General features: G+C 44.8%; 3 protein-coding genes and 2 non-coding genes across 6 annotated transcripts; 1 reads left to right on the plus strand and 4 right to left on the minus strand.

Moving 5' to 3' along the window:
- Positions 1–35,882: 35,882 nt before the first annotated feature.
- On the plus strand, positions 35,883–37,225 carry Sowahd (sosondowah ankyrin repeat domain family member D). Its single transcript, XM_059251319.1, has one exon. It carries the CDS (start codon positions 36,000–36,002, stop codon positions 36,975–36,977), a length of 978 nt encoding a protein of 325 aa, XP_059107302.1. The 5' UTR covers positions 35,883–35,999; the 3' UTR covers positions 36,978–37,225.
- Positions 37,226–47,629: 10,404 nt separating this feature from the next.
- On the minus strand, positions 47,630–47,741 carry LOC131900360 (U6 spliceosomal RNA). Its single transcript, XR_009376242.1, has one exon. It is a non-coding gene; the product is annotated as a U6 spliceosomal RNA (small nuclear RNA).
- An 18,705-nt stretch (positions 47,742–66,446) lies between these two features.
- On the minus strand, positions 66,447–70,392 carry Rpl39 (ribosomal protein L39). The gene is made up of 3 exons (XM_059250616.1): positions 70,024–70,392; positions 68,901–69,004; positions 66,447–66,605 (listed from the first exon to the last, which is right to left on the minus strand). Exons 1-3 carry the CDS (start codon positions 70,024–70,026, stop codon positions 66,557–66,559), a joined length of 156 nt encoding a protein of 51 aa, XP_059106599.1. The 5' UTR covers positions 70,027–70,392; the 3' UTR covers positions 66,447–66,556.
- Positions 67,372–67,504, minus strand: LOC131900291 (small nucleolar RNA SNORA69). The gene has a single exon (XR_009376193.1). It is a non-coding gene; the product is annotated as a small nucleolar RNA SNORA69 (small nucleolar RNA).
- Positions 70,393–78,331: 7,939 nt separating the features above from the next.
- Upf3b (UPF3B regulator of nonsense mediated mRNA decay) lies at positions 78,332–100,342 on the minus strand. 2 transcript variants are annotated; one of them, XM_059250550.1, is made up of 11 exons: positions 100,063–100,342; positions 99,122–99,228; positions 98,851–98,957; positions 96,307–96,405; positions 93,930–94,040; positions 91,185–91,228; positions 90,421–90,603; positions 89,999–90,037; positions 87,948–88,111; positions 86,824–87,124; positions 78,332–79,316 (listed from the first exon to the last, which is right to left on the minus strand). In XM_059250550.1, the coding sequence occupies exons 1-11, from the start codon at positions 100,216–100,218 to the stop codon at positions 79,167–79,169; spliced, it is 1,461 nt and encodes a 486-aa protein (XP_059106533.1). In that variant the 5' UTR covers positions 100,219–100,342; the 3' UTR covers positions 78,332–79,166. The 2 variants fall into 2 exon arrangements, with proteins under 2 accessions (XP_059106533.1, XP_059106534.1); XM_059250551.1 differs by lacking the exon at positions 89,999–90,037 and having other exon boundaries at positions 100,063–100,341.
- Positions 100,343–104,905: the final 4,563 nt, after the last annotated feature.

The raw sequence follows: 104,905 nt of genomic DNA on the forward strand, positions 1-104,905 counted from the left end.
TCTCTGATCACTTGACTCCTCTTACTGATTCTCTCTAGCTGCAGAACCCTAGTCCCTACTCTCCTGACTCTCCATGTCCAATTCCCATGGTAGAGACAAGACATGGGGGTCCAGACACACTCCTAGTGAGGGTAACTCTGACATTTGCATAAACTGGGTGGGACCCTGTACTACACTGGGTAGACTCTATTAACTCTTTCTTTTCCATTTTCCATTTCTCTGAGTGTCGTATGACTGTGAACCTCTGGATGCCTTCTTTCCCTAGCTAAGGACTTTCCTTTTCTGTGTGTGGTACTTGGGATTGGCATGTGCCCTACCTACCACTGAGCTCTAGCCCTAGCCCACTTATTTTACTTTTTGAAACAGGGTTTTGCTAAGTTGTCCAGACTGGCTTTGAACTCACTCTGGTGCCACCAGATCATCTACAGCTGATTTCTTATTCCTGCTTTAGGCCTGGAAAATATTTTGATCCTAAAGCATTTATTTGAATGTCAGATCATATCCATCATGTGCTAATTTTGTTACTTTGAGAAAAAGGTGCCCTGTAACTTTCCTACACAGATAAACACCGGTAATCAGCTGAAATTGAATGATATTTTTTGTGAGACAGACTTCCACTTTATAGCCCAGATTAGCTTTGAACTTGTAATTCTCCTGCCTCAGCCTCCCAAGTGCTGAGATTATAGGGGTGGGCCATAAATACCCATAAAAGCAAACCATATTTAAATTCTTCATATACTCACTGCATCTAACACAAGGCCGTGTATGTAGTAAGTGTGCAATAATAAATGACCAAGGGGGCTGGAGAGATGGCTCAGCCATTAAGAGCACTGGCTGCTCTTGCAGAGGACCCGGGTTCAATTCCCAGCATCCACATAGCAGCTTACAACTGTCTATAATTCCAGTTCCAAGGGATCTGATGCCCTCTTTTGGCCTCTGTGAGTACCAGGCACACATGTGGTACACAGACATACATGTAAACAAAACACTCATTCACATAAAATAACAATGAACAGCAACAACAAAAAGAATCAAATGAATGCACGTGGGAAGGGTACGCAGCCAATGGAGACCTTAAATCACATCTAGTACTGTTCACGTTTTTCTGGGCATGGTGGCATGTGTCTGAAATCTCAAGCACTCAGGATGTGGGGCAGGGAGACTACCTACCTACAAGTTCCGGATCAACCTGGTCTTTAGTGTTCAAGTCTTTGTAAACAAAACAACGTATAAATAAAAACAAAACAAAAACAAACAAAAAACCAAACTATATGTAACTCTAGTTCCAGGGGAAACTAATGCTCTCTTCTGGGCTCTGTGGGCACCAGGCATGCACATATGACATGCATGCATGCAGATAAAACACACGTTCACACACACACACACACACACACACACACACACACACACACACTATATATATATATATATATCTATTCAAAAATGGGCATGGCCCTGGAAACCACTTGGTAAAAGGACAGAAGCAAGTCCGGTAAGTTCTCCTCTGACCTTCACATACATGCTGTGGCATGTATTGGCAAAGGAGCTTTTGTATGCATAACAAGTAAATAAATAAATGGCCAGCTTGGGCTACATAGCAAGCCCAAGGTCAGTTGTCCTATATAATAAACCCTGCTTCAGAAAAGAAAAAGGAAGAATGGAAAAAAAAACAGGTTCTCTTGGATGTGTACGTGTGTGTTTAGTGTATGTGCCTCTGCAAGTCTTGAGTGTGTTCACGTGTTCTCTCATGTGTACATGCAAGTATGTGCAGATGTGGGTGGAAGCCAGAAGCTGATGTTGAATGTTTTCTGATTTTGCCCTCCACCTTAATTTTTAAGAGACGATCCTTCGCTGAAGCTGGAGTTGACTAACTGGCTAATGGGGCTGGCTGGTGAGCGCTAGGGGTCCATTGTCACTGCCTGCTGCACTGGGGTGACAGGCGCACAATACCACAGCTTCCCTTTTACAGGGGTCCTGGGGAGCTGAACTTATGTCCTCATGCTTACATAGCAGCCACTTTACCAACTGGGCCATCTCCCCAGTCCAAGAAACTCAATTGTATATGATCCAAGTGACAGCTTTATGATACCTAGTTTTTTCCACTCTTGAACACAGTGTCTCTCCAAAGCCAAGTTTTCATTTCCCTTAACATGATGTCTTTTATGCAGTAAACAGACAATAAATCATTGCTGACAATTATTTGATAAGTGTACACTTGGGAACTGGAGATAAAGAGACAAGGTTTCACTATGTAGCTCTGGCTGCCATGGAACTCACTTTGTAGACCAGGCTGGCCCTGAGCTCACAGAGATCCGCCTGCCTCTGCCTCCCGAGTGCTGGGATTAAAGGCATGTGTAACTACACCCAGCTTCCGTTGGCTTTTAAAATTTTTTATATTTATTATTACTCTGTGTATGCATGCATTGAACGATATGTGTTAGTAGGGACACACATGCGCCGCAGTGTGAGTGTGGAAGCAAGGAACGGCTTTCAGGCATCAGTTATCTCCTGCTGTGGGTTCTGGGGATTGAATTGAGGCCATTAGGCTTCACACAGCAAGTGCTTTCAACTGCTCAGCCACCTCCCTGGTCCCCACTCCCTTGTCTTAAACTCCTGAGCCTAGTGCAGAATCAAGGAGCTGGAGGGACTAAATAAACACTTGGCAGGAGATTTCAAGTGGCTGTGGCATTCTGGAAACAGCCTTCTTCTATCGAGTCCCCTTGAGGGCCACTTGCCGAGGCTACTGTGTCACTAAGCGTTATGGGTTCACTCCAAAAGGAGACTGACGGACAGCGGAGGGGCTGGCTGAGCAGAATGGTCTCTGTTTTGGGCAGCTGCCTGTTCTGGAGTCACCATTTCCATTCCCTGGGAAGCAGTCCCTGCATCCACTTGCTAGGGCTGCAGTAGCAAAGGAATAATACAAATCCACTGAAGTAACAGGACTGAAAATAATGGAAGTTTATTGTCTTACAGTTCTGGAAGCTAAAAGTCCAAAATAAAGGTTATGGCATGCCCATGCTCCCTCTGAAATCTGTCCTTGCCGCTCCCAGATTTGCGGTGCTTTGCTGGCATCTTTGAGGCTCCTTGTCTCATAGACGCATTGTTCTGGTCATGTGTCTTTATATGGCCATCTTCTGCCCATGGGTCGTCACATTACTTTCCCTTTACACGTCTGCCTCTGGATCCAAAGCTCCCCTTTTTGATGAAGACACTAGTCATCCTAGATGAAGGCTTCCTTTGAACATCAAACCCTTTAAAGGACAAATGATACCGCCCTATACTCTACCCCTGTCTCTTCGTGAGGATACTCTGGCACGAATACCTACTAGGCTAAATGTATCCATGATACCACAATGACAGCGGAGTCTAGCTAGGTATGCCTGTACTTCTAGTACTCAGGAAACTGAAGCAGTAAGATCGGTTTCAGAGGGTTAGAGTTCATGACCATTATGGTGAGGAGCATGGCAGCAGGCAGGGAGGCCTGGTTATTGGAGCAGTAACAGAGAGCTCATATTTGAGACACAACCACAAAGCAGAGAGAGGGAGACCCAGAATAGCAAGAATCTTTTGAAACCTCAAAGTCCACACCTGGTGACACACCTCCTCCAACAAAGCCACACCTAATCTTTCCCAAACAGTTCTATCAACTGCGGACCAAGTATTTGAACCTATGAGCCTGTGGGGACCATTCTCATTCAAACCACCATATAGGCAAACAAAAGCAAAAGCAAAACACCCAGCACTAGAGATGTAGCTCAGTTGATAAAAGTGCTTGCCCAATATGCACAAAGCCCTGACTTCTAGCCCTAGAAACACATAAACTAGGCATGGTTGTTATGGGAATTCTGTTACCGGTCCGCTAGCCAATTGAAAGGAGCGTTTTGGTCCAAGAGGCGGGGTTTTCATTGGGAATGGACGTGATTGAGAGAAAAGGCGGGGCGAGGGATGCGCGGGCCTTTGGGAACAAGCTGCAGAGCGGAGCGGCTAGTGACTCCGTTCAGATTCCCCATTCTGTCTTATGATAATTGCGCACAGATTTTGCTTGATAATAAATAGTAAAGTAACCTTTTGACTTTCTTTATCACATGGTGATGCTGCCTCTAATCCCAGAACTTGGAAAGTGGACACAAGAAGATAAAAACATCATAGTAGGGTTTGGAGAGATGGGTCAGCAGCTAAGAGCACTGGCTGCTCTTCCAGAGGTCCTGAGTTAAATTCTCAGCACCCACATGGTGGCTCACAACCATATATACCTATAGTCCCATGGGATTTGATGCCCTTTTCTAATGGGCAAATCGCATATGCAAAAAAACATTCATATACAGAAACTACATAATAAATAAATCTTTGTGAGGTAAAAACCATCACAATGAGTTTGAGGTCAGCCTGAACTACATGAAATCTTGTTGAAAACAAATCCACAAAAACAAATAGAAACAAACCAGCAACATGCTACCTGAGTACATCAGGTTAGTTACTGCCGCTCTCACTAAGGGCTAAGGCATGCAGTTGATCTCTGACATTTTCAGCCCTGAGTAGCACCTCCCAACCTAGTAGTGCTCTTAAACTCCACATCTTTGTGCTGCCCTCCAGATCACGTGGGACTGACTGTTGTCCACTTTGAAGGCCTAGTGAGTTATCTTGACTACTCAGGTCCCATGGCAGCTGAGAGGTAGACAAAGGTAGGAAGGGCTAATGGCACCCTTAGAGAACAGAAGCTTTGTAAATAAGACCTCTTCCTGCTGTCGAATGTTATTTTAAGGTGTGTTACTTTTGTTTATGTTGCATTTGTTTAACTCATTGAAGCTGTGTTACTTGCCTGTCTAAACACATGATGGTCTAATAAAGATCTGAACGGCCAATGGCAAGGCAGGAGAAAGGATAGGCGGGGCTGGCAGGCAGAGAGAATGTATAGAAGGAGAAATCTGGGAGGAAAATTGAATAGCCAGAAAAGGAGGAGGATCCAGGGGCCAGCCACCCAGCAGTACAGCAAGCCACAGAGTAAGAGTAAGATTTACAGAAGTAAGAGAACGGGAAAAACCCAGAGGCAAAAGATAGATGGGATAATTTTAAGTTAATAAAAGCTTTTAAGAAACAAGTCAAGTTAAGGCCGGGCATTCATAAGTAAGAATTTGGCTCTGTGTGATTTATTTGGGAGCTGGATGGCAGTCCCCCCGCCCCTAAAAGACCAAAAAACAACCAACAATATCTTCCCAGAGATCTTCCATCTTTTCCATAAACTGGAAAATTTTTTAAAAAACTGATTTATACATCTGCCTTCTGGTACCTTCCCTTCTGTGGGACTTCTCTGTGACAGATGAAGGGGGGTGTTCCTTGGGTGCATGAGACCTCCGTTTTCTTCACTGTTACTGAGTTATCTAACTGTGTACTATGGGAGTTTTAGACAAATCCAGTACTCACCCACTAAATCAATACAGCCTTGACTGTGTATGTCTGACAATGATTTGTTGCTAGGGCAAATATCTCCCAGATGTGCAACTGCTCCCCAGAAGCACTACCCTCTGAACTGTCACCACTTCTAGTGCCTGACAGAGGTGCACCACTCTGTGTACATCTGGAGTGCGACCTTTCCAAACCACAGATTTGCCCCTTCCCCGTCAATAGGCCTGCACTAAGCCCTCTCCACTGCCTTTGTTAGAGCGTGCAAGCCCCTGAGTGACAGGCCCATGCCTCACTGCAGCCTCCTCTCCTGATAAGGTCAACCTTCCCATCAAAGCAGAGCCACCCTTTGGGGCTCCACACTCATGCGATTTCCTGTCAGAGTGCCTTGCTCAAATTCTTTCAAAAACCTACCTTCCACAGTCCTGTTCGCCCCACATCAACAACCTAGTTGTGCTCAATTGTGTTCAGGGGACACAGTGACTCACTCCTACTATTCCAGCTGTTCGGGAGGCTAAAGTAGGAGGATTGGGAATTCGAGACCAGCCTAGACTACATAGTAAATCTGAGGACACTCTGTGCTATGTAGTGAGGTGGGGCCTGGTGGTGGTTTGAATGAGAACAGCCTCCACAGGCTCATATGCTTGAATGTTTGGTCTCTAGTTGTTAGAACTGTTTGGGGAAGGATAAGGAGGTGTGTGGCCTTGTTCGAGGAGATGTGTCACTGGGGGTGGGCTTTGAGATTTCAAAAGTCCATGCCAGCCACATCCCCCTCTACTTCCAATTTGTAGATAATATATAAGCTCTCAGCTACTGCTCCAGCACCATGTCTGACTGCCTGCGGCTACGCTCCTCACCGTACTGGTCATGGACTCACCCTCTGAAACTGTAAGCAATCCCCCAATTAAATGCTTTCTTTGATAAGTTGCCTTGGTCATGGTGTCTCTTCACAGCAATAGAAAGTAACTAAAATAGGCCTCAAAAGACAAAGAAATAAATGAGATTCAAGGACACCCTCCACTCCTGGCTAGATCAGCCCCCCTTCTGGACTCCAGAGCACAGAATGCTTACATCTCAGACCTATCATGTTGTTCTATAATGTTCTGTTTATCTGTTCCACTCTATTCAAGGGCAGAGGGCATGTCAATCCTGATTATCATTGTATCCCCAGCTCCTAGAAAGGGGAATTGGGGACTTGAGGTATGATTTCGGTGATATCTAAGAGTCTCCCATCTCGAAAATGGTTCCTATTTCCTGACATGGCTAAAGTGAGATAGTCACTCTCCCTCTCCCTCTTTCTCTCCAACTCTCTCCCCTTCCTTTCCCTCTTCTCTCTCACATCTTGATTTTAGAAACAAAACCTCACTATATACTCTAGCTTGGCTTGCAGCTGGCCACGTATCTCAGACTAGTCCCAAAGTCAAGCTTCTCCTGCCTTAGCCTTCCAAGTGCTGAGAATAAAGACCTGCAACACCACATCTGGCTCTTTTCATTCTTCTAATACAGACATAACTGGAAGTGGTAACACACTTAACTAGCGTTACTCCTTGGCCCCGTGTTCATGGTTCCATCTGTCAACCCAATCCTCCTCATGGCAGAAGTAGGCCAGAGTAGCCAGTTTCCTGGATATTAGGTGGCATAGCCAATGGTAGAGTTCAGGCAAAAGAAAAAGTTGTTCCACAGCTGGAAAGGTAGCTCAGGGGATAAGAGGACTGGCTGTTCTTTCAGAGAACTCAGGTTTTGATTCCCAGAACCAACATGGGGGCTTGAACCCTTCTGGCCTCCATGGCACTAAGGCATGCGTGTCGTACACAGACCTCCACATAGTCAAACACCCACACACATAAAATATAATGATGATAATGACGATGATAAAGAAAACAGTGTCCTTTTGTCCTTTTTTAAATCCCCTTATCTCACAAGTACTCGACGAGAGAGTGATATGTACCCAGCACTGTGCTAGGATCTGGGGACACAGCTGTGGGAAGTACTGACATGATCTTGGCCTCAGAGAGCTTGCAGAAGTCAGTTAAGAATAAGGTCCTGCAGATGCATGAAGTCACAGCTGTAATTAAGGTCAGCATGCAGAGCAAGGGGAAACGCTCATACACTGCTGGGGATGTAAATTAGTATAGCCATTATGGAAAACAGTATGGGAGTTCCTCAAAAGATAAAAAATAAAAGTAGAACTACCAGATGGTTTCTGCAATCTCACGGGTGGGGATACAGCAAGAGGAAATTGAAATCAGTATGTCCAAGGGCTATCTGCACTTGCGTGTTCATCTCAGCACTGGCCACAAGAGTCAAGAAACAGAAAGCACCTGTGTCCATCAGCTAATGAGCTGATAAGGAAGACATGGCACGTATGTACAATGGAATCCTATTCAACTGTAAGAAGGAAACCCGGCCACTTGAGACAACAGGACTAGAACTGGAGATCAGTAAGTGGTAGATCGTCTCACCCATCACAGGTTGAATATTTACCAGTTGATCTCATAGAAGCTGAGAGGAGAATGGTGGTTACCAGAAGCCAGTGAGAGTAGGGAGGGAGGATGGCAGAAAACTGATCAATTGGCCAGGTGTGGTGATTCAGGGCAAGGCAGGAAGATTACCAGAAGACCCAGGTCACTCGGGACTACAAAGAGATGCCCTGTCTCAACCAAGAAGATGGCAATGGTGTTGACTACAGTGAGAAAGAAGAAGGGTGGGTTAATGGATGCTAAATAACAGGTGGATTGGCTGTCTTGGTGGCGTGTGTCAATCCCAGCCCTGGGAGGAGGTTGAATGAAGGAGCAGGAGGATGGAGAATTAGAGGGCAGCCTGAGCTACATAATGAGTTACTGTCTCAAAAGGAGAATGTTATAGAGAAGAGGAAAACTTTGTGGTGGGCTGTTCCACAGTAGGGTGACTCTAGGTGAGAACAATATGTGATATACTTGAAAAAGTTAGGAGGAACGTTGAATATTTTCACCATAAGTAGACAAACATTTGAGATGAATTTGTTTAACTGATTTAAACATCACACACACTGGGTGTGGTAGCACTTGGGAGGATAGCTACATGGTGAAATCCTGCCTCAAAAACACAAAATAAGGGCTGAAGAGATGCCTCCCTGTTTAAGAGCGCTTGTTGCTCTTGCAGAGGACCTGGGTCGGTTTCCAGTACCCACACAGCAGCTCATAACCATTCATAACTCCAGTTCCAAGGGATCTGACCCCCATCTTCTGACCTCTGAAGGCACAAATGTGGTATACATACTTACATGCAAGAAAACACTCATACACAGCTTAAATAAATTTAAAATACAAAACTTTAACACAAAACAAGATGTTGGATTCACACTATTTATAGATGTCATTCTCAGTTTATTTTAGTACTTAGGTTCACTAGCTATCATAGGTAAGAAAAAGGATATCTCAAAAAAAAATTCACACTCAAGACATGGTATCATATGCCCCTAATCCTAACACTCATGAGGGAGAGGCAGGCAGATCTTTGTGGGTTTGAGGTCAGTCTGGTTTACATAGTGAGTTCTAGGCCAGCCAGGGCTACCTCATGAGAATTTGTTTCAAAAGAACAAAACAAAATTGCCCAATGTTAGGAGGGCAAAATGGCTCAGAATGGAAGGGGTCTTGCTGCCAGGCCTGACGGAGTGAATTTGATCCCTGGAACCTACATGGTAGAAAGAAAGAACTAACCAGGTGGTGGCTCACATCTTTAATCCCAGCGCTCAGGAGGCAGAGACAGGAGGATCTCTGTTCGAGGCCAGCCTGGTCTACAGAGTGAGTTCCAGGAAGCCAGGGCTACACAGAGAAACCCTGTCTCAAAAACCACACACACACACACACACACACACACACACACACACACACACACGCACACACACACTTAAACAAATGTAAAAAAAATCTTTAAAATTATGCAGTGTATATATATTTCAACACATCATATGGGGAGAGGGAATCATGAGGTGGCACCTTTTCCATGAGGATCTATAGACAATTACTAGTTGCTGGGGGAAGGGCTTCAGTGGTGGCTGGTGCTCTTGTAAATAACTCCTCACACGTGCTCAGGTAAGCAACCCTAACTAAACTCACTAGGTGGCACACAAGACAGGAAGAAGGGGGACAGGTTGGGAAGAGAAAGGATCAATGAGGGTAACTTGAGGGTGAATATTGTCAAAATACTAAACATACATGTATTAAACAGTCATAATGGCTGGACAATGGTGGTGCACGCCTTTAACCCCAGCACTCGGGAGGCAGAGGCAGGAGGATCTCTGTGAATTCGAGGACAGCTTGGACTACATAGTGAATTCTTGCACAGCCAGGGCTATACAGAGAAATCCTGTCTAGAAAAATAAAAAGTTATAATGAAATTATTATGTATAATTAATATAAGCTAATAAAATATGAATGAGTTAGTACAATTACATGGCATACCATTGATACACAGAATTTTATTTGTTTGTTTATAATTTTTGAGACAGGGTCTCACAGTGTAGCTCCAGCTGTCCTGGATCTCACTCTGTAGCCCAGTCTGGCCTCGAACTCATAGAGATCCGCCTGCCTCTGCCTCCTGAGGGCTGGGATTAAAGGTGTGTGCCACCATCACCCAGATAGCTGGAACTCAGTTTAAATCTCATCTCTGTCAGATGACATGGCAGTTATAACTCACATACTTGACCATGAGGGCTTTTCTTGTTTTGTTGTTTTTGAGACAAGGATCATACTCCAGGCTGACTTCAGATTCACTGTTGTGGCCCAAGCTTGTGTTTAACTCCATATCCTCTGATTCCTGAGTGCTGGAATTGTAGGGATGCATAATCACATCTGACTCTGCCTTGATTTTTCTTTTCCTTGCCTTTTTCCTCCTTCTTTCCCCCCCTTCCTTTCCTTTCTCTTTTTTGCCTTTTTTTCCCTGCTGCAGATAGAATAGAACTCAGGGCCTTGCTAAGCAAATGTCCTATCACTGAGTATATCCCCAAGCTGCCATAGCTCTTGTTCAACCAGGTTCTTGTTCCATGGGTTTTGTTCTGTCAAATAGGCATAATACGAGTACCTACAGTGTAGGATCATTGTAAGAAGCAAGAGATGCCATGCAAAGTGCTTACAGCAGTTTGCCCAAAACCACGTGGCCTTGGGTGTGTCATCTACTTTCTCGCCTTTCATTCAACCTCTCATTTGACCTTTAGTCGTTCTTTGCTTGATCATTTTAACGACTCAAGGTCTCTAGTGCATAACGGATGTTCAATAACAGATCCTTTGACTCTGCACAGCAAATAATATTTGGCTATGAATCTGAGAATTTAACCTATTATTTATCTTTATTACATTTTGCTGGATGGATGGAGTGTGTGCAAAAGCATGGAGGTCAGAGGACAGTTCGCAGGAGTCATTCTCTCCCTTCCACCATGAGCATCATGAGAATTGGACTCACTTGTCAGACTTGGCAGCAGGTGCCCTTAACCACTGAACCATCCTGCCACTATCACCTATTATTTTAAGCATTCCCTTTCATCGTCAAGACAGCCATACAAAGGAAGGTGCTAAGGAAGCAGGTACCCCTGTTCTAGTTTATGGTTGAAGAAATTAATGATCAAATAGGTCATAACTGAACCAAAATCATATAGTTGAACTGAGATTTAAAATACTCCTTTTCATATGCCGACCCTGGCATGGGTGATAAGATTTGCTGGTTGATCTCCATTTGTTACAATGGTTAAGATGCCCTCCTCACTAGCTTTCAACCTAAGGCCGCCTAGCTTTTCTCTGAGTAGAGAGCTTTGCTGCCCCCTTGTGGCCAAACCATGCACCTACATCCAGGTTTCCATTCATTAAAAAGAAAACAAAACAATCTTTTCGGTTATAATTATTTTCCTCCAGGAAAAATGTCCCAATTCCTTCTTTTATGTCACATAGATATATTATGTGCCGTGTTAGGTGGCGGGATGACATCTGTGGATACAAACAATACTAGTGATGGGAATGGAGGGACACCAGACAGAGCTATTTTCTACAGAGTCCTCCTGACCAGGTAGCATTTGACCAGGACAAAACAAAATGAGAAAGCAGACTTCACAAAGGAATGGAGAATATCATGAAAAGGAAAATTCTGGTACAAAAGTTCTGAGGTAGCTGAGGCTGCCTTTAAGCTCTTGACCTCCCTCCTTCAGCCCCCAGAGTGGGCACACCTAACATGCTCAGTCATGGACATGCCTAACTGGGTCATGGTTTTTAAAGAGGGGAAATGGGGCTACGGATATATCTCAGTGATAGTGCACTTGCCTAGCATGAGGGAGGGCCTGGCTTTGATTCCCAGTAGAGAGAGATGGGGAGGAAGAACAGCAGTGTTCTGTGGGTTGGGGGGGGGGAGGCGGAGGATGCCAGAACAGGAGGGACACTTCAGAGAAGACTCAATAGTGAACGCTATCTGTTCCCACAAAGGAATCTGTGATTTAGAACTTAGTTGAAATGTTGCCACCCCCACCTTGGAGAAGCTGCAACAGCTCTTGTCGTCTCTGTTCGCCCAGATCCAAACTGATCCTTCCCGGAAGCTTGTGAAGCAAAGAAGGTGTCATTTTCATGTCCAGTTTTCAGACAGGAAAATGGAGGCTCAGAAATGAAATCATTGCCTAAGGTCCCACAGCTGATGAATGGCAGACCCTGGACTCCAAAGGCAAGATCTTCTCCCACTCCACCCCCAGCTACCCATTCTAGCCAGCTTTTTAACACCCAAAGAGTAACAAATGCCTGAGGGGCGACCACTTCCAAGTGTGGAAATCGGTGTCTCCCCTGGGGAGCGGGGGGCTGTGCTTCAGGGCCAGTGGTCCAGGCCAGCCCTTGGTAGCTCTCCTCCGTGGCCATTGCAGAGCTGGCCAGCTGGCAGGCAGCTGTGCTCATGGAGAGGCCCCACTTGGAGCCAAGTATTCTGTGAGGGGTTCCACGGGGCACTGGGGTGGACAAGCTACCCGCTTCTGCCCCAGAGAACAGTGGCTGTTATACCGTGCACCATCCTCTGAGCCAAACTGCCACGATCTTCACAAGACCAACTGTGTCTGCTGGCAAAAGATCATTCCAGCTGGGCTTGATGATCACTGACGATCCCTCAGCTGGGGAGGGAGTGGGAGAGTCATAAGCCCCTTACCTGAGTGTCCAACCATTCCTCCCAACCAGCTGTTTGCATATGGCCTGGGGGGGGGGGTCTCAAGAAAGGGCTAGAGCTATAGGCTGAATGAATGGGACTAGGGACAAGAAGCTTCACCTAAGCAGCCATTGGAGAGTCACCACCCCTCCAGGGTGCAGTGATGCTGCTTTAGGGTCACCTATTGTCTTGCCCATAACCCCTCACTCATATTCCATGAGTGAACGTAGTAAACCCATCGGTTCCTAGGGAGAACTTCTGTGGGATGAAACTTTAGTCTGTCCTTGGGATCTTAGAAGGAGGGAGATAGATCTTGCCTAGTCGTTCCCCACTCCCCACTGGGAGAAAATTCTAAGACGGGGTTCTGGGGGAAACAGCAGCCACTGGCAAGGACTGTTCTGAAAGGAACTAGGATCATCTGTCCAGTGGCTGACAGAGTAGACAAAGTCGGCAGGTGGGAGCATGGCCAAGGGCAGCAGCTGTCTGCTTGAAGCTGCATCAGGATGGCAGTTGGAGGCACTATTACAAATGAGCTGGGCAGAGTGGCAGCCATGGGTAGGAGGGCAAGCTAAGATCCAGAAAAACTACACCATTGTGACAGTGGACAGATTGGAGAGATGGCCTTTAAAATAACACTGGGGGTAGGAACGAATTGGAGGGTGGGATTAGGGGGGTAGAATTGATCAAAATACGTATGCATGTATGAAATTCTCAAACTGTGAAAGAACAACTTTGGGGCTGGGGAGATGGCTCAGTGGTTAGGAGCAGAGGCTGCTCTTCCAGAGGACCTGAGTTCAGTTCCCAGCACCCATTTCAGATGGCTCGCAACTTCCTATAACTCCAGATCTAGGGGTTTTTGACTCCCTCTTCTAGCATCCATGGGCATTCACACACATGTGGCATATGCTTACACAGACTCATACACACACACACACACACACACACACACACACACATACACACACACACACATACATATATATGATATTGGAGCAAGGTCTTTGTGTAGGTCAAAATCAGTGGAATAAAAAACAGAAATGGAGGATGGATGACTCATTCTAGTGACTGGGCTTTGCTGAATTTTCAACCCTGAAGGTTGGATGAGCTCTTAGAAGTGACCCTCTGTGATGGTTCATATTGTAAACTTGACAGAGTCAAAAATCACCTAGGAGCTACAGCTCTGAGCATGTTATGAGGGAGGTCCTAGATTTGGTGAATTGAGATGGGAACCACACCGTCCCATGGCTTGCCTCCTGAACTGAATAAAAAGAGCAATGGAACTGAACGCCAGCATTCATCTCACTGAGTCCCGACTGCGGACACAATGTGACCAACTGCCTCAAGCTCCTGTTGTCTTGCCTTGCCTGCCATGGTGGCCTGTGCCATCAGACTGTGAACCAACTTAGCTCTTTCTTTTCTTTGTCTTTCTTTCTTTCTTTCTTTCTTTCTTTCTTTCTTTCTTTCTTTCTTTCTTTCTTTCTTTCTCTGTTTTTTTTTTGTTTGTTTGTTTTTTTGAGACAGGGTTTCTCTGTATAACAGCCCTGGTTATCCTGGAACTCTCTTTAGAACAGGCTGGCCTCAAACTCACTGAGATCCTCCTGCCTCTGCCTTCCGAGTGCAGGGATTAAAGGCGTGCACCACCACGGCTGCTTAACCCTTTCCTAAATTGCTTTTGTCAGGCATTTTGTCATAGCAACAAAACAAATCTGCGATGCATGTCCCAACATTCCTCTGTTTACAGGAATCCCTCCATGAAACTCCCTAGAAAATACTGGTCCAACAGCTGCTTGGACATCTCCAGGGAGATGAACCTGCTGTTTGCATACCAGCCACTTGCTTCAGAAAACTCATGCTATAGTTTGGATATAAAATAGCCCTGGGGACTGAAGCGATGGCTCAGCAGCTAAGAGCATTTGCTGCTCTTTCAGAGGACCAGAGTTTGGTTCCTAGCACCCATATCAGATGACTCACAATTTCCTGTAGCTCTAGCTCTAGCTCCAGCAAATCCAGTGCCCTCTTCTGTCCTTCACAGGCATAGTCACATATATAAAACCAAAATAAAATAAGAGTTAGAGAGATGGTTCAGTGGTTAAGAGTGCTTGCTACTGAGCTGGAGAGATGGCTCAGAGGTTAAGAGCACTGGCTGCTCTTCCAGAGGTCATGAGTTCAATTCCCAGCGACCACATGGTGGCTCACAACCATCTATAATGAGATCTGGTGCCCTCTTCTGGCATCCAAGCATATGCCCAGGCAGAAGACTGTATACATAATAAATAAAGATTTATAAGCCAGGTGGTGGTGGCGGCGGCGGCAGCGGCGGCGGCGCACGCCTTTAATCCCAGCACTTGGGAGGCAGAGGCAGGCGGATCTCTGTGAGTTTGAGGCCAGCCTGGTCTACCAAGTGAGTTCCAGGAAAGGTGCAAAGCTACACAGAGAAACCCTGTCTTGAAAAACAAAATAAATAAATAAAAATAAACAAACAAATAAATAAATAAAGATTAAAAAAAAATAGTGCTTGCTGCTTTTCCAGAGGGCTATCATTTGATCCCCAACACCCAAGTTGGGCAGTACCAGAAGATCTAATATCCTCTTCTGCCCTCTGTGAGCACCCACACGCATGTGTGCATACTTATACACAGATATATACACACACTCATAAATAAAAATGAAAAAATAGTTAAATGCAATAAAATGTCATAGCCCCAAAGGTCATATATTACAGGTCCCCAACTGGTAGTACTATTGAGAAGTTATTGGTCTGTGAGGATACTAACTTAATCAATCATGCATTAATAAGTTCATAGATGAATGGTTTTTTTTTTTTAGGAGATTGGCCTGGTTGGAGGAAGAAAGTCCCCAGGACTTGTCCTTGTCCTTTTCCTATCTAGCTCTCTCTGCTTCCTAGCTTGTTCCACCATGAACATTTGTTTCTGTTCTGTTGACACGGTCTCATGTAGCCAAGTGTGACCTTAAACGTCTGGCTCTCCTGACTCTCCCTCCCCACTTCTGTGTTTGTAGCTATGAGCCACCATGCCTGGCTTTGCCGTGAACTTTTGCCACCATGATGTTCTGTCTCAACTTCAGACACAAATCCATGATGCTGAGAGACCACAGATTGAAACTTCTGTGAGGCAGACAAGCATAGGGATTAGCTTAGCAAGCTAGGACTCTACCTGATTTGGGTTATGTACACCCTCACTTCTAATAATGTACTTGACCATCTAGTTCCTTTACCTGTGTGTACCCTGCACACACACACACACACACACACACACACACACACACACACACACCTCTCCAAACAATACACCTAGCAACTGTGGACCCATACCTGCATCAGCCTATACACGCACCCCTCTCTAAACAATAGAACAGTTTTATCCTCCACAACAACAACCAAACTTAGTTTCTGTCCAAATATATTCCAGTGTATTTGTATACAAAGAATGAAAGCTTAGTGTGGCCTGAATTGGTTTTGAGCGCATGTGCAGTAAGGCAGAACTGTGACTTCAAGTAAACTTTAATGGAGAATCCCCTATTTACCATCATATACCCATGCATAAGGGTGTGCATATGATTAAAATCAGATACATTCTGGGAAGGGACAAGAGAAATGATTTTATGACCTAATCTATCAACCAAAATAGAGAACCACCCAGACTATGACCCTTAGTAACCAGCTCCTCCTCCTCATGAACCCCATAAAGGAAGCTCCAAACAAGGCTCACAACTCTTAAGTATCTTCACTTTTGCTTAATGATTGATGTATGAGGGTCCCACCCATGGTGTGTGGTGCCATCCCTGGGCAGGTCCTGGGATATGTAAGAAAGAAGGCTGAGTAAGCCACAGAATACAAGCCAGTAAGCAGTACTCTTCCATGGCCTCTGCATTGGCTCCTGCATCCAGGTTCCTGCCCTGACTTCATTCAGTGATGGATTGTGATCTGGGAGTTGTAAGAATCAATCAACCCTTTCCTCTCCAAGTTTTTTTTTGGTCTGTGTTTTATCAAAGCAATAGAAAGCAAACCAGGACACCAGGAACCTGGAAACACCCAGCCTACACCCCAGCACTGATAACATCTGAAACAAGAGACCCAAATATATCTTTTCTCCTTTAAGTTTTCTTTTTTTTTTTTTTTTTTTTTTTTTTTTTTTTTTTTAAAGATTTATTTATTATGTATACAGAAGAGGGCGCTAGATCTCATTACAGATAGTGTGAGCCATCATGTGGTTGCTGGGAATTGAACTCAGGACCTCTGGAAGAGCAGTCAGTGCTCTTAACCTCTGAGCCATCTCTCCAGCCCTCCTTTAAGTTTTCTATGTCAGGTATTTTGTCCCAGAGTTGAGAAACTGATTGCTAAGATGACTATCAGGTTAGGTAGCTCTTCTTAATGATACTGACGCAAATCTACCTCTTTGTCAGTTTTGCCCACCGGACCAGGCTCTATACTCTGAGACTTAAGAAATACCAGTTGCTAACTGTTTTTTGTTTGTTTGCTTTTGCAGATTCCAGGTACTCTTTTACAGGCATCCTTTCACTGGATCCTCACAACAGCTCAGTGAAGAAACTATTATCCTACCCACTACATCAGTGGAGAAACTGAGGCTAGGGGAGACAAAGTGGCTGAGCAAATGGATGAGACCTAACACATTGCAGAGCCATGAATTCAGCCAGATTCCTGAGTCCAAAACCCATTATGTTTGCAGTCCTCCACTCCGCCCACACCTACCCACCCTGGCCATCTTTCCCATGGGCTAGCTGTTCTGTTTTGTAAAGGCAGCCGTCATGTTCCCAAAAAGCATCTTCTCTTTCAGTTAAACATGTTTAGTGTTTTCTCTCATTTCTTATAAAGAGGCCCCTCCCTTCCTGGTCCCTCCTACAGATGAACTCCAACCCTTGAGCACAAGACTCCAGGAGAAGCCTGGCCAGACTGTAGTAGGAAGTTTCTCTGGTCCTGCCCAGCCCCGAGGTCTGAACAAATCTCTCCTACCCTCGGACCCACAGCTGCTTATAAAATAATCACACAGAGGCTTATACTAATTACAAACTGTATGGCCTATGGCTTCAGCTTCTTGCTAGCTAGTTCTTTCATCTTAAATTAACCCATTCCTATTCATCTGTATGGTGCCACGTGGCAGTGGCACTACTGGTCTGCTGGCATCTTGTTGCTCCTTCAGCAGTGGCTGGTGTCTCTCTTGACTCCACCCTTCTTCTCTCTGTATCTCTGCTTGGATTTCCCACCTGGCTGTAAGCTTTCTTGCCATAGGCCAAAACAGCTTTATTATCCAGTCAGAGCCACACATATTCCCAGCATACAGAAAGACATCCCACAGCACTTCCCCTTTTCTGTCTAATCAAAAGGAAAGTTTTTCATTTTATCACAGTAAAATTACATATAACAAAACAGTTATCAAGCAAGAATACAGTTACAGTATCTAGTCTATTTGTATTTGGCAAAATTAAAGAAAATAGTCTATCATTTATCCTATATTTGTGAGTCTAAAGTTTCATATCTAATTTACCTTTTATCCTAGCCAAGGAAAACTATAATTGTAACTATCTCTAGTCTTCAACTCCATCAAAGACCTCAGAAGGATATAATATTATCTGAGTAAACAGGAAGTGCATTGTAAGCAACTCCCATAATACTAGAAATGGCAGAGACATCTGGCTGCCTGGACAGTCATCCAAAGTTCCTCTGTAACATTGGGGCATCTATCTTCAGCCTACAGGTCTAGAGTATTTGGCATAACTTTCAGTGAAGCAGGAAATCTTAAGGATTGTTCTGCTCATTCTGGCAAAGTTCGTCAGTCACTTCGCCCCATGTCCTGTAGAATGTCTGGCAGTTTCTTCTGCAAAGCAGGAACCCAAAGAACCATCTTGCCTTGTAAAGTTCAGTGGTCACCTTCCTATGGGTCCTGCATGTCCAGTTTATATAGCATCCTGTTAAGCAGTCGAGGCAAGGGCACTTTTTTGCCCAGTGGCTAACTTTTGCCACAAAGAAAGCAAACTCCATAATGAGTTTGTTTGATGCCCATCATCCTCTTTGAAGTAATTGGTGCTACCAGGAGCAGATGTGTCTTACTGTCCAGAAAAATCTAAGTTTTTAAAACATTGTGAATGCCATATTCTATAGGTCTTTGAAGTGTTTGAAGATTATCTATCTAATTGAAATATATCTTTGTATACCTAAAAAACTTAATTGACAAGACCATAAGTTTGATTATCATAGATGACTATTAATCTGTATTTCTTAATGATAATTACAATTTTAAATGAGTTGCACATAGTATCTTAAACAAGAGTAGAAATACACATACAGTATAACAAAATTGACCTTAAATTTGTATTAATAAACCAAAATCCATACTAATGTAAAGTATTTTGATATTAACAATTGTTTTTTGGATTAAAGTAGATATAATAATCTACCTTTTTCTCATCATTTCTATATCCTATCTTCCTTTCTTTTTTTGGAAAGAGATGACTATGACCAATACAATTTGTAACCAACCTTCTAAACAAAGACAAACATCCATAACCCGTTTTTTGGGAATGTGGGCATAGTCCTCTAAGCTACTTCCTGCTGATTGGGGGCACTGGCAATCTTATGGGGATCCTGAGAAAATTCAAGACAATGGTCAAGTCCTGGGAAGACTAGCTATAACCTTTGTTGATAGGTACCATCTGTCAAGGTTCAAGAGGTCTTGCTTGATCAAATCTGATCTATCTTAACCTGAAACAAATCCATAGCCTCTTGCTTCCTGTAGAAACAAAAGCAGGGCCTCCTTTCCAAAGCAACATATCCTTAGACCCAAATTTTGTAGTCAAGATACCTTTAATATATATGAGGTTGGGGATTTAGCTCAGTGGTATAGCGCTTACCTAGCAAGCACAAGGCCCTGGGTTCAGTTCTCAGCTCCAGGAAAAAAAAAATATATATATATGTTTAACTCAGCAGCCTTTATAATCAAATGTCTCTCTCCAGTTAAAAATCTCAAAGACAATATAATCCAGACTCTCTGTGTAATTTCCATCTTTATGTGGCTTATTATATTTTTTAAATATTATTTTATTTTTATGACTATATCCTTTCTCTTCTCTCTCTCAAGCCTATGTACCCTTTTACACACAATGTAAACCATTTAGAGTTTTATTCCATCTGAACCTGTCTTATTTTGTATCTATAATCCTTTTCTGGATTTAAACTTTTAAGCTGCATGGCTAGGACCAAATCTGCAGCTTTGGCTGCTGGCTCTGCCCAATTCTGCATCCCAACATGACGGAGGTATGTTTATCGCCAGCACTGGGAGCGATGCTCACCATGAACTCTGGGAAGCAGTGGGTCTATGTCTCCATCAAGCAGCATACAGCCCAGAAACTTTTTTTTTTGGTCTGTACTAGCAAAAGCTAAATCCACCACACAGCATGCTGGGTGGCTTGGAGACACCTCTGTGTACCATGGCCGGGAATCTGCAATGCTGTAGCTCAAGCCCACACACCGAGGCATCTCTGTACCATGGCTCACATGAGAGACACAACTAGAAAGCTGTTCTTGGCTCTGTTTTAACCCCCCCCCCTTTTTTTAAGCTTTCTTAGGTTTTAGGTGGAAATTCTTCCCCCATGTTGGAATGCCAATGAGATCAACATATATTCACAGCATACAGAAAGACCATCCATCCCCCAGCACCAGACCGACAGAGAGAGTACAGGTCTCCTGAGCCTCCCCTCTTCCCAGGCTCCCCTTGACATTCCTACAGCTTGGGTATCAAAGTCTCGCCCATCTGCAGGCTTACTCATTTTTCACTCTTACATATTGAATAATTTGCATGTATGTTTGGATGTGTTTTGTTCATTTGTAAAAATCTTCCGGGAGCCCTGGGAAACAAGTGTAAGCTCAGAAGGAGATGCAGGAGACAGCCCTAGCATTTAATTAGACTTTGAAATGTGTGGACAAGTGTGAAACCTGCCCAGCTCTCTAGATCAGACACGCAGGCCCTATCTGCTCTGGAAGGAGAGTATCCTCCCCCTAGATCTGGGTGAGTGAAACCATGTCAAGTTATTGCATCTGCACACACTTCCATCAGCTCCAATCATCTGGCAGACAGAAAACAAATCCAGTGACTATTCTTCCCAGACTGCTCTTGCCAAACTGGCTGCCAGGGGGCCCCGGGAACAGAAGTCTGGATGTCGCCAGCTGGCAACCAGAATGAGTGTCCGAGCTGGGCTAGATTCCTCAGGGAGAAGCTGAACTTGCAAAAGAGCTGGAACCACCTCATGACAGGTGGGGACAACTGCAGGCTTCCGGGTCTTAGAGCACCCAGCAGGCTGTTGATCCTGACCGCTCACTGGCCCAGCAGGCTGTTGACCCTGACCGCTCACTGGCCCAGCAAGGCCAGGCAGGGCTGTTTTGATTGTTTTTTTTTTTTTCTCACGTTTCTTCTCTTTTTAAAAAAGATATATTCTATTTTTTTATTTTATGAGCTTGAGTGTGTATCTGAGTGTGGATATGTGCACGTTTGTGTGGGTGCCCAAGGAGTCCAGAAGAGGGTGTCAGTTCCCCTGGGACTGGAGTTACAGGCGACTGTGAACTGCCTGACGTGGGTGATTGAACGCTGGTACCCTGGGGCAGAATTGTGTGCTCTTAACCACTGAGCCATCTTTCCAACCTTTATTTTATTTGTGTGTGTGTGTGTGTGTGTGTGTGTGTGTGTGTGTGTGTGTTGCCTCTAGAGGCTATAAGAGGGCACAGCTCTGGAGCTGGAGTTATAAGAGGTTGTGAGCCACCTGATGTGGGTGCTGGGAATTGAACTTGGTTCCTCTTAACCACTGAGCCATCTCTCCAGCCCCAGATACAGCTCTCTAAGACCACAGAAGACACAGATGACAATGACAGACTCAGTGCCAGGAAAGACACAGGCCCTGTTTCTGTTAATCTCTAGATGATAACAAAACACAACCAGCAATACTCCAAATGGAGTTTTTACCAGATGCTTCACATTTGAAGCCAGAACGGTTTAGGTGAACTCAACCCACACGCATGCAGACTGCCATCAGCCAACACCACCGCTAGGTGTGCTGTCACACTTGGGAGGCAGAGACGAGTGGATCTGCGTAAGAGGTCAGCCTGCTCTACGTAGTGTGTTTCAGAAAAGTCAGAGCTACATAGAAAGACTGTTTCCAACAACAACAACAAAATACCAAAAGCACCTGCTAGCAGCCTCAGGTCAATTAGATTGATGCAGGGCTCCAATTAGAGACCCATCTCCTCAGGTTTACACCGCATGAGGCAGCTGTGGTCTCCAGATGAGTGTTTAGAAACCCCAGGCCTAGATGCACAGTTACCTGTGCCACCAGGAAAGATATGGGCGGCCAGAATAGTCTCCCTATTCAGTCCCTCTGCATCTGGGACGGCCACCATCAGAACCACTGCATTGAGTGCAATGCACTGAAGACCCCTACCACAAGGTGGCTATTTCAGAGTGTATGATCCGAGCTGAGCCTGAACTACGGTCATACTGCCTCAATGCAAACTAGCTGTATAGTCTCGGGCAAGTTGTTCTCTGTGCCTCAGTTTCCTTACCTGGAAAATGGAGGTGATAAAGGAACCAGCTGGTAAAGTTTGTTTGAAGATTTAAATTTGGAGTGGTGGCAAGTTAGAAGAACTCACCAGGTATGAGCTTGTTTTTGTTTTTTGTTTGGTTGGTTGGTTAGTTGGTTGGTTTTTCGAGACATGGTTTCTCTATGTAGCCCTGGCTGTCCTGGAACTCACTCTGTAGACCAGGCTGGCTTTGAATTCACAGAGCTCCACCTGCCTCTGCCTCAAACAACCCTTACTTGAAGGCTCTGCCTTGCCCCAGGTTCTAGCCCAAAGGTAGATCAGCAGGTCCAACAACCCAGCCCTCCAGCACCCTGTCTCACTCTATTCTTACTGTGAACTGTTGCTCGAATTTCTAAATGTCTTTTAATAAAAATCACAGCCAGATATTGGGGTAATGCTGAGATCAGAGAGACAAAGGAACAAGGCATGTCTCACCTCTAAGACTCCTCAGCCTGAAAAATCCTCTAGTTCCTATCTCCTCCCACCTTATATATCTTTCTCCACCCAGCCATCACTTCCTGTCTCAACCTCTCTAATGCTGGGATTAAAGGCATGTGTCCTTCCCAAGCAAAGACATGAGATCTCAAGTGCTGGGATTGAAGTTGTGTGCCACCACTGCCTGGCTCTGTTTCTCTCCTAGACTGAGTCAGTCTCATTCTGGGGTGGCTTTGAACTCACAGAGATCCAGACAGATCTCTACCTCCTGAGTGCGAGGATTAAAGGTGTGTGCCACCACTGCCTGGCATCTATGTTTAATCTAGTGGCTTTTCCTGTTCTCTGATCTTCAGGCAACTTTTATTAGGGTACACAATATACCACCACGGTGGACTGTCCAATGCTTTCAGACTGGACTGGCAGCCCCCACCCACCCATCTCTAAGTCCTACTCCCCTATCCACTCCAGTTGTGGTTGCTCAATCTTTGCCTTTCCCCCTGTGCTCACTTTTGTGACACTAGATGTAGAATTGAGACATAAGTCATTTGAGACCTGCTCAAGATAGGAAATGATAAATCGTGAGGCTGAGTGCTCAGACTCCAGGGTACTGTGAGGAGAAGCGAAGTTAAGGGTAAGAGCAGTCAAGCAGAGCTGCCGGGGGGGGGGGGGGGTACCAGCACATGCATGGCAGAAAGTAGAAAGGAAACACTGGAGGTCTGGGCACCTGCTCAGACCCTTAGCTCTCTAAACCTTAAATTCCGCTTCCTGAAGATGTATTGTCTGTCTGTCCTGTAGCCATCAGCTGCATTATGTCTAGCCATATATATCCAGAGAGATGATGATACCCAGCCGACACTGAGGGCATGGCTGATTTGGAGGGCAGCGTCCCTCTGTAGCGCTCCAACCAGCTGCCATCAACAGTGGAAACTCGTGAAATGCACGCTAGACTGGCTCGTCAACCTCATGTCAGTGAAAGTCAAGCACTCTGTTCTCAGAAATCTTCCAAGAGGACCAAGGCCAGATCTTCCTGCCTTACACAAGCGCTTCTCAGGTTCAACTCCTGGGAGATCAAATTACTCCCAAAGTCTTTGGGGGTTCACTATCAGGCAGCCCGCTACTTCCCTTACTTGGCATTGACTTCTCTTGTCAAAGTGGCAGACCAGGGCCACTGACAGCAGGTGGCATTTGTCAATGCCAATGCTTCTCTGAGTAGAAGAAGAGAAAGTTTTTGCTTCATCTCCTACACTTCCACTGTCGGCAACAGATACTTTTAGAAAATAATTTTCAAAAGCCACAAGCCAAGTGTAGCAGCTCACACCTGTGATCTCAGCTGAAGTAGGAGGATTGCCATGAGTTTGAGGCTGGCCTAGACTACATAGTGAGTTCCAGGCCAGCCTTGACTAGAAAAACCTCTATCTTGGAAACAGCAAAAATTTTAAAATCTTGAAAGAAATTGATAATGTGCTTGGATGGTACAGCATTATCACATTTCTATAATGCTTCTCAGAACCTAGGGCCAAGACTTCTGGGAGTAGACGTTTTTCATTCCAAGCATGTTATTTCCTGTAGGGAGCTAGAACTGAAAATGATGAATATTTTTTACATCCTAAGTTTGAGAACCAGTTAATCTTTAATTTTTAAAAAAGTTTTATCATATAATACCCAGCATTCTAGTTTCTTTTGAAAAATTACATATGTATGGGGGCAGTGCCACAGTGTGTGTGTGTGTGTGTGTGTGTGTGTGTGTGTGTGTGTGTGTGTGTAAGTCACAAGCCAACTTGTGGGATTTGGTTCACTCCTTCCACCATGTGGGTCCCAAGGGTTGAACTCAGGTCTCGTCTCTGGCCTGCCTTTACCCCCAGAGCCATCCCACCAGCCCCAGTTTCCTTTCTTACCTCATTAGTCAAAGACCAACACACAGTCCATACCATTCTACATGTGTCTGGAGCTCATTTCCCTTAAAAAGGCAATTCTGTTATCCTCCATCTCAAGCAATGATTGAAGGCTACCAGATCTCTTAGGAGGGAGATGCCTCGCCCCTAGTTATCAGCGGCCTTGGACAAGTTACTCTCTCTAAACCTCAGTTCTGCATCTATAAAAAGGGGATAATACACAAGAAGCTTGTGTGTGTGTGTGTGTGTGTGCTTGCACGCATGTGCAAGCACCTTTAGAGTCCAGAAGAAAGTGGTGTATCCCTGGAGCTGGAGTTACAGGTAGTTATGAGCCACCCGATGTGGGTGCTGGGAAGGGAACTTGGGTTGCCTGCAAGAGCAGTACGTGCTCTTAACAGCTGAGTCGTTATCACTCCAACCCTGACAACAGTGTTCTTATAAAGCTGTTGTGGGAATTCAGTGAGATAGAAACAGAGAGGGCAGCACACTGTCTGCCACACAACTAACTAATCAGAGAGATACTACTTCTGGGGCAGATGGATGGTTTAGGAGACATTGTACTTTAGGTCTGTGGGTAAGCCACGTCCCAGAGTCTCCACTAATAGATGTCTCCTGGACATGTGAGGGGACTGAATGCTTAGCACTGTGTCACACACATGGCGAGGGCATTGCCCACATACTTGCTCTAATCCTAATCCCTACTCTGCCCTACCTTGCCCAGAGGGAAAGGCACTTCCCGATGAGAAAACACAGTTAAGAAATCTTCCTCAGCCGGGCGGTGGTGGCGCACGCCTTTAATCCCAGCACTCGGGAGGCAGAGCCAGGCGGATTTCTGTGAGTTCGAGGCCAGCCTGGTCTCCAAAGCGAGTTCCAGGAAAGGCGCAAAGCTACACAGAGAGACCCTGTCTCGAAAAACCAAAAAAAAAAAAAAAAAAAAAAGAAATCTTCCTCCATTCTAGTGCCAGAAACCAGAAACATGTGACTGAATCAACCAGAACATGTAGTGTCGTAGAAGGAGCACTGAGGCCAAACAAATGTTGGGATACTGGCCCCGTCACACCCTCATTCACGACTTAGTTTTTCCACTTGTCAGTACTTAGTAACCTTATCTGATCTTGTTTTATTGCTTGTGGCAGAGTATGCCTGTATACCCCAGGCAAATCTGGAACTTGCTATGTAGCCCAGGCTGGTTCAAACTCAAGGTCCTCCTGCCTGTACCTCCCAAGTGCTGAGATTACAGGTATGTGCCACCATGTCCATCCATATTATTTGAAAAATGGCCTTGATGTAGTAAACCAATTGTCTCCAAAATGGAGTATACAAGAAATGATTTATTGAGGGATGGGATATCTACTTAAATGCATTTGGTAAGAAAAAATATAAAAGGGAGGCTGGGCAGTGGTGGCACACTTTGATCCCAGCACTCAGGAGGCAGAGCCAGGCGTATCTCTGTGAGTTCAAGGCCAGCCTGGGCTACAGAGTGAGTTCCAGGAAAGGCACCAAAACTACACAGAGAAACCTTGTCTCGGAAAAATATATATAAAGGGCCTGAGAGATGGTTTAGCAGTTAAGAGCACTTGCTGCTATTCCAGAGGACCTGAGTTTGGTTCCCAGCACTCATGTTGGGTGGCTCAGAACCACCTGTAACTCCAGCTCCAGTGATTCAAAGCCCTCTTCTGACCTCCATGGGCACCTCCACGTACATGTGCACATACACTAATACAGACACAGACACATGAGTGTACACACATAAATAAATCTTTATATATATATAAATTAAATGTACCCAAAGCATGGGTTGCTAAAGGTCCCCTCATCCAGTCCCTTTGTAATATGGTCTTTGCTAAACACGGTGAAGGGAGACCAGAAGTGACAACCTCAAACCCATTCTCTTTCCTTCTTTTTTTATTTTTCAAGACAGGTGGTACACGCCTTTAATCCCAGCCCTCGGGAAGCAGAGGCAGGCAGATCTCTGTGAGTTCGAGGCCAGCCTGCTCTACAAAGTGAGTTCCAGGAAACACAGAAACCCTATCTCAGAAAAACCAAAAAATTAAAAAAAAAAAACTTGTGGTGGTATTGTGTTCCCCAAAATATTGTGCACACTAATAAACTTATCTGGGGTCAGAGAACAGGACAGCCACAATATTAAGCATAGAGGATAGGCAGTGGTAGCACACGCCTTTAATCCTAGCATTCCAGAGGCAGAGATCCCTCTGGATCTCTGTGAGTTTAAGGCCACATTGGAAACAGCCAGGCATGGTGACTCACGCCTTTAATCCCAGGGAGTGATGGCAGAAAGCAGAAAGATACATAAGGCATGAAGACCAGAAACTAGCAGCATTCGGTGGGTTAAGATTTTAGGCTTTTAGCAGCAGTTCAGCTGAGAGCCATTTGGATGAGGACTCAGAGGCTTCCAGTCTGAGGAAACAGGATCAGCTGAGGAACTGGCGAGGTGAGGTAGCTGTGGCTTGTTCTGCTTCTCTGATCTTCCAGCATTCACCCCAATAATTGGCCTCAGGTTTGATTTTATTAATAAGAACTTTTAAGATTCCTGCTACATAAACTAAGCAAAACGAGGTGGTATCTCTGCTTATGTGTGCCAAGGCCCTGGATTGTCTTCCCAGTACTGAAAATCAAAACAAACCCTAACAAAGGGCAAGATACTTTTGGAAGCAGGGTCTCACTATGGAGCCCTGGCTGTCCTAGAACTCACTATGTAGACCAGGCTGGCCGTGAATTCACAGAGATCCATCATCTGCCTCTAGCTAGCTCCTGAGTGCCGGGATTAAAGATATGTACCACCATGCCTGGTCCAAAGAGCAAGACTTTTGATTCAGAGTAAAACCTTTAAAAAATAATAGTACTGGGGTGAGCCTTGGGTGTGCTAAGCGATAGCTACTCTTGATTCACATATCTAGCTCTTTTTTTTTTAACCTTTTTTACATAGTGGCCTGGAATGGACCAGGCAAAATCTACTAGTCCAAACCCTTCGTTTTTGTTTTCTTTTTCTTTCTTTCTTTTTTTTTGGGGGGGGGGTTTGAGACAGGGTTTCTCTGTGTAGCTTTGCATCTTTCCTGGATCTCACTTTGTAGACCAGGCTGGCCTCAAACTCACAGAGATCCGCCTGCCTCTGCCTCCTGAGTGCTGGGATTAAAGGTGTGTGCCACCACCGCCCGGCCGGTTTTTTGGTTTTTCAAGACAAGGTTTCTCTGTGTAGCCCTGACTGTCCTAGAACTCACTCTGTAGACCAGGCTGGCCTTGAACTCAGAGATTTACCTGCCTCTGCCTCCTGAGTGCTGGGATTAAAGTTAGGAGCCACTGCTGCCTGGCTTCCTTCTTTCCTTTTCCAAAAAAAGGTTTATTTATCTATCTATTTGTGTGTGTGTGTGTGTGTGTGTGTGTGTGTGTGTATACACCTGTGCACACCTGAGTGTGTGTATGTACCACATGTATGCAGCGGTCAAAAGCGGGTGGTAGATTCCCTGGAATGAAGTTATAGATGGCTGTGAGCCACTTGAGTGCTGGAAGCTGAATCCCAAGCCTCTACAAAAATAACAAATGTTCTTAACTGCTCCAGCCTCCTCTGCAACCCATCTTTTAAATATTGCCTTGAAATAGTGTCTTGTCACACAGTTCTATAGCTCTGAAGAGACACCATGACCCAGGCAATTCTTATAAGAGAAAACATTTAATTAGGGGCTGGCTTACAGTTTGAGAAGCTTAGTCCATTATCACCATGCAGATAGACACTAGAGCAGTAGCTGAGAGATACAACCTGATCTGTAGGTGGAGGGGGGAGAAACATTGGGCCTGGACTGGACTTTTGAAACCAAGGATCACCTTGGACATCTTTTTTTATTATTCTTTTTTTTTATTTTGCAATACAATTCAGTTCTACATATCAGCCATGGATTCCCTTGTTCTCCCCCCTCCCACCCCCCTTACCTTCCCCCCATCCTGCCCCCCATTCCCATCTCCTCCAGGGCAAAGCCTTCCCCGCAGACTGAGATCAACCTGGTAGACTCAGTCCAGGTAGGTGCAGTGCCCTCCTCCAAGGCCGAGCCAAGCGACCCTGAATAGACCCCAGGTTTCAAACAGCCAACTCATGCAATGAGCACAGGACCCAGTCCCACTGCCTGGATGCCTCCCAAACAGATCAAGCCAATCAACTGTCTCACCCATTCAGAGGGCCTGATCCAGTTGGTGACCCCTCAGCCATTGGTTCATAGTTCATGTGTTTCCATTCGTTTGGCTATTTGTCCCTGTGCTTTATCCAACCTTGGTCTCAACAATTTTCGCTCATATAAACCCTCCTCTTTCTCGATAATTGGACTCCTAGAGCTCCACCCGGGGCCTAGCCATGGATCTCTGCATCCAGATCCCTCAGTCGTTGGCACCTTGGACATCTTATCCTCTACCTCCTGAATGCTAGAATCACAGGTACACACCACCACACCCAGAATGTTTATGGTTTTTGAGCCAGGTAGCTTTGGGTAGGTCACTTAACCTCCCTCAATCCCACATATGAACTGGAGATAAACACTACTCTTCTATACTAACCTCATTGGCTTGTTGCCTAGGTTAAAGAGATAATTAAAAATAAAAAAGAGCCAGGACCTGGACAGAGTGGATAGTTCAGCGATTAAGAGCACTTGCTGCTTTTGCAAAGAGCCAGGATTTAGTTCTCAGCACCCACATTGCGCGGTTCACATCTACCTGCAACTTCAGTTCCAGGGCATCTGATGCCTTCTTCTGGACTCTGTAAGCACTGAACGAATGTGCTATACATACATACATGTAGGCAAAACACATCTGCGCATAAAATGAAGATAAAAATAATTTTTAAGTGCCAGGACCTTGAGCCTATACTAGATGGTGGGGCATGAGGTGAAAGAATTACTTGAGTCCAGGAGCTGAAGCTGAAGGCCAGCCTAGATAACACAGCAACTTCTGGTCTAAAATGGAGGAGAGAGGGCTGAGAATGTAGCTGAGTGGTAGAACACACTTGCCTAGCACCTGTGCCTAGGACCCGAGTTCAACCCCTAGCCCTACAGACCTAGAGAGAGAGAGAGAGAGGGAGAGAGAGAGAGAGAGAGAGAGAGAGAGAGAGAGAGAGAGAGAGAGGATGGAAGAAAGAAAGGAAAGCATGCTTAAAAAAAAGTTCTAAAACAGTATTATTCCAAGCCTTAAATATTACAGCAGTTATTGTTTTTTCAGTGATGGGGATGGAACCCAAGGCCTCGCACATGCTAGGCAAGTGTTCTACCAACAACTTAACTCCTAGTTTTTGAATAGTGACAAACCACTGTGCCACTCACTACCCTCCTCTCTCTCTCTAGATGGTTCCCCTCCTTTCAGGGTGACATCTGTGTCTTACCACAAGTCCTGGCACCAGTGCCTTTTTCCCTTAAGCTACCTAAAAGCCAAGGGTGAGCAGCCCCCTTCCCTCCCACCTGCAAAGCCTCTTCCCGCTGGAACCCTGTCTTTCAGGTTTAGTTCTCTAGAGCGCCCCCTTGTGTCGGCACATGGTAATATTCCCAGAGTTTTCCTGGAGAAGGCATTGGGTTTCGTCAGTGTCGATGAAATGTGGAATATTTTTTTCTTTTCACACTTCACACCCAAAGCTGGATTGCTGGATTCCAGTCAGGCAGTTCTAACCCTGGTGTTAAGGTAGGTTTCCTGCTTCCACTGAGGCCAAAAGGTTTCTTTCTCCTCCCTGCCCACTGCCAGGTCATTTTGAGCAGGTGTGGACATGTGACTCGTGACTCGCATGTGCTTCAATTTGATTCTACCATCTTCTATTCTGAGCAGCCCCATCTCACAAAATAAGACTGGAACTTTTGATAGTGAAGGAAGGAATGAAAGGAAATAATCTCAAGGTACTGGGAAAGTACTCAGTATGGCTTGTTCATAGTCTAGAGGGGAAAATATTGAAAATGAGATCCCAGGTTGACTAGATGGCTCAGTGGGCAAAGGTGCTTGCTTCCACATGCACTCTAGCACATGTACACGTACACACACACACACACACACACACACACACACACACACACACACGAAACATACATACACACAATAAGTAAAACAAAAATTTAAAAATTTTGCCGGGCGGTGGTGGCGCACACCTTTAATCCCAGCACTCGGGAGGCAGAGCCAGGCGGATCTCTGTGAGTTTGAGGCCAGCCTGGACTACCAAGTGAGTTCCAGGAAAGGTGCAAAACTACACAGAGAAACCCTGTCTTGAAAAACCAAAAAAAAAAAAAAAATTTAAAAATTTTAACGACATCTCCTAGTGTAAAAGCCTCAAGAAGGAGAAAATGACAACCAGAGAGCAACACCTGACAGTGTACACAACGCACACGCACATCACCACCTTCGTCACCACACCACTCAAACATCCGTTCTTGGTCACACATTCTGTGTCAGTTCCTTCTCTATTGCTATGACAAACACCGTGACCAATGCAACTTATAAAAGAAAGCTGGCGGGCTGGAGAGATGGCTTAGTGGTTAAGAGCACTGACTGCTCTTCCAGAGGTCCTGAGTTCAGTTCCCTCAATTCCCAGCTACCACATGGTGGCTCACAACCACTTGCAATTAGATCTGGTGCCCTCTTCTGGCCTGCAAGGACACATGCAGGCAGAACACTGTATACATAATAAGTAAACCTTTGATCCCAGCACTCAGGAGGTAGAGGCAGGCAGATCTCTGTGAGTTCAAGGCCAGCTTGGTCTACTGAGCGAAATCCAGGACAGGACAGGACAGCCAGAGCGGTTGTTAAGCAAAGAAACCCAAAAGGGGGGCAGGTTAATTGGTGCTTTGGGTTCCAGTGGGTTAGAGTGGTGAAGCAAAGACGTGGCAGGAGGAACAGCTTTGAATGTATATCTTGATATACAAATAGGAGGTGGGGGAGGGGTACCATGAAAACCTCAACCCCCACGCCGGTGAAATGCCTCTTCCAACAAGGCCATGCCTCCTAATCCATCCTAAGCAGGGGACAAAGAAGTCAGACATGTAAGCCTATGGAGGACATTTTCATTCAAACCACCACACACTCATACCCACATAGTGTGGAAAAACAGATTTCTATATAAGAATCTAAGAATCATATAATATTAGATATGGGCTTCATGGTACATGCTTTAATCCCAGTACTTAGAAAGCAGAGGCAGGCAGATCTCTATGAGTGTTCTAGACCAGACAGGACAACATTAGTGAGACCCTTCCCTGCCTCCCCCCCCAAAAAAAAAATTATGACATCAGCATAATTTGACAGAGGACTCTGGGAGTCTGAGAGATTTACTTACCATATCCTATACATCTTCCTCTTTCCTGTTGGGCACTAATGGGTTTTTCTTAATCTATAAAGTCCACTGCCAAATTTCACTGATATCCTAGGATGCACATACCTTTGCCTTTACTCTAGGACCAGTGTTCCTGGGAAATTGTGTGTAAATTAGCTAGAATCAGTGGTGCAAGCTTCTAATATCAGCACATGGGAGGCTGAGGCAGGAAGATCACAAGTTGGAAGACAACCTGGGCTACCTAGTGAGACCCCTCCTCAAAACAACAACAAAGACTTCTTTTAGGCAAGACATTGTGGCATACACCGTAATCCCCAAACTCAGTGGGCTGAAGCAGAAGGATCTTGAGGTCAAAGCCACCCTAGACAACATAGCTAGAGCCTCTCTAAACAATTTCTCTCCATCATCATAGTACAGGATCCCTACATAAAACCACAGGGATATTAGGGGTATTCCAGTGGCAGCAACATAAATTACCCATCCTACAGTCAACTTTTGGTGTGGCGTTGGGGGCATGGTGGTGCACACAGCTACCTTCTAAACTCTGGGTCAATCATTTCCAAGAATCTGACGAGATGGAAGAGTACTTATCTAACCTGTGAGACCCAGGTCCCATCCTGAACATGCAAGTAAGATGAAGGCTGCCACGTAACTAATATCTCGGTCATAAGCAGGTTGGTAGCATCCCTTCTGTTTCTCTCTCTACCTCATTCCCTTGCTGCTGAAATAGAGATGGATTCTGTGGTTGTGGGGATCGGGGTGTGCATCTGGCAATCTAGGGAAGAGAGAGGCCTCGAAGCAAAGATGAAACAAGTTACTGGAGAAGCAATGTGGCTTTGGTCTCTAGAAATAGAATAGTTTAGCAAGGGCACGTGTGTCATGGGTGCCAGGCAGGTGCCTGCCTTTGCAGTCTTTGTACTGGAACTAGAGATATTATTAATGCTGATAGGAAGGGAACTGCCTGCTTAGTGGCAAGGAAAATTAATAGGTCAAGCATTCTTCCATCCAGCATTCTCCAGGCTGGCATTTTGATTTAAAGAAAATATTGCTGCAGCTGTTCGGATATTCTGGAAGTATGTGTGTGTGCATGCATGTGGTTTGGTGTTTACAGATTTGGGGTTATGGAGGGGAGTTTCCAGAGCAACGGAATAGCTGCTTGTCAATTGGGGTTCATTTTGAAAATGAAAGCCTGCAAGCTTGGAGCCCATTCTGGGCCTGGGCCGGGTCTTTAAGGAGTCCACAAAGGCCAACAGGAAGCTTTGGCCATTTGGCTCAAGGAAGTAACAATTTAATTGCTATTTTTCTTTATTTTTATAAATTGAGCAAATCAATGAGTTGCTAAGTCCTGTAGATTTTGGTCTGATACAGTGATAAGAGCTGACATGGACTCTTCCAATACAAACTTATATTCACAGTCACACACACAAAATCACCTTTTCCCAGGCTACCAAACCAGAGCAAAGTAGCACCTACTTATTTCTTCTGCACATACAAAGTTTGCACAAGGATAGTGTGTGATACACTCATCAAACAGTTTAATCAACCTGTCAGAGAAAGAGGAGAAATATAATAGCCAATCCCCTCTAAGCGGGGTGACCATGGGGTAATAGAAGTAGCGGGGTGGGAAGTAAGAGGTCATCCGGGGCTGGGGCAGAGGAGGCTGGCTGGATAACGTGCATACAGGGGCTGATCTCAAAACATGAAGAACTTCACCAGATAGAAGTGTGAAGGAAATGGGAGGCTGAGGCAGGGAGATTGCTGAGAGTTCATGACCAGTCAGGGCTATACAGTGAGTAGCAGGGTAGCCTGAGCTATGTAAAAAGATCCTATCTCAAAAAACAAACAAACAAATCAGAGGCAGGCATGGTGACAGTTGCCTGTAATTGCACCACTTGGAAGGTGAAGGCAGGAAGATCGGGAGATGGAGGCCAACCTGGACCAGATAAAACCCGAATATCAACAATAACCCCAAATTGGCTGGGCTGTGGGGACATGGAAATCCACCTTTAATCCCAGCACTCGGGAGGCAGAGGCAGGCAGATCTCTGTGAGTTCCAGGCCAGCCTGATCTAAAGAGTGAGTTCCAGGACAGCCAGGGCTACACAGAGAAACCCTGTCTCAAAAAACCAAAATAATAGTAATAATAATAAATATTAATTATTATTAATCCAAAATAGATTAATAAACTTAAAAGAGAGAGAGAAAGGAGGGTGGTCTAGGTAGAGAAGGGCAAACGAGAGGTCACTTCAGAGAGCCCACACTCAGCCATTTGGTTGCAATTTGGCGCTTGTGTGAGTGATCTGCAGCAGATAAACCTGGCTTGAATGCCAGTCTCTTTGTGCCAGAACAAAGGCTACTGTGTCCCACAGACTTACTCTGCTACTTCCTGCTGGGTGACCTTGGGCAAGTGGTCTAACCTCTCTGCAAACTGAAGGAAGGAATGATTCTTAATTCCTAAGACCATGGGGAGAAGTAAGAGCTCACACATGTAAAGTAGCTGGCAGTGTCTAGTGTAGAGTCAATAAATTAAAAAAAAAAAAACAGGTTCAAATTCATATACTGTCACAAAGGAACACTCAAGATATTTAGAGCCAACTCCAAATATTTGAACAACAAGGAGGAAAAGCCACTGTCTGACACTGTCCATGGCTGGTGCCACTGTAGGACCCAGAGGAGAGCTGGCTTGGCCTCAGTCCCCACCCACCCTGATCTGGACTGCTTAAAGAGGTGGCTTCCTGCCTCTCCCCAAATCATATTCCAAACACAGCCTGAATGATGGCTGTGTCCCTCCCTGGCTCCAAAGCCTTCTCTGGCTCCTTCTTTCTTGCATGCTTAGTTCCTTAACACTGGAGGGGAGGGCAGGTAAGAACTACTATCTCAAGGGGGAGGTAATTTGGCAACCTTTATTCCCCACACTTGGGACGAGAACAAAGGTGGATCAGAAATTCAATGTCATTGTTGACTACATATTGAGTTTCTGGCCCGTTTGGGCCGCATAAGACCCTGTCTCCAAAATATCAGAACTTTCGTCTCTTGAGACCAGAGGCAGCGAGGTTCACCTGGAGTTCCAGGCCAGCCTGGGCTAAAGTAAGATATTGTCTCAAAACAAAAATCAAGCAAACGGCAAAATCATCTGTTGGTAAAAGGAAAGACTAAGAGGAGTCTAATGCTGAAATAAAAAGATAAACTATCTGCCCTTTTCAAAAGAGTAGAAGCTACGAGTTTACTAACATCAGCAAGTTTCCTAATGCATTACCAGAGAAGAATCTGTAAAGAGGACAACTGTGTTTCTGTGACGCTGGGTCAGGTTCACCAGGAGCTGCTTTTTCAGACCAACCCAGAGAAGTAATGAAGGGAGATGGCTGGGTTCTGGGAAATACCTCTTCTACCAGGTCCCCCCACCCCCAGCCCCGTTCTCAAGTTTCTCCGCAGGAATCCCCTACAACACTCCGGTGCTGCTGCGAAGAAGAAGGTCAAGGTTACAGAAAGGGCAGGGCAGAGGAGCCTGAGTCACACGGAGAGGCCAGGCTGCCTCACCGAAGGCTTAGGGAGAAGGCGCACAGGGACAAAGTGCAAGAAGATTCTTGAGGAGATAAAGAGTGAAGGAAGAAAGAGTAGGGAGCGACCGTAAAGAGTGAAGGAAGAGAGGGTAGGGAGTGATCGCCCCTGAAGCTCCAAGATCTGGCTCTTGAAGGCTGTGACTGGAAGCCCAGCTCAGCCCAGCCCACAGACGAAGAGGCGACTTAGGGCCTCTTCACCCCAGCAGCTGCTGGGATGCTGAGAACCCGGTTGACCAGAGCACCACATACCAGCGCCCCGCACTCCCCTCCCCCCCCTCCCCCGGTTGTTCTCCAGGTGCTGGAGGCCGGCTGGGCTACCGCTCACCTGGTCTTTTGGGGTTGGAGTCTGTGGAGTCCTGAGGTCGCTGCGCTTGCTCATGGTGCAGTGGTACCCAGCATGCAGAAGCCTGGCTGGTCCAGGGGACGCTACTGGACCGCCCACCCCTCCACGCCCCCCACCGCCCACAAAGGCACCCTCCCCCACCCACCCCCGCCTTGCTCCCTCCCACCGATCCTTCTCCTCCCCTTCTTCACTCCCTCCCTCGGAGCCCAGTTGCTCAAGACGCTTCCTTCCCTACCGCCAGCGCCAGTTCCTCTCCCGGTGGGGCCCTTGGAAGGCCAACGAACGCTAGCCATCGGAGCCACCCGGGCGGCAGCTGGAAGATCATGGCCCAGCCCCAAGGAGACGCGAACCCGCTGCCCAAGACCTCGGAAGAGCCAGCCAAGTTGAACGCGCCCAGAGCCGTGCGGATCCGCTCCTACAGAACGGACGTCTGTAGCCTTGGCAGGTACAAGGGCCAAGCCGTCGCGGACAGTGCTACCCTGTCCCGGGAGCCAATCTTCCACAGCACCCTGTCGGTGAGCGGAGCGAGTGGGACGCGCCGGCGAGGGGCACTACGGGAGCTGCTGGGGCTGCAGGGGGCGGCTCCCACCGGGTGTCTGTCGGAGGAGCGCTTGGAGCCGGCCTCGCCTGGGTCCCGCCGCTCGAGCGGACAGGGCAGCAGCCGAGTGTGCCTAGAGCCGAGGGAGCACGCGTGGATTCTGGCAGCCGCGGAGGGCCGTTTTGAGGTGCTGTTGGAGTTGCTGGAGGCTGAGCCCAGCTTGCTGATGCAGGACGACCCGATCACGGGCTACAGCGTGCTGCACTGGCTGGCAAAGCACGGGCGCCACGAGGAGCTCATTTGGTTGCATGACTTTGCCCAGCGTCGGGGACTGCCACTTGATGTGAGCGCCCCAGGCAGCGGTGGCCTCACACCGCTCCACCTGGCTGCTCTGCAGGGCCACGATATGGTCATCAAGGTGCTGGTGGGAGCTCTGGGGGCTGACCCCACGCGTCGCGATCACAGTGGCCACCGGCCTTGTCACTATCTGCGGCCCGGTGCTTCTTGGAGCTTGAGGGAGCTGTCCGGAGCAGAAGAATGGGAGATGGCACGCGACAAAGAGCACGACAACGCCAACAACAACAGCACCACCAGCACTGGGTGGTCACTGAGACACACTCCAAGTGCATCGCGCTCCAAGTCCATAGGGACACACTGCAAAGAGATGGCTCAGCCAGCCAAAGAGAAGAAGGCACCAGGCAATCAGAGAGGACAGAGCAATGGCTTTCTGCGCCATCTGTTCCCCTTCATCCAGTACCGTTGAAGTGGACCAGAGAGCTCATTCTTGGGTTGTTCCTGACCCCACTCAAGTAGATGCTCCTCCAACACAGCTTGGGCCTGTAATGGGCAGACCACGTCTGGGCCCCCAGCCCTGTCCCAGGTCTTCTGCCACTAGCTAACTGTCAGAAGAATCCATCTAGAAGGAGAGCCGAGAACCAGGCCGGCCTTGATGCCCAGTCCCAACGCTACAGGACTTAGACGTTTGGAGCAAGGATCGTGATCCTCCTTGGAAGAGAGAGGGAGTTACACTTCTAGTAGCTGTTTCTAGGTAGATTGAACTACTGAGTTTACTGAATAATATTAAAAAAAATAATTTAAGACTGTAAACTACTGATGCAGAGCAAATGGCTAATACCTACCTGCCTGGGTCTGCTGTTAGCAAATCTCCCTGTGCTGGTAGCATTAGCCTCTGGCAACCTGCTTCTGAGACTGGCCAGGCCTTACCAGGGCCAGACCCAATACATCATGGATGAGTTCTTAAGTACATTAAAGTGGAATTTTCTTTCTTTCCACAAAACAAAGCTATCTTTGAGTGCCTTTTTTTTTCTCTTGCTAACCACGGGGCAGGGGGACCTACTTATATTTGCAGGACAGAGGTTGCCAATCGAAACCTTCAAGCTAGTGATCCGTGGCAGGCTCTGAGCCTCCTTCTCCGAGCAAACGGCCAGAAGCTGCGCCCGAAAGGAGGGACGTTACCTTGACTCTGAGTAGAAACACACAATTCCCCTGCTTCCTCAGCCCTGGAGTCCAGGTCTGGCTTCAGGCACGTCTCCTCCTAGAAGAGTTGTCCTGGGGGGTGAAGAGGGGTCAATTTGTATTGTCCACACTTCATGGTGAGTCAGCCATTGACTCAACTTGTGTCCTCCAACTAGACACAAGTAGAAGCCCTTTCTCCTGAAACAGACCTTCCCTCAGCCCAGCTGACCTGGAACTTGCTATACAGACCAGGCTGGCCTCAAACAGAGCCTCTGCCTCAAGAGTGCTGAAACTGTAGACGTGTCTGCCTCCACACCTGGCTCTCGTCCACACTAATTAAAAAGTTAAGTTTGATATGAAAGTTGTGGGTTTGGGAAATTGCTCTCATTCGGAAGCAGCATGAATTAAACAGAAATACAAGAGTGTTGGTTAACTCTGCTGAAGGGGAGGGAAAAGCTCTTGGTGACTAGAGAAACATGCTGCTTTAGAAAACAATAATTTTAAAAAAAAATATTGGGTCCCTGCAGGTTTTTGTAGCATTTTGATGAACTGTTGGATTCCCAATCTTTGAAGAGCAGGGAGAAGCGGGATCATTACAGAACAGCCCAGAAACCCATTCCTGAGCCCATACATCCAGGTCTCCCCACCTCTACCTCATGCTCCTGTTTGGCCCTCACGTGCTGGGAGCTACCCTGTCTTCCTGTAGTAACCCATTAGTTTCTTCTTATCCACAGGATGACCCAACCCCTTCCTGCTGCTGCTTTAGCCTGCCTGGTGTCTCTAGGAACTACACCTTAAACATATCAGCACAGTGTAACCTGGCATGTTCTTATGCTTCTACATAACCTTTTCTGGAATAGAGGGAGGGGAGCAGTTCCCAAGTGCCACCAGTATGTGGCCTTAGCCCTCTCTTTCCCTGTGCCCACTTTTTAGATATGAACTGGTTAACTGACAGCAGACTATGGTCCCTGCTCCACACCTCGCCATCTCCAGGTGCCAAGGTGAGTTGGGCTTTGTGAGGGCTGGCGCACAGAGCCTCCCTGCCGCACGGCTGAGTCTTCATTCTCCTGGCTTGTAAGGGAAGACTGGCATGTGCTGAGCATTCAGGGGGCACCCGTCCCAGTGGTCTCGTAGAAAAAATAAGAAGCTAGGCATCTTAACTATTGGCAGATTTGAGGACCAGAGACAAGCATCACCCTGCTCTTTCCAAGGAGAAAATGAAGGCAGCTGGAGGCCTTCAGAGTGGCTTCCCATGGTTGGCCCTGTTGTTGGCTGTTCTTTCCCACAGATTTTTCTCATCACTGCGATATGGCCTAGCCTACCTCCTCCATGTAAAATTGAGGTTTGGCTGCAAAGGACACAACCCTATGCTGAAAATGCTCTGTGCCTAGCATCAAGCCATTGGCATTTCTGGTATGCTCTTGGAGGCAACACTGGTATGCTCACACCAAGGGAAAGAGTAAATTCCCTGAGAAACAGAGTTCGGGAGATGACGTGAAATGAAATTCTAGTGCTGGACAAGGGTAGGCAAGAAAGATGGTTAAAAGCAAGGATGGGACAGGTAAGGGAGAAGGTTGGGGGAGGGCTGCAGAGGATGCAAGCAGGAAGGACCTGAAATGACACCTAGGGACAAGAGCAGCAAAGGCTTTCCAGGGAGGAAGTCTGGAAGGTACTGGAGGGGGGGGGGAGTGGGAGCCGGCCAGCGAATGTAGGAAGTGCCAGGAACTGCCAGTCAGTTTGGCGGGATGGGAGCTGGGGAGTGGTTAATGATAATGCTGGACAAGCAGATGTGAGTCCAGATCACAAAGGGCCTCCTAGGCTGCGCTAAAAGAGGCACATTGATGAATTTAGCCAAAAGATACTTGGGAGTCATGGAAGGTGTCTAAGCAGAGAAGTAAAATGATAAGAGTTGACGGAATCACGCTGGTGGTCACATGGAAGATGGATGGCTGTGCTGGGGGAGAAATGAGGGCTGTCGAGCAAAGCATCCCTAGAGCAATGCTTTAAGAAAAGTCACATTTCGGCTAGGGAAGACTCCTGTGAAGCAGTGCCTTCAATCCTTTCTCCCTTCTACACCATCAGTTCTCGACCTCCCTAATGCTATGACCCTTTAATATAGTTTCTCATGTAGTGGCGCTCCCTCAACCATAAAATCAACTTGTTGCTACTTCATAATTGTAATTTTGATACTGTTGTGAATTATAATGTAAATATCTGTTGCGTGACCCCCCAAAGGGGTCGAAACCCACAGGTTGAGAATCACAGCTCTACACCCTCCAACTCCATTGAGGCTTACCTAGAAGCCCCGCATACACAACTGGCAATGTGAAGCTGTTCGGATTGCAGCTGGCTGGAGGTTTTCCCTTTCTGGACCTCCCTGGTGGCCTCTGGAGGGAAATTCATACCCACTAGTGTAGTGGAAAGTGTCCATCCTACCCTGAGTTCAAATTCTGACTCTCAGTTATCGACCTTTAGCAGAGTGCCCACCTCTCTGAGTTGCAGTTTCCTCCTCAGTAAACAGGAGCAATACACTGTCACTGGGCAAGCTGTTCCCATTCCAAAGCCTCTACCAACAATGTGTAGCTCACTAGAGACACAGAGGGAGTAGAAAATGTCAGCTACTGCAAATAACTGAAAAGGGGTCAGCAAGGTTTATGGTGAAACCATATTATCTGCTAGGATAGTTCAGGAGGGATCTTGTGGATGACATACATTCCCTCAGCTTTTAAATGGGTTCATCTCAGGGCTGGAGATACAGCTCAGTTGGTAGAGTATGTGCCCGCATGCATGAAGTTCTGAGTCCCATTCCCAGTACTGCATAAACTTAACATGGTAGTACATGCCTGCGATCCTAGCACTAGAGAAGAGGGGTAGGATGATTAGAAGTTCAAGGTCATCCTTGACTGTTTAGTGAGTTCAAGGTCAGGCTAGGCTACATGAGACCCTGTGTTAAAAAAAAAAAGAAAGAAAGAACAGAAAAAGGGTTCATGTTATTACAGGTCATTTTCCACATGTGCCAGAGGAATAGATTTTCCTCAAAAGGGACAATGGGGACTTTGACTTATTTATTTACTTTTATTTGGCTCCGAGGTGCAACTCAGGGTCTCCTGCATGAAGCACATGCTCCATCATAGAGATATACCTTTAGTATTGTTATAGACTTTGGGGAGTTGCTCGTTTTCAAAAATGGTCTTGTATAGCCAAGGCTAGCCTTGAACTTCTGATCCTCCTGCCTCCACCTCCAAGTGTTGGAGTTACAGATATGCACACCCCATGTGTTATTTTTTCTAATTTCTTCACACCTGGTTTTGTTTTGAGGCAGAGTCTCTCTCTCTCAGCACAGTCTGGCTTAGAACTCACTTTGTCAGCCAGCACTGGCAGCTGAGTCCAGGAAACCTTTTTCCTCAGCCTCCCAAGTCCTAGCATTGCAGATGTGAGCTGCCTTGGCCAGATTTTAAAGGAGGCTAGGTAGATCACTCAGGTGGCAGAGTGCTTGCTTAGCATGCACAAGGACGTGGGTTCAACCCCCAGCACCAAGTAAGCTGGGTATAATGGCACAGGCCTGTAATCCCAGCACTTTTGAGATGGAGGGAGAAGGTGAAGCTCAGTGTCTCATCTTTGATTACCTATCAAGTTCAAGTCTTGTGATAGCAGCTTTTATTAAATGTCCAACAAATGTTAAATATGTCAGATATCGTTTCCAGAGAAGTCACAAACGGGAGTTCAAGCCAAGCCTGAAATCTGCTGAAGAGAAAAAAGCTATACATGCCTTTCATTTCTTACCCCTATTTATCTATGGAAAAGCCCCCCTGCAGCTAACATACCATGTATTCTGCTTCCAGCCTCCCTGTCTTTCCTCCTCTCATTCATTTTAACAGAGAGGTATGTCTGTTTTCTGTTAAGATTTAACTTATGGAGTCAGGCACAGCAGCACCAACCTATACGTCCAGCAACTGGGGCACCAAGATAGTAGGATCTTTTGAGCCCATGAGTTTATAGTCAGCCTGAACAGCATAGCGAGAATCTTCTCTCTCAATTGAAAAATAAAAGGGGGATAAACTGGGGGGCAGGTATAACTAAGTTGGTAGAATGCTTGCCTAGCATGTAAAGAGCCCTGGGTTCCATCCCCAGTACTACATAAACATGCCAGTAATGCCTCCAGCACTTGGGAGGTGGAGGCAGGAGAATCAGACCAGCCTGGACTACAAGAGACCCTGACACTCTCTCTCTCTCTCTCTCTCTCTCTCTCTCTCTCTCTCTCTCTCTCTCTCTCTCACACACACACACACACACACACACACACACACACACAAAAGGCTAGACTACAAATAGTGGCCCATGCCTGTAATCTCAACACCCAGGCAACAGAGGTGGGAGGCTAGCTACAAATTCAAGGTCAGCCTGGTCTATATATGGAGTTCCAGGACAGCCAAGGCTGTATAGAGAGACCTTGTCTCAGAAAATCAAAAAATCAATCAATCAAAAACAACAACAAAATAAAACAAAACAAAAAACACCAGGAATGTCTTGCTCACAGTTCCAGAAGCTAGAAAGTCCAAGACCAAGGCATGTGCAGCCTGCTTTGGTGTCTATTGAGGGTCCATCCCTCATTTTCAGTGCCTTCTGTGTGCCTTCACATGGAAAGACAGAGGGGCCAGGCTTTGGTCTGAAGACTGTTTTACAAGATATGAGTTCTATTCACGGGCACCGACCTCTCCGTAACTTGATTGTTTCCCCAAGAGACCCATCTGCCACCCAATACCAGCACCGTTGGGTTACGGTATAGTGGGTATGTATGTGTTGGGCTAGGAATTTTGAAGTGACACACACATTCAGGTTTGTTCCTCCCACCTGCCAAATCCAAGCCCTCGTCTTCGGCAGTTCCCTCATCCCCGGACTCTTCTCTGGCCTTCCACAATGTTCTGTGGCTTTCTTTGTCAGGGTTTACTAGGATAAAGCCCGGAAGAGTGCCACCATCCTCCATTCTCTCCCAAAGTCCTTCCATCCCTTCCCTACTTGGGCCCCAACCTGTCACTCTGTTTCAGCCTCATAGTTCTTGCTTTCTCCTTTAAGAGCCATGCTGGGGGCGGGGGCAGTGTTGTCTTTGAGCCGGGGTATCTTTGTATAGCCCTGGATGGCCTGGAATTCATTTAGACCAGGCTGGCCTGGAACCCACAGATCCTCCTGCCTCTGCTTCCCAAGTTCTGGGTGCTCCTCTGAACTTCTGGACTCCTACTTCATCAGAAGCACCGGCCTCTCTTCCTTCTGCACCCTCCTCCCCAGCTACTCCAATCCTCCTTCCAACGTCCTTCCATGTTCCCTCTTCCAGCATTTATGGTTTCCAAGAGAGGCAAAAATAGAGGATGAGGAAGGATGGGGGGTAGGCAGAAGGACGAATGGGGCACAAAAGTAGGAAAAGTGATTAGAGGTAGCTTACCAGGGGCATTTAGGGGTATCAGGAGGGTGGAGGACACGAGGATGAAAAGCTGCTAAACACACTGTTCAAGAATGGTATAATGACATCCTCTTGTTTGCTGATTTAAAAAATACTGTAAAAATGTTCTTTCTTTGAGGCATTTTTTAAAATAATTAATTTAATTTAATGTGCATTGGTATGAGGGTGTCAGATCCCCTGGAACTGGAGTTAGAGACAGTTGTGAGCTGCCATATTGGTGCTGGGAATTGAACCCAGGTCCTCTGAAAGAGCAGCCAGTGCTCTTAACCTCTGAGCCATCTCTCCAGCCCCTCTTTGAGGCATTTTTTGCCGCTGCTCAGCATATTAAGACTACACACTTTCTGCTCATTCACAAGATCCTGGCCAAGAGCGCCAATGCTGCTGCCTCCAGGGCTGCTGCCTCCGTTTCCTCTTCCTCTTTTAGATACGGTCTTACACATTCCAGGCTGGCTGACCTCAAACTCACTTTGTGCTTGACCTTGAACTCCTGGTCCTCTTACCCTCACCTCTCTAGGATTATCAGCATGCATCACCACACCCGGTTTTATGAAGAGCTGGGGGTCTCAGGCTGGAGACACAGGCCTCCTGCATGTCACACAAACACTCATCCCCAGCCACAGGGCCTCTTCCTATTCACAATGAATAAGTTATTTGTGCAGTTACCCAAGGACTATCTCCTCTGCTTTGACTGCACTCAGCTGCCACAAAGACAAAGACAAAGTTGGTTGTATTAATCATGGAATCACTAGAAGAATCCATCTTCCATGGAGTTCATGGAAGTACTCAAAAATGTTATTCACTGGGGGCTGGAGAGATGGCTTAGCAGTTAAGGGCTTTGTACTGATTTTGCAGAAGACCTGAGTCCAGTTCCCAGCACCCACACTGGATAGTTCACAATCATATATGATTCCAGTTCCAGGGTAGCTAATACCCTCTCCTGGCCTCTGAGGGCATCTGCACTTCTGTGCACATAGCCACACATAGACATATACTCACATAATTTAAAAATTAAAACAAAATCTAAAAAGAAAAGTAGTTACTGATTGCTACACAAAGAAATCCTGTCTCAAAAAAATCAATACATTTGTGTGTGTGTGTGTGTGTGTGTGTGTGTGTGTGTGTGTGTATAATATATATCACATTTATTTGTTTAGTGTTGGTGCATGTGTACATGCCATGCTATGCACAACTTTTCGAAGTTGGTCTTTTCCTTCCATTGGATCCTGGGGAATTGAACTCAGGCCATCTGGCTTGTTAGCAAGCACCTTTACTGACTGGGCCGTCTCACCAGCTCCCAAATTTAAACCTTTAGAGAACAACAGAAAACTATTAAGAAAATGAAGAGGTCAGGCATGGTAACAATATTCCTGTATTCCCAGCTGAGGCAGGAGGGTCAGTATGGGTTTGAAGCCAGCCCGTCTAGAAGGAAAAAAGTAAGTTCTGGAAAGGTAGTTGAGTCAATCAACTCCTTGCTCCACAAGCAAAGAGGACCTGAGTCTGGATCCGCAGCATCCTTGTGTAAAAAGTCAGCATTAGTATTGTAATCTGTGGTCCCTTGCTGGAGAAGCAGAGATGGGAGAGTCTCTGGAGTCTGCTGGCCTGCCAGTCTAGCTGAATCAGTGAGCTCTGAGTTCACTAAACACCCGGGTCTCCAAACAAACAAACAAACAAACAAACAAACAAACGTGGAGAGCAACTGAGGAAGACACCTGACACCATTGATCTCTGGCTCCATACACTTGTACACACAGACAGACAGACAGACACACACACACACACACACACACACACACACACACACAGAGTCTCATGGTGGGGGAGGGGGGGGCGGGGACGACCCATAGAAGAGGAGAAGGTATTTGTAAACATATATCTCATAAGTTATCTGGTCTAAGCCTAGGGGTGACAGCCTGTAGACCCAGGGGACTAAGACAAGGTAATCTCAAGTTCCAGCCTACCCTGGGCTACATAGTTAGAGATCCTATCTCAAATTAAAAGGTGGTATAGATCTGTGGTGATATTTTATTTGTAGGTTAGTAAATAAAATTTGCCTGGAGATCAGAGGAAACAGCAAGCCATTAACACAAAAGTCAGGCAGTGGTAGCACACGTCCTTAATCCGATCACTTGGCAGGCAGGGTCTCTGTGTGTTGAAGGTCACACTAGGGAACAGAGCCAAGCGTGGTGACACATGCCTTTAATCCCAGTACCAACCATAGAGACCCTGGAGATCTGTACAGATAGGTAGTAACAAGGAAGCGAGGTAGCTGGGCTAAGAGCCAATGAGAAGGCAGAACAGCAAGGCAATAAAAGCCTGTGTAGACAGGAAGTCATGGCATTTTGGAAGGTACAGCGCTCGAAAGGTAAGGTGGTTGGTGGCTCTCACTATTTCCCTGATCTCTAAGGCTTTCACCCCTGTATTTGGCTCCGTGTTCTTTATTTAATAAGACCACTTAGAAATTCGTCTACATAGATCTGATATTGATCACACCTAACTCCTATAAGTTATCAACAAAAATACAAATAGCCTGATGTTGGAATAAACAAAGGACTTTACTGCACATTTCTTTGTGGGTTTTTTGTTCTTGTTGTTTGTTTGTTTTGAGACAGGGTTTCTCTGTGTAGCCCTGGCTGTCCTGGAACTCACTCTGTAGACCAGACTGGCCTCAAACTCAGAGATCTACCTACCTCTGCCTCCTAAGTGCTGGGATTAAAGGCATGCCCCACCACCACCCGGCCTTTACTACACATTTCTACAAGGAAGAGAAGCATATGACTGAGACGCATATGAAAAGGTGCTCATTGTCACTAGGCCATGGGGAAATGGAAATCAAAACTACAACGAGAGGGCTGGGAAAACAGCCCAGTTTTAGAGTGCTTGTCTAGCATGCATAAAGGCCTGGGTTCCATGCCAGCACTACAGAAACTGGGCATTGTAATGCTTGCCTGTAATCTCAGTACTCAAGGGTGGACACTACAGACTTAGTAAATGTTTAGTTCTGGAAAGATGGCACAGTGGTTAAGACCACTTACAGCCTTTGCTGAGGACCCAAGTTCAGTTCTCAGCTTCCATATTGAGCAGTTCACAAACACCTGTAACTCCAGCTCCAGGAGATTGGCTTCTGTGGGCACCTGCACTCATGTGCACATACCTACACACACACACATACACACACACACACACACACACACACACACACACACACTCATGCACGCACGCACGCACGCACACGCACACGCACACCTCACAATTTAAAATAACATCAATCTTTTAAAAATGAAAACAAAGACAGTGAGAGACGGCTCAGTGGTTAAGAGTACCTTCTTCTCTTCCAGAGGACTGAAGTTCAGTTCTCAAGACTCATGTCAGATGGCCACAACACAACAGCCTGTAATTCCAGCTCTAAGCGATCCTAGACCTCTGACCTCCAGGACGTCTGCACTGGCCTGCTCATACTCACACAGACACACGCACTTATACACCTTATTTGATTAAGAATCAAATAAATTGGGACAGAAAGGTGGCTCAGCAGTTAAGAGTACTGATTACGGGGTGGGGATTTAGCTCAGTGGTAGAGCACTTGCCTAGCAAGCGCAAGGCCCTGGGTTCGGTCCTCAGCTCTGAAAAAAAAAAAAAAAGACAAAATAACAAAGAGTACTGATTACTCTTCCAGAGGAACCACGTTCAGTTCCCAGCACCCATGTGACTACTAACAACCACATGTAACTCCAGTTCCAGGGCCTCTTCTGGCCTCTGTAGGCACAGCATGCATTTGGTGCACAGACATACATGCTGGTAAAATGCCTATATTCATAAAATAAAGAAAAATAAAATAAAATCTTTTAAAATTAAATAAAAATAAAGACAGAACAATGGGGTTTGAAAGTAGAGAACAAACAAACATAGATCAACTGAATTTATTAAGAAAAGTAGCAAACCAAAGGTGCCCTTGTACTCATAGCGCAAAACTGTACATATTCCTCATGGATAGATCTTGATCAATCTATCCCATAGTTGATGCTTTTCTCAAGGACAAGAAGAGGCTTGTTTGAGGGAGATTTCTTCCCCCAGCACTCTGTATTCCTTGCAGCTCTCCTGACCTAGTTGGTTCAGGCAGTGTACAGAAGAAGAGAGGAGAGGGGCCTTCAGAAAGGATGGGGGAGGAAGCCCATGCACAGCGGAGGAACGTTAGGTCTGGAAGAATGATGGCCCTTGACATAAAGGCAAGGACTCCTCCAGGCCTCAGGAGGACTGAAGATTCCCTGTTGCTCAGCTCAGTATGCTAAAGATGTTCAAAATGGTGCCTGGGGCATGACAAATGGATTAGTGTGTTCAGTATCATCTGCCAAAAAGACAAGCAATTTGTCATGCATCCTAAAGAGCTAGTAGCCTGTGGCTGGGGATGTGGCTCGGTGGTAGTGGTCTTGACTAGCATTCATGAGGCTCTAGGTTCAACGACAACACCCAAAACAGAGGGTTTTTAAAAAAATCTGGAGTGACTCACAGATTTTCATGTCACCGTTGCTCAAGGGCCATGTTAATCTTCTCTGTATTGTTCGAATTTTAGTATATGTGCTGTAGAATGAGTGAATGCACAAAAATAACTTAAAAAATAAGAACTTTGGTTCATAACAGGACCCTTCACAGTAATCCAGAAACCATACATTAATGGGCCCTGGTCAATGAGAAATCCTGGGTTTAGAATCTTCCTTAAAGATATGAAGTTCCTTTTGGTATGTGGATTTGCCTGGGCTCTGGGGCCCCAGATGGTCAATAAACACCAACTTAAATGGTATTGTGGGTTCTTCCATCATGACCTCATTCTATGTAAGGAAGAGTTTCTGAGGTGACCCGAGGGACTGATTTAATCAATGGGATTGCTTTAAGAGCAGAGTAGAAGTGTCTGTGATGAAAGAATTTTGATCTGTAGACGGCAGCCCTAGCCAAGGGCAGCCTATGCCTGGGAGGCTCAGTCTGTCTTTCTTGAAGGCCAGTCCCACAGACTTACCATATGCCTTGGGAGGGCCAGGAACTGCTGAAGCCAGTACCTAGTAGTAAATCTCTTCCCATTCATCAGCTATGAGTTCTGCTTCTCTGGTTGAACTCTGACTTATTAAATACAAGAAAGAAGGGCTGGAGAGCTAGCTAGTTCAGTGGTTAAGAGCACTCACTGCTCTCGCAGAGGACCTGAGTTCAATTCCTAGCACCTACGTAGCCACTCACAACCATCTGTCAACTCCAGTTCCAGGAGATCCAATGTCCTCTTCTGACCTCTGAGAGCACGAGGCACGCACATACATAGTGCACATATACATGCAGACAAAAATTCATACATATAAAATGAGTATTTAAAAGAAAAATGTGAGCTATGCTAGGACCTGTACTCTTAGGCAGAGGCTGAGGCAGGAGGATGGTAAAATCCAGTCCAGATGGGCCATGCATCAAGACCACATCATCTGAAACATACATAAACATGATGCACTCCAACACTGCAGGTCAGTGATCAAATTTAAATTTGTTCAGGGCACAAGGCCCTGGTTTTGATTTCCAGTAAAACACACACACACACTGTGGTGATATTGTGTCCCCCAATATATTGTGCTTCCTCATAAACTTATCTGGGGTCAGAAAACAGAACAGCCACTAGACAGACATAGAGGCCAGAAAATGGTGGCACACACACACCTTTAATCCTATCGCTTGTGAGGCAGAGATCCATCTGGATCTCTGTGAGTTCAAGGCCACACTGGAAACAGCCAGGCATAGTGACACACACCTTTAATCTCAGGAAGTGATGGCAGGAAGCAGAAAGTTATATAACTCGTGAGGACCAGGAACTAGAGCCTGGTTAAGCTTTTAGGCTTTTGAGCAGCAGTTCAGCTGAGATCCATTTGGATGAGGACTCAGAGGCTTCCAGTCTGAGGAAACAGGATCAGCTGAGGAATTGGCGAAGTGAGGTTGGATGTGGCTGGTTCTGTTTCTCTAGTCTTTCAGAATTCCCACCAATACCTGGCCCCTGAGTTTTTATTTAATAAGACCGTTTAGAAATTCGTGTTACAACACACACACACACACACACACACACACAGACACACACACACACACACACACACACACACACACACACTTTTCTTTGAATAGAACATACCTGGCAGCAGGTCATGGCTTCTACAACCATTTTCCAATAAAAAGAACCGAAATGGATTATAACACAATGAATGCATGAAATAAATATCAAAAAGTTCCAACTGGTATGAAGAAATTACTATTTTGTTGATTTGGTTCTTGGAGGCAGGCTCTCCTGAAGTTCAGTCTGAGGCTAGCCTTGGACTTCTGATCCTCCTGCCTCCTCCCAAGTAATAGAACAAATTAATGAATACTTAAATAAGTGGGGAAGAAGAGACGAACTTTGTATGCATGAAAACCCCAAATAAAGCCGGGCGGTGGTGGCGCACGCCTTTAATCCCAGCACTCGGGAGGCAGAGCCAGGTGGATCGCTGTGAGTTCGAGGCCAGCCTGGCCTACCAAGTGAGTTCCAGGGAAGGCGCAAAGCTACACAGAGAAACCCTGTCTCGGAAAAAAAAAAAAAGAAAAAAGAAAACCCCAAATAATATGCACAGGCAGATACTTCTTCAAGAAAGACTGTAGCTCCCTATTCCTTTTCTGCCCCCCCCCCCCGCCTCTGTGTGTGTGTGTGTGTCTGTCTGTCTGTCTCTGTCTGTGTATCTGTCTTTCTGTCTCTCTTTCTCTCTCTGTTCCTGTCTCTCTCTCTTGCTGATTGGCTTCAAACTCTCCATCCACCTGCCTCAGCCTTTCTGGTGCTAGGGTTACAGGCATTCACCATCACACTCTGCCCTACTCCTTAAATGAAGGCAGCACCTAACAGGTTATTTTTCCAGAGTACAAGCAGAAAGGAGAAGGAACTCTACACCGGAGAAACCCGACACCCCACTCAGCCAGGTGATCTGGGTCAACATCGACAGTGATACATCATGTTGATGGTATGTTCCCTAGACAGGATACAAGAAATATGGCACTTTTCCCTCTGTGATCTTTCTTACCTAAGCTCACGAGCCCAGTCTAATTGTGAGAAAAATAGCAAAGGAATCCTAATAGAGGAGCATCCTACAGATGCTTGACCAGTAATTTTCCAGGTCAGCAAAGTCAAGGCAAACAGGAGACTCTCATAACTAAGAGGGCTCTGAGGCTGTGTGATGGCTGAATAAATCATGACCTCATGTATGGGATCCTGAAATGCCAAAGTGAAAAACTTTTGAATGCAAAATGAGTGTCTAGAGGGTCACATCTGCCATTCTAGTATTTAAAAGGATGAGGCAGGAGGACCACCACCAGCCTGGACTACATGGTGAGTTCTAGTCCAGCCTGAAGTACACTGTAAAACCTCATTAAAAGACAAACAAACAAACAAACAAAAAACTACCAGGAGGTGGTGGCACACGCCTTTAATCCCAGCACTCAGGAGGCAGAGGCAGGTGGATCTCTATGAGTTCAAGGCCAGCCTGGTCTACAAGGAGTTCCAGGACAGCGGGGTTATACAAAGAAATCCTGCCTATAAATAAATAAATAGACAAACAAACAAACAAATAAATAGATAAATGTATGCCAGGAAAATGGAACAAACCACAACTTTCTCTGTGGAATCTTCTCAATTTTTAAAATAAATCTGTTATAAAAATAGGGACTGAAAGATGCCTTCGTGGTTTAGAGTACTTGCTGCTCTTCTTAAGGACCTGAGTTCAGGTCCTAGCACTCACTATTGGTAGCTCACAACTGTTTGTAAATCCAGCTCCAGGAGATCCAATGATTCTGGCCTCTGAGAGTGCCTGCACTCATGTGCATATACCCAAATTCGTGTGCATATACATACATGTGTATGCACATATACACTCACACACACCCCTACACATAATTAAAAATAATAAAAATAAAAATCATCCTTTAAAATAGCATCTATTTTAAAAACTCAATCACAAAAAAAGTTATACAAACAAGTTTCAGTATTAAAGCTACAGAATGAGGAGCTATTCTGCTGATCTTATTTTTACTTTAATTAAGATACAACTCTTGGTGGTTTAAATGAGCAGCAGCTGGTTGAACTTCTGTTGGTCACAACTGCCTTGACTTAGCCAATGCTACAAAAAGAAAAAGAGGGGGGCAAGTGGAAGAAAGGAGAGGAAAGGAAAAGGAAAAACCAGAAACTACCTGAAGAATTTGTTATACTTCTTGTCTTCCTGGCCTCCTTTTATCCTAGCAGTTGTTAGTAACTTACCATTTTGCTTGGTACATAGTAACTTCATGTGCTACCATCTATGAGAGATGGCCAAGTACCTAGAAAAACATGCACATTATCTGCACTATTGCCTGAAATCAGCAGAACAAATTTATGAGGCAGACCCTCATAATTTCACTCTTCTACAGTCGAGGACACTCAGACTCAAGAAGAGAGTGAGAGGACCAAGTTTTAACCAGCTAGTCTGGCTCCTAAGCTATCCTCCCAGGTACCTCAAAGCTGCCTCCAACATCTGACTCGTGCCCTCCCATCCCTCAGGACCCAGGATCCACTGACTCCTGTGTCTTCCTGCTTCTCCTCCTCAAGCCATTATGCAAGTGAGTTCTACATTAAAATGACCCCTTCCCCCAAGTCCACATCTGTCTCAGTTTGGGTGTGTACATACTCAACTGTGTGTCAGAGATCGTCTCTTGGATGTCTTACAACCATATCTAACTTGGTATACAAAAACTGATCTGAAAGCCTGCCCTCGAAATGTTCTAATTGTCTACCTCTTAGTGAACAACACAAACCTCTATCCTGTTGTGCAAGACAGATACCTGAGCTTTGTCACGGGCACCTGCCTTCTCCTCATCCCCTGCAGTCAGTCACGGGTCTTGTTGATCCAACTAAATCTCTCTTGTCTGTCCATCTCATCCATGTCCACTACCTCTGGCCCAGTTCTGTCACCAGTATGCCTCCTCATCTGAACCACAGCCTCTGATGAGTCACTGCTCCACGCCTACCCAACACAGCTCCAGTCATACCGTTCTCAGTGGACCACACACTAACCCCCACTGCTTCCTTTCTTTCTCCTACATTATTTCAAATCTTTATTTTTAATCAATCATGGTAACGAATACCTGCAATCACAGCACTCAGGAGGTAGAGGCAGGAAGATTGTCCCAAGTCTCAGGACACACACACACACACACACACACACACACACACACACACACATTCCAGGGCTAAATATACATATGAACTCACAGAGACTGTGACCAAGAACACAAGACCTGCACAGGTTTAAACAAAATCCCAGCACTGAGAAGGGGAAGTGGACACAAGGTCCCACCCCTAACCAAGATGCTATTTGAAGTAGATACCTGCTGGGAAAGGGAACACCAGTTTTCTCCAAAGCCGTGTCACTGGGTATAGCATCCACACCCCAGGACAGGCCCCTACATTCAGGCCCAGGAGTAGTTGACCAACAGAGAACAAACTCAGTGGGGTTTTGTGAGCTTTTTGGTTTTTTTTTGTTTTTTTTTGTTTGTTTGTTTTTTGTTTGTTTGTTTTTTTGTTTTTTGAGACAGGGTTTCTCTGTGTAGCTTTGCGCCTTTCCTGGAACTCACTTGGTAGCCCAGGCTGGCCTCGAACTCACAGAGATCCGCCTGGCTCTGCCTCCTGAGTGCTGGGATTAAAGGCGTGCGCCACCACCGCCCGATGTGAGCTTTTTGTTTTGTTCTGTTTTTGTTTGATTGCTTTGTTTTTCACTTGTTTTGCTTTTCATTTTTTGTTTTTGAATGAAAGACAAAGAAAGAACATGAAGGTAGAATCTAGAAGGAGTTGGGGGAGGGGAAAAGAATAAGCTCAAAATATATTGTATGAACTAAATAAATGCATAAAGTAGAATAGTGTTAAAGAAAGAAAGGAAGGAAGCCGGGCGGTGGTGGTGCATGCCTTTAATCCCAGCACTCGGGAGGCAGAGCCAGGCGGATCTCTGTGAGTTCGAGGCCAGCCTGGTCTATAGAGTGAGTTCCAGGAAAGGTGCAAAGCTACACAAAAAAACCCTGTCTTGAAAAAAAACAAAAACAAAAAAAAAAGAAAAGGAAGGAAAGAAAGAAAGAAGGAAGGGAGGGAGGGAGGAAGGAAGGAAGGAAGGAATGAAGGAAGGATGCTGGGCAGTGGTAGCACATGCCTTTAATTCTAGCACTTGGGAGGCAGAGGCAAGCAGATCTCTATGAGCTCCAGGACAGCCAAGACTTACACAGAGAAACTCTGTCTCAAAAAAAAAAAAAAGAGAGAGAGAGAGAGAGAGAGAGAGAGAGAGAGGGAGAGAGAGAGAGAGAAAGGAAAGAAGGAAGAAAGGAAGAATAAAGGCCAGTGAGGTAGTTTAGCAGATAAAGGCACTTCCCAACAAGCCTGCATCCTGAGTTTCATCCCTAGGCCCCACCTGGTGGACAAAGAGAAGCAACATCTGCAAATTCTCCCCAGACATTCATAGCACGCAGCATATGCTCTCCACCCCAGCCCCCTGAAAGGAAATAAATGTAAAAATACTTAAATGATTAAAATTATTATTATTATTATTTGTGTGTGTGTGTGTGTGTGCGCGTGCGTGCGTGTGTGTGTGTGTGTGTGTGTGTGTGTGTGTGTGTGTGTGTGCGCTTGAGTGTGGAGGTCAGAGGACAACTTTGTGGACCCAGTCCTCTCCTTGCATCTTTCCATGGATTCCAGGGCTGTACCTCAGGTCATCAGGCTTGCACAGTACTTTACCTGCTAAGCCATCTTGCTGCCTCCCCCAAGCCCCCAAATTTTAAGATGTACACAGTAATTGTGCATATTTATGGGGGTACATTATGATCTATTTTTGAGACAGAATCTCACTATGTACCCCAGGCTAGCCTCAAACTCTTGATCCTCCTGCTTCAGTCTCCTGAGTGTTGGGATAATAGATATACCCACCTCCCCTGGATGTTTCAAGTGTCATACTGTGATACAGGCATAAATTGTATAATGATGAAATTGGGGCAGTTAGAGTATCTGCCACTTCAACATCTATCTAACCTCTCCCAGCTCAAGAATTTCTGAAACCCAAGCTCAATAGGCCACTGCATGATTTCGAACCCTTTAATATGGTACTTGGCTGTAGATAGAACCCAAGCTCCCCCCCAGGCCTGGAGGCTCCCATGACGTAGCTCCTGGATATTTCCCCAGACTCTCCCCCATCTTCATTACTTCCTCAGGCATCGCCCCCAGTACATCCCCTTTCTGCAGTCCTGGTCCAATGAGTGACTTTCAGTTCCCTAAAGTCTCCCAGCATTCTCTGGACTGCCCTTCTCACGGTCTGCTTCCTCTGCTTGGCCACATCATGAAGACTCCACACTTCACAGCCTTGCTCCCAAATGCCTCTTCAGCCTTCGGGGTTCTGTGTGCTCTTCCTCAGGCCCTTCCATGTTCAAGACAGATTCCCAAGCACCCAGTGCCTTCCTCAGAACAGGAGCGGGGGTAGGCTGTGTGTGCTCTTTGACCCCCTCTGCTCCCATGCAGACAAGGAGCCCATGCCAGCCTAAGATGAGCTTCAGCTTGGTCATCTGTGGTGGGGCTTTTGGAAAGAGAAAAGAGGAGCTGGAGATGCCTGATCTTGAATCCAGAGGCCAGGGCTTTTTGATTCAATGACACAGCTGTTTTGTGGTGGGTTATTTGTCTTCCTTTCTCAGGTCCCGCCCCTTTGGAAAACCCTAAGAAGGATCACTTTTCTTTTCCCTTCCCTCCTGCTGTTCACCCAGTCTGGTCCCAAACAAGGATTCTCCTGCTTCAGCCTCCAGAGTGCTGAGATGACAGCCCCCACACCTGGCTGGGATCCCTGTTTCTAAGAAGCACAATATTTTTTTTCTGATTCTTTTTTTTCTTTATTAAGAATTTTTTTTTCATTTTACACACCAACCACGGATTCCCCTCTCATCCCTCCTCCCGCTCCCCGCTCCCGCCTTCCTCTCCCAACTCACTCCCCATCCCCTCCTCCAAAGAAAAGGTAAGGCCTCCCATGGGGAGCCAGCAAAGCCTGGTATATTCAGTTGAGGCACGTCCAAGACCCTCCCCCTGCATCAAGGCTGAGCAAGGCACCCCACCATAGGTAATGGGCTCCAGAAAGCCAGCTCATGCACCAGGGATAGATCCTGATCCTACTGCCAAGGGGGCCCCTCAAACAGACCAAGCTAAACAACTCTCTCGCCCATGCAGAGGGCCTTGTCCAGTCCCGTGGAGGCTTCCCAGGGGCTGGTCTAAATTTCATGAGTTCCTACTAGTTTGGTTTGGTTGTCTCTGTAGGTTTCCCCATCATGATCTTGACCACCCCCCTTGCTCATAGAATCCCTCCCTCTCTCTCTTCGACTGGACTCCCAGAGTTTGGCTGGTGCTTGGCTGTGGGTCTCTGCATCAAGAAGCACAATATTAAATGCACATTCAGAGTCACAAATGTGGCTTCCAGGTTCATGTTTCTTAGAGCTTGGGCAACAAACCCAATGTCCTCACTTCAAACAGGAAAACTAGCCAGGTGCAGTGGCATGGAACTGCAATCCAAGTACAGCAGAGGCAAAGATAGGAGGCCCACCAGTCGGGCTCACTGATAGTGAGACCCCACCTCAAAAAAATCAGGGCTGGAGAGATGGCTCAGAGGTTAAGAGCGCTGCTTATTTTCCAAAGGTCCTGAGTTCAATTCCCAGCAACCACGTGGTGGCTCACAACCATCTGTAATGAGATCTGGCGCCCTCTTCTGGCCTGCAGGGATACGTGCAGACAGATGTATACATAATAAATAAATAAATCTTTAAAAAAATCAAACCAAGAAACCTGTAAGTCCCAACGTTGTTGCAGCTTGTTCGTGGCAGGCTAGGCATAGCTGGACTCAATCTCAAATTTCTTTTCTTTCCCCTCTCCTTTCTCTCTCTCCCTCCCAGATACCCCAGGTTAGCACCAAATTCATGATGCAGGAATAGCCTTGGATGTCTGGTCCTCCTGCCTCCCTTTGTAGAGTTCTCAGATTACATGTATGTACCACCAAGACCCATTTTATGTGGTGTTGGGGATTGAACTCAGGGCTTTGAGCATGGTAAGTAAAAATTCTATGAACCAAGCTCCATCCCCAGCTGATTTTAGTGTGTGGTGCATATCTATAATTCCAGCGCTCAGGAGGCCGAGGCTGGAGGATCAGAAGTTTAAGGTCATCCTTGACTACATACTGAGTTCAAGGCCAGCCTGGGCTATACAAGACCCTGTTTCAAAGTTTCTCCCTGCCAAAAAAAGAATTTCCTGATAGATCATCAAGTTTAAACACAGAGCTTTGTGTGCTCTGTGGTTCCCAGGCCCATAAAGTAGTTCCAAGTTGTCTTAGTTAGGGTTTCTATTGCTGAGGAAACACCATAACTAAAAAGCAAGTTGGGGAGGAAAGGGTTTATTTGGCTTACACTTCCACATTGCTGTTCATCACTGAAGGAAGCCAGGACAGGAACTTAAACAGGGCAGGAACCTGGAGGCAGGAGCTGATGCAGAGGCCACAAAGGGGAGCTTCTTACTGGCTTGCTCCCCATAGCTTGCTCAGCCTGCTTTCTTATAAAACCCAGGACCACCAGCCCAGGGATGGCATCACCCACAATGGACTGGCCCCTCCCCCATCAATAACTAATTAAGAAAATGCCTTACAGCTAGGTTTTATGGAGGCACTTTCTTAATTAAGGTTCCCTCCTTTCAGATAACTCTAATTTGTATGTCAAGTTGACATAAGACTAGCCAGCACACAAGTTATAGATTCTAGGCCCATGTCTCCAGAAAGAGGCTATTTCTGGTCCCCATCTCCTGGGACACTCAGTCAAGCCAGTTGCCACCTGAATAACAAAGTGTTCTGAGGTTACCGGGGGACAAGAAGCTGAAGCCACATAGATATGTCTAGAAGGATCAGAGGCCATGTAAAGAAACAGAAAAGGCCAAAAAAATGAAGCCCACAGTGGTATGTGTATGAAGAAACCATCTTGGAAGTGAATTCTGCAGGCTGGGCAGCGCCACTAACCCCAAACCAAAGCACACAGCCAAGGCCAACCTGAGTCCTTGACCCACAAAATGATGATGACCAAAAAAAAAAAATCTTTGTTCTGGGCCATTGTGGTTTGGAATAGTCTGTTGCACAGAAACAGATAAACACAGCACATTATCTTCTGTGATGGGTAAAAGGCATAGAGAGATGATAGCAAGAACACATACTGTTTCCAGCAGTCTTCAAAATGCAAGCAAAATGCTATCTCTTCAAGCACAAAGGTTTTGTTTGTAGAAAGCATTTTCAGTCTGAAGAGTCCTAAGTGAAATTCTAAGTATACAGACACGAATATTACAAACATACGTGGAGGTCACTATGGAAATGAAAATATGTAATACTTCACACGAGGTACATAGACTGCTCCCGAGTCTGCCAATCTACCACCCTCACACTTTTACATTTAAAATATGTGAAGTTTAGCTGGCTCAAACCTGTAATCCCAGCACTAAGAAAAATTGCTGAGTTTCAGGCCAGCCTGGACCACATAGTAGTTCTATCCAGTCTGTGCTATGGAGTGAGCCCTGTCTGGTTGACAATGGTGATGGTGATGATGGTGTAGGAGTTCCAGATAGTTCCCTTGGCCCCTGCATTCTCTATCATGGTACTTATAATACCACAAATATTGATGAACTAATCTCTTTAACCAGGTCTGTGTTTTCCTTTTCTTGTTGTTGTTATTCTGAGACAAGGGCTCATGTTGTAGCTCAGGCTGGCCACGAACTAAAAGTATGGTCAAGGATGGCCCGAATTCCTGATCCTCTTGCTTTCATTGCCCTAGTGCTAGGATTACAGACATATGCTACCACACATAGGTATGCTTTTCAAGCTGTAAAATTGACTTAGTGGAGCACAAACCACATTTTTTGATGAAATAGAAATATACGATGTATAACATACAAGTATTAATTGAAGCTATAAAGATTGGGCTGGAGAGATGGCTCAGTAGCAAGAGTTCTTGATACCCAAGTGAGAGGACCTGAGTTCAGATTCCAGCACCTATGTAAAAAGGAGAAACATGGGTGTTCATACCCACACCTGTAACTCTAACACTGAGATAGTTAAGACAGGAGGATACTGGGGTATTGGCCTTCAGCCTAGCTTCAGGTTTCAGCGAGAGACTCTGTCTCAAATGAGTAAGACATACAGTGATAGAGTAGGACACCCAACATGCTTCTGCATACACACATACATCACACACACACATACACAAAAATTGTGAAATTTCCTAAAGAAAGTAATAAGGCTAGATATGGTGGTGGACACCTTTAATCCCAGCACTCAGAAGGCAGAGGCAGGCATATCTCTGTGAGTTCGAGGCCAGCCTGGTCTACAGAGTGAGTTCCAGGACAGCAAGAGTTACACAGAGAAACCCTGTCTCAAAAAACTAAAAGACAAACAAAACCAAAAAATATCAACAACAAAAAAACAAGCAAAGAAACAAACAAAATGATCAAAAGAACACAGTTTTAGCCAGGAATAGTGGCCACACTTGAAATCTTAACACTTAGAGGTGAAGGCAGGAGATGGACACAGACACAGACACAGACACACACACACACACACAGACACACACAGACACACACACACACACACACACACACACACACACACAGGGTTTGGGGAGGGGAAGAAGGCAGAGAGAAAAAGCATGAGAGAGAAAGAGAAAGAGAGCACCAAAGAGCCAGAGAGGTGCCAGAGCCAGAGGCAGAGAGCTTGGTTTCATTTAGGGTCACAACTGAGAGCAAGGGATGAAGACGGCAGAAAGAGTGTGGCTCGGTAGGAGAGTGCTTGGCTAGTATCCACGATGGTCCTGGGTTCCATCACCAGCCTCAAAAGAAGGAAGAGGAGGAGGAGGAGGAGGAGGAGGAGGAGGAGGAGGAGGAGGAGGAGGAGGGAATTTCTATATACCCTACATCCAATCCTGATTCCTAAAGTTACTTTATTAGTTCTTTTTGTCTCTCTGTGTGTATATGTGCTGTTTAGACTCACTTACCACCATGTCTCACAATAGGAAATGTCTTCATACATACACACACACACACACACACACACACACACACACACACACACACAGTGTGCTGTTTAGACTCCATCAAAATACAAGTCTCAGAGAACACTGAGAAAGGGTGTCAAGCCAATGGGGAAAGGAGTCACAAAGGCTCCCTCTGGAGGTTGCAGCTCAAGATGACACTTTGAAACTCTGAGTCTCTTGGCAGAGGTAACATTAGATTCTAGTGCCCACCCTTTTCCTTTTCTTGTTTCCTTTCTTTCTTTCTTTTTTTAAAATGTATTTTGTTTTGTTTTGTTTTGTTTTGTTTTTTTGTTTTTCGAGACAGGGTTTCTCTGTGTAGCTTTGCGCCTTACCTGGAACTCACTTGGTAGCCCAGGCTGGCCTCGAACTCACATAGATCCTCCTGGCTCTGCCTCCCGAGTGCTGGGATTAAAGGCGTGTGCCACCACCGCCCAGCTAAAATGTATTTCTTTCTTTTTAGAAATGTAGCTGGAGCTGGCCTCGAACTCTTCATCCTCTTCCTCTGGGACTGTAGGCTTGTGTTACCACAGCAGGCTCAGCTTTTACTCCTCACAAGTCCAAATCCAATGGCGCCAAGCCCAGCAACATTTTGATCCCCAGTGTCCACATGATAGAGGACAGATTCCTGCAGGTTTCCTCTGGCCTTCACTTGTGTGCCCTAGCACATGTGTGCATGTGTGTGTGACACACCCATCATGAAATAAATAAAGGTATTACAAAAATTTTAAAGGGCATGTCTTCTTCAAATCCAACCAGTCTGCCCGATGGTGGTGGTGCGCTCCTTTAATCCCAGCACTCAGGAGGCACAGGCAGGCGGATCTCTGAGTTCCAGGCCAGCCTGGGCTACAGGGTGGCTACACAGAGAAATCCTGTCTTGAAAAACAACAAAAAGACACTAAATCCCACAGTCCATAACTTAATTGGTGTCAGGATTTATTCCTTTTATTTCATATGGCAACTTTCCCACATGTCAGCATCCTTAGGAGCCTCTGAAATACCCAGACTGCCTTAAAAAAACGTCAACATAAATGACCGTAGAAGGCACAAAGAGAACAGAAAGCAAACAGCCAATGGCAAAGGGCCAGAGAGGGAAGGCATCTCTCCTGGCCACACACGGCCAGCACACAAGGAAGGCTCTTGCAGCAGATGCCCTTGCCCAGGCCTGCTCAGCCCAAGGCAGCCTATTTACAGCCAAGTTTACACTTGCCCAGTCCTTCAGCCACAGCCCATTGGCTCTTCACCCAACTTGAGCCAATGGGGTTTTCCTCCCCAAATCTTGCTGTCGGGATCTAGTGAGTTCAGTCCATTTCTACTTCTCCCATGACCTGAGGCTAGAGAGGAGTTCATATTGGTCTTGTGCTGGGAGAAGCAGGGGAAGTAGATCTGCCAGGAGGAACAACAGTGAAGCAGATATGCAGAAAGAAACTGAGCAGGAAACGGGTCTAAAGAGAGCGAGCACCCTGCTTGACTTTTCCATGGCTTTAAAGGCCTGCTGGTGCAGCTTCTGGAAGCCCAGCTCAATCTTGCTCTCTGGTTTTATGAAACAACTTTTTTCTTAAAGGTTTATTTTGAATTATGTGCATGTGTGTGTATCTGCATGAATTAAGGCACATGGAATGTACACAGGCACCTGCTGAAACCGGAAGACAGTGTTGGATCCCCTGGAGCTGGAGTTACAGGTGGTCATGAGCCACCTGCAGTGGGAGCTGGTAACTGAACTCGGGCCTTCTAAAAAGAAAGAGCAGTAAGTCCTCTAAATGTGAGTCATCTCTTCAACCCTCTTAAAAAGTTTCTGTTAGCATGTATCTATGATACATAGTAATGGATTTCATACTGACATGTGTATAATGTATTTTGATTATATTCACCCTCACTACCTTCTTTCTCATTCCCCTCCCACTCATGCTGATCCCCTTCCTCTTCTACATATTTGTTAATTTTTTTATTGGTGATCCAAGAGTTTAATTAGGGTTACTTACAAGACCACTAGGCACCTCACCAGTGGCTATACCACTGAAGAAAGTCTCTCTTCCCCCAGCAACCTTTAACTACTAATTGATCCCCAGGGAGGGGTTGGGTCTCATGACCACCCCCCCCCATGATGGAATGTCAATAGGCCCGATCTTGTGCTAGTCTTGTGTAAGCCATCACAGCTGCTTCGAATTCAGGAGTCCAAGGAGCAGTGCGTGGTCAAATGAATACTTAATTCCATCACTCAGGAGGCAAAGCCAGGAGAATCTCTGTGAGTTTAAGGCCAACCTGGGCTATATATCAAGCTTCAGGACAACAGGACCACATAGAGAGATTCGTCTCAATAAATAAATAAATAAATAAATAAATAAATAAATTTAAAAAAATGCTTGTGGCTCCAGAGGACCCAGGTTTGTCAGCATCCACATTCTAAAGGACCCAGGTTTGTCAGCATCCATATTCTAAAGGACCCAGGTCTGTCAGCATCCACATCCTAGAGGACCCAGGTCTGTCAGCATCCACATCCTAGAGGACCCAGGTCTGTCAGCATCCACATCCTAGAGGACCCAGGTCTGTCAGCATCCACATCCTAGAGGACCCAGGTCTGTCAGCATCCACATCCTAGAGGACCCAGGTCTGTCAGCATCCACATCCTAGAGGACCCAGGTCTGTCAGCATCCACATCCTAAAGGACCCAGGCTTGTTTCTGAGCAGTCACATCAGTCCGCTTACAAACTACAGCTCTAAGGGATCTGACACTTTCTTCTGGCATCCATAGACATCAGCACATGTGTCATACACATAAAACATTTTTTAATTAAAAATAAATGCCTGCTCATCATGGAAAATATAATTTCTTTGTAATAAAACACAATGTCATCATGTCTATATAGCCTGGGAAATATAAAATATAAAAATGAAAACTGAATCATGTTATAAATATATACACATTTTGAGCAAAAGATATGTTAAATAATGTTCACATCTGCACTATACATAAAGACTCTAACCTGGCATGGTAGTTTTGTATTGTGATACCAGCTACTGTTGCTAGGGAGGCCGACTCAGGAAGATCACTGGAGTTCAAGACCTTGCTTGACACAAGCCTGGGTATTGTAGCAAGACCTGTTTCAAAGAAAGAAAAATGATTGCTACTTTAGTCACTGTGTACGTATGCATTAATGCACACATTTTATATTATGGCTCACTTGCAAGCTCGTCTCTTCATTCATCCACACTCCCATTCATTCATCTGCTTATTCAATTGACTGAGTAACTTTTTCTACTAGTTGCTGATATGTGAAAACAAACATCAGCGTGCAAGCCATCCCCTTGTGTCTATCCTGCAGTCATAATCTGGTGCAAAAGGCAGAGATCAATGAATCAACCACACGTGCAAGTTTACAATTACAACTGTAAAGTACACAAAGCTAGAAGCTGGTTGAAGAGGTAAGCCTAATTGGACTGGGAGGAGATGGGAACTTCAGGAAGAGTCCCCCTGTGGACATATAAAGTAAGCTGCCACTTGAACAGTGAAGATGAACAGCATTCCCAGTTGAGGGAACAGCACCTGGTGCTGTGATGGGCAGACCCATGTGGCTGAAGCCAGTTTAGTAAGCAGAGGAGATTGGAAACATGCTGTACTCCTTTTGAGTCATTTCAGGGAGTGAGCTTTGTTCCGAGAGCACTGTGAAAGCAGCAGAGGCAGGGGGTGAGAGTTGGACCTGGCAGAGCTCACTCTGGCTGCCAGGGTAGTCCTGTGGGACCAGGCTTTCTCAGTGCCTGCATTGTTGGTATTTGGGGCACGATAATTCTGTTGAGGAAGACTAACCCATGCAAGTTGTAGCATGTTTAAAAGCATCTCTAGTGGATGCTATTAGTGGCACCTCCCCTCCTAGTTACAACCAGAACTGTCTCCAGACATTGTCAAATGTCCCTGGGGACAAAAATCACCCCTCGTGGGCTGACTGTGCCAGACCACAGCCTTTAATTTTCTCGGTTGACCACTTTATCTCCCTCTATCTAGAGTCATGCAGTCTTGACAATGGTACCCTTGCAGATCACACATGGGGCTGGTTCTCCACTCACTCACTGAAGCTTTGTGTAGCTGGGGGTTTGATGTTTTTTACATAACCACTCCTGAAGAGAATGTCATCATACAAGTATATATATTTTTTTCAGATACAGTTTCTCTGTGTAGCCCTGGCTGTCCTGGAACTCAATCTGTAGACCAGGCTGGCCTCAAACTCAAGAGATCTGCCTGCCTCTGCCTAATTAATATACCACCCAATATCTCCAAGAGTTTACAAAATGTATTCCCTATCCCCCCATCATAAGATCCCTCTTTCCACTATCTCGGGTTGCTATACCTTATCCAGCATGTAGCACATACTGCTGGGGGAGGGAATTAAAACCCCGACCTTTCACCCTGCTCATTCCCTAAACATTCTACAGTGACACACACTTCCAGCACTCAGAAGGCAGAGGCAGGTAAATAGGAGTTTGAGGCCAGCCAGTGCTACATAGTGAGACCATCTAAAAAAAATCCGTAAATAAGTAAATCTTTTTTAAAAAAAAAAAAAAAGGGGGGGGGGCTGGAGAGATGGCTCAGCGGTTAAGAGCACTGATCGCTCTTCCAGAGGTCCTGAGTTCAATTCCCAGAAACCATGTGGTGGCTCACACCATCTGTAATAAGATCTGGCGCCCTCTTCTGGCCTACAGGCATACAAGCAGGTAGAACAATGTATACATAATAAATCTTTAAAAAAAATAAAATTTCCTGCTGCGAGGTGGTAGCACACACCTTTAATCCCAACACTCGGGAGGCAGAGGCAGGTGGATCTCTGTTAAGTTTGAGGCCAGCCTGGTCTACAGGAGTTCCAGGACTACACAGTTCAAGGCTACACAGAGAAACCTTGTCTTGAAAAAAACAAAAACCTCTACAGCTAAACCTAGCACTTTTCAGCTTTGTCAGGGTTCTTCCTCACCCAGTGGAGGCTCCAGTTTGCAGGCTGTCCCAGAGGCTCACAGCTGAACCCCCAGTTAACTCTCAACCATTCCGATGCTGCCTTTTCCAGAAGGTCAAATCATTGACAGTACCATGCCACCATATCATCTTCCATTTCTCCTAACTATAACCCTAGCCAAGAGAAAGCTGAAGATATACTTTTAGTGTCATCTTGGCCTTGTCACTTAACCTCCCAGGTTGTCAGGATGCTGTCCCAACTTCCTCTGAAAAAAAGATTTTAAAATAATGTATATTATTGTTTTTTGTGACAGGATCTATGTAGGAAGTCACTATGTAGACCAGGCTGGCCTTAAGCTCAGATACACACCTGCATCTGGAATGTTGGGATTAAAGGTGTGTACCACCATATCTGGCTATAAATAATGCTTATTATCTTTAAATTGCATATTTGTGTGTCTGTGCACATAATTTGTGGGTACCCTGAGAGGCCAGAGGCATTGGATCCTCTAGAGTTGGTTACAGGTTGTGAATCACCTGATGTGGGTGCTAGGAGCCAACCCAACTGGTCCTTCAAAGTGCTCTTAAGCACTGAGCCACCTCTCCAGCCCTGAAAATGTACATACATCAGAATGCTTAATAATTTGTCATGATCTATCAGTTAATTTTATCAAGTCTCTCTGCTTTAAAGCATCTATGACAACTTTGATGATTCTTTTTGCTGTGCTGGAGTGAATCCAGGATTTCACACAAGCTAGGCCAGTGTCCCATGTATCTACATCCCTAGCCCCATGTTGATGGAGAAGACGACACGAAGCAAAAGATCTGTGGAGTTTCTAAGTCTCTGGATTGCTTGGATTCAGTTCATGACCATGGGATCAAACAACAAAAAAGCCCCACCAGAACACTGCCACCACGACCAATAGGTATTATTTAGTGGTAGCTGTGTAGTAAGCTGGGCAATGTCAAGAATGAGCACCTCCCAGCAAACGTGAACACTTAAATAGAGCAAAGCCTGGCACTCATTTGTGAAAACCTTATGCATCGCCAGCCAGTTCATCAAATCCATTTAAGGGGCTCAGAAGGGGCCTGCTGTCCTAAGGGCAGAAAACTTCACTTAGTTGTTTGGACCCCCATACATTACACACTTCAAATAAACGTAAATCCAAAAGATTTCTTTTGGAAACACAAGTTTGAATTTTCAAATGCTCTTCCCATGGCTTTCAAACTCAAAATATGCAGAAACCTGGGCTCAGCACTTGGGAGGCAGAAGCACTGGTTGACCCTGACTACAAAAAAGGCTTGTAGGTGTGGTGATTCACACCTGTGATCCCAACACCTGGGAGGATTAGGGCCAGCCTGGGCTATGATAGCAGGCTGTGGGTTAGACTGCAACCCCAGTTTCTGACTCCTACCATGAGGCACCAAAATTAGCCTACAGGATCTGGAAAAGACAGCTCAACAGTTGAGTCGTACTAGTTTAGAGGACCTGCTTTCAAGTCCCTGCACCCACAATGTGGTTCACAACTACCTATAGTAAATGCACGCAGATAAATCTAATTTTTTAAAAAATTGCCTATAGAACAGAGGTCCTCAACCTCCCTAATGCTGTGACTCTCAAACAGTTCGTATGATCCCCAACCATAAATTTACTTTTGCTGCTACTTCCTAATTTTGCTGTTATGAATCATAATTTAAGTCTCTGGTATGCGACCCCTTTGAGGGGTGGCTTGACCCCAGGTTAGGAGGCTCTGCTAGAGGGCTGGGGATGAAGTTCAGCTGCTAAGAGTGCTTGCCTACCTGAGACCCTGAGCTCCATCTCCAGCACAAGGAATCAAAACATACTATAGACAAGGGGGGGGGGGCCTATTGAGATGGGTGGTAACTCTAAAGTTGTCCTCTGACCTCCACACAAGACTATGGCTTGTACACGTGGACACATACACAATCTTAAGGTTAAGACTCCATGTATTATATGTGCAGCACCCAGAGGGGATCCCCTGAAGTTGGTGTAGTAAACAGTTGTGAGCTGTGGGTGCTAGAACTCAAATCCAGGACTTCTGCAAGAACACCAAGCACTCACTCTCTCCAGCTCCTGGAGAACAATTCTTCACATATACCACAGAAGCACAAGCTTATTAGGTCTGGTAGAGGAAAGGGAAATTCAGTACGTTATAAACCGGAACAGCAGTTTGGAAGGTTCTACATTTTATTACTGGACAAACTACTCCCCCAACTTAAAACACGACTAAGTCTTCAGGTTAAAATGTTGGAACTCCAGGTGGTAGGATTGCTTGATGACCCACAATTCTGTATAAACTCTGTCTTGCCATTGTGTGAATCCTTACAGACCCAGCTTTGTTCTCCTCCAGTGTCTTCTCTTGGAGTTGTACCTGCATAGAATGAAGCCACAGGTTACAAGGTGGTATGGCTACAATGTAGCTGCTCATACTTACCATATTCCGCCTTTCAGGGCACAGAATAAAAGAGGAACTTACTAGACAGAGTTCCAGGCCAGCCAGGCCTACATAGCAAGACCATCTCCAAAATAAATGTTACATATGTGCAGGGCCCTGGGTTTAGTCACCCACGTCGGGATGTATGGGCTAGAGCAATCTGTTTAAAAAAAAAAAAGGCAGGGCATGGTGGTGGTGCCCCTTTAATTCTAGCCTGGACTACATAGAAAGACCAGTCTCAAAGGAGGGAAACAAAAAAAAAACTGTAAAGTCAAACCAAGAGGATTCAAAGCAGATTTTTTTTGCCAACCCTAGCTACTCTCTGGAGGCTGAGGTAGGAGGGTTGAAAATTCAAGGCCTGTGTGGGTTAGACAGCTGAGTGCAAGGGCAGGCTACCTGAGATCCTGCCTTAAACCAAGCATTTGGGGGAACTCCAGGTTCAATTCCCAGCATTGGGGCATGGGTTCAGATAATTTAACTCTAAGTGGAATGGGAGATAAGTGCAATCCCCTCCCTTCTGATCCACAGACCTGGATGGGATAGATGCAGTCTGAACCACCACGGATCACACAAAAGCTCCTGCAAAGGCTAACAAGATGGCTCAGTGGGGAAAGGTGCGTACCGTGCAAACCTGGTAACCAGAATTCACCCGTAGAACTCACATTCGGATAGGAGAAAGCAGTTCAACTTGCACATAATAGTTTGCTGTCCGTGTCAAAGTGTCATGATTTTACCCCGAGGAAGGCAAAATCGGAAACGATCAACATGGCTTTTCTTTCAGCAGGATAATGGCAGTACTCCCACAAAAATGAAGCACTGTAATTGCGACCTGCTTTATTTAAGCTTTCAAAGTTCGAAGAGGGGCTGGGGGTTACAGTCCAGTGCAGAGGAACTTGCTAGAGAGTATGCAGCAGGCCCTCACTCAAACCCTAGCACCCATAAAATAGGTAACTCTGTGGGTTAGGGTATATAGTCCCCCAAACAAAATACCACCCCAGCTCTAGGATATAGACTTACATAGCTAGCTACTCCAAGTATCAACTAGCAGTCCCCACTCTCATCAGCTAGAGCTCCAAGAAACTGAGGTTCATGTATTTGTGCAATTAAAACCCTAAATACATGTACATATATTAAAAAAGGGCAGCACCTACCATAGCAGCAAATAGAAAACAACAATTAACTACAGTGTAAGGCCAGAATGCGTAGCTGATTTTCAACCTTAAGTGGCTAAATTAAGAACATAAACCCTCAATTTTAGCCCTAGCAGACCCACACCCCAGCACTTGGGAGGCAGATGGATCTGAGTTCAAAGCCAGCCTGGTCCATATAGTGAGACGCTGTCTCAAGAACAAACAAAACAAAACAAACAAAAAAAACCCACAAAACCAAACAAGTACTCTCAAATTTGCTCCCAGGCAGTCTGGACTATAGAGACCCTATCTGAGCAAGCAAAATCCACCAAACCAGTAGCCAGGCAAGATAGCTCAGGTAAAAATGCTATCAAGCTGGAGGAATTGAGTTTAGTCGCTAGAACCCACGTGGTCAAAAGAACCAACTCCCACAAACCATCCTCTGACTACACACAAATGAATTAAAGCAATATAAACATTAACATACCAGAACTGGCACTGGCTGCCAGGCAAACTGTCAAGACTTCTTATGCCCATTTCTCCTGACTCTAAGGCTTCAAATAGAACTCAGTAAGGCACTTCCCTTGCCTTTGGGAGGCCCTGAATTTGATCCCTAGCAGGAAAAAGGGCAGTCTTCTCAAAGGCCCAACTTCTCTGAAGCTGTCAATTCAACTCTGGCTGTGGGAAAGAGCCGTTTCCAGCCAGAATAGTCAATATCCTTAAGCTTTCACAGGAGAATTAGTAAGGAACTGAGAAACATCTGCCCTAAAACCTAGCCTGACTGTAGAAACCAACAATACATTTATAAAAGGTTTGTGAGCAGGATTTCAGGAGCTCTCGACAGGTTAAGTAGGTAAAGGCACTTCCACGGAGCCTGATGACTTGAGCTGGATTCCAAGGACCCACTTGGTAAATGGAGAAAAGTGATTCCTGCAACTGCCCTCTGCAACGTGCACCCATACACACAGAAGGCAAGACAAAAAGGAGTTGCAGCACGGGAAGCAGAGGCTGGCCTGCACGTGCTTTTCTTCAATCTGTGTATCTACATGCCCCAAAGTAGGTAAAAGCAAGTGAAATGGAAGTGGAACAATGGGGGTCTTACCTTATTTTGTTACCAGTTTTCATCCGAATCCACTGAGGAATAGGACGATTTTGCTTTTGTTTCTTGGCCAGGAATCGCTTGATCCTGAAAGTCTTGTGAGAAGACTACGAGGAGATGCAACCAGTTCAGTAAAAAGAGCCTATTCATCTGATTCCGTCACAAATCCCCTCATTCTAACATCTTGTCTGCGAACTATACACCCAGAAAAATTTCCCCAACACCGAACCATGGAGTCCTCTGGAGTCAGAGTTCATGGCTTAAAGTCAACTTACCTCAGGTCAAGAGTGGTAATCACAGTGTCAGGTTTTAGGCCTGTCCTGTATGCTCTAAAAACGGGCTAATTTACTGTCTATCCTGCTGTGCTCCACATGACAAACATGGAATAGGTAAGGTAGGGGCAACTGATTTACTGGAACGAGGATAGTTTTGGGTCAATCCCAACCACCTAAGCCAATGACCCTAGGTGCTGTATTTTGTGAAATATTATTATCCACTTTCAAGGGACGTTGTCCGGGTAATTTAGATTTATGCAGCCCCTGACACCCAGTAGGCATACACCATTGCATATAAAAGGCAATGTGCACTCCTCCCCCTAAACCACTGTAGGAGGTGGAGATTTCCCTTAACAAATTCAGATACTTTGTACCTAGAAGCGAAAAAACAATATATCACTTGGCAATCATTGATGTGCTGTTGGCAGGTGCTTCTCAAGAAAGATCCTGTTACCTATTACTGTGGACATCTGCCTGTGCGAACTCCCCTTCTGACTCTTGTGCATGCCAAGGGAAGGCTAGGGTTCAATCAGTCGCGATCTACGAGAGGCCTCAAGATTCTCTTTTTTACCAGAATCATGCAGATTACCGTCGGCTAAAGGCTAAACGAAGCAAGAATACTTTGCACCCCTCGCCAGACTGCACAAGCCCGACCCTGTGGGGGTAAACGGGCTTACTAATTTCATGCCGCGCCCGCGATCTGAGTGGTGGCCTAATTCCCACAAAAAAAAAAGTTCAAAACCTGAAAATGTACCCAGCCCTCGATGGGGCGTAAGACGATCGTAAAGCCACGGCGGCCTCCGGACTCGGGAAAGCTGCCTAGGAGCGGATGGCGACCGATAAAGTCTTACCATGGTGAGAAGCCAAGTCAGGAGCCCACCGCACGATGGAGGAGGAAAGGAGAAGAGGAGGTTCCGACCGGAAGAACACGATTAGAAGACGCAGCCGGAGGTGGAGCTTAGGAGGTGACGAGTCGCGCCTTTCCTAGCCCCGCCCCTGCACTCCCATGGGGCCGTGGGAACCCGCGCGGGATTTACACGAAACTTAATTCTCAGGCCTCCGCTTCCGTGGATGTGTTCCTTTAGGTGATCGTCAGAGTCCTGGGGGCACGCTCTTCGTGGCTGTGGTAGGTGGCCTTGTAGAAGTGCCAAGGTAAAAGCCCTTAGCAAAACCCGGGAATCGGAATAGGCGGAACCAACTCTGAGGAGGGCGGAGAAATGGATGACGTCACTTTCGAGCGCCGCGACTTCCGCCCTTTGGGAGGAAGCTTAACGCAAGGGGCGGGGCTTAGGGTTGGGAATTGCACCTTCAAGGTGTGCGGGCGGGCTCAAAGGACGAACGAAGGAGCTGAGGACATTGTTCAGTGGTTGTGGAGCACGCCGCCAGTTCGGTTCCCAGCACCCATGTTGTGCGGCTCCCAACCATCTGTAATTCCAGCTCCAGGGAATAACATGCCTCTGGCTTTCACGGGCACCTGCATTCACGATTTACATGCACATATCCGCTATGTAGACACACACGGACACAATCAAAAGAACAAGAGAGAGAGACAGAGACACGCCGGGCGATGGTGGCACACGCCTTTAAACCCAGCACTCGGGAGATAGAGGCAGGCGGATCTCTGTGAGTTCCAGGCCAAGTTCCAGGACAGGCTCCAAAGCTACACAGAGAAACCTGTCTCGAAAAAGCAAAAGCAAACAAACAAAAAAGACATACCGGGGCTAGGGGAATGGTTAGTGGATAAAAGCGCTAGCCATGCAATCCTGGCAACTCAGGTTCAAGTCCTGAAATGAGAATGCACTGGGCATGGTGACCCGCACCTTTAAAACTAGCATTCAGGGAGGCAAAAAGCAGGAGTATCTGATGCTCAGGAGGCAGAAGCAGGAGAATGGTGAGTTGTGGGCCAGTCTAGGTTATATATTGAAACCTTATCTCAAAAAATATTATATAGCCGGGCAGTGGTGGCGCACGCCTTTAATCTCAGCACTCACACTCGGGAGGCAGAGCCAGGCGGATCTTTGTGAGTTCGAGGCCAGCCTGGTCTACAGAGTGAGATCCAGGAAAGGCACAAAGCTACACAGAAACCCTGTCTCGAAAAAACAAACAAAAAAAAAAATATTATATAGAGGGCTGGAGAGATGGCTCAGTGGTTAAGAGGCTGCTCTTCCAGAGGCCCTGAGTTCAATTCCCAGCAACCACGTGGTGGCTCATAACCATCTGTAATGAGATCTGGCGCCCTCTTCTGGCCTGCAGGTAAACATCCAGGCAGAACACTGTATACATAATAAATAAATCTTAAAAAAAATATAGAGAGAGCACTATATAACAAAACAGAAAACTAAAGATAATATCTGCGAATATGATAGAAAGTTAAAGATTCCTTTTATCGGTGCTAAATTACTCTCAGAACTACCTTGTATATGCCTGCTGGGGAAGGGGATCAGTTCTTGATGTGGAAGGTCTGAGAACTTCATGAATATCCAAGCTATCCCTTCTTCACCAGCTCACAATAACCAACAGACTGCCTTCAGCTCTGGAATTTCTCCTACTTCCTTCAGCTTCACATCTTCTCTCCACAGAGCAGCTAGCTGGCCAGGGCCAGAAGCAATATGAGACGGTGCATATGGCGTTCAGTGCCCTGCGTATTATCAGTGCCACCAGAGAAAGAGGTGCTCAGTCAAGGCTGAGACCCACAGAGGTAATATTTTCTGCAGATGAACAAGTCCACACACAAGTGGGGCACAGACAGTCACTATCAGATGTCTTTAAAGTGCAAAGTGTGATCATAGAGATCGACTCTGTCGCTAGGATGTAATAGGCAAATCCAATCTCTAACTTTCTAAGCAATGCCAGAGGAAGGCTTAGGAAAGACATTCCTGCTATTCTTTTCCCATCTGCAAAAGAACAATACAAGAAAAAGAATAGAACAGTTTTGAAAAATTAAAGGCTCAGATACTAAGTTGGGAATGTTGGTGTAGGGCCATAGTCACAGCAATAAGGAGGCTGAAGCAGGAAGAGTCCTATGATTCAAAGCCAACCTGGGATACATAGCAAGTTCGAGGCCAGCCAGGGCCATAGAGTGAGACCCTGTCTAGATGGATAGATACAGACAGACAGACAGATAGATAGATAAATATCTTTGTTTAGCAGCTGTCAAAATTTACAGCTTGATTGCTTGCTCTAAGTATGTGTGTGTTTCTTCTCAAATTCTAATTAAATGGCCCTTAGGCTTCAGAAACAAACTGTGTAGTTGGCCACGCCTTTGATCCCAGCACTTGGGAAGCAGAGGCAGCTGGATCTCTCAGTTTGAGGCCAGCCTGATCTACAAATTGAGTCCCAGAACAGCCAGGGCTGTAGAGAAAAACCCAGTCTTGAAAATCCAAACCAACCAACCAAACAAAAAAGGCTCAGATGCCCCCTTGCCCACTGTCGGAATCTTCTCCATTCTGTCTTTAATTCCAAAGAAATCAGGAGCTGAGAGTGTAGCCCAATAGAGTACGTGCTTGGCACCGGTGAGGGTTTGGGTTTAATCATGGCACCATACAAATTAAAAACAAATAACCGTAAAAAATTCAATCTGTGCCTGAAGAAAAAAGTAGACCAAAATGGAATGAACTGACTTTTTTTTGGGGGGGTTGGTTTTTTGAGACAGGGTTTCTCTGTGTAGCCCTAGGGGTCCTAGAACTCACTCTGTAGACCAGGCTGGCCTTGAACTCACAGAGACCCATCTGCTTCTGCTTCCCAAGTGCTGAGATTAAGGTGTGTGCCACCACTGACCAGCTAGAATGATACACACACACACACACACACACACACACACACACACACAGAGTTATTTATAAGCTTACTAGCTTACTTATTTGTGTGTGTGTGTGTGTGTGTGTGTGTGTATGTGTGTGTGTGTGTGTTGCTAGGGCTGAAACCCAGGGTCTTATACATGCTAGGAAAAGCACTCTACCATTGAGACATGCCTAGCTCCTATGAATTTATTCTTTGTTGTTGATTTTTTGAGATTAGGTCTTACAATGTAGTTCAGGCTGGCTTAAAACTCACTATATAGCCCAGGTTGGCCTTACACTTACAGCAATTCTCCTGCCTCAGCTTCCTGAGTACCAGCATTACAGACAATGAGCCACCATGCCTGGCTCCTATAAGTTTATTATTATAAATAATATGAAATTATGATTTATGGCAGCACATGCCTTTAATCCCAGGTTGGGAGGCAGAGGCGGGTGGATCTCTTTGAGTTCAAGGCCAGCCTGGTCTCCAGAGTTAGTTGTAGGACAGCCAGGGATGTTACTGAGAGACCTTGTCTCAACAAACAAACAAATAAAAAGTGGTGGAGAGGGACATCAAGGGAACAAACTGTGAGGTTTGACAAAAGGGGAGGGGGCAGTAAAATGGCTCAGTGCTAACCCTGACAACTGAGAACCAGTCCCCAGAAGTCGTCCTCTGACCTCGATACATGCTATGTCATGTGCACACAGCTCCACAAGGTAAATATAATAAAAATTAAAAATTGGAGTGGAGAAATAGCTCTGTGGCTAAGAATTGGTACTATTATTTAGGAGGGGGCGGGGGTTGAGACAGGGCCTCTCTACAAACCCCTGGCTGTCCTGGAACTCACTCTGTACACCAGGCTGGCCTTGAACTCACAGAGATCCACTTGCTTCTGCCTCCCGAGTGCTGGGGTTAAATGCAATTGCTATGCCTGGCTTAAAGCCAAGTTCCATTCTCAACACCCACAGTGAGTGGTTCATTGTCACCTGTAATTCCAGCTCCAGGGAACTGAACACCTCTCTCTGACCTCTGTAGCCACACACAGATACAAAATAAAAACTTACAAAAACAAAACAAGTCTTAACAAAGTTTTCTTTCTCCTCCACTCCCCACCTCCACCCCCACCCGGAGACAGGTGTTTTTCTGTGTAGCCTTGGCTGTCTTGGAAATAGCTCTGTAGATGAGGGTGGTCTTGAACTCACAGAGATCTGCCCGCCTCTACCTCCTGAATGCTGGGACTCTGGATGTGGGGCACGATCACCAGGCTAAATCTTAAGAAAGTTAAAAGGAAGTGAGACAAACATAGCTGTGTGAAAGCTAAGGCTAAACAATTGCTTGGCGGGAGGAAGGGCCCGCCCGTGGTTTCAACCAGCAGATCCAGTTTAGGGATTCTCCTCAGCTACACTTGGCAGCTTACAGGCTGGAGACTCCCTAATCATCTCGTCCTCTCACCGCCCTGCTTACACTGTACTGTTCTGTTTAATTCCACTTGTCTGTAGTCACTAATGTATCATGAGTTACTCATGGCCAAGGACTTGTGTTTTTTCATCATCCCCGTCCCTAGTGACTGGCACACAGTGAAGGAATAGTAAATGCTTGCTAAATAAATAAAGGAGTGGAAGAAATTTGAAGGGGCAGGGAAGTGGGCTTGACTCAGAACCAGAGAGGCGCTGACAGGAAAACTGCCCTGAGTTTACTCAGCTGCCAACAGGCCAGAGAGGAGGCAGGCAGTGCCAACTCATTACTGACGGCTGAGGAGTAGCCTTTTTCCTAAGGCCAGCTCCTTTGACCTCTACCTTCGGGCTGCCTTTGCAAGAAACCTACACTATTGGTTATTCTCCTGGGTATTCCTTCTCTTAGAAGTCTAAATACTAAAAATACTTTACTGTTTCTTATATTTGAAATGATTGTTTATCAACAGCATTTGCCTATCTGTTTTCTTTCTTTCTTTCATGACCAGACTTCTATAAAGAGTTAAAAATGCTAACTGAATCTATTCTCAACCCAATGACTTCCATAATGCCAGGCCACTAATGATCTAGAAGTCACCACATCCTGTGGCTCTCTTCAAATATCACAACTGAGTTTTCTCTTGCAGTCAACTCTGCTGGCCACTCCCCCTTTCCAGTGCTGACTAGTGTGACCCTGAGGCCTTGCTTACTCTACCACCAAGCTTTATCCACAGCCCTGTCCACACTACTGAGGTGTGTGTGTGTGTGTGTGTGTGTGTGTGTGTGTGTGTGTGTGTGTGTTTTGAGATAAGGTCTCATATAGCCCAGGCTAGCCAAAAAACTTACTATGTAGCCAAGAATAGTGTTGAACTCTGATCCCCCTGTCTCTTCCAAGTACTGTGATTATAGGTCTGTGGCACTCTACCCAGGGCCATTAATTACTTCTTGAAACATTCTTTTGGATTAAGTAGCACCAGAATATTTGGTTTTTCTCCTACTCTATGGCTACTTCTTGTCTATCTTTGTAGATATATTTTTTTATTGGTATAGGAATGTTAGAATTCTTTTGGGCTGGAATGAAATCTAGCTCTATTTCTGTCCCTACTTTATTCTCTTTGGCTAAGTGACAGAATCCATGCCTATGGCTTCAGTGACCATCTAAAATTAGATGAGTTCCTAGGAGTTTCTCAAGTTCTAATCTCTTCTGACCTATTTGTCCCCATCTCCACTTCCCACTTGCCATTCACTCTGCACTATGGCATAGTTTCCCTCTGCCCAGTTTACGAATACCCAAGCATTGCCAAGTCCAATGACAACTTCATACTTATGTTCCTCAACCTCTCTGAGGCATGGGACATACTGAGCCACTCTCCTGAAATTTCTCCTTATTTGGAAGTACTTTCTCCATTTTGGATGATTCTTTCAATCATTTTTAGGGGCTCTTCTACCTGCTTCTTGGAACTGGCTTCTACGAGCTGAGAAAGGTGGATATGATCAAGACACACTGACATTGCATAGGGGGCTGGAGAGATGGCTTAGTGGTTAAGAGTACTTGCTGCTCCTGCAGAGAACTTGGTTCAGTTCCCAGCACCTACGTGTAATTCCAGTTTCAGGAGATCTAATCTTCTGCTGGTACCAGACACTCATGTGGTGCACATAAATACATGCAGACAAACAGACACATAAAATAAATAAAATGGGTTTTTTAAAAGGTACATTGCATACATGTATAAAATTGTCAAAGAATAAAAATATTTGTAATAAATGTGAAGAAATACAAAGCCATAAGCTAGCCTATTAGTAATGGGCAACCGATGCCACATTAGGTGGAGCTGGCAGGAAGGAAATCAAGCAGAAGCTCAAGAATGTTGTGCCCCACTACTCATCTGTCTTGTGGCGATGTAGGAGGGGAAGCGATGCCCCCCTTACCCCTGAGCCTTACAGCCTGCAACAGATGAGAGAACTGGCCCTCCCCCTTACCAGCTGCAGCACTCAGGAAAGCGGGCCCTGCTTCTCACCTAGACAGCACAGCAGAGCTGGCTGGGTATTTGGAGGTGTGGGTGACCCAGCCCCCAGGTTGTGAGCAAAGGAGAGTTTGTCTCTATTACTCATCTGACATGTGGCAGCGTGGGTGGAGGAGAGATGCCCCCCACCCCCTCCCATTAACGCCTGAGACAGGTGGAAGAGCTGCTCATGAGGTCATAAGAGCAGGACAGCTGTCCCTACCCTGGGACAGCTGCAGCCCTGGGAAGAGTGGCCCCTGTATCTCACGGGGTAACACAATAGAACTGGCCCTGATGGTGTAGATGTAGAAGAGCAGACCCTGACAGTGTGAAAGCAGAACTGGCCCCACCCCTCACTCACTGCTGCAAGAGGTGAATTAGCTGGGGCAATGCTAGAGAGCTCATCCTGGTAATGAAGACAGGAGAACTGGTGGGCTGACCAACCCTACAGCAGCCCAGGCCCAGAATCAGGGTTATGACTTGACCGGCCCCAACATCCACCCCATCTACAATCCGCTGGTGCTGTGGGATGGTCTTTCTGTATGCTGTGAATATGTGTTGCTACTATTGGTAAATGAAGAAGCTGTTTTGGCCTATGGCAACACAGCATATAGCCAGGCAGGAAATCCAAGAGAGATACAGGGAGAAAAAAGACAGAGTCGGAGTGATGCTGTGAGCTGCCAGGGGAGCAAGATGTAATAGAACACAGGTAAAGCCATGAGACACATGGCAATACATAGATTAATAGAAATGGGTTAATTTAAGATGTAATAGCTAGCTAGCCATAAGCCTGAGCCATAGACCAAACAGTTTGTAATTAATATCAAGCCTCTGAAAGATGAATTTATAAAAACAGCTGCTGCCCAGGCGGGACTGGGCTGGACGGAGAAACTTCAGTCTACATGCTGGAGCATGTGAAGAAACGTGACCTGCAGACCCAAAGCTGCAGTATCTCCACAACACAGGGCAACAACAGGATATCCAAGTAGCGTCCCGGTGAGGCCCAGCATTAATAGTGCAGCAGAAACCAGAGGCCTTGAATCGAACCACAGACTCTTTGCAATGAACACTTGCATGTAAAGACATATGGACAAAGGGCTACACCACACTGCAGCTTCCATGATGAGATTTTTTTAAATTTTTTCCCTTTTTTTCTTTTCTCTTCTCTTAAATTTTGTTTTATTTGGGGGGGGTGTTGCAGGGGTGGAGGGTGGATACAAAGGGACAGGGAATGAATGGGATCAAAATACACGATTCATTTGTTGTTTGAGACACTCTCACTTTATAGCTCAGGCTAGCCTAGACCCTACTATGTAGCCCAGGATGACCTCAAACTTATGTCAACCCTTGTGCCTTGACCTTCTGAGTGCTGGGATTGCAGGTGTGAAACACTGTGTCTACCTTCATTTTGTTTCTTTTTTGGTTGTTATTTCTTTTCTTTTTTCTTTTTCTTTTTTTTGGGTTTTTCAAGACAGGGTTTTTCAGTGAAATAGTCCTGGCTGTCCTGGATCTCCCTCTGTGGACCAGGCTGGCCTCGAACTCACAGAGATCTGCCTGGCTCTGCCTCCCGAGTGCTGGGATTAAAGGTGTGTGCCACCACCACCTGGCTCATTTTGTTTCTTATGGTAAAAGAATGGTGAACCATGATCTGACCCCTCTTTCTGGTTGAAGCCTCTCCTTGCCAACTGAAGGCAGAAATTAATATCATTTATCCCCTTTCAAAATTCCCCAGAAATTAATTCAGTATCAAATGTTTAATTTCTCTAAAGCAACAGCTACTTAATAAAGTTAATAAACTCACTTCGCTTGAGGCTGGAGGTTATAGCTGAGTGGCAGATTGCACATCCAGCAGGCTTGAGACCCTTGGTTCTATTCCCAGTACCACAAATAAGTCAGTATCTGAACAAACAAATGTAGCTTCATACTTGAGTGAAGTCAAAATTTATTGACAGCGATACAAAACAAGCTAAGACCGAAAGCTGCCATTTAACAGATATTGGTGTAGTTTCCTTCCTGGAGAGGGTATGTACTCAAGTCATCATACCTAAGATAAAACAAAGACTAGATTGTCAGCAACTGACCAAGGACTACACTTTACCTATTAATAGGGAGAAAATGCTAAAGGCAAAACGAGACATTTACAAATATTTTTTGATGCTAAGTTCACAGAAGTAAACAAAACAAGCTATAATTACAAAAACTTCAGACACAGGATATAGAATTAACGTGACTATTTAAATCGTTTCCATCAGCCATCATTTGCTCTATCCTCCACTCTACTTGTGCTACAATTACATGCTTGTTGCTTCTACACTACAGAGTCAACAGTTATCACCAACAATGCAAAACAGTTCGAGCCCAACAAGACTTAGTGTGCTTCCGCTCCACTCAAACTAAGCTGCGCCAAGCCAGGATTAAGAACACCTGTTGATTTTAGCCCCTGCTCCTTTTCTGCTTGTGTCATACAAAGTTAAGTCCTTACTTGACATTTTTTGCTTGCAATGTTCTTGCTACCGTCTTTTTCTGAGACATTAAAATTAACTTGTGAAAACTGCAAAAAACAATGAAATTGTACTTCCGATTCTGAGCCTGCAATCTTTTCCTGCTCAGACACACTACACTCCTCTGCAGTGCATCCCACCAGCACAGCGACTCCTTTTCTTGTTCTCTGTTCCTCTGCCCTGAAGGCACTTCTGGATAGCATAATACGTGCTCTTTGGCTGCCTGGACAGTCAGGACACCTATGGCCATTGGGACTTCTCACTCCTCTCCTCCTTCTTTTCTATGGCTAATACCACTTTCCTGCTTTTTGTCCACAGGTGAATCTCCAGGCTTGATGTTGTCATCAGAGGGACAGAGTCGATTTCGGCTTCGAGCTCCTGGTTGGTAAAGCTGCATTGCTGGACGATCCTGAAGCAAAAACAAAATATTCACGTTACAACACTGTTACTCCTCTTTAACGTGGCTGGTTTCAGAGCCCTAAATTATACATCCATATACTCCAAAACCAAGTCAAAGACCTGAATGTGTGCTACATAATAACTTCCCATTTCCTGTATCTGAAAAGCAACCATTTTTAAAGGAGGGATTGAAACTAGACCCTTGTGCATGGTGGGTAAGTGCTCCACCGAGCTGTATTTCCAGCCCTTTTTCTATTTATTCTGAGACAGACTATCACTAAGTTCCCCGGGCAGGCCTTGAACTTAGTATCTTCTTGCCTCAGCCTTCCGAGTAGGTAAGACTGCAGGCCATCAACACCAGCCACAGTTGCTGTCACTTCTTTACTTAAGACAGGGTTTCTCAAAAAAAAAAAAAAAAAAAAAAAGACAGGGTTTCTCTGTGTAGACTTGGCTGTCCTAGAACTCACTCTCTAGACCTAGCTGGCCTCAAAAATAAAGAGCCACCTGTTTCTGCCTCCCAAGTACTGGGATTAAAGGCATTCGACACCATACCCAACTTGTAGTCACTTAAGAATTACCTTACATGTCTGGTGTAATATTTTGAGAAATCTACTGCCTAGTTTTAAAATATTTTTATTAATTCTTTGAGAATTTCATACATGCATATAATGTATTTGCCTAACCTTTAAAGCCATCTCAGGATTACCTAATTAACTCTTAATTTTTTAAATGTCAAAACTACAACAATCAATGGTGTAGTAGTTTGAATGTAATTAGCCCCCATAAGCTCATAGGGAGTGGCACTATTAGGAGGTGTGGCTTTGCTGGAGTGGGTATGGCCTTGTTGGAGGAAGTGTGTCACTGTGGGGGCAAGCTTTGAGGTGTCATATATGCTCAAGCCATGCCCAGTAAGACACTCAGTTCACTTCCTGTTGACTGCAGATCAAAGATGTAGAATTCTCAGCTTCTTCTCCAGCACCATGTCTGCCTGCACGCCACCATGTCCTACCATGGTGATAATGGACTGAATCTCTGAACTGTAAGCCACCCAATTACATGTGTTATAAGAGTTGCCATGGTCATGGTGTCTCTTCAGAGCAATAGAAACCCTAACTAATAAGACAAAGAAAGGGCTAAGCTGTAGCTCAGTAACAGATTCTTGCCTAATCCATGCAAAGCCAGGGTTAGATCCTTGGCCCTAGGAGAAAAAAAACTCTGGAGAAACCTCAACAATTACCTGCTTGTCATTCTCCACCAGTAAATTGCCCTTTTGGTGGGAGAGGGAGAACAGGGCCTAAGGTAGCCCAGACTGACCTTCAATTTGAAATCCTCCTAACTCAAACTTCTGAGTGCTGGGATTACAGACACAAGCCACCATGTCCCATGTAATAAATTCACTGTAAAAACCAACACTACCTAAAAATATGTTTAGGATGGGCTGGGGATTAGCTCAGTGGCAGAGTGCTTGCCTAACAAGGTCTTGAGTTTGATCCCTAGCACAGCAATATATGTAATAGATATAGATATGGAGATTAATTTAGAATGAAAACTTTGGCCAGTGAGATAGCCCAGTGGGTGACTTTGATCCAAAGGAACCACAAAGAAAAAGGAAAGAGCCAACTCCTGCATTGACTTGCACACATCGTTGTGTATGCTTGTACACACACACACACACACACACACACACACACACACACACACACATTAATTAAATTTGAAAATAAAAAGCATGGAAATGTCCCTGAAAATTATGAGGTTAGACTCTATGTAAATTGCCAAACGTTTTAAAAAGTAAAATCTCACTGTGTTGTCCAGGCTGGTCTTGAACTCCTAGGGCTCCCGTGATCTCCTTGCCTCAGCCTCCCCAGTAGTTGGGACTACAACTTTGCTACTGTACTTGGCTAAAAACATGTGCTCAAATTTAGGTACAACCCACCACCTGAGCAGGTGGCACTTTAGAATCAGATTCCTCAGTAAGCCAACAAAATCGTGGCCTTGGACCCTTAATTCAAGTCCTATGTTTGCTTTATGACTGTTTGACCCTAGAAATCTTATAAGCCATTTTAAGAATTTAGCAAGCGGTGGGCTGGGGATATCGCTCACATGATACAGTGCTTGTCTAGCATGTGTGAAGCCCTGGGTTCGATCAGAGCATAAACCAGGTATAGTGATACAAGTGTGTAATTGCAACACTTGGGAGGTAGAGGCAGGAAGATCAGAAGTTGGAGGTCATCCTTAGTTACATACTGAGTTTGGGGCCAGCCTGGGCTACATGTCTCAAACAAAACAATAAGAAAACCAAACCCACAAAAATAGTAAAACAGAATAATAATAACAAAAAAAAAGAATTGGGGTGTATGACTCAGTAGAACACAAGCTTTGCATGCACAAACCTCTTATTCAAGGTCAAGGAGCTCCCTATCCCCTCAAAGTTCAACAGAAAATTATAGGCCTTCCTTAAACTTTCTTCCTGATTTATGAAAGCTAACCCTAAAGTGTTACTCTTCTTCTGTATGTGGTGCTGTGGATGGAACCCAGAGCCATGCACATGCCAGGCAAGTGCTCTAACAGAAGCTATGTCCCCAGCCCTAAAGCACTATTCCTATTAAGTAACTGTAGCAAAATATTTCACTGCTTTCACAAGATGAAATGTTCAAATACTTGAGACCTCTGCATAATATTTCAAGATATAGATAATGGGGCTTCTAGTGTACAAAGCCACAGTGAATTGAACACCAAGGATAAAGAGCTGCTAATAGCAAGTTAGAATGCAATGAAGATGTCTAAAGTAGGCACTGTCTCCCATCTATAATGCCAGCAGTTGAGAGGGCAGGGCAAGAGGATCGCCTTGAGTTCTAGCCTGGCTGTCTTATGTAGCAAAACCCTGTCTCAAAAAACAAGGTGGGGTGCAGGCTGTGGCTCAGTTAGTAGACTACTTGCTTAGCATGTACAAGGCTCTTGGTTTGATTCCCAGCATTCAAGAGGTGGTGTCAGGAAGATCAGAAGTTCAAAGTTAACCTCAGCTACATATTAAATTTGAGACCAGCCTAGACTACATGAGATCACGTTATAAACAAATAAACAAAAAACCAAGGGAGAAAGTATACAAATGAAGATTCCTAAGTCTATGTGTTCTTAAGGACTAAACAAGACACAATGATAACCCCTAGATACTGCTGGGACACCAATCTTTACTCTCAACACTGGTAAATAAAGAGAAATAAAGTGTTTATCTCCTTTTCTTGCATAACAAGCTAATGGTATTAATATTTCATGTTTTTTTCACCCTTATTCTAAAACAAAGTCTCACTATATAGCCCAAGGTGGTCTCAAACTCACAATCCTCCTGCTTCAGCCTCTTGAGGGATAGGATTACAGGCATGCATCATCATACCTGGCTTCTTCAACTTATAAAAAATTAAGTTTATTTGGGTATACACATGATCATATGAAGGTCAGAGGAATAACCTGTAGGAGTTGATTCTTTCTTTCTACCATGTGGGTCCCAGGGATTGAATTCGGATTGTCTAGCTTGGCAGCAAGCACTTTCCCCACTAAACCATCTTGCTGGCCTCTTGTCAATCCTTTATCTTGAAAAGCTTGAAATCAACTAAAATATTTTATAAAATTAGTGCAATGAATACCACATATTCTCCTCCTAGGGTTCACCAAATAGTAACATTTTGTCATATTTGCCTTTTCTATCTTTAATGTATGTGTACACATTCTTTTCACACATTATTTTCTTGCAGAATCATTTAAGAATATTTCAATATTTCAGCTTGTATTTTCAAGAATAAGGGCAGTTGTTATTGTTCAATCATGACTTTTTTTTTTTAGAGGATCTATTAAGAAAAGATTTAAACCAGGCGGTGGTGGCGTACGCCTTTAATCCCAGCACTCCACTTGGGATGCAGAGACAGGAGAATTTCTGTGAGTTCGAGGTCAGCCTGGTCTACAAAGCGAGTTCCAGGACAGGCTCCAAGGCTACATGGAGAAACCCCTGTCTTGAAAAACAAAAACAAAACAAAAAAAAAAAAGAAAGAAAAAGGAAAAACATTTATTTATTTATTTATTTAAAGATTTATTTTTTTTTATTATGTATAGTTTTTCTGTCTGCATATATTCCTACACACCAGAAGAGGGCGCCAGATCTCATTACAGATGGTTGTGAGCCACCATGTGGTTGCTGGGAATTGAACTCAGGACCTCTGGAAGAGTAGCCAGTGCTCTTAACCTCTGAGCCATCTCTCCAGACAAGAAAAACATTTAAATACAGATTTAAGCATGTATGTTAACAAAGGGGGAGATAGCCGGGTGGCAGTAGTGCACACCTTTAATCCTAGCACTTGGGAGGCAGAGCCAGGCGGATCTCTGTAAGTTCAAGGCCAGCCTGGTCTACAGAGTAAGATCCAGGACAGGCACCAAAACACAGAGAAACCCTGTCTCAGGGAAAAATAAAATAAAATAAAGGGGGAGAGATGAGCAAGGCACAAGGGTACATACCTCTGACTGAGGAGATGGGGAAGGAGGAGGATCAGGAGTTCAAGGCCATCCTAGGCTATATAGTAGTTAAGGTCAGCATGAGTTACATGAAATTCTGTCTCAAACAAATGAATCAAAAATGGAAAAGAGAGGAGATGTAAGAAGATGGCTCAGCAGTTAAGAGCACAGGCTGCTCTTTCAGAGGATTTGGGATCTGTTCCAATACACATGCGGTGATCACAAATATATGTAACTCCAGGTCTATGGTATCTGATGGCCTCTTCCTGCCCCCTCAGGTACTGCACACAGGGTGCACAGACACACATGTAGGCAAAGCTACCACACACATCATCATCATCTAAAAATAAGTCATTAGTGATAAAAAGGGGGGATGAAGAGGAGGGAAAGAGAGACATGTACGAGAAGGGGAAGTAGTACACATCCTCAAGTGGGCACAGGCTTCACAAGAGCCACTAAACCATACACCATCCTAAAGTAATGGTTCCCAACCTTCCTAATGCTGCGACCCTTTACTACAGTTCCTCATGTTGTGGTGACCCCCCCAACCATAAAGTTATTTTCATTGCTACCTCATAACTGTCACTTTGCTACTGTTATGAATCATAATGTAAGTCTTTTTGGAGATAGAGATTTGCCAAAGGGTCATGACCTACAGGTCAAGAACTGTTGTCCTAAAACAATGGAAACCCACATTCAGCACAGGTGCTTATCTGTAATTTTAGCACTCTGGAGTCTTAAGCAAGATTGCCATGAGGTCAAGACCAGCCTATGTTACACAGCAAAACTCTGTGTCCTTATAAGTCAACTAACAACAAAATAGGATATCCAGGCAGCATATTCTTCCTATTGTGACATAAGGGGAAGGGAACACAGCATCGCTTAAGAATATTCTTGCAAAAAAAAGGTCACTTAATAGCCGGGCGGTAGTGGTGCACGCCTTTAATCCCAGCACTCGGGAGGCAGAGTCAGGCGGATCTCTGTGAGTTAGAGGCCAGCCTGGTCTACAGAGTGAGTTCCAGGAAAGGTGCAAAGCTACACAGAGAAACCCTGTCTCGAAAAAACAAACAAACAAACAAAAAAAGAATATTCTTGTCCAAGACTGAGTGTGAGTATATTCGAAGTCTCTAGATCAGGGCATACCAGTTTTGTTTATTTTGTTTTTGTTTCTGAAAGAGGGTCTCACTATGTAGCCTTAGCTGGCCTGAAACTCACTGTTTAGACCAGGCTAGCCTCAAATTTGTAAAGATCTGCCTGTCAACCTGCTCCTGCCTCCTGAGTTCTAGGATTAAAGGTGTGGACCACCATGCCCAGCCCTTTTAAAGATTCATTTTTATTACTTTTAACTGTGGGGTGTGTGTGTGCATGTGTGCATGTATGTGCAGTTGCCTAAAGAGGCTGGAGTTATAGGTGTCTGTGAGCGCCTGACATGGATGCTAGAAACTGAACTCCAGGACCCTGGAAAAGCAATGTCCATCCTTAACTGCTAAGCCATCTCTCCATCCCCAAGTTTGTTTGTTTGTTTTTTTTTTGTTGTTGTTGTTTTTAAGTAAATAAGACGTGCTTGGGACACTGCCTTACTCGATTCATTCATTTTTTTTTTCCTTTTTGCAGTGCTAGGATTGAACCTAGGGCCTCCTACAGTCTAGGCAAGCACTCTTTTTTTTTTTTTTTTTTTTTTTTTGGTTTTTCGAGACAGGGTTTCTCTGTGTAGTTTTGTGCCTTTCCTGGAACTCACTTTGTAGACCAGGCTGGCCTCGAAAGGCAAGCATTCTTAACCATTGAGAAATATTCCCAACTCCAAAATCATTTTTATATACCATAATGCTTGTTTTCTTAACAAAGTTTAGCTGCTATGTCAGAGACTATATGGCTGATACAGCTTAATATCTTTACCAGCTGGTCCTTTCTAGAAAAGTTTGCTGATTGCCAGCCTAGATTTGACTATTATTTTCACTTTAAAATTGTTTAGTTAATTGTAAATTTTTAGTGCTAAGTTGTCTATCACAGTACCAGCACTTAATTACTAACTATAAAAGACACATAGGATGTATATGGTTAATGAGGTCACAATACTATAATTTGCCGATCTTCGATCTGAGAAGATCCGTAAGACAAACTGGTTTCTGCAACAAACAAGTCAATGTCAGGAAAACAAAAGGAGATTGGATAGATCAAAAGAGAATTCAACCACACACAATTTAACTATTTCAGACACACACGTTCTATGAACTTTGTTCATAGCCCCTATTTAAGAAGACATTAATGACGCAACTGGGAAACTCTGAATATGAATGAATAGGATATTAAGAAATTACTGTTTGGCTGGGCGGTAGTGGCGGCACATGCTTTAATCCCAGCACTCGGGAGGCAGAGCCAGGCAGATCTCTGTGAGTTTGAGGCTAGCCTGGTCTACAGAGCAAGATCCAAGACAGGCTCTAAAACTACACAGAGAAACCCTGTCTTGAAAAAAAAAAATTACTGTTCATCGGATAAAGGCACTTGCTGCCAAGCTTGACAACCTGAGTTCAATCCCCAGAACCTACATGGTGGAAGGAGAGAAATGACTCTCACAGATTGTCCTCTGACTGTTACTCATACACTGAGACATATGTGCAGTTGCACACACTCATGTACATGCACACACAAAATAAATGAATAAATTGTAACAAAAGGCTGGATGGTGGCGGCGGTGGTGGCGCACGCCTTTAATCCCAGCACTCGGGAGGCAGAGCCAGGTGGATCTCTGTGAGTTCAAGGCCAGCCTGGGCTACAGAGTGAGATCCAGGACAGGCACCAAAACTACACAGAGAGACCCTGTCTCGAAAACAAACAAAAAAGTAACAAAAGAAAATGAAAATTCCACAATAGGGACTGGGGATGGAGCTCACTGGCAGAAAGCTTGCAAGGCCCTGGGTTCAGTACCTAGTTAGGGTGGGAAGAGCGCATTCCTTTGCATTTATACTTGTAAGAATGGGGGAAGCAATCCTCATAAAAAAACTGAAAAGCAGCACCTTGTTCCTTATGCGGTCTCTCTTAACCACTTCCTCTTTCCTTTCAGTTTTTTCTGAGGTGCATATTGACTCTGTATTCTCACTCTTCTTTCCTTTATCTCGAAGTGCTTCTTTCTCTCGCTTCAGCTCCTCTTCCTTTCGTTTGAAAGCCTTCTCTTTCTCATAGCGCTCCTTCTGCTGCTGTCTCCGCCGTTCTTCCTCCTGCCGCTTCAGCCTCTCTCTTTCTCGGATCATGCGCTCCTGATCTCTTTCATAATCCCGCTCCCTGTCTCTGTAGTCCCTGAAACTCTCCTCCTCAGGCCTGCATGGAAAACAAACAAGGGACCTGGAAATACAGCTCGGCTGACAGAGTGCTTTACCTGATGATGTATGAAATGCCCGGGGCTCAGGTCCCAGCACCATAGGCTGGTCTCAAACACCTGAGACCCGTCTGAAAACCAGAACAGAACCAAGAAAGGACCCTGAGACTGAACCTTCAAGCATCTTACAATTGCAAATGCAGAAACACTGGGATCCTAACTTGGCTCCCCTAATGAGGGTGCACTGCTACAGCTGAGGAAAAAGTAGTAGTTTGAGAAAAACAAGCAAAACCGGAAGTCAGGGCTGGAGAGCTGGCTCACCAGTTAAGAACCTATTGCTTTTGCAGAAAACCCAGGTTTGGTTGCCAGCACCCACACCAGGAGCTCACAACCACCTGTAACTCCAGCCACAGGGGGATCTGACACCTATGGCCTCCAAGGGCACTTGCACACATGTGCACATAGACACACTAGACACATGTACATAACTGAAAATAATATAAATAAATCTTTAAAAAAGGAAAACCAAAGGTCGTTCACCTAGATGAAGACACCAGAATATTTGAACCCTTTCCTCCTCCTCCCTCCACCCATAGAAAGCAATTCACCTTTTTTTCTTCTTCTTCTTTTCTTTTTGACAAGGTCTTACCATGTAATCTGGGCTGCCCTTGAAACCCGCAATCCTCCTACCTGAGCCTCAGTGCTATTACAGGTGAGTACACCAGTCCAACCAGCAAATCATTTAACTCCACGCAAGTAAAGTGCATGGCGTCTCATCAGTGGCTAGTGATGAAACATGCCAAGAGCTCTCAATCGCTGACTGACCTCTTCGGCTTTTCGTCCCTCAGTTCGACGACATCAGAACGCTTGGGCAGAGCACAACTTTGCCCACTGGCTCTTTCTTCGTTCACATTCTCTTTGTCCATTTTCTTGGCTTTGTCTCTTTTATCAAGTTCTTTTTCATCTCCTTTTTCTGGTTTCTTGAGCAGCTTTTAAAGAGAAAATTTTTATTTTGGTAAATGGGGCATTGCCTTCTGAGTCTATCAAAAATCCCACAATACACTAAATATTTTAACTTTAGACAACAGAAGCCCCTTATCTTTGCCATTATTCTCAAACTTCCAGACGAACAACTAGTATACAATAGTGATTTACTAAAAGGATGCTAGTAGTGTGAAAGTATCATTCCTTCCACGGGAAGTGGTTTCATCATCCTGTGGCAATGGGATCAAGACTCCTTTGGTTTTAAATGGACTCTTTGGAAGGGGTTTTGAGATAGGTTCTCACTATGTAGCCCAGGATAGCCAGGAAATTACAATCTGCCTGTATCTGTCTCCCTAGTGCTAGTTAAAAGTGTGTACCACCATACCTGGCTAAAGGTCAAACTTTTATGTGAGCCAATTTTTTTGTTTTTGTTTTTCTTATGTGTATAAATTTGTAATGCCAAATACCTTGATCACCAAAGGAGAGATCCATTGTGGGAATGATTCTGCCTTAAGCCTGAGAATAACATATTTATGATGGTATAATCACATTATCACTAAAGATAAATAGCAGTATTTATTGGCATTGGATTTTTACAATCCCAAAGCCTTATACAATAGAATGTTGAAATTCCATCTCTACTCAGTACCACATATGCCACTCTCTCTGACATCATTGCTATAAAGAGGTATCATAGATACCCCTGCTAGGTGTTGGATAGGCAGATTCTTAGGCAAAACAAAATATCGCAGTAAATGCATCATAAGAGGTTCATCTCAGGGAGAAGGCATCATGCAAGTCACCAAGCAAAAGGCAAATGAACCACAGGACTTAAGCATGAGCTACTTCAGCACACATAGCCACTACAAATGGGAATCCGAAATGGACACAAAGAAGGTCCCAAAGTAAAACGAGGGCAGATGTGCAGGTTTCATCTGAAGTGTTCTTATTTCTCTAACGAACATCTCTGTATTAGATACCAAGATGTTCATTCCTCTAATAAGAACATCAGAGAAGCTCTCCAGCATGGCTGGCTCTACCTTCTGTCTGTCTTGCTCATCACGAGGACGAGCAAGTCAAATCATTTGTGGCATGGTAGACAGAGACTCAGCTGGAAGGAATTAAGGTGGACCTTCCCCTGTATCAGCAATGATGAGTCCAAAGGAGACTCAGGAAACCCCAGCCCCCCAAACTGCTGTATTTCCAGAAAGTAGAAGAAGGTGACCATGCTGTCATATCTGTGAGATGCTCTCAGACTTTCTGAAGGTCTAGCTGCGAGTATGTCTCTGGGATGTTCACTGGAGCAAGGGCTGCCCAAGCCATGCCCTTGGGAAGGAAGCAGCAAGGCTGAGATCTTTCTACAGGTTTTCCTCTTCCTATATGCAATGTAGCAATAAGCACCTGCTGATCACATTCCTAGATGCAAGACAGTAACTCGGGAATCACATGAGAGGGAAAGCACTTAAGGCAGGGTATTATTAGTCAGTACTCTTCCCTGCCAGTTAGGAGAGGCATATAAAAAGATGAGAAAGCACTATATAAACTGACTTTCCTCTGAACCTGCATTGCTAAGGCTTCTGGGTACACAGCAGAGCATCAGGGTCACTTGGGTGCCCTCTCTTTTATTCTATCCTATTTTATTGAAGTAGGTGCTGGAACTGCAGGCCAGGCTGACTTCACACTAAACCCTTCTGCCTTAATGAATCACCATGCCTGGTTTGGGGTGTTCTTTTAAAGACAGATGTCAAATAGCTCAGCTTTCACAAAGACCCAAGTCAACCTGAAGGGGTTTCAACACGGAACACTACCACCACCACCAAAAGTTCTTATTAGCTAAGACCTGTGTGTACGACATGACACTAGGTGCTCTGTATCATGTACTTGATCCTTACATTTTTCTGATTCACAGCTTGTAACAGAAACCTGTGTACCTGAAGACAGTGGAAAACAAACAGATGAGGCAACTTCATGTATCATTTATGAAAGAAAAGCTGAATAAAACCCCAAATTCATGCAAGCCAAGCCTAAGTCCAGAAACTGAGAGACTAGCAACCCACATAGCAAACATTATTAGTGACTTGAACAAAACAGATCTGCAATGAAGGACGATAGCATTGGGTAAACTACTGAATCCTTCTAAGTCATTTTAAGCTTAAAACTTAATACTATTAATATAATGGGAAATCTCTTTATTTCGATAACCCACCCCCAAAAGTGCAAAAACAAAACAAAACTTGCAACAACACAAGGCTCATGCATAAACAGATACATGCAGTTTTCAGTGACATGCAGTCCGTTTCCATTGTTTTCATACCTTAATCTTTGGTTCGTCCTTTATTTTTTCCCTTTCTGGAACTCTCTCTATCTTCTTTAGCTTTTCTATATCTTTTCTTTTTCGTTTCTCCTCTTCTTTCCACTTTCTTCTCTCTTCTTCTCTTTGTCTTTTCCTTTCTATTTCTCGTCTCCTCCTTTCTTCCCTCTTTTCTTCTCTCATTCTCTAGAAATACCAACACAATCCTTCCAATGACATAGGTACCACAAAATCCCCACTAGCCACAAAGGCATTATGGGTACCTGCTAACCCATCTGACTTCTTTCCTACTTTTTTTTTTTTTTTTGGTTTTTCGAGACAGGGTTTCTCTGTGTAGTTTTGGTGCCTGTCCTGGATCTCGCTCTATAGACCAGGCTGGCCTCGAACTCACAGAGATCCTCCTGGCTCTGCCTCCTGAGTGCTGGGACTAAAAGCGTGCACCACCGCCCGGCTTCTTTCCTACTTTCTACAACATCCTTAATATCCATCCTCTGGAGAATCAAGACTGGGACCTGTTCCCACGGTTCCCTTTGTACATTCCCAAGGCTTTCAGGGTATCACAAATGTCTCTGGGACAACAAAGCTCTCTCCAGGTCTGCAGGGTAAGCCCCTAGGCCCACCACCACCATGACGATGGCCAAAGAAGCTAGATCTTCAAGGGCTAACTGTGAGAAAACAGCTACTTCTCCTAGGATCCTAAGGCTCTCAAATGTTTATACACTGTGAACTAATAAAGAACCAGGAAAACTACAAAAATGAACACTCACCTGCTTGTTCTTCAGGAAGCTCAAAAGTGGGGTTGTCCTTTTAGCTATAAAGCATAAGCAGATTATTAATAATGCTTATTAAGCCCAGAAAACATTTGGCTTTCAGTCATCCCCTGCTACCCACTCAAGATGGAGAAATTACACCCCTTATAAAATTCACCACTGTATTAATCCAAACAAGTTATATAGTATTCTATTTCAAAATGCAGGCTTAAAATACATTTTTCAAAAGTGAATAAAACTGGGTGTGGTGGCACACAACTGTGGAGGCAAGAGGATCAGGAGTTGAGACTATCTTTGGCTATATGGTTACATAGTTTGTGGCCAGCCTGGGATATATGAGACCCTCTCAAAAAAAAAAAAAAAAAGAAAAAAAAGTGAATAAACTCTCATTGAAATACTGAAAGGGGGCCTGGAGAGATGGCTCAGCAGTTAAGAGCACTAGCTGTTCTTCCAGAGGTCCTGAGTTCAATTCCCAGCACCCACATGGTGGCTCACAACCATCCATAATGAGATCTGATGCCGTCTTCTGGCTTGTAAGCATATATGCGGACAGAACACTGTATAGATAATAAATAAATAAATCTTAAAAAAAAAAGATAATGAAATACTGAATGGTCTGGTTGGAGAGATGGCTCAGCAGTTAAGAGGACTCTTCTAAAGGTCCTGAGTTCAGTTCCCAGCACCCACATGGCAGCTCACAATCTGATGCCCTCTTCTGGTCTGCAGGCATACATGCAGACAAAGCATCTGTATACATAAAAAAAAAAATCTTAAAAAAGAAATACTGAACGTTTTTATGAGTAATTTTTAACTGGTAAGACACAAATAAGTACATTCTTATTATATAGGAGTATAAGTTTGTTCAACTGGAAAGAAACTGAGGGCAGGGGTTTGTGCTACAAACATCTAATCACCCTGATACCCTATTTCTACTTCTTGGAATTGATTCTAAGGAAGCTACCAGAAATGTGCTCATTCTGCATATTCACTATTAGAAATCAATCTTTGGAATTCTATTTAAGGGGGCTGCAGAGACAGCTCAGTGGTTACTGCTAGTGCAGAAGACCCGAGTCCACCTCTCAGGAGCCACATCACAATTCCAGCCTTAGGCGATCTGAAGCCTCCTGCATCTTCCGGCACCCGCACCCCTGTGCGCATACCTCCCCCACATAAACATTCACAAAGGACAAGTGGGATGGACATGGTGACACACTAGGGAGACAGAGGCAGGAGGGTATCTGTGATCTCTGTGAGGCCAGCATAGTCTGGAGTTCCAGGACAGCCAGGGCCACAGAGAGATCCTGTCTCAAAACAACAAACAAATGAACAAAGTAAAAATAAAAATAAATGAATTTAAAAAAAGAAATTTATTTAAATTCATTTTTCAACATGCTGAACAATATTAGCCTTGATGGCATCTTTTTGAACACTTATTTTTTTTTAAACTTCATTTTTGTTTGTTTAGAGATAGGGTCTAATATGGCTTAGACTGGTCTGGAACTCACTAAGTAGCCAAGGATGACCTTTTTTTTTTTTTCAAGACAGGGTTTCTCTGTGTAACAGCCCTGGATGTCCTAGAACTCACTCTATAGACCAGGTTGGCCTCAAACCTGGAGATCCGCCTGTCTCTGCCTCCTAAGTACTAGGATTAAAGCTGTGCGGCACTACTGCCCAGCTCTCCAAGGATGGTCTTAACCTCTAATCCCTCTTTTTCTACCCCCACCCCCGAATGCTGGGGTTACAAGGGTATGCCACCATTACTGTTTTTTGTTTCATCTCTGTTTTATTTTATTTTATTTTTGAGACAGCATCTGGCTCACTAAATTACCCAACTGGCCGTGAACAGACTGTAGCTCAGGCAGGCCTTAACTTTCTATCCTCCTACCTCCGCTTCCGAAATAGCTAGGATTATGGACAAATATATGGATAAATTTACAGGGTAAATTCCTAGGAGTGGAAATTCTGGGTCAAACACTATGTCAGTAGTTAGAGTTGGCTACTTAGAACCAACATCTAAGCTAAAATTTTTTAATTTTTTTTTTTTTTTGGTTTTTCGAGACAGGGTTTCTCTGTGTAGCTTTGCGACTTTCCTGGATCTTGCTCAGTAGACCAGGCTGGCCTCGAACTCACAGAGATCCGCCTGGCTCTGCCTCCCGAGTGCTGGGACTAAAGGCGTGTGCCACCACCGCGTGGCCAGATTTTCAATTTTATAATAATGAACTTCAGTTTTTTAGATTACCAGGTCAATTTTTGGTTTTTTTTTTTTTTGGTTTTTCGAGACAGGGTTTCTCTGTGTAGCTTTGCGCCTTTCCTGGAACTCACTTGGTAGCCCAGGCTGGCCTCGAACTCACAGAGATCCGCCTGGCTCTGCCTCCCGAGTGCTGGGATTAAAGGCGTGCGCCACCACCGCCCAGCTAACCAGGTCAATTTTTAGGAATAAGAATTTACTGCTAGGAGACACCAATTTTTCTTCCAAGGTTTACCATCGGCTAGGCATTCCGTAACAAGCTTTCAACTTTGCATGCTTGTATCCCAGCTGTGTGACACTGAGAGAGCCACTAGAACCTTGTCTCCAGGGTGCAGTGTCCCGATCCTGTGAGGTAGCTATTAACTGTGCATTCCAAGAGTCGCAGTCTCAGAGAAGGGATGACTTCAAGATCACAGCTACCAGGTCAGGCGGGAGGACACAGACTTAGGGAGGCTGATGAAAAAGCCACTGGCCAAAATCCTTTTCCTCCTTACCTATTAATTCTCGATTCTTGGCTTCTATTTCCTCCAGCAATGTCTCTGGAGTAGATGTCATTTTTTCATTGTCTGTGGCATAACTCTCCAAAAATTTCCTGTATTCTGGATCTAAATGATTATTTAAGGAACCAGAAAACAGAGACTTGAACCAACAATAAGATATATTATGTAGGACAGGTATTTATTTAAGAAGATACTTTTCTACTAAATGGAAGACTTAAAAAACAAAAACAAACAGAACACTCACACAAGCTAGATGACTAGGGCTATCTTGGGACTCAAATTACTGATACCCACCGTGGGAGTCTGGTGTAACAGAGCAGTCAGGAGAAATGAGAGACCATACATTAGAACACACTGACGAGAGGTGGAACACTGCTCCAGGCCTGGGATGGCAGCTCAGTTTTAGAGCACTTGCTAGGCATGGGTGAGGCACTAGGTTTGAGCCCCAGAATCTCAGGAGAAAAAGAAAATCTAAGGCTCCTATGAACCCAGAGCCACACTTATAGGAGAAATAGGAATTATAGAGTATTCATTAACAGCATATAAGCAATTTGTGCATGGCACACCCCACTTTATGGAAACTCAACATAGGAAAGTGTGGTGTTCCAAAAAGATAAACTAGAGGCCAAGTCCTAGACATGGCTTTGGAGACTGTGGTGATTCCTGGAATTCTCTCCTACATACCTCTGTCCTAAGAAAGAGAAATAAATATACCTGAGTCATTATATTGCTTGCTTTTCCACATTTAAAATCTGCAATATCATCAATAAAAAGCTGTGTACTCAAGTCTCTGCTGTTTTATAAAGTACTTGTTATAATAAAAAAAAAGGCAAAAATTCAACAAAGGTGATTCTAAAAAATCAATCTGATATAAAAAATATTGTGGCTGGTGGTTGGATAGATGGCTAAGTGGTTAACAACACTGGCTGCTCTTTCAGAGGATCCAGGTTCCATTCCCAAAACCCAGTGGTGGCTCACAACCTTCTGTCACTCCAATTCTAGGGGAATTCAACACCTTCTTCTAGCCTCTGAGAGCACCACCTATGCACATGATATACATGCAGGCAAAACACCCAAACATATAAAAAAATAAAATTAGGGGCTGGAGAAATGGCTCAGTGGTGAAGAGCACTGACTGCTCTTCCAGAGGACCTGAGTTCAGTTCCCAGCAACCATATGGTGGCTCACAACCATCCATAATGAGATCTGGTGCCCTCTTCTGGCCTGCTGGGATACGTGCAGGCAGAACACTGTATACATGATAAATAAATCTTTAAAAAAAAAAGTAAAATAAAAAAAATACTGGGGCTAAATCCTTATCCAATACAACAACAGTTATACAACAGTTAGCCAACATGATGTTACCAAAATCTCAAAATCTGGAGTTGGTTTTGCCTTACATGGAAATTAAGCCAGTTTTCCATTCCTATATTTGTTTAGCTTAATAACTATATGTATTGTTAACTGTATATTCAAAGCTTAGATTAGACTGGCAATTTCAGTTGCTTTATATGAAGTTACTTGGAGATAAAAAGTTGTTTTTAAGAAAAAAGTTTTTTTCCCCCTTGGGTGGGGGTGTCTGTCAAGATGGTTCAGGGGTAAAGACATTTGCTGATGACCCGAGTTCAATCCCCAGGACCCAAATGGTAGAAGGGAAGAACCAACTCCTAAAAATTGTCTTCTAAACTCTATACTTATATATTCCCTCCCATCCCCATTATATACATCAATATTTTTTAAAGTTTTGGGCGGCTTTTTAAAGATGGCTCAGTAGTTAAGAGCATTGATTGCTCTTTCAGAGGACCTGGGTTTAATTCTAAGCACCCACATAGTGGCTCATAATCACCTATAATTCTAGTTCCAGGGGACCCAACGCCCTCTTCTGGCTTCTCCTTTCGCCAGGCACACAGACATACATGCAGATAAAATACCCATATACATAAAATAAAAATAAATAAATCTCAAAAACTTTTTACAATATTTTCAACCATAGGTGAAACCTTGTTTTAGAAAGATAATGGAAACTAAAAGTTAAATCATAGCAATGGTAGGAGGCTGCAAGGAGCAGTTAATATCGTTTAAAAACTAATTTTTCTTATCATCTCCTAATCAACAGACTCAGAATGACTTACTGCTCAGTGGTCAAGACTAGATTGCTCAGTGGTGGAGGAATGAAATGCCACTAGCCAAAGAGAACAGAAACACTGTGGAAAATCCACACCCACTCTAACAAGTCAGCAAAGCTTCCATAGGCATAAGATTTCTCATTAACTTTACTCATATGTTTTCTATTTAACATATTGGAGTCTAACTCACAAAAGCATCATGCAAAAGGACTAAAAAAAAGCCAATAACCAGAGCTATACTGTACCATCATCAATAGTCCCAACTTTTGTATCTCTTTTCTTAATCTTCTTTTTTGCAGCTTTTTGAAAAGGTGCAAATTCTACGATAGCATGATATTCCTGACCTGTTTAGGGAAAAAAATGCCATCCTTGCTTTAATAAAGAAGATGTGAAAAGTGAGTACAAGCAAATCAGCCTACTGTTTTCTAGACCTACTTAAATGGCAGTCATTTGAATAGTCTCCCAAATGCCAAAACCCTAACTAGACTAACACAACTATAGAATCAACACTGATAACATAAGTAAAGACACAGCAAGCTGGGTGTGGTGGTATGTACCTATAGTCTCAACCATTGGGAAGACTGAGGCAGGAAGATTGCATGAGCCCAAGAGTTTCAGGCCAGCCTGGGCAACACACAAAGAGCCTATCTCAATCAACAACAACAAATAAAAGATATGGCATAGAAGTAAATGTTCACTGAAATTCAGCTTGTAAAATGTGGCATTTTGATATGTGAAAAGAAAATCTACAAATTAATTTTCATTACAAAATATTTTAAAGCATGGCATAGTGGCTTGGTGTCTATAATCTTAGCATTAGGAAAGTTAAAACAAGAGGGTTGTTATTGAGTTCAAGGCCAGCCTGGGCTGCTTAGCAAGCTCTGGTCCCAAAATCCTAACTAAACTAACAAATATTAGAAATCTCTTAAAAAAGCAAATGTTTAAAAAAAAATGCTTTGGAAATAGAACACCTCACATGACCACAGCCAGACTCAAACTTTCTTTGCAGCTGACACTGTCTTAAACCCCTGATCCTCCTGTCCCCACCTCCTCCCAAACTCTGGGATTAAAGGGATACAATGCCCAGCTAGATGAGGTAAATCTAGAGACAGGAGCTCAGTACGATAGCACATCCCTGTAATCCCAGTACTCAAGAGCAAGACTGCCATGAATTTGAGGCCAGCATGGGATACAGAGTGAGACCCTGTCTGGGGATGGGGAGATACTAATGGTTTGGAGCTAGTTGTGGGGGTGACAGCTAATAAATATGGGGTTTCTCATTGGGATGATGATTACAGTCTAAAATTAGATTGTGGTGATGGTTATACAACTCTGTGAATCTATGAAAAAACCCACTGAACTGCATGCTTTTTTTTTTTTCAAGACAGGGTTTCTCTCTGTAGCTTTGCGCCTTTCCTGGAACTCACTTGGTAGCCCAGGCTGGCCTCGAGCTCACAGAGATCCGCCTCTGCCTCCCGAGTGCTGGGATTAAAGGTGTGCACCACCACCGCCTGGCTGCTCTTCCAAAGGTCTTGAGTTCAATTCCCAGCAACCGCATGGTGGCTCACTACCATATGTAATTAGATCTGGTGCCCTCTTCTGGCCTGCAGGCATACATGCAGGCAGAACACTGTATACGTTAACAAATAAATAAATCTTTAAAAAAATATTTAAAAATAAGAAATTAGTAAGTTGATAAGACTCAAAACTTGTACCAGATGTAAAGGATAAAGAAATGAAAATATTACAACTTGGACCCCTGTACTAAGTGAGAAATCATTGCTATCTGCTAGAATAAAAATGCTGGTCAGGAAAAATAGCTAGTTTGGGGAAACTAATCAAAGTTAAACATGGAGGAGTGTAATGGAGAATGACTTTAGTGAGTGAGAAGCCCTTATTTTACCCTTTGTGCACACAAGTTGGATAAACACAGTTATCAAGCCTTCAGCTTTTATTGGCATATACCATAACAAGGATTTAGTATACAAAAACTTGAAGTAATTGAGATAATAAAACTAGACAAGAAACCCTATTTTCATTTATCTATGATTATAAAACCAAATGAAAGTTGGCAAATGCCAACTTGGATACATTCTGGCTAAATATTGCAAGTAGCAGATAGCAAATAAAAAGTGAGATTAGAGTGAAGTCAGAAATTTGTCTTTGTTATAAATTGTGTATCCTGGATACCAAGAGTTTGTGTGTTTTGCTGGTGCTGAGGATCACACCCAGGGCCTCACACGTAATCAATCACTGCATTACATCTTCAGCTTGGGAGATCAAATCTGATGTTTTAGCTATATACAACTTTGTGAGAAAGATAAACAGTACTCTAACTGAGGACTATTGACATAAAGAATATTCATTAATATCTTTGAAGCAGAAAGTCAACATTTAAAACAAGTTTAAAGTGTCACATAAGGAGAAATCAGTGGTAATTTCATTTACTGGATCAAACTAAAGAAATAAGTTCATAAAAATATCTGAGGATTATAAAAATCCTTTAAATGTTGCACATTTCATCTCAAAAGGGCTTAGAAAAAGTACCTACATAGGCATGGAGAAAGCATCGTTTTGTATACGGCTATCCCCCTCCCTCCTTACCTCCCTTCCTCTCCCTGACCCTCTCTCTTTCCAGTCATTCTATGTAGCCCAGAATGGCCTCAGACTTGTAGTCATCTTCCTGCCTCTGTCACCAGTGTTGATAATAGGCATGTTATCACAAGTGGCTGCACACATTCTCTTAAATGTAAAAATGGCAAACTCCCCTAAATTTTATGAAGACTCACCTTTATTGTCAAGAAACACATAGCCATCAAATCGGTCCCTGAATAAAAGAATGTCTTCTTGGTTTTTAAAGTTGATATATGCTCTGGCATACATATGAGGATACAGACTGTAGAGGGGGGGGAAAGCAATTATGTGAATATGGTTGCAGGTGACTGGCTGAATTACAAACATGTATATATTAAAGAAACTAAAGAAAAGGAGTAGGATAAAAAGAACGGAAGACTGTTTTCCACCCCCGTTTTTTAATTTTTTTTTTGTTTTTTTTTTTACCTAGTATCATTAGAAAAAAACTCAAAATAATCATGATCAGGCATAGGTTGAAGATGCTCCTGAAGCTGCTCCTTGGTCAAAGTGGGAGGTAATCTTCGAATTACCACCTTAGGAAATGAATGGGGAAAATAAAATCAGTACACGTCAACTTTCTGGTATACCCAAATCATGGCTCTTGATCGGCTTTTAAATACAAAGGCACTTATAAAAACACTGAAAATATTCTTTTGCAGCCCAACGCGGGTTTATAAAAACTCTTGGAAATGACAACTGACTGTCTGGCGCAACCTGACAATGTCAGGTTCTGCTCTTAAATGGCAACCCTGCAGTTTAAAACCCATTTAAAAAAAAAAAACAAAAAACAAAAAAATGGATCTATTGGTAAACAGGTAGACAAATCCCGGTCTTTCGTGGATGTCGTATCAATCGTTTCTCTCACACATCTAACAGGCGCTGAAAGAACCCCCTCCCCATTCGGCTTAACCTATGTAAAACATTACCCCCACCGCCCTCCATCTGTCTGTCCCTCCAGGTCATCAATTCCCTTAACGTACTTCCCCAACTCGCCTCCATTAACACTTACACAATTACTCTCACTCCGCACCCCCTGGTGTCGCAAGGACTATTTAGCAATTCAGCCCAATTAAAGTTCCCCTATCTTTCCTGCCGCTCCCCTCTCCCATGACCACCCCACAGTCGTAGCTCTAACTTAAACCCTTCTCATCTGGGAGCCCTCCTTTTCCCTCACCCCGCACTTCGGGGGCTTGACCAGAACCCGCTAATCCTATTTCCACCGGCGCGTGAGACAGAGCGAAGCAATTTTCATTCAGTTAGAAACAGAAGAGAAACCCGGGAGAGAAAGAGAACAGCCCCATTCCCAGCCACCCTCCCCAATCCGTGTACTCGTCCCGCCCTCTCTCGGGCCACCAGCCCATAGGCACCTTGCTCAAAGCTTCTTTCTTCTCCCTGTTACGATCTTGCTTATCTTCTCCTTTGGCGCCTTCGGCAGTAGCCCCAAGGCTACTGCCTGTGGCACCCTGAGGCGTTAACAGGGTCACTCGCTTCTCCTTAGGCCTGTGATCTTTCTCTTCCTTCATGGCCACGGTTACGCTCCTTAGAGCCGTGGCTCAGCTGCAATGCCTTTACGCCGGGCACCTACGACTCGCGGGCAGAAGCCTCAGGAGCTCCGCCCCTAACAAATGCCCCTAGTGATAAGCAGAGCCCGGCGTTCCATTGGGCTCTCTGAGATCTCGCGAGAGTTTAGGGCACCCAGCTTCACTCCGGGTTAAGGTTTTAACACCTGGTCTTTCCTTCCCGCCTGCCTAATCCCCGCGCTGCCCAATCCCCTAGCGGCCCAGATACCCTCGGGGCCCACCCCTTCGCGCGTCATTAGCAACTCCGCCATCTTGTCTAGAAACGACTCTTTCCTGGACTACAACTCCCTACATGCAAAGCTGCTGCCAGCCTGGGATTAGAACGTGGGAATCATACAGCTGTCTCAGGGTCTCTTATTTTAAATACGTATGATCATTTAATCTTTAAATTTTAGTAAGTTTTTTTTTATTTTATTATTTTTATTATTTGAGCCGCGTGTGGTAGCTGGTGCCTGTAATCCCATCACTGGGGAACCTGAGGGTGAAGGATCACAAGTTCAAAGTCTGATCTAATTAGCAAGTTCCAGGCAAATTAGTGCTAGATAGTGGAGCCCCATATCAACCAAACAATCAATAGGTAAATAAATAAATAGATAAGGAAATTTTTTTTGTTTTGGGTTTTTTTTTTTAAACTAAAGTATGCTTTCAGAGGCGCTAGAGCCTCTTTTGACAAAAGGATTTACAGATTAGGTTTTACAAAATTAGCCGGGCTGTGGCGCACTCCGCAGAGGCAAGCAGATCTCTTAGAGGTCGAGGCCAGCCTGGTCTACAAAGGGAGTTCCAGGACAGCCAGGGCTACACAGGGAAACCTTCTCTCCAAAAACCAATAAATAAATAAATAGATAGATAGATAGATAAATGAATATAAATAAATAAAATTAGGATTTACAGAGACTCAAGAAACAAACATGGTACTAATTCAAGGAGTTATAATCAAAATTGTATGAGATTTGTTTTCACACACACACACACACACACCCTTTTTTCTTTTTCTAATTAAAGGATTCTCCTCTGGTATTGAAAGTACCCAACTTGATTTTGTTGTTTACCCTCTTCATTTTAAAAAGTACAAAAATGACTGTAAATTACCCCTCCTATAATTCAAATACCCATTAACAGGTGATTGACAAGCAAGATGCCATACATCCACAGAATGAAGTGCTATGTCTTGGTAGTGAACAGTGAAAGATGCCATAAATATGAGCAATAAAATAAACTATTAGCCAGGTGCAGGGGCATGTTTCTGTAGTCCCTGCATTTGGGAAACTGAATCAGAAGGGTCAGGAATTCTAGGCCAGACTGAACTACCCAACAAGATGTTTCTGTGGAAGGAAGGAAAGAGGGAGTGAAGAAAGGAAAGAAGGAGTAAAGTATTTTCTTGGTACGCCTGACTGAGGTGGAAGGGGGATCTCCGGTGCCTTTTGCTGGTACCTGCAGAGGACAAAGCACCAACTCACCTTGGTGCAGCAAGTTCCTGATCCTTGCAGGCAGTTCTCAGTGCCATGACTGAAAATAGCCATGGTGTGTTACAATTGAAGAAAGAATGGGGTCTAGAGACCACACTTCCATCACCTATATCTTGCACTAACCTGAGAACTGAAAGCCTGAGGATTTTGCTGCTACAAAGAATGGCCTTTATCTGAAGTTGGCCAGATCCTTTTTTTGTAGTACTATATTCTTTGTGAAGAAAAAAAAAAAAGGCCTGAGACCAGCATATTTATGTGCCAGGTAGACAGCATTAGCTGGGTGTGGTGGCAGATACCTGTCCTAGCAACTCTTTAGGCTACTGAACCAGAAGATCGTTTGAGCATTAGTTCAAACCAGTCTAGGTAGGATACTAAAATTTCACGGTTCTCCTCCCTAAGAGACAACATTTATTTTGTCTTATAAGTAACTGGTTTTGTCAAAAAGATCCCAATAAAGTATTTTATGGCAAAAATGCTATTATGTTGAAAGAACGAATTTAGAAACTGAGTATATGCTATGCAGTTCTGAGGTAGACTAAAAAGACAGAAAGTTGGGAGTACATGAGGGGAGAATGGAGCCCTTCATCCTGAAATCCAGCTTTTGTCATTCCAGCTAACAGAGTCAGGAGCCAGGAAACGTCAAAACTAACAGACAAAATTGCATACAGAGACAGTGTGTGCCTACCTAATCCCCAAATGACATGTAATCTCATGTTTTGACACCTCTCTCATCTATCAGTTTTGCCAACTCCTTTGTAACTTTGAACCTTTTAACCTTGTTCCAAAACACATTCTTTGAACAATGTAAAAAATGGGGGAAAGATTGTTCTAAAACTTTAGAGATGGCCAGGCGGTGGTGGCACACACCTTTAATCCCAGCACTCGGGAGGCAGAGGCAGGCGGATCTTTGTGAGTTCGAGGCCAGCCTGGTCTTCAAAGCGAGTTCCAGGAAAGGCTCCAAAGCTACACAGAGAAACCCTGTCTCGAAAAACCAAAAAACCAAAAAACCAAAAAAAAAAAAAACTTTAGAGATTTAACTTGAGAGATATAATCTGTCTTCAATCCCTGGGACCCATGCCTACACACACACCACCACCACCACCAAAATCTTATATGTGCTCGTACTCACTGGTTTTGTGTGTTAACTTGACACAAGCTTGAGTTATCAGAGAGGAAGGAGCCCCAGTTAAGGAAATGCCTCCATGAGATCCAGCTGTAGGGCATTTTCTTAATTAGTGATTGATGGAGGAGGGGCCAGTCCATTGTGGATGATACCATCCCTGGGCTGCTGGTCCTGGGGTCTATAAGAAAGCACGCTGAGCAAGTCATGGGGAGCAAGCCAGTAAGAAGCTCCCCTTAGTGGCCTCTGCATCAGCTCCTGCCTCCAGGTTCCTGCCCTGTTTGAGTTCTTGTTCTGGCTTCCTTCAGTGATGAACAGCAATGTGGAAGTGTAAGCCAAATAAACCCTTTTCTCCCCAACTTGCTTTTTGGTCATGGTGTTTTGTGGCAGCAATAGAAACCCTAAGACAGTGCCTATTGCAAAAAAGCCTGAGCATGACTAGGTTTTATTTATTTTCATTGAAGTGTGAGTTTTTATCTGAACGTATACTTGTGCACCACATATGTACAGTGCCTGTGGAGGCCAGAAGAAGTTGGTTAGATCCCCTGGCATTGGACTTAGAGACAGTTGAGCCAGTCTGAAGCACCCTGTCCCCTAACCTTACTCCTGAGCATCAGGGCGCACACACAATAAATAAATAATCTTCAAAAAGGGCTGGAGAGATGTCTCAGTGGTTAAGAGCCCTGGCTGCTCTTCCAGAAGACCTGGGTCCAATTCCCAGCAACCACATAGCTGTCACAGCCCATCCTTTTGTGTTCTCCTTTCACAATGCGGAGAAGGAACTCCGAGGTTTACCCTTGGCAGCAGGCACATACACCAGCTGAGACATTTCACCACACTCCTTTATAAAACATGTCTTTTAAGTAATGTATTTATTTTTGTGTGCCAGGGAGTCGTGTGTAGGTGTGGGGGTTTGTGTGCAGCTGCCTGCAGGCCATGGGATTAGATGACACCCAGACAGAGTTGAATCACTCCTTCCAACTCCAAGATTCTCAGGCTTCAAACTCAGAATTGGCAGCAGGCACCTTTATCCATATCTTGCCGGCACGTAAAAAAAAAAAAAAATCTGTTTGAAAGTTTTACACATTGTGTGTATGTGCCTGCATGTATGTTGAGTGTTGGAGACAAGATGGTCAGAGGACAACCTGTAAAAATTTGCTCTCTCTTCTCACCTTGTGGATCCTGGGTATTCAAGTCACATTGTGAAATCTGACACCAGGCCCGTTTACCTGCCGAGATATCTTACCAACCCTTAAAACAAATCTTTTGTAAAATACTATTTTACTTATTTAGTGTGTGTATGTACATTCATGCATGTGGGGGAGGGGGCTAGATGGGTCAGATGACGCCCTGACAGAATTAGCTCCATTTTCCCATCATGTATGACCTGTACTTTAGAGTACAAATGTCCTACTTGTGGCAGGCACCTTTATCCAATGAATCATCCACCTCAACAGCCTGTCCTGCCAGCATCCGCCACTTTTTCATTGGGGTGTGTGTGTGTGTGTGTGTGTGTGTGTGTGTGTGTGTGTGTGTGTGGTTTATGTGTGTGTGAGAAGCAGTTAGAAGTCAGGTGGCTAGAGTAGGCTCACTCCTTCCTTCCACCAGGTAGTTCACAGGGATGTGTCGACTTTTTGGCCCACCTGTGCAGATCTTGTCTGCTGGACCTGGCATCTGAGGACCTGAAAGAGTGGGGTGGACTACAGTCTAACGCTGTAGATGATCTTACTTCAGTTTCAGGGTACTTTCATACATAAAAGTAGCAAAGAAAGCAATGATCCAAGTAAGATTCTTGAGTTCAGAAAACCAGGATCAGAAAAACACGTAAATAAACAAGAGTAAGCACATACTTAAATATTAACAGAGCAGCCCTTTCCCAGAACTTTCTCAGGGCAGACCAATTCAAACACAATGCCTGGCATGTACTGTAGATTATATTTGGGAATTCACAAAAGCAAGGCAGAAGGCCATATCCAGATTCAGGGTACACTGAGGACAGCACTCAGCATATCTTTTCACCAGATTGGGTCCTACCGCTATGATC

This window comes from Peromyscus eremicus, chromosome X, assembly GCF_949786415.1.
Source record: "Peromyscus eremicus chromosome X, PerEre_H2_v1, whole genome shotgun sequence".
Classification (NCBI taxonomy): domain Eukaryota; kingdom Metazoa; phylum Chordata; class Mammalia; order Rodentia; family Cricetidae; genus Peromyscus; species Peromyscus eremicus.

Excerpts from the sequence above, each read along its gene's own strand:
- Sowahd (XM_059251319.1), top strand. The coding sequence starts at position 36,000 with ATGGCCCAGCCCCAAGGAGACGCGAACCCGCTGCCCAAGACCTCGGAA.
- Rpl39 (XM_059250616.1), bottom strand. Across the intron at positions 66,606-68,900 it reads AAAACTGGTAACAAAATAAG|GTACAACTCCAAGAGAAGAC; the intron begins GTAAGACCCCCA and ends CATTCTATGCAG.
- Upf3b (XM_059250550.1), bottom strand. The coding sequence starts at position 100,218 with ATGAAGGAAGAGAAAGATCACAGGCCTAAGGAGAAGCGAGTGACCCTG. Across the intron at positions 90,604-91,184 it reads GCTTCCTGAAGAACAAGCAG|AGAATGAGAGAAGAAAAGAG; the intron begins GTGAGTGTTCAT and ends TGGTATTTCTAG. Across the intron at positions 90,038-90,420 it reads AGGACGAACCAAAGATTAAG|GTACACAGGTTTCTGTTACA; the intron begins GTATGAAAACAA and ends CACTGTCTTCAG.